Here is a 144,179-nt window from a genome sequence, read left to right as displayed (position 1 = left end):
AATACTAATGGGAGACTTCAACTCTCTATTTGGGACAGAAAAAACCTGTAGAAAAATCATTGATACAAATTCAACACACCGAAACGCTTAGACCAACGGCACACGTCTAACTGATATTTGCTAACAATTAAACCACAAAAGAATGTCTTCCCACTTTAGGAAAATACAATTTCTCAGGTAACATGCTTGGCTACCAGGTACAAGCTGCTGTCGTTTGCCTTTCTAGACTCGCTGAAAGCCAGATTTTTAATTCTTTTGCAGTAGAGCTACAAGCTGGCAGATACAAACTTAATAAGGGAATCGTAAGATAACGCACGAGCAGAATTCGTCTTGCTACTTGCAGTCAGAGCGGAAACCTTACGGTACTGCCAATTTCATAATGCCACTTTTGTTTTCTGCCGACATATTTTTTGTTGTTGTTAATACATAATTTTATCTATGAAATGCCACATTTTCATAAGACTTGCGAATGATATAGGAAATGAAGTAAATACAGATGTTTTTTTCGAAGTCAAAAGTCGGTAATATCCTACTAATTCGTGTTAAAATAGGATCAATCGTCTTACAGTCGGGAGCCGCGCGACCACTACGGTTGCAGGTTCGACTCCTGCCTCGGGCATGGATGTGTGTGATGTCTTTAGGTCAGTTAGGTTGAACTAGTTCTAAGTTCTAGGGACTGATGACCTCAGAAGTTAAGTCCCTTTGTGCTCAGAGCCCTTTGAACCATTTTTGAACTGAATGCTTTATTAAGATAGACTGCTGTCGTGATGTTTCTGTAGTAAGGTGAATTTAATTTGTATTACTAAAATGAATATTTTATTTGCATTTTCCATTAGTTTTCTAAACGCAACAGTAATCATCAAAGTGAAATTAATCAGCAGCTGAATTTTCTTTCACGATATCTAAAACAATCTGACAATGCTACAGTTGTTTACAAATTCTACGCCCGTAAAATCCTACTTGTTTCAACGAGGTCGTTAAACCATAGTAGTTTTAAGAGTATTTTCGTCTATAAATAAATTGCCTTGGCGGTTGATCGATCAAGAGCGGGAAAGGTAATTGTGGTGTCGCCGCCAGACACCACACTTGCTATGTGGTAGCCTTTAAATCGGCCGCGGTCCATTAGTATACGTCGGACCCGCGTGTCGCCACTATCAGTGGTTGCAGACCGAGCGCCGCCACACGGCATGTCTAGAGAGACTTCCTAGCACTCGCACCAGTTGTACAACCGACTTTGCTAGCGATGGTTGTCTGACAAAATACGTTCTCATTTGCCGAGACGATAGTCAGCATAGGCTTCAGCTACGTCATTAGCTATGACCTAGCAAGGTGCCATTACCAGTTACTGTTGATACTGTGAATAATGTACCGTCAAGAGCGATGTTCACCATTAATGGATTAATGTTAAATATTCCACCAGCTACGTCCGTTTTTTCTAAATTCTAATTTCCTTGTCCTGTTCCAGACCTCACGCCAGCCTGCGTGAGCTAAAACGCGTGCCTTTCGGCTTCCTCTATGAACACTGTGTTGGCTCTCCTACCAACCCACAACAGTAATATTTTACGAATATATGACGAGAGGGACAAGTGCTTGAGAGAGGACTTCGCTAACAATACAAGTGTCTGAGAGACAACTTTCCTATCAATCTCCTGGATAGTTTTGTTTGTTAAATCAACAGAGTGAGTTATCATGCAGTAGCAAAGGTGATGTAGTTTTGTTGCTCGACTTTCTTACACTGCGACCGAAAGGTGTCTCAATAGTTGACAACAAATTCCATCTGTGTTGCACACACCCCTTGGGGCAGAATTTGTAGTCCAAAACCCACTTTTGGAGCTATCAAATGTAAAATATTATGTTCACACTACTATTTGCTCTAGTCTACGTCTTTTGGTGGGGCTCAGCCTTTCATTTCTTCTTAGGAAGTTAACGATAAAGGCATCATAACACGTCAGCAGTAACAGTAATGCAAAGGAATGCTCAATGAGCGACCTGATGACGTTCAGTAATAGTCACTCCGTTGATTTTTGTTGTTTCATATTAGAGCATGCAGTACTCCTACACCAGACTTCTGAACTTTGCCTATTGAATGAAAATGTCGCATGATGGTAAAATGGTAGCCTGTCACATATATCAGTAGTCCAGACTTCCTTAATGTGGAAAATCATTCATGCCAGAACGATCTTTGTTGAAACAAGAATGTCTTTTTCTGGCGTATTTTCCCCAGAAGCACTCGCTCCAAACACAGTTCAAATCTTTCTAGCTGCCTCCTCTACATTCACCCCTCTGTTATACCAAAGTAAATATTGTGTTGCAGATGTTACACCTTTTTCCACTTGCGACTCAATTTTACAATGCTTAACCGTAGTTCATGATTTTCAGGCATGCAAAATCCGATGCTTAACTGCAAGATACTAACTAGAACTTTAAATTCGAAAATTGCATTGATACATACACTGACTGCGTGGTGCCGTTTTCACATGGGCGGCGCCGGATTTCAGGCGGCGGGTGGCGACTGGTCGGTGGCCGGTAGCCGCTGCAGCGCGAGGAAACGCCCGAGCGTAAGCTGTTATGATCGCGACGCAGCCACGAGCTGTCCTGCGGAATTGTTTCTGGAATACTTGTTATCGCGGGTGGGTAGAATGTTAAGCGAATTGTCTTCGATGTTCAATCAGACTCATGATTTTAGACCGAAATGTGGTTAAAAAAAAAATCTGTTGGACGCGAACACGCGATTGGAAGTTTAGAATGCACGACGATTACCGCAAGGCCACGGGTTCAGTCCAACCATATCATCTCGGAAATAGACAACACTTCCTCCTAACACTTCCGCATCTTACAGTGTTGCTAGATTGTGCAGATCGCCGGACCTAGAGTTGTCAGGGGCGGTCAGTTTTATTGGCATCCTTAAGTGAACAACTCGGACTTAGTCTCTGTGGCGGCCGGCCGAGGTCAGTTTTTTTGTCTAAGACTGTACTTGCGGATGATTCTATAGGACTTTTCAGTGCTGATATGGGATTTGCGAATGCAATTTTCCTGTTCACAAAAGGTATTCTTGGCTCAGAAAGTAGTAGTTTGAGCATATGTGGTTTTTAACTTCGTGAACCTTTTGTCGATCCCTGTTCAGCAATCGAGGAATTCTGACATGGCTCCCTCAATATATATATATTCCTTTTGTTGCTAACAATGTGAGCTTGTTCCAAAGGATTAGTAGCTTTCACTCCGTTAATACTAGCACTAATCCAATCTGCATTTGGATCATACATCCTTGATTCTTGTGCAAGCAGATGTTCAGCACTGTGATGCACCCACTTTGAATAGGAAAACATAAGAAATAAAAAAAAACAAATAACAGTAATACCGCACTTTTAAAGTAAACTGAGGAATTTGCTCACGGCTTAATCCTGTTCTGTCGGGGATTTTTGAAACAATTTAAGGAAATTCCTGTGTTACATTATTGATTATGCTTCCTTGATGATGTCACAAGCATTCAGCAGTGACGGAGAAGGGTAAATGTACCAACAAAAGGCGAGGAACCCTGGTCCGGAAACGACCGAGGGCAAAGTTACAAGCGAAGTGGAATGCACGTACCGGTACTATTGTTGCTAAGATTGCGGGCCAGACAGTTCCGACGAGCACTTACGTGTAGAAATAGGGGCAATAACTAATCTAGTGTAAAAGGTGTACTGTCATGAGGAGTCCTGGTGTACAATGTGTTGTAGTAGACAGCAATCTGTGTGTACAAGGTGAGGTAATAACGTCGACGAATCGAAACTGATGAAGTTGTACCCTGTGACAGAACTTGCGGACATGATTTTCTTGATGCCCAAAGCAAGTGGAAGAAGCAGAGAAGCGAAAAGTTCTTACAGGGCCAAATATCCGCATAAAGGACATCCGGCTCACACCATTTTTCTATATTGCAACATTTAAGTGAAACAGGGCACTTGATAGCACAGTATAACGACCGAGGAGGACGACGAACTACACCGACTCCCAGCTTAGGAGATGCAGTGCTTGCTCTAGTAGACGAGGTGCCTCCAGTCAGCACTATCATTTGCGCCTGAAATGAATTTTTGCATGTTTTTGTGGCGAGTATTACTGGAAATGCAGCTACATCACTGCCTTCCACAGAAGGTGAATGTTTCTGCCGACTTCAGACATTGTGTCCTGTTCAGCCACTTATTCTTGCAACACCTTACAGTCGATCCTCTGTTTCCTGTTTATGCACTTTTAGCGGATAAAGACTCTTTCACAATAGATGGAATACTAAATAGTCGTAATAGTCATGCTTGCGTCAACGGCCTTGCCGCAGTGGTAACACCGGTTCCCGTCAGATCACCGAAGCGCTGTCGGGCTGGGCTAGCACTTGGTCGGGTGACCATCCGGTCTGCCGAGCGCTGTTGGCAAGCGGAGTGCACTCAGCCCTTGTGAGGCAAACTGAGGAGCTACTTGATTGAGAAGTGGCGGCTCCGGTCTCGGAAACTGACCTGAGGCCGGGAGAGGTGTGCTCACCACATACCCCTCCATATCCGCCTCCAGTGACGCCTGTGGGCTGAGGATGACATGGCGGGCGGTCGGTACTGTTGGGCCTTCGTGGCCTGTTCGGGAGGAGAGTTACGTTTGCGCCGATGAGAAGCCCTCGCTACAGCTGTGAAGACGGCAGGCGTGTGGGCACGTATTGTCAATGATTAGGTATTTTCATTTCTTGTTCCTGTCAACTTGAATGCATCAGTGTACAAAGTGTTTATCAGACACATACTACCCAGGTTCCTGGGAAAAAACCACCTGTTATTCGTCGAGGGATGTGGTTAAAACCTGACGGAGCTTTACCTCATTTTGGACTGAGTGTTCGTGAACATTTGATTCAGATTTTTCCTGAAAAGTATGAAGGAAGAGTGGGGTCCTGTTTCGTGGCCAGCACGTTCACATTGTCTTGATTTATTCTTGTGGGGACATGTGAAAAATTTTCTGTATTGACGCCTGTCGAGACCGAAGAGGATCTCCTGGCAATAATTCTCGCTGTCCTCGACACTGGTCAGTGCACACTAGGGATATTAGAACAGGTACGACAGTACTTTGTGTGGTGCTGCCATGCCTGCTTTGACAATGGGGGACGCCATTTTCAACAACTGGTATAAATGAAACGGAGTATGAAACTTGAGAGGGTAAATGGAATTTATTATTACTGTACCGTAGACAAAGTTTATCTCACATCCATTTACGTGTGTTGTTACTAGTCCAACACAGGAAATTATCTAATGGTATTGGGGAGTATTCAGCGGGAATTTTGTATGTTATGAACAGCTTCTGGAAGTTGGGACCCTTAGTTTGAGAACTGCTCTACGATAAGACGGAACGTGAATAGATTTTCGCTTACATCTTTCGACTCTGTAGTTCCCGGTCTAGGATTCCTTACTTCAGATTGCTACATTTACAATACTCCATCATCTCTGAAAGTTTGTAACGTCGTCAAGGAATCTCCCCATGAAATCAACAGTTTGTCAACTCCAAAGAATTTGTGTGAATTATACTATATTTAGAACAATTGTTTCTGATTTCAGTTTTTTTTCGGATTCTGAAAGTGAAAGGAAAGCACTCACTTCCATAATTCGTTAAAGTAACTGAATTCTGGTTAATTCGTTCAAATGATGGCTGAATGATTTGCAGAAACAATGAAAGAGAATTGTTGTGAAATTAATTTTATTAGTAGAAATATACTCGGGTTTGAAGCCGCCTCGATTGGTTAACTACCCACAAGCTTGCGGCAGCAAGTGCGGGGGTCGCGCCATCGAAACGTTGCGGAACTGAACACCAGTGACATCGCAGACGACGGCGCGAATATACAGGGTGGTCCATCGATAGAGACCGGGCCAAATATCACATGAAATAAGCATCAAACGAAAAAACTACAAAGAACGAAACTCGTCTAGCTTGAAGTGGGAAACTAGATGGCGCCATGGTTGGCCAACTAGATGGCGCTGCCAGAGGTCAAACGAAATCAACTGCGTTTTTTTAAATAGGAACCCCCAATTTTATTACATATTCGTGTAGTACGTAATGAAATATGAATGTTTTAGTTGGACCACTTTTTTTCGTTTTGTGATAGATGGCGCTGTAATAGTCACAAACGTATAAGTACTTGGTATCACGTAACATTCCGCCGCGGATGGTATTTGCTTCGTGATACATTACCCGTGTTAAAATGGACCGCTAACCAATTGCGGAAGAGGTCTATATCGTGTTGATGTATCGCTAGTGCGATCAAACTGCCCAACGGACGTGTGCTACGTATGCTGCTCGGTATCCTGGACGACATCATCCAAGTATCCAGACCGTTCGCCGGATAGTTACGTTATTTGAGGAAACAGGAAGTCTTCAGCCACATGTGAATCGTCAACCACGACCTGCAGCAAATGATGATGCCCAAGTAGGTGTTTTAGCTGCTGTCGCGGCTAATCCGCACATCAGTAGCAGACAAATTGGGCGAGAATCGGGAATCTCAAAACGTCGTGCTACACCAACATCGACTGCACCAGTATTATGTCTCTATGCACCAGGAATTGCATGACGACGGCTTTGAACGCCGTGTACAGTTCTGCCACTGGGCACAAGAGAAATTACGTGACGATGACAGATTTTTTGCACTCGCTCTATTTAGCGACGAAGCGTCAGTCACCAACAGCGGCAACGTACGCCGGCGTCATATGCACTATTGGGCAACGGAAAATCCTCGATGGCTGCGACAAGTGGAATATCATCGACCTTGGCGGGTTAATGTATGGTGCGGCATTAAGGGAGGAATGATAATTGGGCCCCCTTTTATGCATGGCAATCTAAATCGTGCAATGTATGCCGATTACCTACGTAATGTTCTATCGATGTTACTAGAAGATGTCTCACAGCGTGACAGAATGGCGATGTACTTCCAACATGTTGGATGTCCGGCACATAGCTCGCGTGCGGTTGAAGCGGTATTGAATAGCATATTTCATAACAGGTGGTTTGGTCGTCGAAACACCATACCATGGCCCGTAGGTGCATCAGATCTGAAGTCCCCGGAGTTCTTTTTGTGGGGAAAGTTAAAAGATATTTGCTATCGTGATTCACCGACAACGACTGACAACATGCGTCAGCGCATTGTCAATGCATGTGCGAACATTACGGAAGGCGAAGTACTCGCTGTTGAGAGTAATGTCGTTACACGTATTCCCAAATGCACTGAGGTTGACGGACATTATTTTTAGCATTTATTGCATTAATGTGGTATTTACAGGTGATCAAGCTGTAACAGCATGCGATCTCAGAAATCATAAACTCACAAAGATACATGTATCACATTGGAACAACCGAAATAAAATGTTCAAACGTACCTACGTTCTGCATTTTAATTTAAAAGACCTACCTGTTACCAACTTTTCGTCTAAAATTGTGAGCCATATGTTTGTGACAATTACAGCGCCATCTATCACAAAGCGAAAAAGGTTGTTCAAGTAAAACATTCGTATTTCTTTACGTACTACACAAATATGTAGTAAAAATGGGGGTTCATATTTTTAAAAAAAAACGCAGTTGATATCCGTTTGACCTATGGCAGCGCCATCTAGCGGGCCAACAATAGCGCCATCTGGTTTCCCCCTTCAAGCTAGAGAAGTTTCGTTCTTTGTAGTTTTTTCGTTTGACGCTTATTTCGTGAGATACTTGTCCCGGTCACGATCAATGGACCAGCCCTGATAAGCACGGCAGCGGCATTCGCAGTCAACCACTTGCCAGTTGCAGAGGAGGTCTCTGCCAAAAGCTCATTGGCCGTTAACTACTTGACGCGTCTTGAAACTCGAGGATATTTTGTTACGGAACACCATCGCAAGAGCATGCATTCGTAGAATTAATTTGATCGTTTCTCAAAACAATCACCTTTGCAGTTTGTACACTTTTGCGTATGTCAGAACCAATGCAGGAAACGCTCTTACACTCCGATGTTGGTAGTAAAGAAAACATGGTTTTGGGAGTATTCCCCAGGACCCAAAAAGTAACGAAGATTCCAGCGATCATACAATGTAAACTTTCACGGCCGGTATTGTCTTCACTTAAAACTTCCGGGCTGATAGGCCGTGGTCGAAGTATAAAACTGTCTCCTGACGTCTCGTCTCCGACTGCGGGAGACATCCTCGGAGGTAAAGCGGCGAACAGCGACGAGAACTCGAGGAAGCGCTGACTATATAGGCAGTACAGAGGGCGCCACTGTCGATCACGTGGCGTCGGCTATGAGATTGTCTCTGGTAATGCCAACATTCTCGATTGAAAGTAATCCATCGTCACGCTTGCGGTGCAACGCTGACTTCCAAACTTTGTCCAGTGTAACATCTTCGTCTTTCCTGTTAAAATTGTTACGATGATTATCAATCTCGATAGCGTCGCTATACAAGCGTCCATAATAATGCGAGGTTTATGATATGACGCTCGTCTCGCTCAATTTTATTTCATGATCACCTTCGCGCCGGCCGCGGTGGCCGTGCGGTTCTGGCACTGCAGTCCGGAACCGCGAGGCTGCTACGCTCGCAGGTTCGAATCCTGCCTCGGGCATGGGTGTGTGTGATGTCCTTAGGTTAGTTGAGTTTAAGTAGTTCTACGTTCTAGGGGACTTATGACCTAAGATGTTGAGTCCCACAGTGCTCAGAGCCATTTGAACCATTTGATCACCTTCCTGGTAAACATCGGTACCACAAAGAGAAGTGTGAACACCAGTCTTGTCGAACATAAGAGGAATTGCCGCCTGGGTCACACGGATAAATCGGCCGTAGCGGAACATGTTTACCAGGAAGGTGATCATGAAATAAAATTGAGCGAGACGAGCGTCATATCAAAAATCTCGCATTATTATGCACGCTTGTATAGAGAGGCTATCGAGATTGATAAACATCGTAATAATTTTAACAGGAAAGAGGATGGTGTTAAACTGGATAAAATTTGGAAGTCAGCGTTGCACCGCAAGCTTGACGATCGATTATTTTCAATCGAGAATGTTGGCATTACCAGAGACAATCTCATAGCCGACGCCTCGTGATCGACAGGGGCGCCGTCTGTACTGCCTATATAATCAGCGCTTCCTCGAGTTCTCGTCGCAGTTCACCGCTTTACCTCCGAAGATGTCTCCCGCAGTCGGAGACGAAACGTCAGGAGACAGTTTTATACTTCGACCACGGCCTATCAGCCCGGATGTTTTAAGTGAAGAAGATTCCAGTACTGTGTCGGACATGTTACAACAAATTAATTGCTTCAAACCTTTTCTTAAAATTTGTTGTCGCTAATGTCAGACAAGTGTACCCTTGGAGACAATTGATACATATTTATCTACGTGGATGCAAGCTCCAAGACTTACAACTGTCTCTGAATATTAAAGTAACACTTGGTGTATGTAGTTACCAAATGCTTCTCTTTATGTACAAAGTTCGCAAAGTTCAGAATGGCTATTCAAAGTAGACATGAGTAACAAATCTGTTTGCCGGCCGCTGTGGCCGTGCGGTTTTAGGCGCTTAAGGCTGGAACCGCGCTGCTCCTGCGGTCACAGGTTCGAATCCTGCCTCAGGCATGGATGTGTGTGATGTCCTCAGTTTGGTTTAAGTAGTTCTAAGTTCTAGGGCAGTGATGACCACAGTTGTTAAATCCCATAGTGCTCAGAGCCGTTTGAACAAAAAATAATTGATCAAGATGTTCTATGACTGTAATCGATGCGAGAGAGCTGAGCGCTATTTGGATCGCAGTATCATTCCCCGAACGGACCTATTTTAATGTTTGTAATGCAACGTAGATTCAGTTATATGTGAGAACTCTTACCAGTGGCTGTTGTTGTTGTTTTTGGGGGAGGAGACAAGACAGTGAGGTCATCGGTCTCATCGGATTAGGGAAGGACGGGAAAGGAAGTCGGCCGTGCCCTTTCAAAAGAACCATCCCGGCATTTGCCAGGAGAGATTCAGGGAAATCACGGAAAACCTAAATCAGGATGGCCGAACGCGGGATTGAGCCCTCGTCCTCTTACCAGTAAGTCGATGTACCACGCATAGGCTTTTTCGTGTTATAGACTCGTTGTTGGCAGCCGCCATTACTGAATTTTCAATTAAAGTAAAAAACATCTCTTTGCCCACGATTATTTAAAAAAAAATGCGTGTGAAATCTTATGGGAGTTAACTGATAAGGCCATCAGTCCCTAAGCTTACACACTACTTAACCTAAATTATCCTAAGGACTAACATACACACCCATGCCCGGCGGAGGACTCGAACCTCCGCCGGGACCAGCCGCACAGCCCATGACTGCAGCGCCTGAGACCGCTCGGCTAATCCCGCGCGGCCCGTGATTAGTCTCAGACTTTATGAAAGACTTTTTCTAAGACTGAATTCTTCTGCATTTCGTACTGGTTATTAACATTCAGATATTTTAGGCATGACAGGGAAATTTCACTTGGACTTATTGATTAAATTATGACTGGGAGGTGTTCAAACAGATTCAGTCCTCTATGAGATATTTGTAATGCCGTGAGAAAAGCGGCACAGTGGATGTCTCGGCCCGTTCATCAGGCGTTCTCTCGCTGCGGATGAGAGGGCATCGCAGACATCAGAGAGACCAAAGATAGTGCCATTCGTGTCCACGAAGCGGCGGCCTCAGCGACCGAGTGGAGTCTTGCAGAAAGCAGTGGGGCAAGCTGGACGCCTGGGTAGTGATAGTACGGCGTGGTAGTGCCACGAGGAAGACAGTTGGTGACGCGTTGTGAGGCAGAGAAACGGGTTAGCGTGGGAGCCGTCTAACACAGAAAAAGCGGCGTCCATTACGGAGAAGTGGGCTGAAGGGAATCTTCCGGTCAGTTTTGTTCCTCGGTGTTTGCAGAATTCTTAAGTTCAGCACACTGTATTAAAACTGTACGATTCAAAATACTTAACTTGGAAACATATCTTGTCCATGAGACCTGGTAGTCAGGGAGAGGCGGATAAGGAGACAATTGTGATTGGGGCCGTAATCAGCTACCGTTGGCTACAGTAAACGAATACACTTTATCGAGGAAATAATTTTCAACGATAATTTTAAAGGAATTTGCTACGCTGACGGCTGAAGGCCTTACTAAGAAAGAATTCAAAATTATTTGTCAGCTGAAGGCCACAAGCAACTTCAGAATCCTCAACAGCTGAAGGCCTGAATTACGAGTGAGGAAAACAGTTACTCGTTCGCAAATGCTAAGATATTTCCTTCTTAAACAATCAAAAGACTATAACAAGCTATAGTAATGGCTGAAGGCCTTATTAAGAAAAAACTGCAAATTATTTGTCAGCTGAAGGCCACAGGAGGATCGGTTCGGCATTAGTGACTCTCCACGTTCAGAAAGACCTTCAGGATTGACGAAGTTCGGCTAAACGCATTAATCCACAAAGACGCACGTCAGTGTGCTTGAGAACTGGCAGATGTGATGAACAGTCATCATCCCGCCATCTTGCGACATTTCATGCGGCTTGGAAGGTTCAAAAATTGGGTGTAAGGGTACTGCATGATCTAAATCAAAATCACGAATAGCAGCTGGTGGCTATACGTATGCCTCTGCTTGCTCGTCATCAATGGGCTCGTGAACGACGCCGATCATTCCTAAACCGCTTCGTTACTGATGATGAGATGTGTTGCCAACGTGCTAGCATAAGAAAAGGAAAGGAGTAGTTGAGTCTAAACAAAATAGCAACTCCCCGTACAAAGACCTGTGTACATTTACTGAGCATAACGTTACGCATCTGGTGAAACAGCAACGGTGTGGTGTACTAGGAACTGCTTCCCCGAGATGTAACCATGACTGCTGACATTTATTGTCAACAACTGAGATGTCTTGCAACTGAAGTCCAGAAACGATGACCAGGAAGACTGCGTGAAGTCATGCTACTCAGTGAAACATCCCACCCCCCTCCCCCGCGTCCTTCTAAAGTGACAAAAAACACTATACAAAAATTGGGTTGGCAGGTCACTCTGCACCCGCCTTATTCACCTGACCTTGCACCCTCAGATTTTCACCTTTTACTATCTCCATGGAACGACCTTGGAACTTCCATTCAGCATTAAAATGCGTTCCAAAAAAGGCTCGACGAATTCTTCGCCTCAAAATTCACGTGTTTTCTGCTGTCGCGGAATAGACCCCAGACTTAGTAGACTGTATTAAATAGCGCAGTGGAATATATTACTGACGACTAAAGCCTCTGTTATTGGTATCGGTTGTGTTCATAGAACTCATGGAAAAACGCAACTAACTTTTGCACAAGCCCAATAAAATTCTTTCCACTCCTTGGGGTATATGGTACACCAACCGTGGGCAGTATTTTGAAATAAGGCAGTCTTTGTTGCAGAGGAAACAGTACTTTTACTGACCCACTTCATCCTTCTGGAAAGTTATCGGAATATTTTTACACGCTTTTTTATTCCAGTCTATGATCACAAATGAATTCCTTAGACGATGACCGGTTTCAGTCTGTAATGACCATCCTCAGATCTCTTTTACACCATGTCCTAAAGTGATAGGGCCATAATGGGATCGTCAAAACATATAAATATAATCAGCATATACAGGGTGTTACAAAAAGGTACGGTCAAACTTTCAGGAAACATTCCTCACACACAAATAAAGAAAAGATGTTTTGTAGACATGTGTCCGGAAACGCTTAATTTCCATGTTAGAGCTCATTTTAGTTTCGTCAGTATGTACTGTACTTCCTCGATTCACCGCCAGTTGGCCCAATTGAAGGAAGGTAATGTTGAGTTCGGTGCTTGTGTTGACATGCGACTCATTGCTCTACAGTACTAGCATCAAGCGCATCAGTGCGTAGCATCACCAGGATAGAGTTCATCACGAACGTGGTTTTGCAGTCAGTGCAATGTTTACAAATGCGGAGTTGGCAGATGCCCATTTGATGTACGGATTAGCACGGGGCAATAGCCGTGGCGCGGTACGTTTATATCGAGACAGATTTCCAGAACGAAGGTGTCCCGACAGGAAGACGTTCGAAGCAATTGATCGGCGTCTTAGGGAGCACGGAACATTCCAGCCTATGACTCGCGACTGGGGAAGACCTAGAACGACGAGGACACCTGCAATGGACGAGGCAACTCTTCGTGCAATTGACGATAACCCTAATGTGAGCGTCAGAGAAGTTGATGCTTTACAAGGTAACGTTGACCACGTCACTGTATGGAGAGTGCTACGGGAGAACCAGTTGTTTCCGTACCATGTACAGCGTGTGCAGGCACTATCAGCAGCTGATTGGCCTCCTCGGGTACACTTCTGCGAATGGTTCATCCAACAATGTGTCAATCCTCATTTCAATGCAAATGTTCTCTTTACGGATGAGGCTTCATTCCAACGTGATCAAATTGTAATTTTTCACCATCAACATGTGTGGGCTGACGAGAATCCGCACGCAGTTGTGCAATCACGTCATCAACACAGATTTTCTGTGAATCTTTGGGCAGGCATTGTTGGTGAAGTCTTTATTGGGCCCCATGTTCTTCCACCTACGCTCAATGGAGCACGTTATCATGATTTCATACGGGATACTCTACCTGTGCTGCTAGAACATGTGCCTTTACAAGTACGACACAACATGTGGTTCATGCACGATGGAGCTCCTGCACATTTCAGTCGAAGTGTTCGTACGCTTCTCAACAACAGATTCGGTGACCGATGGATTGGTAGAGGCGGACCAATTCCATGGCCTCCACGCTCTCCTGACCTCAACCCTCTTGACTTTCATTTATGTGGGCATTTGAAAGCTCCTGTCTACGCAACCCCGGTACCAAATGTAGAGACTCTTCGTGCTCGTATTGTGGACGGCTGTGATGCAATACGCCATTCTCTTGGGCTGCATCAGCGCATCAGGGATTCCATGCGACGGAGGGTGGATGCATGTATCCTCGCTAACGGAGGACATGTTGAACATTTCCTGTAACAAAGTGTTTGAAGTCACGCTGGTACGTTCTGTTGCTCTGTGTTCCCATTCCATGATTAATGTGATTTGAAGAAAAGTAATAAAATGAGCTCTAACATGGAAAGTAAGCGTTTCCGGACACATGTCCACATACCATATGTTCTTTCTTTGTGTGTGAGGGATGTTTCCTGAAAGTTTGGCCGTACCTTTTTGTAACAGCCTGTATGTTTTGACAATGCCATTGTAGCCGTATCACTTTAGGACATGGTGTAAAAAAGATCTGAGGATAGTCATTACGGACTGAAACCGGTCATCGTCTAAAGAATTCATTTGTGATCATTGACTGGAATAAAAAATTATTTTACAGTATTGGATCACTGTTTGTACACGCGATTATGTCGCAGTTGGTGATATTTTAACATGTTGTAAAATTTCCTTTCGTCACCTCTGTGGGAACTGTTGTGTGTACACATGGGGTGATTTGAAAAAGTAGCTCTAGCACAGGACCACATTTGCGGGTTTTCGCTGGCCGGTGTGGCCGAGCGGTTTTAGGCGCTTCAGTCTGGAACTGTGCGACCGCTACGATCGCAGGTTCGAATCCTGCGTTGGGCATGGATGTGTGTCATGTCCTTACGTTAGGTTTAAGTAATTCTAAGTTCTAGGGGACTGATGACCTCAGGTGTTAGGTCCCATAGTGCTCAGACCCATTTGAGCCATTTTTTTGCGGGTTTTCAGACCACATAGCCCACTCTGTACAGTAAGCAATAAGTCGTTACAATATGTACTCGTTTTTCCAATTGGATGAAATTCTTGCCTAGTTTATACGCTTGCTCGTAAGTTTGACTGGATAGATCTGTTGCTTAGTGAAAAGATTGTGCTATGTGTTATTAGAATCTACAAGTGTGTTTTGTGCCAGTACTGTTTTCTCAATTGACCCTAATGCGTTAAAGGCACACACAACACTCTCCACAGATTTGACGAATGTAAATTTTGCCGAATATTGAAATTTTCTGATGATCCCTCAGATGGGCGAAACGCATCAGTAAAATTATTGTTTCCATTGAAACCAAGGCTGTTCATTCCAGAAACGACAAAGCGGTTATTTCTTCTCACCGGACAAACATCCAGACAGAGATCAGAATCGACCGATTGGAAGGGTAGTGGTAATGATTCGGTTGTCACGCTGCCGGGTCTATGCGGGCGCAGGACTCTCCTACCACCTCACACCACCCCTCCAGCCCGCTGGTCCGGCCGTCACGCTGGCCGACAGTCACGTGTTCTTCCTTCCCCCGCCCCTCGAGAGCGCCGCTCTATAACTCCCCACCTCTCCACCCTACCAATGCCCACACCACGTCGCCTCACATCCGACGCCCGCCTCTCACGCCTGGCTCGCCGACACACGGAATCGGCGATGAAGCTTCTCTCGAGGATCCCCCAGTTCCGTATCTCGCACTAGGAACTCTTTTGTACGAGCAATCCAGAGTGAGAGATCGAGTTTCCTGGCGCTAACATCGCTTATTTTCCGAGTACCTCGCGAAGAGCCCCGCGCGTGCCAATTGCGTTTGAGCAACGGACATACTGAAAACCGTTTCATGCAGACATCTCCGGAACATTGATAATAACAGCGTATTATAAGCACAAGTGTTTTCTAAAAACTATTAAACAAACGAATGTCTATATCGGAACAGATGTATGCATGGAAAGGGAAGGGTTTCTGAAGACTTCAAACAGGATACTCGTCCTGACAACTAGAGATGAAGCCTTAAAAGCGTGACAGAAGCAGACTGCGCATGGTATGATTCATGATAACAAAGCAAATAAAGAATTATGTACCACAACGAGAATTAAAATTGGGACAATATAACTTAATTTCAGAATTTACTGCAGTAGTGGAAATCAGTGTAAAGGCATAGATGTTTGTAGGAAAGTTAACATTTGTCGGTTGTAATATTTGTGCACAATTTGTACACCATAGTATAACATCAAGTATACGGACAAGTGTAGTCACAAATGGTATCGCACCTCACATCGAAATAAACGATTCAGGTGACGCAAGGAGAAACTCGGTAGAAAGGCAGTCAACTCAGTGTTGCGTTAGCGCACGCGTGCGTTCCTTTATTGCACATAGAAAACCGAGATATTAGCGACGTCGCATGTTGTATGCATAAAACACAATGGCTTTTCGATTATCGTCTGTTTTAAACAAAGTAAGGAGTATAGCTTTCTTCTTGTCACTCTTGCTTCAGGTCTTTCAGAATATCAGCAGGCCACTTTGCTGTTCTCTGTAACATTCTCATTAATGCCAGAAGTAACTAACCGCTGCTATGATTTTGTTTATTACAAGAATGTTGTTGGCTGGCTCTCAGCACTATGGGACTTAACATCTATGGTCATCAGGCCCCTAGAACTTAGAACTACTTAAACCTAACTTACCTAAGGACAGCACACAACACCCAACCATCACGAGGCAGAGAAAATTCCTGACCCCGCCGGGAATCGAACCCGGGAACCCGAGCGTGGGAAGCGAGAACGCTACCGCACGACCACGAGATGCGGGCTTAGAAGAATGCACCACTATCATTTACTAACAATATATGTAGGGTCTTTTCATATTTAAATTTTTTTAATAATTTTGGGAAGCGACTGGTTCAGTGACGCGACGATTACGCACCATCCACGCGCCATTGTAAGCACGTTTGAAGTTGCCACAAGTTGATACTTAGAATCAAACTCCCTGTCGCGAACACAGATTACGGTTTTTCTTTGTGTAATACACATTATTCTTTTCCACTGTACATAATATCACTTCAGCCGTCATCATGTTTCCCAAAAACGACTTTGTATCTTAAACAAAGGAAAAAATGATACCAGCAGGTAATAAAGCCGTTTTGGTTCAAATAGCAGGTTTAATGTCAATGGAAACTGAGTATGGAATGATATGTAGGGTACTTCTTTGTTATAATTCTGCTGTGGTCTCTGTGGCGTATCCAACTCCAGAACGTTTAGCGTCATGAAGGATTAAGAACAAGCATTTCATTTCACACATGCATTCTTCCTAAATGGAATACATTGTAGTCGATGACTAGCATGCTGCGGATCACCAGTTCAAATCCGATGACAAACAAATATTTTTTATTTATTAACAATCACTTCTAGAAGGTTCTTGAAATTTCTTATGTTTGTACAACACTTATCAGCCGGAACATCATGACCACATACCTAGTAGCCGGTATGTCCAGATTTGGCAGAGATAACAGCGGCGATGCATCGTGGCATGGAAGCAGTGTGGCCTTGGTAGCTCGCTGGAGGGAGCTGGCACCACACCTGCACACCCAAATCATCTTATTTCCGTAGATTCCAGAGAGGAGGCGATGAGCTGTGACGCCAATGTCTATCATAACCCATATATGTTCGATCAGGGTCAGATTCACTGCTGTAACTTCTCTCTATACTACAGCACCATCCGCGAAAAACCGCATGTTACTTCCGACACTATCTACTAGGTCATTTATGTATATTGTGAAAAGCAATGGTCCCATAACACTCCCCTGTGGCATGCCAGAGGTTACTTTAACGTCTGTAGACGTCTCTCCATTGAGAACAAGACGCTGTGTTCTGTTTGCTAAAAACTTTTCAATCCAGCCACATAGCTGGTCTGATATTCCGTAGGCTCTTTCTTTTATTCCGTAGGCTCTTTCTTTGTTCATCATGCGACAGTGCGGAGCTGTATCGAACGCCTTCCGGAAGTCAAGGAAAATGGCGTCTACGTGGGAGCTTGTTTCTAATATTTTCTGGGTCTCATGAACGAATAAAGCGAGTTGGGTCTCACTCGATCGCTGTTTCCGGAATCCATATTGATTCCTACACAGTAGATTCTGGGTTTCCAGAAATGACATGATACGCGAGCAAAAAACATGTTCTAAAATTCTACAACAGATCGATAACAGAGATATAGGCCTATAGTTTTGCGCATCTGCTCTAAGACCCTTTTTGAAAACTGGAGCCACCTGTGCTCTTTTCCAATCATTTGGAACCTTCCGTTCCTCTAGAGACTTGCGGTACACGGCTGTTAGAAGGGGGGGGGGGGGGGGCAAGTTCTTTCCCGTACTCTGTGTAGAATCGAATTGGTATCCCGTCAGGTCCAGTGGACTTTATTCTGTTGAGTGATTTAAGTTGCTTTTCTATTCCTTGGACACTTATTTCGATGTCAGCCATTTTCTCGTTCGTGCGAGGATTTAGAGAAGGAACTGCAGTGCGGTCTTTCTCTGTGAAACAGCTTTGGAAAAAGGTGTTTAGTATTTTAGCTTTACATGTGTCATCCTATGTTTCAATGCCATTATCATCCCAGAGTGTCTGGATATGCTGTTTCGATCCACTTACTGATTTAACGTAAGACCAGAACTTCCTAGGATTTTCTGTGAAGTCGGTACATAGAATTTTTCTTTCGAATTCACTGAACGCTTCACGCATAGCCCTCCTTACGCTAACTTACATCGTTTTGCATCTGATTGTCTGAGAGGTTTTGGCTGCGTTTAAACTTGGAGTGAAGCTCTCTTTGTTTTCGCAGTAGTTTCTTAACTTTGTTGTTGAACCACGGTGGGTTTTTCCCGTCCCTCACAGTTTTACTCGGCACGTATCTGTCTAAAACGCATTTTACGATTGCCTTGAACTTTTTCCATAAACACTCAACATTGTCAGTGCGGATAAGAAATTTTCTTTTTGATGTGTTAGGTAGTCTGTAGTCAGTCTCCTATTACTCTTGCTAAACTGATAAACCTTCCTCCCTTTTTTTATATTCCTATTTACTTCCATATTCAGGGATGCTGCAACGGCCTTATGATCACTGAGTCCCTGTTATGCTCTGACAGAGTCGAAAATTTGTGGTCTGTTTGTTATCAGTAGGTCCAAGGTGTTATCTCCACGAGTCGGTTCTCTGTTTAATTGCTCGAGGTAATTTTCGGATAGTGCACTCAGTATAATGTCACTCGATGCTCTGTCCTTACCACCCGTCCTAAACATCAGATAGTCCCAGTCTATATCTGGTAAATTGAAATATCCTCCTAAGACTATAACATGCTCAGGAAATTTATGTGAAACGTATTCCAGATTTTCTCTCAGCTGTTCTGCCACTAATGCTGCTGAGTCGGGAACTGGGTAAAAGGAGCCAATTATTAACCTAGCTCGGTTGCTGAATATAACCTCCTCCCATAATAATTCACAGGAACTATCCAGTTCTATTTTACTACAGGATAAACTACCACTAACAGCGACAAACACGCCAGCACCAGTTGCATGCAATCTGTCCTTTCTAAACACCGTCTGTGGCTCTGTAAAAATTTCAGCAGAATTTATCTCTGGCTTCAGCCAGCTTTCCGTACGTATAACGATTTCAGCTTCGGTGCTTTCTATCAGCGCTTGAAGTTCCGGTAATTTACCAACGCAGCTTCGACAGTTTTCAAAATCAATACCGGTTGCTGCTTGGTCCCCGCATGCCCTGACATTGTCGAGCACCCTTTGAGGCTGTTGTCCTTTCTGTACTTGCCCGAGGCCATCTAGCCTAAAAAAACGCCCAGTCCACGTCACACAACCCCTGCTACCCGTGTAGCCGCCTGCTGTGTGTACTGGACTCCTGACCTATCCAGCGGAAACCGAAATCCCACCACCATATGGCGCAAGTCGAGGAATCTGCAGCCCACACGGTCGCAAAACCCATCTCAGGCTCTGATTCAGACCCTCCACGGCTCTGTACCAAAAGTCCGCAGTCAGTCCTGTCGACGATGCCGCAGATGGTGAGCTCTGCTTTCATCCCGCTAGCGAGACAGGCAGTCTTAACCAAATCAGATAGCCGCCGGTAGCCAGAGAGGATTTCCTCCGATCCATAGCGACACACACCATTGGTGCCGACATGAGAGACCACCTGCAGATGGGTGTACGACATGTGGACGTGGTTTCACCTTGTTTTCATCATTTGTTGAAGACATTCACTGCAGAATTTCTCAAATACTCGACAGATTGTGCAGTTTTCAAAATGCTGCGGCAGAGCCTCCGGGCGATCACAATCTGCCCTAGGTGAAACTTAGACCACGCGTCCTCCATATTCTACACACGGGCAGCACGCTCACTGATAAATACTACAGGCACTGTGCGTCGCTGTCATTCCTCGCCAGGTGACGCTGCGTCACTGTCGCATGGACGGGTATATATCGACAGTAGGTCGGTGGTCATAAAGTTCTGGCTGCTCAGTGTGTTTGTGCGTTATGGGATATTTGATTTTCTGTAAACAGTAGCATCCTCCGTCAAGGAAGCAATTCTGTTCTGTCTATATTAGTGACAGTGATAAATAGACTTTTAATGGCAGATGATGTACATCACTGTCAACCCTGATTTTGGACTTCGACTTGATTGTGGTTAGGACGTGACAATATTGTGATCTTCAGGATGCAATGTAACACAAAGCACTGATGTGATCATCTAGAGTACATGCTCTATTAAACTACGGATTACGTCAAGTATATGTAATTTAATACACTCACGGGCAAGCATAATATGATAAGCCAATGAAATAATTACGGATACCAATAGCAGAAGGATTTGTGTAAAAATTGTCAGTTGTGAGAAATGCTACTTGTGGTGTATCCTGGTGTGACAGTATCCCCAAAAACTTATCTAAGACACGGCAGAATACGGACAACAAGTATCCTTAGATACAAATGGACAATCGGCTGATCTATAAGTAGAACGTCAATACATATGTCCTACGAAAGAGAATGCAGTAGAATGTAATCTATACAATATGAAGTACAAGAGATGCCAAGAAATTAAGTTCCGATCGGTCGCGAAATGGAATCTACAGTGAAAATCAGATGCAGCTGTGCACAGATGTGATGGGGAGAGTCTCTACTAGGCCCGTCAATCTCTTCGCTTCGCCCTTTGAAGTTCTGTGTGCACAATGAGCAAGTGAAAATTCCTAGAAAATGGTGTCTCCCGCGAAGTATGGGTGCCTGATTAGGGATTTAGCTTGATCTCATACAGTCCCACATAACGAAACTGTATGTATTTCCTTTTTCATGGCCGGCCGTGGTGGTCTAGCGGTTCTAGGCGCGCAGTCCGGAACCGCGAGACTGCTACGGTCGCAGGTTCGAATCCTGCCTCGGGCATGGATGTGTGTGATGTCCTTAGGTTAGTTAGGTTTAAGTAGTTCTAAGTTCTAGGGGACTGATGACCACAGATTTTAAGTCCCATAGTGCTCAGAGCCATTTGAACCATTTTTTGAACCTTTTTCATGATAATTCTTGGTCGCACGCTGCAGGGGCTATGAAGACGCTCCTGCAGTTTCTTCAATGGGAAGTGTTTGAACACCCACCATACAACCCGCACTTGGCTCCCTCTGAGATTTATCTCAGCTCACATGAACCGTTGGCTAGGAAAAAACCATTTGCTACAGACAACGAGCAGCAGACTGGCGTACGCAATAGGCGGAAAACACAGACAGCTGCCTTCCATGACGAGGGTAATAGAAGGTTGGTACAATGCTACGACAAACGTAGAGTGGTAACCCATAAGCACCTAAAAATTGATTCTGAGTCTCTTGTTTCTTTCATTTTTTTTTTGACAAAAATATTTTAATGAAATAACCTCTACAATATTTTTAATTTATGGTCTACAGTAAGAGTCATACAACTACTGCTATTTCCTTAAGGTCACTTACTTTATCAATCAAGATAAATACTTCATTCTGAAAAACGCAGAACGCGCTACATGCCATACAGGAATCGGCAACAACGAGGTAAACGGTGATGAATAAAAGATTAAGAATTTATCACTTTTGCTAATAATAAACATTTTACAGATACATTTACAGAGACACTATCGTGTGATTAAATTATTTTGAACCTGTCTTTCAATTTTATAGAGCACTAAGCATATTTAATTGATTAATAGTTCGAAGTCTTCTATTAGCCGCTTTCAAATATGGCAGCTTCTGCAGCAGATCCTTTTTCTTTTCAGTTGCCAATTCTTCTTATACAGTTGAGACGCTAAAAAGAAGCTCTTTATCATGTTAGCGGTAATCCCTTTCTTGGAAATCTTGTAGCTGCTCGAAGACACTTCCTAAACCATTGTTCTCATCTTGTCTAAACTTGAATCCAACTACATTTGGAAACATGTATTTTCATTGTGTTAATATATGTATCGGCTGCTTTTGTAGAGTAAGAATGTCCTCAGGTTGGAGCAGAACTGCAACAAATGGATTGTTAGCTGTCGCATTCTCCATGAGTTATACAAGAACCTTACGTTGTTGACACTTTGATATTCTTGCGGCCCCTCAAGTTTTTCAGTATGGACAAAATCTCTGTCACACGCTGCAAACAATTACAAAGCTTCGTGCCACTTAGTTCGCCTTAGCCTCACCAGTGGGCCGGCAAATACTGCTCATGCTTTGTTTCGGCCCTTATATGCGCTACTAGGAATGATCGTAGCTCTTAGCCCGCTTTTACAGGTTGTTGGCAACGACACTTAGCTCATTTTCCGGGTCTAACTAAAAAAAATTCTTTTTGGCATTTAGCCAGTTATTGACTAATTAGTAACGGCGACTATGTACAGTAGTGCCTGGAAAATTTAGATAACTGTTGCAAGTAAATCATTTCTGATGTTCACTGTGATTTCCATTTCGTGACAGATCGGAACGTACTTTCTGCGCAACCTTTGTACACAAAACTTTTTCCGCTCCGTCAAGCTGGTCGGTACAACAGCCGCATAAAGTTTATTTTTAAGAAAAACTGTCTTGGTTGCGAAAATTATTGTTTAATGACACGTTATCCGTTTTTAGGGAATCATTACATTTTGTGGATAAAGAAGAAATACAGAAAGCCGGATATATTTTCCTATCAGGCACAACTTGAAAAAATAAAAAATCAAAGATACCCTCTACTAAACATTATAAAGGAAACTCATGCTTTCAGTTTTGTTATGAAAGAGGAATGCGTCATGATTGCGCTAAACATGGCGTATAGTTATAAAATAAATATGAAATATTTAAAATCTCTAAAAACTGGAAAACAAGTACTGTGCAGAAACAAAATTTAAAATGCAAGCATTACCTTCGATACGCAGATTTGAAATAGAGGACTCCCGACACATGTTTACATGTCACTTTAAACTAATTCAGACGTATGATTGGTGATTACCATGTACAGCATATGTATTGAAAGGGTACAGTCTTAACCATTCCGTATACTCTCAAATGCTATTATTGGAGATATCTTGACGCATTGATAGATCTTAAGTAGGATTTTATGCAACTGACAATATTTTATGCAAATTCCACCGTCATTGTTAACTTGGATAATTTTAGACTAACGAGCCGAAACACTTGCTTAATCACTTGTTGGCCATCTTTGTAACGCAGTATTTCACCGACTCTGCGTATCATCGATTCTACAGTTCGCTAGTAGATTTGTGGAGCCATGTTGTACCAGGTATGTACGCACAAGACATGTAATTCCCGTAAATAACGGGATGCCGCTTTGTGTAGGTGGTGATGGCGCTCGATAGCGACCGAGGTGGGAACCACTGGATTCACATCAGGCAAATTTGGTGGCCAAGACATTAATGTGATTTCACTAACACGCTCCTCGAACCACTGTAGCTCAATTTTGTCCTCCAGACACGGACAACGCTACTGATGGAAGCTGACATCTCGTCAAGGAAGACATCAAGCACAAAGCGATGCAGATGGTTCGCAGCGGACCTGATGTTTTCGCTTACTATCACAGGTCCCTTTCAAGCACAGGAGAATGTCTGTCATGGCATAATACTGCTCCCAGCAGCCTGTGTCCGTGACGCGGCGCACGTTTCGAGCAGGCGTCCGTCTGGATAACGGCGTTTGTGGAGACGACCATCAGACTGGTGTAGTAAATACGTGATTCAGCCAACGAACCGACACATTTACAGTGATACAGGATCCAATCTTAATTATCTCTAACACACTACAATCGTAATTGATCTTTTCGTTGGGCCAACGTGTGATCAAGCAGGGATCGTCTGCTGCAGAGCCTCTTGTTTAACCATGTGAGATGAATGCTGTGCTCCGAAACACATGTGCATCTACGGGCATTGTGCTCTTTTGCCGCAGGTGCCACAGATCGTCATCTGTCCTACTTTACATAACAGACAAGTCTCCAAACCACATGTCCTCTGAAGAGTCCAACCACTTACCGCCTAGTGGTAGTTTCAGTGACATGCCCAATCCGTCTCTCCTCGTCTTACATACTTCTCTTATTGCATCACGTGCTCGCAAGGCTACCAGGAAGCATCAAATATTTCAGTGGGCAGTGGTTATAATGTTTTGGCTTATCAGTGTGTACGGCTATTATTTAATGTTTACTTGTATTTGCACTAACTGACGTATACTTGACCAATATCTCTAGTTGCATGACAAATTTATTGTACAGTACCACATGCGCCCGTTTGTTGTATAGGTACCCACAGACGTCTTCGAATCAAAGTACACACATGAGATCAACGTCAAAACACACTACCTCACAATAACAGTGAAGCACCCACAAGATATGGATCTCAACATAACTCTCTACACATACATACCATCGCCACGTATGCAAATAATTAGAGGTGCAGATCTCTGTCACAAGTTGAACGGACACCAGAAGGCATTAGCGATGTCATCAGGCCTGGTGGGATATTTAGGGCGTGTAGCAGTGTCAGATGTTCAGTGATCACTGTGGGACACAGAGATGTCACGTACTCGTGTGAGGATGCGCAATCAGCAGCTGATTGGTCTTATTTTGGCTCTTCATTTGGCCGGCTGGTCGAATAATACAGTATTCAAATTTGTTGGACATTGAGAAGTGACAGAGGCCCGAAGCTAGGCTGCATGGCAACGTGAGGACAAACATACTCATCATCTGCATTTCGTATTATCACGTCTTACCACCACAAAGGAGGATCACCGTACGGTACAACAAGCGCATCGTAATACTTTCACATCTATGCCTGCCAACCGAGCACGAACAATATACTCTCCACAATATTCTGTCTCATTCCTAAAAATTGGTAGGAGACTAGCAGCAGTCAGACTGGCGAATTACCGTCCCTTGCTTACGCTACCGTTTACATCACAACACAGACGGCTGCGTTTGAAGTGACCATGAATGAAGTATGGAATGATAATGAATCGTGTCATATTGCGTTTAGCGTTCAATCGCGGTTCTGGACTACGTTAGATCGTCATTGTCACCTAGTATGCCGACTTGAGAGAGGCCCCGTCCATTCAGTTTTTGGAGAGGAACAGCGATTTACACCTGGCACCATAGTGTGACAGTTATTAGGTATGACTTCAGGTCATTGTTGGTAGTGGCTGACGGAACTTTGACACCACAAAAGTACGTCACATACATCCTGCTTCATCACGGGTTACCTCTGACGTGATACTATCGTGGTGCCATTTTCCAGCAGGACAATATACACCCACACAGGTCTCTATAAACTATCTGCGTGATTTCGAAGTACATCCGTGGACAGAAAGATCCTCACATCTTTTTCCAATGGAACAAGTGGGGGACCAGTTCGGACGACAACTCCCTCCTCGTGACAGTAGAATAGAGAGTTACAACTGTTACAGGCCAGCTTGCCTTAGGAGAGAATATAACGGCTTTATGACAGGTGCAGCGTCATACCGATAAGTGGCCTCAAATTGTCGAGTTCTTTTTAAATTTGTCTCGATTTCGTCATGACTAAAATTAGATCACCTATCCTCTTCACCCAGAATTTCTTTTCATTTCCACATCCACTTCTGAGTGCTCAGCTTCCTTTTCCTGGACCAGTGTATAATAAAATCAGCGGAAAAATGCTCCTGTCGGAGAACAAAATAGGCGATTACGCCACTGTTTATTAAGTGAATGACTGAAAAGTAGGGTATCAACTGCCTCATTTTAGACTGAAGCGCTGAAGGTTCAAATGGTTCAAATGGCTCTGAGCACTATAGGACATCTGAGATCATCAGTCCCCTAGAACTTAGAACTACTTAAACCTAACTAACCTAAGGACATCACACACATCCATGCCCGAGGCAGGATTCGAACCTGCGACCGTAGTGGTCACGCGGTTCCAAACTGAAGCAAAAATTTAAAATTAAAACAGTCTCGATCGCAATCTTTTTAAAATGTTTTTTATTGGAGTGAGTGACCGGTTTCGACTCTATGAAAAGGTAATCTACAGACCCCAGAGCGGTGGATGGATACTGTTACATGAGTTCCGTCGACCCTCGACGCTCGTGTAACTGCAGTTTTAATCCGCCAGGAAGGTTCATATCAGCGCACACTCCACTGCAGAGTGAAAATCTAATTCTGGAAACCTGTTAGTGTCATCGTGTCTGTCCAGCACTGTCTCCTGTCCGACAGACAGAGTCTCCTTCGTTCTGTCCTCACTGTCACTGTCTCGCACTTGTTATCCCTGATTGCTGCTGTCTCATTCAATGCTTCCCACTGCTTATGACTCCTCTCGCTGTCATTGTCTTGCTGTTCCTTGTTTCCTCTGTGATAGGCTGTCTCACATTATCACGGGCTCTCAAAAAAAAATGTTCAAATGTGTGTGAAATCTTATGGGACTTAACTGCTAAGGTCATCAGTCCCTAAGCTTACACACTACTTAACCTAAATTATCCTAAGGACAAACACACACACCCATGCCACAGGAAGGACTCGAACCACCGCCGGGACCAGCCGCACAGTCCGAGACTGCAGCGCCCCAGACCGCTCGGCTGTTCCCGCGCGGCACGGGCTCTCACCCTCTTCAATTTTTCCCTCTTTTTATTCTTATTCCGTTGGCATTGTCTCCTTCACTTTCTTCCTAGCACTGTCAGCTATGATCCACAGTCACTGTGTCCATTTCGTTCTCTTACACTGCCATCATCTCCTTCGTCAGCTAATTTCCAGTATTTATTAATTTTCCATCTCTTCCCTACTGCCACTGTCTCCTCTCGGCATAAAAAAGCCCGAGTATGTTGGCATGCCAGAATATTGGGATCATTTGTAAAGGCGTTCAGGAAGGTAAAACGTGGCATCTGGTAAACCTCTTCTCAGTCGGCCTCTTCAACAGGAGCATACTCGCTTATTCTGTGCTCCGACAGATGCATTTTTCCCTTGGTTCCTGTCTTTTCCCTATTACAGCACGGCCTGTCACTTATTTGAAATGAATTTCATGCGTCAGCAAAGCTTTTATAGTCTTCTTATTTGAATTCGAAATTACGCAAAACAGTAAATTTTAAACCTCAGACCGGATTTCATGTGCAGAGAAATTCTACATGTGACGTACTTAAGTAGTATAACAACATGGGGCTCCCAGAACCCTTCCGATGATGGCGGAGACACTTGGCAGCATATTTCTCCGTGTTACATCACTCTATAAAATACGTTTTTGCTGCATTCCGGACTTCATGTGCTTACGCTATGTTCAAACAAAGGGTACATTTAAACCTATGTACTTCCGGAACGGATTCAGATAGGAAGGAAATTTTCAGGATAATGTGAGAGCGCCATTTTAGAAGTATAATATAAAAATTTCAACCATGTGCTGTGCGTAGCCGTCTTGTAATCCGCAGCTCCGTGTAGGTACCCAAAAACCATATGTTTCCGGTTTTATCGTAGGCCCCTTAACGCATACCATAGATCACAGATAAAGCAATAACAACTAAGCGATTTTCTCCATTTGCCTAAGCCGTAGGAAGTGTGTAATATTTAAATTCTGCCCCTGTGCTGTAGAACAGTCACAGTAAGACGATCCTTCTGTTGGGTATACAAATGGTCCCTAGACGAAGGGCCGTCCAAAAACACTTGACAGTACTTTTCTACACTACTGGCCATTAATACTGCTACACCACAAAGATGACATGTTACAGACGCAAAATTTAACCGACAGGAAGAAGATGCTGTGATATGCAAATGATTAGCTTTTCAGAGCATTCACACAAGGTTGGCGCCGGTGGCGACACCTACAACGTGCTGACATGAGGAAAGTTTCCAACCGATTTCTCATACACAGCAGTCTACCGGCGTTGCCTGGTGAAACGTTGTTGTGACGCCTCGTGGAAGAAGAAGAAATGCGTACCATCACGTTTCCGACTTTGATAAGGGTCGGATTGTAGCCTATCGCAATTGCGGTTTATCGTATTGCGACACTGCTGCTCGCGTTGGTCGAGATACAATGACTGTTAGCAGAATATGAAATCGGTGGGTTCAGGAGGGTAATACGGAACGCCGTGCTGAATCCCAAAGGCCTCGTATCACTAGCAGTCGAGATGACAGGCATCTTATCCGCATGGCTGTAACGGATAGTGCAGCCACGTCTCAATCCCGGAGTCAACAGATGGGGACGTTTGCAAGACAACAACCATCTGTACGAACAGTTCGACGACGTTTGCAGCAGCATGGACTATCAGCTCGGAGACCATGGGAGCGATTACCCTTGACGCTGCATCACAGACAGGAGCTCCTGCGATGGTGTACTCAACGACGAACCTGGGTGCACGAATGGCAAAACGATTTGAATCGAGGTTTTGTTTACAGCATCATGATGGTCGCATCCGTGTTTGGCGACATTGCGGCGAACGCACATTGGAAGCGTGTATTCGTCATCGTCATACTGGCGTATCACCCGGCGTGATGGTATGGGGTGCCACGGGTTACTTGTCTCGGTCACCTCTTGTTCGCATTGACGGCATTTTGAACAGTGGACGTTAGATTTCAGATGTGTTACGACTCGTGGCTCTACCCTTCATTCGATCCCTGTGAAACCCTGCTTTTCAGTAGGATAATGCACGACCGCATGTTGCAGGTCCTGTACGGGCCTTTCTGCATGCAGAAAATGTTCGTCTGCTGCCCTGGCCAGCACATTCTCCAGATGTCTCACGTCTGGTCAATGGTGGCCGAGCAACTGGCTCGTCACAATACGCCAGTTACTAGTCTTAACGAACTGTGGTATTGTGTTGAAGCTGCGTGGGCAGCTGTACTGTACACGCCATCCAAGCTCTGATTGACTCAATGCCCAGGCGTATCAAGGCCGTTATGACGACCAGAAGTGGTTATCCTGGGTACTGGTTTCTCAGGATCCATGCACCCAAATTGCGTGAAAGTGTAATCACTTTTCAGTTCTAGTATAATATATTTGTCCAATGAATACCCGTTTATCATCTGCATTTCTTGTTGGTGTAGCAATTTTAATGGCCCGTAGGGTACTACCAAAGAACGCGATGTATGAGCCCCAGAAGTATCCCTTATTATGCACTACATACCTACGTACAGCTGCAAAGTAATTGACTTATATCGGCAGGTAAGTATTCTTTTATTGGAGCACATCACTTTCTGAAAAGAAGTTAAATGGTGTTACTGATTTTACAGTTAGTGTAACAGCGTTCGGCTGAACACTATGGGACCATCAGTTCCGAGACAGAGACGCTGAGTAGCGTATAACCTTCTACTTGACTATCTGACACTGCTGCTGTAAACTGATTAGGCGCATTATGCGACATTAATGTGCCTTTGGTGTCTGCGTGTAATGCGATTCACGGCGGGACACGCGTTTCCACTCGACGAGCGCAGCGCACAGCGACGAGTGCAGCACGGTGCCGCTGACAGCCGTCCGTTGCCAGGGCTACGAGGAGTCCCGTCTGGCGGGACAGCAGGCGGATATGGAGCCACACTGCATAGCGACAGTCACTGCCGACCGCCGACTGCGGTATACCTGTTGCGCGTGGCCAGGTCCCCCTGTCAAACTACTCCTACTGCTATTGATCACACGGACAGCGTCCCCAGCGTAAAGCTGCAGTTTTTACGGCTTAACAAGTCGTTAATTCACTTTCTGCCATGCTCGTGTGAGACCTGTCTGTAGCCACTCTGCAAACAACGTACGTGTTTGACAGCGAGCAGAATATGGTTTTCCAGAACAGCGGCACTGAAACGACAGTAGAAGATACATATTCTTCACTCTCACGGTCTATTATCCCGATACTTAAATAGGAGATTCATTCACATATTTGTGTATAATTAAAGCTGTATGTAATAAATAAACAAAAAATTCATAATAACAGAAAAGAAAAATGTGTACATGTTACCACTGTAGGGCTACTGTTGATCACTTGAAGAATTAAACGATTTTTTTTTTTTTTGAAAAAAAATTTTGTTTGATAATTTCTCAAAAATACATCTTCTAGAATCAGAATTAGTCGAGCGGTGTAAGATGCTGCAGTCATAGACTGTGCGGCTGGTCCCGGCGGAGGCTCAACTCCTTCCTCGGGCATGGGTGTGTGTGTGTGTGTTTGTCTTTAGGATAATTTAGGTTAAGTAGTGTGTAAGCTCAGGGACTGATGACCTTAGCAGTTAAGTCCCATAAGATTTGACACACATTTGAACATTTTTTTTAGAATCAATTTCTAATGCTGGTTCTGATAATTATATTGCATTTAAAATTATTTGTGACTTTTGATGTTTGGTTCAAGTGACACCGTTGCCCAGGTAACACCAATGGCGAGCCGGCTTTCCTTACCATGCCACCTGCAGTTCGCTTGGTAACGCTCCTGTGTTGCCACGCCGTGGATGAACAGTACCACGTGGTTTCGCGAGTTAGATGCGTATCTGCAATCATGTGCTCCCGTTGTAAAGTGGTATTTTCTGGTGTTGAAGTGTTCTGCGACCGTCAGTTATTGTGAACGAGTGTTTTGTGTTGGTGTTGCATTAACAACAACAGTGCAGCACGTCCACACACGAGGTTCGTATTAAAGGTTGTCGTCCAAGAACACATTCACAGCCTGTGAAGATAATGTTCTGCTGCGAAGTATTCCTCCGAATTCGACACTGGTAATGAACAATGCGCATACCACACTGTCATGATAGATAAAGCTCCAACAATGCAGTGGAGAAAAGCGGATATTTTGTTCAGGGTAGGAAGGAATGTTCCATGGATAAAGTTCAAAGTGGCATGTACAAGGCAGAGTTAATGGAACAGTACAAAACAAAAACCTCACGCTACCAAGTCGACGAACTACTTAGCGTTAAAGGACATAATTTAATCAGAGTTCCTCGGTATCATGGTATTTTAAATCCGGCTGAGAATATCCGGGCCTAGGTGAAAAGCAATGTGGCAAGAAACAACAAGAAATTTACGATCACCAGGATTTAAGTGCTAGCAAAAGAAGCCACTGAAACTGTTACACCACAGGACTGGTCTCGAGTTGTAAGCCATAGCAAGGAGCTAGTAGTGGAGAGGGCTGTGACGAGTTTTGAATAATGCTTACTTCACTTGTCGCCATTTTAAAACCTGCTTCTTTTGTCAGAACACAACACAGAGTCACTAACATTCTAATGCAGCTGACACAGAAATTGCGGCAGAACGCTGAAAAAGTGTAATATTAAACTTGCAACTCAGTGCAAGACAGGTCAGTAGTTTATGAGAAATCCCACTCTCAGCATAAAAAATCAAGATATAACTTCTTCACTTATAGTGTTGCAAAACCAACAGCCGTTCTCCTTTCATCAGATATTGATGGTCCTTAAAAATTACATTATTTCTCTGAACAAAATCTATAATTGCTTGAATATCGCGGTAGATATGGAAGTTCCACATATTATAATATGTCAAAATACTTTACTATTTGTGTGCTATCATCAGTCAAAATGATGTCACAGATGGTTTATGAGTTACGAGGGATTTATGAATATTTCATTCTGGAATTTCCACTGCGCATGCGTCGCTCAGCACACACTGGCAACTATGCTTCCCTCCATGCGATCCGTACGTTAATGTCAAAAGACGCATCTAATTTTAAAGGCACATCTGAATATGTATAATGAGTAATATGGTGGTTGCTGTTGCCTGCAATCTATTACGTCGAATATTTATTAAACCTAGAACTTTAATTCGGAGTCCCATGAAGGTCTATGATCTATGGAACAGTAATGATCAAAGAATAGTTCAATCACGAACACTTACATTCACACGCACTTGAGGTCCGACAAGTACCAATAACCTAATGAAATACTAATACGAAATATGGATAGTATACTGTGGCCACCATAAACACACTTAGCTGCTCACTCTTTTCCCTTTTCTTCTTTTCATCTATGATAATACACCATTTTCACTAACAATTGAGGTGCCAGAGGCAAACAAATAAAGCTGCGTGGTATGGAAAAACCTTGAAGAGGCTCATGCAGAGACCCTTCAAGTGTTTTCTAATGTTATTCAAAGGCTTTGTATGTAAGGATAGTAGATAATTTTATTTCGCATAATTTGCTGTCAAATGTACAGTTGGCTTTAGAAGTGCATTAACAACTGAAAATACTATCTTCTATTTTTCTGCGAGGTACTGGATGGATTAAATAAGAGAATTAGAACGCTAGGCAGATTTAACTAAGATGTTTGATTGTGTTCATCACACAATACTCCTCCAGAAGTTGGACCATTATGAAATAAGGAGAGTAGCCCACTGCCAAGTCACCTCTTACTGTAATAACAGACATCAGAAGGTCATTCCCCACAGTATTGAGAACGACTGTGATGTGGGGTCCAAGGAGGCACAGTTAAATGGGGGATGCCACAGGGATCAGTGCTGGTGCCACTCCTGTTTCTTATTTATATAGATGATATTCCTTCCAGTAATACAACTTTTTCCAAAATGACTATGTTTGCTGATATCACCAGCTTACTAGTAAGGATGATGTATGCAGCAGTGGCACTTTCCAAATAGCGCAGTTGAAGTTATTAGTTCATGGCGTGTAGGAAATAAACTAACGCTGAATTACTCTAAGACTCGGTGTTTACACTCGCACATTTCAACTTACACAATTCAACAAAACCTTACTTTGTAATTATATAATTGGTTAAACGATACGCGAGACAGAATAGTTCAAATTTTTAGGTGTTCCGATAGATAGTAAGCTGTCGTGGAACGACCATGTTCAAATTCTTGTTCAAAGAAGTAATCCTGCCACTTTTGCTATTGGAACAGGATCTGAAGTACCGTAAGTGATAGTTCGAACGAAAAGTAGTCTACTTTGTTTATTTTATTTCGCTTTTGATGTATGCTATTATAGTCCGGGGAAACTTTTCCCATTCTCAAAGGGTATTTCTAGCTCAGAAACGGGAAGTCGGGTAATAAGTGGCGTAAGTTCGCGAATCTCTATGTCGACCCCTTGTTCATTAGTCTGGATCTCCTCTAACATCGTTTCTTGTTAGTACGAACAGCTTATTCCCAAGGATTAGCTGTTTTCACTCAATTAATACTAGGCAGAACTCCAATCTACATTTGAATCTCACCTTCTTTACTCTTGTGCAGAAAGGCGTTTGGTATTCTGCTGCATCCATTTTCAATAAACTACCACAGGAATTCAAAAGTTTTATCAGTAATCCATGGGCTTTCAAATCTTATATTCTATCGAAGATTTACATGAAAAATTCAGCTAAATCCTGTGTTACATTGTTGACTGCGTTTATACAAACATACATCTTGTTGTCTTTTTAAGATTCATAAATATATTATTTTATTCATTATTACTTTTTGCTGTAAATTCCGTGTAGTGACATGTTCCGTGACCACGGAGATATGCTCCTCAATTTGGTCCTAAGGAACTAGACGCGTAAAATTACATTAAATATGATATCCAAACAAATGAGCTCTTGAAATTTCATTACTCTGTATCAGTTATTTTTTGGTGTTGCAATACCGATATTTTTCCGTGTTTGTTAAAAAAACGAATCTATATTTTTATAATAACTGTTTTATTTTTTAGGCATACTAGTATGCTACGCATCCTTCAGTTATCTTAGCAGCTTTTGAGTGCTCCTTTAGAATTAATGTTGCAAGCTGTTTATTTTTCGTTCAATAATTTTTACTACAGGACCGTCTCATTACAACTGCATGAAACAATTTTTGTACCATATGCGTTTCGCCTTTATTCTTCTCAATGCAACTTCAGTGGCAGACTTCGTAGATGTGTTCTTATTACTTTGTTGAAGATGTTCTTCTTCTTATAACTGACATTTGGAGTTTCGTTTTTAGTCTACACAGCACTATGGACGAGAATATTATTTTGATATTCTATTTTGGTTTTCAGTTTCATCGGAGAACCTGCCTCTCGTCAACATGCAACAACAGCTGGCCATTAAAGTTTCACTTTCCCACTATCCTCTCTGGAATCTCTTCGCTCTCTCTCCTTAATGTCCTGCTGGAAGTATTCTACTTTCTCTTTACTAATAAGGAGACGGCACGACCGTGGGGTCGGGGATTTGTCCGAAATTTTGTGTGGTGAAAGAGGACCCCTAACACCTCACGTGGTTAAAATTTTAGGACGCACTACCTGGAAAATCCCGGGAAAAGTTTCTTAGGCGCCTTACGAGCATAAAATGTTAGCCCATTGCCCAGCCGCCGTCTGGCCTGGATGTTTAGGGCGCAGACTTTTACGCCAGAGGTCTCGGCTACGATTCCTCCTCCAGCACTATTTCATCTCTTCTGTTTCATTTTCTTTGGTTATTCCACCAATTATTCAGAAAGCTTCCCAAGCGTACATTACCTTTAACAATTTAGTTACATTATTGAATAAAAAGTATTTTCTTTCCGTCCAACAACACAATTCATGGCGGTGGGTTTTCCATTTTTCATTGTAAAGTATATGAGGAGAAACATTGGGTTTTTAATTAGAATAACAAAGTCGATTGGGAAACATTCAATTATTTTTATACATATAATAATTATAAACAAGAACCGCAGTGGTAATTATCGTAAAAACAAACAAAGCAATAATTTTTGCGACATCTTGCGCAGCATATTAAAGCGGATTTTCTTGCAATCACAGGGCGTTTGCAATAAATCTGTACAAAAACATGCCCCATTAACGTTTACGAAAATGTGTTGAGTTTCTGATAATTTTGAGGCAAAATAGGCATATTGAATCATGTCTCGGGATATTGGTGACGATAATTGATGGTGAATTATAGAATGAATTTTTATAAATCTTCCCGGGAATCAATTTCACGATTCTCCTGTAACAATGCGCTGCAATTTTACAAGCAACAGAAGAAAAAAGAAAAACTGCTGAAGGAGGAATCGAACTCGAGACCTCTGGCGTAAGGGTCCGAGCTCTAACCATGTAGGCCAGACAGAGGTTTGGCAACGGGCTAACATTTTATACTCATAAGGCACCTAAGAAACTTTGGATCGATTTTTCTCGGGATTTTCCGAGTAGTGCGCCGTACTGTTTTAACCACGTGAGATGTTAGGGGTCCTCTTTCGCCACACACAGTTTCGGACGAATCCCCGACCCCACGGTCGTGCCGTCTCCTTGTAAGATGTGCCAGATTTTCATTATGTGAATTTGATAGTAAACTTTTAACACTCATGTTACAACCAAACTCCTTCAAATCTTACATCACAGTTTTGATCATTTTCTTGCAATTCGGATTTTTTCCCCTATAGTGTTTTGAGTAACAGATCTGAAGGCAGTTTGTACAGCTTTCTGTCAATCATCAAATGAACTCACATTCTTGGCCTTCAATCAATTCGTGAATTTGAGGAGTAACAAAAATTCCTGTTTTCAATTTTACTTGACTAATGAAGGGAAAATTCATAAAAGAGCCCCTACAAATTTCTTCTTCCAGCCCAATTGGATGGGTAGTGGGAAAGCCATATAGTTTAAAATGCTCAAATGTCTGTGAATTTCTAAGGGACCAAACTGCTGAGGTCATCGGTCCCTAGACTTACACACTACTTAGGCTAACTTAAACTAGCTTATGCTAAGAACAACACACACACACATGCCAGAGGAAGGACTCGAACCTCCGGCGGGAGGGTCCACGCAATTAGTGACATCGCTCCTCTAACTACGCGGTCACTCCGCGCGGCCCCATATAGTTTGAGTTTGTATCGTCAGTGTATTTTCACACACATTGTATATACGTTTTAACCTCAGACCAGTTTAAGTTCTCTAAAAATGTGCCTCTGAGCATTCCAGGTGCACGCGCAATACATGCACTGTACATTCAGAAAATTCCGATTTTGCTCCGGGGAGTACGACTGATGACCATAGATGTTAAGTCCCATAGTGCTCAGAGCCACTCCAGGGAGTACAAGCGCCATCAGAGCAGTAGCTCCGTTGGTGGATTGAACAAACAACTGTAAACAACAGAAGTCAGTTGTGAGCACGCAGTGTTTAGTAGCTGACGTGCAAACCGTAGTGTGTCATCGTCTTCGAGTCACATCTATATCTACATCTACATGGATACTCCACAAATCACACTTATGTGCCTGTCAGAGAGTTCATCGAACCACCTTCACAATAATTCTGTATCATTCCAGTCTCTACCAGATTGAGAAAGAAGCTAACACCTATATCCTTCCGTGCGAGCTCTGATTTCTCTTATTTCATTATTATGATCGCCTCTCCCTATGTAGGTCGGCGTCAACATAATATTTTCGCATTCGGAGGAGAAAGTTGATGGCTAAAATTTCGTGATAAGATTGCGCGGCAGAGAAAAACGCCTTTCTTTGATCAATGTCCACCTAATTTCGTGAGAAGATTCCACCACCGCCTTAGTTTTAATGATGTCCACCCCAAATCTTGTATCATGTCCGTGACACTCTCTCCCCTGTTTCGGGATAATACAGAACGTGTTGTTCTTCTTTGTACTTTCTTGATGTGTTCCGTTAATCCTATCTGATAAAGATCGTAGACTACGCAGCAGTACTCAAAAGAGGACGGACAAGTGTAGTGTAGGCAGTCTCTTTAGTAGATCTGTTACATTTGCTAAGTGTTCTGCCGTCTTTGGTTTATCTTCCCCACAACATTTTCTGTGTGTTCTTTCCAATGTGAATTGTTCGTAATTGTGGTTCCGACGTATTCAAATGAATTAACAGTCTTTAGATTTGACTGATTTATCGTGTAACCGAAGTTTAACCGATTCTTTTTAGCAACCATGTCAATTACCTCTCACTGTCCATTTTTTAAGGCCAACCGCCAATTTTTTCACCATACAGATATCTTTTGTAAACTATTTTGCAGTTTGTTTTGATCTTCTGACGGCTTTGCTAGACGAAAACGACAGCATTATCTGCAAACAATTTATACTGCTGCTCAGATTGTCTCCTAAAGTGTTTACAGAGGTAAGGAACACAAGAACGCTTATAACACTGCGTCAGAAATCACTTCTGTTTTACTCGATGACTTCCCTTCAGATACTACGAACTGAGAACTCTCTGACAGGAAATAACGAATCCAGTCACATAATTCAGGCGATATTTCATGAGCACGCTATTTCACTACAAGCTGCTTGTGTTGTACAGTATCAAGAGTCTTTAGGAAATCCAGAAATACGGAATCAATTTGAAATACCTTGTCAATAGCACACTTCGTGTGACTAAAGAGCTGGTTGTGTTCCAAAAGAACGATGTTTTCTAAATCCGTGTTGATCGTTCTCTTCTAAATTCATGCTGTTCGAACCGAATATATCTTCCAAAATCGTGCTGCATATCGACATTAATGACATGGGTCTGTAATTTAGTGGATTATTCCTACTACCTTTCTTGAATGTTGGTATGACCTGTGCAACTTTCCAGTCTTTGGGTACGGGTCTTTCGTCCATCGAGCGGTTGTGTGTGATTGTTAAGTATTGAGCTATTGCATCGGTATATTCTGGAAGGAACCTAATGGATATGCAGTCTGGACCGGAAGACTTGCTTTTATTAAGTGAGTTAAGTTGCTTCAGTAATATCTACTAAGTGTGGCAGATGTTCTTCATCCGAAATCAGGAATATTTATTTCGTCTTCCTTGGTGAAGGAATTTCAGAATGCTACGTTTAGTAACTCACCTTGATCAGTACTGTCGTCGATAGTGTTCTCGTTGCTATTGCGCAGAGAAGCTATCGATTGTGTCTTGCCCCTGGCCTACTTTACATACGAGCAGAATCTCTTCGGATTTTCTATCAGGTTTCGAGAGAAACGTTTTGTTGTGGAAACTATTCTAAGCATCTCATACTGAAGTCAGCGCTAAATTTCTGCGCTTCTGTAAAAGATCGCCAATCTTGGAAATTTTGCGTTCGTTTAAATTCTTCGTGATTTTTTGTTGTTTCTGCAACGGTGTTCTGACCAGTTGTGTTTACAAGGCGGGAAGAGCCCCGTAGTTAGGTAATTTATTTGGTTTTAATCTCTCAGTTGCTGTCGATACTATTTCTTTGAATTCAAGCCACATCTGGTCTACACAGATTACAACGGAGCAACATATCTAAATAAAATGTTTAAAGCGCTCATGAAATTCTCCTGAACGTTTTGCATGAATGAGATTCCCGCGCCGAACATAACAACGACGAGAGGACGCCTGCCGCGATTTAATTGAAATGCGAAACGTGGAGAACCGTTTCAAGAAAAAATTCATCACGTGTGTCGATATGGTGTTATCAATATGAATCTACCACAAAACGACGTAGTGCAGAAGAGCCAACGCTTTGTCAACGTAACCGACATTCAGACCAATGTGACGCCCAAGTTAATCAAGGTCTCAAAGGACTTTGTTGAGACATTCATACGGCTGTATGAACTTTCTGTGCTTGTACTGCAATCACCATCGTTATTTTTTTCTGTAGTTTTCTTTGCAAAAGCTTGCACGTATTGTTCGCAAAGAAAACCTCAATCAGAAAATTAATTATGAAACACACACTCTTACGACGAAGTCAAATTACTGTACACCGTGAGGTTGGTTACAGCTCTTGCACCATGACCATGCTAGGATCACACTACTTCAAACTCGGACACTGGTCCCCGAATCGGTTGCTGCAGTGGGAACTGCAGCCTTCAGAGAGTGTTCAGTGCCAAGGCACAAATCGAAATCCCCTGCTGTCCATTACAATCGATCAGCCTGCTCTTTTCTTCCTACGAAGACAACGTGACCACCAGTCACTTCTTAAGCTCCCACTGACCGCGAACGGCGTAACTGCATCAGCAGAAATCCTGCCAAGAAGCGTCATACAACAAGCTCCAATGTTTTCTCGAAGTTCCCCCTCTTCTCTGTAAACTTCCATTTGATGTTCCTCATGGTGTCACATGTATTTTTACCAATCGATATTTTGCGCACCTAGCATTTAAGCTTGCTTTCCAGACCATGAGAAAGTTACAAAAAATGTCTTCCGAGAATATCCGCTAATTCTGCGCTCTGTTCATGTTTTTTACGAAAGTTGGTTACCTCCCATAGGCACTATTCTCAATATGGCAGAACGCGACCCCTGCCCCTTCCACACCCCGCCACATACACACACACACACACACACACACACACACACACACACAGACGTTTACTGCTGGTACAGGTTCTTTCTCGCAGACCACAACTATAGTTCTCCAGCCAGAGTGGAGACGGGTTATAAAGATGAACAGAATCTCGCCCACCAGGGGCCCAGTCGACCACACGCAGTCTTTATGCAGGAAACACACCGCTCCCTACCCTTGACTGGGCCAAGCGCCGTTTCCGCAAATGTCAGAGTCCCTGCAGCGTATCCGGCCCTGATTTTTTTCTGCCAGCCTGCATTGCCTGTTCTAGGCCCATATGGTCTGCTTCAGATTATATGACTTTAGCAGATCTTCCAACATCCTTTTCCTTGCACAAACGCGTACAAATGTTAATTTGAAGTCACGATATACAACCAGTTTTTTGTCTTCCTATAATGTGAAACAAGAACCCTCTCAGGTTAAACGTGAAACCGCTAGTTAAGGCAGGAAGTTATTTCAGCATATACAGTAATTTAATCATTCTTCAGAGCTATTATTGTTCCTCATGTCTCCTCATCACGATCTCACTGAACTTATCTATCATATTGCATGAAAACAGGCAAGTCTAATGACCTTTATACTTTACTGGCCTGTTTGTTATGTAAAGTGGAATGTGTTCTAACCTACCTGTTTAGGTACCACATGAGTTTTGGTTCTTAAGTCTAAACCAGCAAGCACGAGAAACAGAGTTTTTCTGATTTTATGGAAGTCTGAAGGCTGTCGTGGGCGTTGTCATTGAAGGTAAGATCTTCTGGGTTGTTAGGCCACGTCATATTTCTTCTGTATGATCGACGTTTCAACTCCTCTTATGGGATCCTGCTCAGCATTCTGTGATATTCACGGATAACTGAACGTTCGGTATAAAAGGACTCTCCCAATCTTACACTGAGGAACTGGGTTTATTGGGTAAAATTCGTATGCCTGCTATTGATGGGCCATCATCATATGATAGAAGCGAGACGGGAAGAGCAAGCGAGGGTGAATGTTTAACCATAATACTATCGTCTGCATACATGACTCTGGACATTGTTTGTATTGGCAAACACCGCTGCTGCGTATTCAGTTCCTGTATGGTGGGAAGTTATGAGGCCAGACCATCATCACTATTGAAGTAGCAGTCATTCTTGAAAATCTCCATCTCTTGTCGGACTTCGCGCACATACGTTGTTGCAATATGTATAATTTGTGCAGTGCTCCTGATCTTCTGCTACTGCATATTTCACACTTTGTTTTAGCTGTGTGTGTCGTTCGCGTCCTTTGTTACATTCTCAAATAGTGCTTCCCGTTCCGTACATATACGTTTTGACAAAGTCACGCATATTTTATAGACTCCAGCATTGTAGTGATAATCAGGTGTGGCTGATGCGCTTGGTCATTGTGGTGGCTGGACCACTGGGAATACTTTGGAACTCACATGTCATTCCTACCGGCAATATCACGCGATTTTTTACAAACAGCCTCCTCAATGCTCTACGATTCCTGTCCATCAGTGAATGAGGTAGACTCGTCTTTGATTGTGGGTGTTTCCATGCGTTCCAACTTCACAACCACATAACCAACAGTCGACTTGGGCAGCTTCAGATGCGTTGAAATGTCTCTGATGAATTTGCTACTCAGGTGATGTGTTGTCCACGGTCGAAGTTGTGAGCTCTCCTGGCCAACCCATTCTGCTTTTCTTGCTGCTGTAACCACAGTAGAATAGTCTCCTACTGCTTTCCTAGCTCATTATATAGGGATGTCCGGGACTTTTGATCAGATAGTGTATGCGATTGCGTCGTGGAGAAGGACATCGAACACATCATATTCTGCATGCCAGAGTGAATCAGGAGACAGCTGTTTGACTAAATTGGATATTGATTCGTACACTAAATCTTCTCAGCTTAATAAGGACACTATTTACAACAAATGAGGTGGCACTATACAAACAAATGCTTCTTCAGATAGTGTATATGATTGCGTCGTGGAGAAGACATCGAACACATCATATTCTGCATGCCAGAGTGAATCATGAGACAGCTGTTTGACTAAATTGGATATTGATTCGTACACTAAATCTTCTCAGCTGAATAATTGATACACGTCACTCGGTCGTTAACTTGAAACAGTCGCAGATCCATGTTCCACCGGAGTCAGTAATTAAAAATTTCGAATGAAGTGCGATGAAAAATTTCTGTGATGGCAAAGCTTTGTACTGTGACTTACGGAGCAACGAAGTATAAATTTCAAATAAACTCGATTATTTACATATACATTCCAGAAATTACGATTTCTTTAACACGTTTTCAATGTAACAAGTATACCATGGTAAGCTAGGAAGTCAGTCATAGCTGTGTGATTGAATATGTCTTTATTACAATATCTGTTACTGCTTGTAAGTTGTAGCACGTCGTGTATCCGAAATTAGCTCAGTGGATCATGTACGAGGTCCAAAAATAAAATGATCTAAAATGACATTGGGCTGAAGATGGAATGTATATGTAAATAATCGAGTTTATTTGAAATTTATACTTCGTTGCTCCATAAGTCACGGTACAAAGCTTTGCCATCACAGAAATTTTTCGTCGCACTTCATTCGAAATTTTAAATTACTGACTTCGGTGGAACATGGATCTGCGACTGTTTCAAGTTAACGACCGAGTGACGTGTATCAAAATTGCATGAAATGTTAGCAATAGGCATTTCAACGACAACATAATCAAAGCATTCACTGCCAACATTACAAACGTGTAAATGTGTCATTTACTTCGTAGTTTGCCTGGTTTTGCCTTTCAGAAACATGATTGCGAACGTGTCTGCAGCGGTCCAGAATAAGTGGATTAAGTTGGCAGCGTTTGAAGTGGACGAAGCAGACCTAGAATAGCTGTACAGCGTATGCTATTCATATTTTCCACTGATTACCCTCACATGTTACACAGATAATTGTGAGTGCCTCTGTACACGAGTGGCAGCTGTCAGATTTTGCGCTGTTTTACACCATGTGACTCCAGTGCGCACGTTAAATGTATCTGTGGTAATGAGCCTTACGGCATGGTCTTGGACATGAAACACACTGGCCATATTATTAATTCGCTGCAGTGTTCCTTCTCGTGTACTGATTAACTTATAGAGAAACAAATAACAAGCACGAGGGTGTGCTGAAAAATAATTCCTCTTAATTTCTGTTTGAAAACTCTTTGAGCTTTTAAAATAACACAAATTTTATTAACATTTTAGTTTCTTAGTTTTAATTTCTAACTATTTCTCGAGATAGTCGCCCTGGCGACGAGAAACATTTCCCCCAACTTGATACCAGTCTATTGACATCGTCACTCAAGAACGTTTAACTTCATTGACGGAGCCACAACCTCAATCCTGCTTGCGGTTCATCACTATCAAAGTGAAATCCTCGATGATGTTCTTTATGGTATGGAAATAGACGAAACTCGTAGTAGGGGCCAAATGGGGACGGTATGGAGATTATCGATGACCGTGAACGCAAGGCGATGGATAGTTGCAGATGTCGCAGCTCTCGTCTATGGACTGGCATCTTCATCATGAAGGAGAGGAAAAGCTGACGTTAACAGCTCGCCCGAGTCACATCGCGTATTCATACCATGATCACGTAATGCATTGATACTGCCGTATGGAAATGAACGGTAACCTCGTTTCTTCAGTCAGCGACGCACAGAGGTCCTGGGGAAGATCATTTTCGCCTGCCGACCGTTGGCTTGTAGATTTTGCTGGTAAGCGACGCAATGATGCATGTAAGCGATCATTGACTTGACTGTCGTTGTCATATTTCTTGGGTCTTGCTATACGTTGTGCATCTGTCAATGACCGAGCTGCAAATGCTTTTTTTTCCAGTTTCCGAAGAAATGCCTCCGTTGGGGCTTCTTTCATGAAGCGCCTGAAAAAATTTTCCCTAATTTCACCATATGTCTCGCATGTTCGTTCGTTTTCATGCGCCCATACGCTAAGAAGTAGACGTTCTTCAGTTGACGTTCTGCTTTTATCCGCCATGTTTACAACAGTATCGCCTTGGTATCAAAACATGCCATAGCACTGGCCAGAACGAAAACAAAACAACACATGCCATATTTTCCTGGAGTGACGCCTGAATTGTCATTTGAGCGACCTCTACCAGAAGACAGATGTGCTACGGAAGGGGAACACTATTTTCAACCAATAATTCATTTCCAGATTCACACAATTGCAAAACTGTAAGTTACTTGAATACTTCCCGACCGTGCGTTCTGGCCCACCCTCTAGAGCCTGGGTCAACATCGTGTGGCATTCTGCGATGTTCAGCTTCTGTGTCGCTCAGATCGACGCCAATGTGTTCAGAGCTGACCTTGCGACAGGGGAAGTAAGCTCTCCAACTCGTGAAATCATGTCGTACGGAGTGACGCCTGACAATGGACACGTGGGCAGCTTAAAAGGGAGAGTTCCGTGGAAGGGCTCAGCGGTCGCCCTACATGTTTCAAAGAGACTGAGTGCAGGTCGACTGCGGAAGCTGGCTGTCGGAAGAGGCATTGCCACTCAGACAGGCGTCTGGCTGGAGTCACAGTTTCCCGAGTGGCAGAAAAACTCTCTGAAGCTAACTTTGTGGCACACTTACTGTCTAAACAATGGTATATGTGGCTAGTACAGAAGCAAAAACAGCTTTATTTCTAGTGGAGATAAGGAAAATCTAAAATCACGCTTTTACACAAAACGTTATCCTATAGCTATTTCACGTTTAATAGCAGGGCATATCACCAACCTTAATGGCAAGGCATCGGTAATTCCCTAGCCTTCATTATGGCTGAGATTTTCCATAATAATTCAGAAAACCAATTTACACTAACAACCCTGCTGTAGCTAGCTAAGTTCTCTACTATTACCGCTGTGTGGATGACGCTATTTTGTTCGTTAAAGGAGATCAAAGCGATGTTAGTGACGTAGTGGAGAAAATGATATTCACCCAATAATTAGGTTTAGAGTTGAGCATAAAAATAAACGAGCCATGAACTATCTCGACATTACGGTTACAAAAAAGGGGGATAAATGCAGTTTTCGCTTGTACAGATAACCATCCTCTACAGAAACTTCCTGGCAGATTAAAACTGTGTGCCCGACCGAGACTCGAACTCGGGAACTTTGCCTTTCGCGGGCAAGTGCTCTACCATCTGAGCTACCGAAGCACGACTCACGCCCGGTCCTCACAACTTTACTTCTGCCAGTATCTCGTCTCCTACCTTCCAAACTTTACAGAAGCTCTCCTGCGAACTCTCATTCTGGATCCTCTACAGACATTATTACTAACTTGGCACCGTGGAATAGTCGAAATAGCATATTTTAGATCCGTGATCAATAGTAGGCCCGGCGCAAGGTACGTGCGTAATGTGCGGCGGTAACATCTGCGGGGCGGTAACGAAGCGTCAGGTTTGTCATCCCAGTTGGACAAGACGAGCGGCAGAAGAGGAGAGGAATTTCGTGAGAACTCATTTCTTGCGTATTTTGTTTTGAGACTTGTCACTGTTGTGTTTAAGTGGTGGCTGAGAATGAATGCCATTTTTTGTCAATCGGTGTGTTTATTTTTAGAGCCACTGTAACCATTGTTGCGTTGTTTAAGAGTGAAATGTACAGCATTCATTTTGGCAGTTGGCGAGAGGGTCAAAACCGACCAGATGCACTTTTATTACCTTACCTGCCAGCAGAAAAAGAGGCACGTCGCATTTTGTTGTAACTTGGGATGCATGACTAAATAGATAAGTGTTTTTCACGTACAGTACAATTAGTACTGTGGATGCACATTGCTTGTATTTTTCGAGATTTCAGAAAGGAAAACTTGTTTTCTTATGATGTATTACTTGAAAAATTGGCAGTGGTGGCAAAGAAGCTGGTGTCGCTTCAATAGCTAGAACGAAAATAAAGGTAAGAAAAGTGAAGTGATTTGTCGATGAAGATTAATACATGAAAGGGATTACATACATCAACTGCTGATTTTTTTTTAAAATGGTTCGAATGGCTCTCAGTACTATGGGACTTAACTTCTGAGGTCATCAGTCCCTTAGAACTTGAACTACTTAAACCTAACTAAACTAAGGACATCACACACATCCATGCCCGAGGCAGGATTCGAACCTGCGACCGTAGCGGTCGCTCGGTTCCAGAGTGTAGCGCCTAGAACCGCTTGACCACTCCGGCCAGCTGATGTTTTGCTAAGGAGCGACTATGGTGCAGCGTGTTAATATTTTTTTCTAGTTACCTCCTATTACACTTTTAATTTCAGAATTATGAAACAAGAAATTACGAAAACTGTAAATGAACGTCATTCCATTTGCTAGCCGTTATGAGAAACCTTCTCCGTATCTCTGTAGATGCTATTACGAATTGCTTAGTGTCTGGTATGCGCTACATCCGAAACAACGAATTCAGAATAAAGTGATGAAAACTTGCGAAACTGAGTCGTACTGACGCCTGAAACCTGAGGCTCTCAGCACGCTGCGCTTTTCTGTAACGATTGCTTGGCTATCGCATCAGAAGCTTAGAAAAAAAGAACGTAGGAACAGGTATGGAAAGATTACGTTTCGCAGGGCTGACAAAAGTGCTGCTAGAGATAGGGATATAAGTTGATTTTAACATAATAGTATTATATAGATATTTTGGTTTGCAGAAAACAAATTTTATTTCGTGTACAGTCAATCAATAATAGAACTCGTTAGAGTGAAAACTTCAGCGGTTATTGCTTCTTAAGTATTTGACAAACACAGTTTTGCTTCTTATAGAAATTACTAGCGAGCTAGGTAATGCTTCTCAGTTGCTAAATATATATGGAAACCGCATTTACATACTAAATTCCTTACCCGCACCTCTCTCTGCCCATCTGCTCATTCCCCCCCCCCCCCTCTCACTATACAGCTCCTCCTTCCTCCATGTCACTGTGCATAATCTCCTCCCCTCCCCTCTCTCTGTCCATGTTCAGTAGCTCAGTGCCCATCCTCCTCCATGTATTTCCCTGTTCCTAATAAATAGATCAAAGACTTTTCGAGATTTTTAGAAACATTTCCTCTTTCTGTATTACATATGAATTTATATTTTATATATGTAATTGTCAAGCTTTTCATTTTGTTATGAGAATATGTGACAGCACAGCTGTCAGACCGAATGTAAGAATTCTCATTTCCCTTTTTCATACCAAAAACAGCATTACCATCTATAACTACGAAGATAGAAAAAAAGAAAACCAAATCTGTCGATCTGTTCACAGGTGATGATCTTCTGATCTTTCATACGTGTGGCAGTTAATTCTTAGGCCTACACATTATGATAAATTACTGCATTGTGAACCATGCTGGATGACCTAACCTCTCTGTGGTATTATTTTTGAAACCTTCCGAACAGTAAATTGTTTCTTACATTCGGCTATTTCCAATCAACCAACAGAAAGCTTTAATATCACTTTTAAAGTATTTGGTTGAGAAACATGAATCCTTGCATATCTGCGTATATATTTTTTACAATACAAAGTATGCTAAGGTGGGACTGAACAACCTAGTTGTTTGAGTAAGAATTTGAAATTAAAGTTTTTTAGTTTACTGACTGTACTCCAACCTGCTCCTTCGTGATATAAAGTTCTATAACACTCTAGTGTGCTTTATTTACGTGTGCGTTTAAGAAACTTTAATGCAGGAAAAGTGTTTTCTGAAAACTGCCAGAAACACAATATTCATAAAATTCCAAAGGATGAATTAGTATGATTCTTGAGTTTCTCCCGGCGTATTTGATAATCAAAATATCACGGGTGTACTGCCGGTCTACAGTGTCCAACGGGTACAATATTTCGGCGATCATACATGTCGCCATCATCAGGTGAACTGACGGACTGAGCTCCTGTGAACGTGCCGGCACGGAGATCTGTACACAATGGCTGCTCAGGGGGAACCGGGTTCGGTCGTGGCGGCGGCCGATTTAAATACCCTCCGCCCGCGGCGCGCTCACTCCGCCGTCCGCGCCCCGCGCCACGGTCGCGCGGTGGAACAGATTGCGACGGCGTCTGAGATGACGTCGGTGTAATGGCTCTGTCCGCCGTGGTCGTCACAACTATACATTTGCTCAATTTACTCTTGATTAACCCAATCGCTGGTTCCCAAGCCTTGCTAAGATTATAGCCGCAGTCACTATTTATGAGGTCGTCATTGGTGCGAATTTCGATGGCCTCTCTAACAACGCTGTCCCAGTATCTCGACGTCTGTACCAGAATCCTCGTGCGTTCATACTCCATAGCGTGATTTTCCGACAAACAATGTTCAGCGACCGCCGACTTGCTCGGATACTTCAGTCGAGTGTGCCTCTGGTGTTCACGGCATCGATCCTCGACGGTACGCATCGTCTGACCAATATACGACTTGCCACATTGACACGGAATCTGGTACACGCCGGCCTTCCTCAAACCGAGGTCACCTTTGGCGCTCCCCACCAGTGCACGAGTTTTATTCGGAGGACAAAACACAGTTCCGACCCGGTGTTTCTTCAAAATGCGGGCGATTTTCCCCGAGAGTGCGCCTGTATATGGGATAAACGCAGTGCCTACCTCCTCCCTCGTGATTTCATCCATCTCCACAGGTTGTGCTGTAGTGGGTGGGCGGAGAGCACGTTGAATCTGCCACTCTGAGTACCCATTTTTTCGAAATACAGTTCTCAGATGTTCCAATTCCTGGGATAGCCTCTCTGCGTCAGAGATAGTGCGCGCCCTATGTACTAGAGTTTTAAGCACCCCATTCCTCAGTGAACGGTGGTGGCATCTGTCTGGGTGCGTTGTCTTCCGATACACCCCATGGCCTAGGGTGCCGTCAGGAAAGGTAGTTTACCCTCCGTTTCAGTCTCCGTAGTGAATTTGATGTTGGGGTGTATGGAGTTTAGATGTGTAAGGAAGTCAAGGAGTTTATCCATACCATGTGGCCAGATGACGAACGTGTCGTCCACGTAACGGAAAAAGCAAGTAGGTTTCCATTCGGATGACGACAGGGCTTCCTCCTCGAAGTTCTCCATGTACAAATTCGCTACCACCGGTGAGAGTGGGCTACCCATGGCGACTCCCACTGTTTGTTCGTAGTATTCTCCATTAAAAAGAAAATACGTGGAAGTCAAGACATGCCTAAAAAGTTCAGTGGTCTTCTCGTCAAACTTCTGACTAATCAATTCTAGTGACTCTCGCAGGGGTACCCTCGTGAACAAGGAAACGACGTCAAAACTCACCATAATATCTGACTCACCCAACGTGAAGCTGTCAAGGCGTTTAACAAAATCCACGGAATTACGGATGTGATGAGGGCATTTAGACCACATAAGGACTTAATATTCCCGTCAGGTATTTGGCCAACAAATATGTAGGTGCCCTGATGTTGCTGACAATTAGTAATTCGTTAAGAAAATTCTATGGGTTCGATTATATGTGAAATAATCTCAGTGAATTGCAGGACAGGAAAAGGATTCCTAAGCTCCACGGGACCAATGCCGGAATTATCCCTTTATTTCGACGTGGGCCGATTACCTTCCACATAACTTTTAGTTTATGAAATAGACAAAGCGGAGACGAAGAAAGCGATATGAAGATAAATATTAAAAAAACGTCGACACCCGCAGTTAGTTTCCCGTAATCGTTCTTTACAGGGCGGATAGAGACACGTCCGGCAAGAGAAAAAAGAAACGCAGAAGACTTTTTTGGAAGATCAGTATCAACAGCCGTTACGTAATGTATAAAATGTATGTTTGACTGTCAGCTGCTTTTACTTTAAACCCTAAAATCGACCGGTTTCAGTCACGGACGATCTTGAAGGATAAAGGTTCAAAAAATGGTTCAAATTGCTCTGAGGACTATGGGACTTAACTTCTGAGGTCAGCAGTCCCCTAGAACGTGTTGTTGTTGTTGTGGTCTTCAGTCCTGAGACTGGCTTGATGCAGCTCTACATGCTACTCTATCCTGTGCAAGCTTCTTCATCTCCCAGTACCTACTGCAGCCTACATCCTTCTCAATCTGCTTAGTGTATTCATCTCTTTGCCTTCCTCTACGATTTTTACCCTCCACGCTGCCTTCCAATACTAAATTGGTGATCCCTCGACGTCTTACAACATGTCCTACCAACCAATCCCTTCTCCTAGTCAAGTTGTGCCACAAACTTCTCTTCTCCCCAATTCTTTTCAATACCTCCTCATTAGTTATGTGATCTACCCATGTAATCTTCAGCATTCTTCTGTAGCACCATATTTCAAAAGCTTCTATTCTCTTTTGTCTAAACTGTTTATCGACCACGTTTCACTTCCATTCATGGCCACATCCATACAAATACTTTCAGAAACGACTTCCTGACACTTAAATTTATACTCGATGTTAACAAATTTTTCTTCTTCAGAAACGCTTTCCTTGCCATTGCCAGTCTACATTTTATATCCTCTCTACTTCGACCATCATCAGTTATTTTGCTCTCCAAATAGCAAAACTCCTTTACTACTTTAAGTGTGTCAGCTCCTAATCTAATTCCCTCAGCATCACCCGACTTAATTCGATTACATTCCATTATCCTCGTTTTGCTTTCGTTGATGTTTCATCTTATACCCTCCTTTCAAGACACTGTCCATTCCGTTCAACTGCTCTTCCAAGTCCATTGCTGTCCCTGACAGAATCACAGTGTCAGCGGCGAATATCAAAGTTTTTATTTCTTCTCCATGGATTTTAATACCTACTCCGAACTTTTCTTTTTTTTTCCTTTATTGCTTGCTCAATATACAGATTGAATAACAGCGGGGATAGGCTACAACCCTGTCTCTCTCCCTTCCCAACTACTGCTTCCGTTTCATACCCCTCGACTCTAACAACTGCCATCTGCTTTCTGTACAAATTGTAAATAGCCTTTCGCTCCCTGTATTTAACCCCTGCACCTTCAGAATTTGAAGGAGAGTATTGCAATCAACATTGTCAAAAGCTTTCTCTAAGTCTACAAATGCTAGAAACATAGGTTTGCCTTTCCCTAATCTTTCTTCTAAGATAAGTCGTAGGGTCAGTATTGCCTCACGTGTTCCAACATTTCTGCCGAATCCAAACTGATCTTCCCCGAGGTCGGCTTCTATCAGTTTTTCCATTCGTCTGTAAAGAATTCGTGTTAGTATTTTGCAGCTGTGACTTATTAAACTGAGAGTTTGCTAATTTTCACATCTGTCTACACCTGATTTCTTTGGGATTGGAATTATTATATTCTTCTTGAAGTCTGAGGGTATTTCGCCTGTCTCATAAATATTGCTCACCAGATGGTAGAGTTTTGTCAGGACTGCCTCTCCCACGGCTCTCAGTAGTTCTAATGGAATGTTGTCTACTCCGGGGGCCTTGTTTCGACTTAAGCCTTTCAGTGCTCTGTCAAACTCTTCACGCAGTATCATGTCTCCCATTTCATCTTCATCTACATCCTCTTCCATTTCCATAATATTGTCCTCAAGTACATCACGCTTGTTTGGCCCCTTATATACTCCTTCCACCTTTCTGCTTTCCCTTCTTTGCATAGAACCGGGTTTCCATCAAAGCTCTTGATATTAATGCAAGTAATTCTCCTTTCTCCAAAGGTCTCTTTAATTTTCCTGTAGGCAGTTTCTATCTTACCCCTAGTGAGATAAGCCTCTACATCCTTACATTTGTCCTCTAGCCATCCCTGCTTAGCCATTTTGCACTTCCTGCCTGCTTCATTTACTGCATTTTTATATTTTCTCCTTTCATCAGTTAAATTCAATATTTCTTCTGGTACCCAAGGGTTTCTACCTGCCCTCATCTTTTTACCTATTTGAGCTTCTGCGGCCTTCACTATTTCATCCCTCAAAGCTACCCATTCTTCTTCTACTGAATTTCTTTCCTTCCATTCCTGTCAATTGTTCCCTTATGCTCTGCCTGAAACTCTGTACAACCTCTGGTTCTTTCAGTTTATTCAGGTCCCATCTCCTTAAATTCTCGCCTTCTTTTGCAGTTTCTTCAGTTTTAATCTACAGTTCATAACCAATAGATTGTGGTCGGAGTCCACATCTGCCCCTGGAAATGTCTTACAATTTAAAACCTGGTTCCTAAATATCTTACCATTATATAATTTATCTGATACCTTTTAGTATCTCCAGGGTTCTTCCATGTATACAACCTTTTTTATGACTATTGAACCAATTGTTACTTACGATTAAGTTATGCTCTGTGCAAAATTCTACCAGGCGGCTTCCTCTTGCATTCCTTGGCCCCAATCCATATTCACCTACTATGTTTCCTTCTCTCCCTTTTCCTACTTTCGCATTCCAGTCACCCAAGGCTATTAAATTTTCATCTCCATTCACTACCTGAATAATTTCTTTTATCTCATCATACATTTCATCAATTTCTTCGTCATCTGCAGAGCTAGTTGGCATATAAACTTATACTACTGTAGTAGGCGTGGGCTTCGTGTCTATCTTGGCCACAATAGTGCGTTCACTACCGTGTTTGTAGTAGCTTACCCGTACTCCTATTTTTTAGTCATTATTAAACCTACTCCAGCATTACCCCTATTAGACTTTTTATTTATAACCCTGTATTCACCCGACCAAAAGTCTTGTTCCTCCTGCCACCGAACGTCACTAATTCCCACTAAATCAACTTTAACCTATCCATTTTCCTTTTAAAATTTTCTAACCTACCTGCCCGATTAAGGGATCTGACATTCCACGCTCCGATCCGTAGAACGCCAGTTTTCTTTCTACTGATAACGACGTCCTCTTGAGTAGTCCCCGTCCGGAGATCCGAATGGGGGACTATTTTACCTCCGGAATATTTTACCCAAGAGGACGCCTTCATCATTTAATCATGCAGTAAAGCGCATGCCCTCGGGCTGTAGTTTCCCCTTGCTTTCAGCCGTTCGCAGTGCCAGAACAGCAAGGCCATTTTGGTTAATGTTACAAGGACAGATCAGTCAATCGTCTAGACTGTTGCCCCAGCAACTACTGAAAAGGCTGCTGCCCCTCTTCAGGAACCACACGCTTGTCTGGCCTCTCACAGATACCCTTCCGTTGTGGTTGCACCTGCGGTACGGCTATCTGTATCGTTGAGGCACGCAAGCCTCCTCACCAACGGCAAGGTCCATGGTTCATGGGGGGGGGGGGGGGGGGCTAGAACTTAGAACTACTTAAACCTAACTACCCTAAGGACATCACACACATCCATGCCTGAGGCAGGATTCGAACCTGGACCGTAGCGGTGGCGCGGTTCCAGACTGAAGCGTCTAGAACCGCTCGGCTACCCAGGCTGGCGATAAAGGTTAAGATGGTTTAAACCACCTCATTACATTTGTCATTTCTTAAATAATGGGTAGAGCATGTCATGAATATCAGTATACAGCACAGAAATTTTACAAGCAGGCGTACTGCTTCACATCAGTGTAGTCAGTAAGACCCTCCAAAGCACAGAAAAACGTTTCTGAGGCCGTAGAAACGCTTGAAAGTGCGAATGGATATTTTGGTAACTGCGGACAGAAGAGAAGTTTGTCTTTTTGGAAGGATCCAAAGACTTGGGCACAGAATTAGAGCAAGAATATCTACTTAACTAGATGTTTCCCGGGGACAAAGAAAGAAGACAAGACACTTTACCTACGAAGGAAGAGATGAGAAAATAGAGTGTCCAACGAAACTTTACAACAAACAATGCTTTCAGAGGAACATCCACAACTGAGTGTTATGCCAGGAGTTGAAAATACCACTACAGTTATAAGTTTTTTATTTAGAATACGACAGGGTTCGGCCTCTTATACGCCCATCATCAGGTGTTATAATGAAAACAGCAAGAGACTGGTAGTAATGACAGTTTTTACACGCGATAACACACATAAAAAGCAAAGAAAAAGTTCCGTATAACAGTTTAGAAACCACCGGTCGGGCTAGGCGCTGTAAAGCCTTTGTGAATGGCAAAGTGACACCAGACAGCACTATGGACGACTGCCTGGGTAAAGAAATATACAAAGAATACCAGGACACTTACACTTCGTGCTGTGACCCCGAGCGCAGTGGGGGAAGAGTAGCGAGTGCGGAGCACGGAGTAGCGTCCGCTAGGGGGTAAGTAAACCGGTAAGCCAGAGAGGTAAAAGTGCTGTCATATGTTGACATGAAGAAGAACGCGGGGCCACTAGCTCGGCGGTTCACAATTTGGGTTAGTGATTTACATTTAAAATGAAAAAAAAACATTTCATAGAAGGCTACGTGAGAAATGTCAAAAGTGTATTATGAGTGTTAAAATAACGTTTTGAACGGAGCAGTACAGAACTGAAGTAAAACTGAGTGGAAGCCAGCGACATAAAATGTATGTATACATTGTAAAACACAATGGAAGCTTTCCTTTCCGCGACTGTCATGCAATTTTAATTTAATTGGGATAGAGGAGGTAACTATGAATAACACACCACAGTCGACAGTTAAAAGTACATACACATGTGCCACTCCTATTTAAAAGCATCTCGATTCTGAACGAAATGGAAGTTAGCAAAACCTTACAGCCCACGCTGTCAAGAACTGTTATGCCAATTAATAGGTAACAGCAACAGCAGTAAAGGAACTCATTGAAACTGGGGTAAATTTAAAACCTGCTAACCAAAAATCGACGCCTAATCGAGGCTTACGTAAGGTAATGCCTAAGATAAATTTTACATCATGAAAGATAAATTTTAAATTTGTGAAGACACGCATAGTGACGCAGCACAGTAATGCACCATAGTCAAAGAATAAAAAATGAAACACATGCAAACTTCTACTAGAATAGGACATTTTACCGCTGTGTAAAATGAACTGGGTGGACCTTGCAGACCTCACTATAGGAGACAGACATCCGTTAAGCCTAATTAAGAGCCACAAAACTAATGTCGAAAAACACTGACCCAGTTAAGGATTATACATGTACGGTGGACAATAATCTGAAATCAGAGGGATAAGAAAATGAGGCTGGACTCTATTTCAAAATAGAAAAGCTATTCAGCAGGACTGTGTGCTTAAGAGCAGTTTGCTCATTCCAAATTCCCGATGGATCACGGCAAATGCGTCGGATAATTTCCGTTTCTCCTAAAATGTTTAAAACCGGGCCCTTACGTTGAATATATAAAATGCAGTAGTTTGTGTTTATATTTGAAATTGTATTGTTATTATTCTTCAGGTGGTTAGTGAGCGCCGATTGGGAACTGGTAAGGTCCTGATGCTCTCTGAACCGCACGTTAAAAGAGTGGCCGCTATATAGGCGGAAGGACTCTGTCACCGGACTATCCTGTCATCTACCAGTAATGGTAACTCTAAAATATTTTTGCTGGATCCCATACGTAGGTGTTACATCTCATAAGATCGACAAATGGCTTAGAAAAGAGGCGACTATACATGCTTTCTACACTAGTAATAGCGTTGGTCACCTATCCTTCTACATCCTCATAACTTTGGGCACCTGTTGAAGCACCACGAAACCAGAGAAGACAATCGGTACGCACAATCGGGTGTATATCGCATGCAGTGTAGTGAGCGTCCTTCCACCTACGTAGGTCAGAATGGCCGCTCTTTTAACATCTGCTGAAAATGTCAGGTAAACAATTAATTGTATATCTGTTGTGAAATATGTGTTTAATTAATAAACAATTCGAGTTCAAACTTTGCCACTGGCCGTCTCGTAACAGCCAATCAGAATAATTTGAACTATAATTAATAATTCCGAAAGGAATTTTATAAAATAAATTTAGTATGGGAACTACTTTGCGCTGCTGAATAATCTTACCGGCACTAATAGACAAACGAAGCAATGACTCATAAGAAAATCGATAGTGCAATCTGTTCCACAAACTCAAGCTCGCAAGGAAGCAATAATATAGTTAATAATATTAATTTTCGTGCAACTTTGACCACACACGAACGTTACTTATTCATTCAGCAGTTGCATCTCCTCATACTTTACGATCAGGATTATTTTCTAGGCGCATCACTCAACCCTCCAAACTGTGCAAACTTAACTCCAATCCCACGTCATTATTGGGAATGATCTCTTGTATGCAAGTCGCTAGAGCAATCAAAAACGTCTTCCTTTTCTTTTTAGATGAAATACGGTACTGAGATGTCGTTTGGCATAAATCATAATTAGCTGTCACCTAACACCGTTGCAAAACACCATTTCTAACATTTCCTGTTTGTATCAACAAGATTTCACAGATTACGACCTACAAGCTTTACGGAATCACTACCCGCAACGATACAGATGGAATTGATCCTGTAGGAAAAAACAGTAAGTAGCGTGCCCTGCGAAAGAATCACAATCAAAGTACTTGGAAGTGGAAGAAAACCAGCAGAAAAAGTCAATGAGCGTGGACAGTGAGAAAGGGTACTGGTCGCGTTCGACATAGTGGCATCTGGCAAGGAAAAACTTAAATTTCACAAGTTGCCAATTTTCAGTTTGTCGCTGAAAAACACGTGTGAAATGATTCATCGTAAACGAAAAACATCACATCTGTCTCTCTCTTGCATTTGTCCCCTTCAGGGCAGCTGTCATATTTGTTGTAGGCTATTTCATGACTCACCACGGCGAGATCTGTGTAGCTTCAGCATTGTTGCTGGTGGGTGTGCATGGGTCATTGAAGAAGAGTTGCTAAACTTTCCGTGTATTACAATATCTGTGTTTATACAAAGTCTGTACCACACATGAATGTCTGAAGGAACACATACTGTTTTCACGATTACAGCTGTTGTGAATTTTACGAAATTTCCGTGCGCCACTGAGCGCCAGTATATATGGACATTTCTGCTGTAACAAAAGTTCATATTGAATCCCTGTTCTCGGTGCAAACCACTTCTACATTATGTAAACCCATTTCTTCTTCTATTCTTTCGTAAATTCTGTTCCTTAAAGTGTACCTAATTTATTTTCCATATTAAGTTGTATTAATTTTCATAAATTGTAATTTTTCATTTTATATTTTTTATTGTAGCTTAAGTACTTAATTCTGCTGATAGGTCCACTAAAGCACTATATTACATTAAGTATATAAAGATATAAGATGAGATGGAAAAGTAACGAAAGTGTTGTATGAGGGATCGTAAGAAAAACAAAGAAGTATTTAGAGAAGTAAGAAAAGTGGTGCAGTTCAAAGAACTAAATAGTTTATTATCTGATAACATCTCACATACGACGAGAACAGAACTACACGTCCGTATTACGACCGTATAGAACGTAATAGAATTTGCTGCAAAATATACCTACTTGACTTTTAAATGAAGCTTGTACTATTTCAATATCAATTTTATAAAATTCTTTGCGTCGATTTTCCTCAAGTATTGCATTTTTGATTTGTCACTGCTCTTTCTGTACATTTTACTAAATGAAAACCATGCCATTTTAGTGGCGAATATAGGGGATTAAGGCTTCATGTCCATTATAAGCATCAGTATCAGGTGTAACTCTCGACGGACCCAAATGCACAATTACATTCGGTGCAACGTGGAGGCAAATGGCCTTTGAATGTCATAGCAAGAAATTCCTTGCCATGCCTGAATCACACACCGTGTCCGTTCATGGAGATTGCTGACTAGAAGCTGGTGTGGGCAAATCAGCGGACTGCGCAGGTGACCCCAGGATCCATACATTCCTTAAAGTGTTTGTGATGTGAACGGCAGTATTGTGTCTGGCACTGTCTTGCTCGAATACGGGTGTGTCAATTTGTTCCCCGCCCACTAACACTTTTACCGTTGTTGCCACATACTGCTGAGCATTCATCCTCAATTCAACTTCAATTTTTATCAAATCAGTTCTTTTATCACGTTCAGTAGCTTCTGATATCTGAAACTTTCTTTTAAACTAAGCTATTGCTTGCTTGCGATCTTGACGATATGTTTCTGAATGCACTATTGATTTTGTACATGGTGATCCACAACGAGTGAAACAGAACTGCAACGACAAAAATTCAGACGCTGTTCAGCGATATCTTCTGAGTATTTTAGTGTGAGGGACCCACAGCCTCTGGCAGTTCGATTCAGCTCTATTGCATTTCGGTTTTTTTTCCAACAGTTTCGTGTCTGAATTGCACAGGAAGTGGTGCACAACAGTACAAATGTCGACTGTCTGCGCTGTGTGTCTTGTTTCCATTCGCTCATGTTACCTCCTGTTGTCAACAGTGATACCTTCCCCAACTTGTTGCCATCAAGTATACAATCAGTACCACTCGGTCATGTCTAGGGTTTTGTTCTTTGGCAGTGTTTGTTGTGTTAACAGTGATATGCAGCAACACTATGCATAGCTTTACTGATTAGGACTTGGCCAAAATGCACCTCCTGAATGGGATCACTGAATGCAATGGAAGAGCAGCAGCCGGCCGGAGTGGCCGAGCGGTTCTAGGCACTACAGTCTGAAACCGCGCGACCGCTACGGTCGCAGGTTCGGATCCTGCCTCGGGCATGGATGTGTGTGATGTCCTTAGGTTAGTTAGGTTTAAGTAGTTCTAAGTTCTAGGGGACTGATGACCTTAGAAGTTAAGTCCCATAGTGCTCAGAGTCATTTGAACCATTTTTTTGAAGAGCAGCACAACACTAACACAGGTTACTTCCGTGGAGAAATTGTTAGAGCTTTAGCTCCCAGCAGCCAGAGCCTCAAACCCTGGAGACGATGGTTTTTTTAATGTATTCTCCGAGAAAGCGTTATATGGGGCATGTAAAAGGACAGTTTGGAGCTCACAGCAATGTTCCCTTTGACAGTCTTCCTTCCCTTCGTTTTTTTGAAAGTAGTAAACCTGTAGAGTACATTCATAGCTTCACAGAATATATAATCTGAACAGAAAAATAAAGAAACAACTGCATCACACGTGGGGAAGTAATAGTAATAATAAAAAATAATAAACAAAACAATAAGATCCATAAAAAGTACATAACGTTCAACTAACAGAGTGAAAGAAGATTACCCAAAGAACATTGCTACAAACTGCGAAAAGTCCTTTCACCCGAAAATGTTCTCCCGTACAACAGTTTCACGTGTAAACAGTTAAAAACAATTGTGATCATTGAGGTTTGAACGCTCTACCCACCCACGCGAGATCTGCAATGCAGTCACTCACGGACACGCTTTTCCTGTGCCCCGTAGCGTTAGTGATACTTTTAACTACCGTTTGCGCATGTTCTACTTTACGACAGCACACAGCGCGAGCTAATTCGGTGTTTTTGTTCTTACCCTGTCGACGTACAACGTTTGATACCGATCTGAGTGTCTCACATCTGGAAGTTTGAGTGTCGGAAGCAAAGGCAACTCGGGCAACGAACTGAATCAATTAGTGTGATATCGCACACTACAGACAGTCAATGTCAATAAGTTGTCAGTAACTCATGTGACTATTTTGCCCATCTGCGGCTCGAAAGCATATTACCTCCTGCACGCACGAACAGCGCCAACGCCGAGATAACATAAGAAGGCGCCGCACCGACGCCAGCCCAATCGGATAGCGGAATTTATTCGGTGCATTCGAGAACTATCACCTATCCCCGCTTCTTTGACGTTATCTACGACGAACTTGCTTGTATCAAGCAACTGATGGAACATAACTTGACTTGTCGAATTGAAGTGAAGTAAACCAGTTAAGAATGTCTTATGCGCGTTCTCATTACTTCGATCTCTGTCTCAGCCCCCCCCCCCCCCTTTCCCATGCCTCCGCGGCCACCGCGAACGAACCACTAACTGGCGACGAGATTGTTCCAGTTTGCTTCTATTTCTCTCCATCCATTCACTTTGTGCCACTAATGCTCCTGTATCTTTCTCTGTAGAACTATCATTTTTCACCGGGGTTGGCTTAGTAAGGCTTTTGCATTTCAGAAAGTTGCTTGCAATTAACTGTGTGTAATTTTGCATGTTGAGACTAAAATTTGTGGTTGCGCATACAGTTTCTTGTACTTTTTGGTTATGTATTTGTTCAAATGTGTGTGACCAAACTATTGTGGTCATCGGTCCCTAGACCTACACACTACTTAAACTATCTTAAAATAACGCATGCTGAGGACAACACGCACACCCATGCTAGGAGGAGGACTCGAACCTCCGGTGTGTGTGTTGTGGTGGGGGGGGGGGGGGGCAGGGGTTAGGGAGAGGGGTATTGGTGACACAGCTCTCCAAGAAACTATCAGTAACAGAGGTTGTTCAGTTTCAGGTGCAGCAGATGCAGAATTTCATGGAAATGGTAAAATGACTGCTCGCTGCGCAAGCTAACACGCCGCTATTGTCCGAGCCTATAATTGCACAGAGTCAGCAACACTTGTTACTGTACTGCCATTCCGTGCATTTATTCAACACATGAGGAATGGTTTGAATATCGAACACAGCGAAATGTTCGCTTCTTGAAGCATCACATTCAAACTACAACCAAGCAACATTATTCTCTTGCAGAGGTCAGTGTGTCTATGTATAGGTTCGCCTGTAAGCTTTTATCCACCGATCGCCCTGAAATGGTTCTTTATGAACGACTAACTGCTGTGTTGCACCAATATTTTGATAAATGTGACATCTACAAGTAACATTGTTTCGTTTGTAGACGCACTCCAGACTCATAAGCAGTGGGTTGCACACTAAAGACGGAGTACACACAGTTGCAAATTTAAATCAGAGGGTGGATGTTACTATAATGATGACATGATTAGGGACGCCATTACTCAGTAAGTATCAGATACACGCACACATGAACAGATTCTTAACTGCGCTGGTCCTAGTTTATAGCAGGTTTTGGATTTGTTGGGGCGTCTGGAGCCGTGCAACAGTGGTGTCTGATTCCGCTCCTGTTTGTGCAATACAGAGTAATGGTAAACAGTGGCCAAAGGTCACGTTCCGCGGAAGCAAGAACAGCGGCGTAAACAGAACCAGTATGCTAGGCAACAGTTTAGCGGTGCTAAACCTCGCCCTCGGTGTTTGACCACGCAAAAGCGGCAGGCGTGCTCCAGTCATGACGTCATTCTGGCAAGCACGGCCACGTTCAAGTTGTTTGTTAGCAATAATGCAGGCCCTACAAGCACTTTGCACGTTCTCTAAACTCTCGATCCATGAATGTGATTGAAATTTTTTCCAATCCCAGTAATATTTCTAGGGGTATAAAATGTAAGGCAAGTTCAACAGCGAAGAAGTCAGACACTGCTTCCATTCTAACTCAAGCCAGTAAGTCGTTTGTCATTCTGTTTATTGCCAGCCACAAAGAACGCATGCTGTTGGACACTGGTGCATCAGCGACTTTGCTGAATAGAAGGAATGAAGAACTGTTAATCAAGCCTAAGCTACGTAAGTTCGAAAATCAAATGGCTCTGAGCACTATGGGACTTAACTTCTGAGGTCATCAGTCCCCTACAACTTAGAACTACTTAAACCTAACTAAGGACATCACACACATCCATGCCCGAGGCATGATTCGAACCTGCGACCGTAGCGGTCGCGCGGTTCCAGACTATAGCGCCTAGAACCGCTCCGCCACTCCGGCCGGCGCTACGTAAGTCAAAGGCAACTCTTTGTAGCTGACGTGTACATGATATTCCTGTTCTAGGAATTTTCAATCTATCTTCCACTCCTCGTAACGTTACCAAGACAATTTCATTTATGATTTTGTTCTCATCCGAAAGTGAAAACACTGTGACAGAAAAGAAATCACAACACGAAGAATGAGTTGTGTGACACCAAAGGAAGTTGGTAGGTACCTTTTTTACATCTGAAAGATAATGTCCATTCAAATTTCACTTCAATCTCTTAAGAGTGGCGCTAGTAACACCGCTATGAGGTTGCAAGTTATGTTTGCTTTCAGTAAACGGTGTAACGGCCGTGAGCGTTAGTTACCTTTGGACTTTGACGTGGTGAGTTGACGTTAGTCAAGAACCCTTTAAAGCGAGAAATACACCGTTATCAACACTGAGTTCGAACGAGGTCGTGTAATAGGGCTACGAGAAGCTGGATCTTCCTTCAGTGATACTTCACAAAGACTTGGCAGAAATGTACCCACTCTACACGGTTGCTGGCAGCGGTAGATACGATAATGTACTGTTGCAAGATGATCAGGCTCGGGACGGCCACGTGGCATTGCCGAGAGGGAAGACCATCGTGTACGGCCTACAAATTGGTTACTTCAAGGACAGCTTCCAGCCAGAAGCCATGTAGCGCGTGTTCCACGGACACAAAATCACTGCCATTTGCGACTTCAGTGGTGTCAAGTGAAACCTCATTGGTGGGCAGGGTGGATATCTGTTGTGTTTTCTGTTGAAAGCTGTTTCTGCCCCTGTGGCAGTTATGGCCATGTGTTCGTTTGAAGGAAGCTAGTTGAGAGGTTGTACCCAAACTGGAGTTATGTTCTGGGGTGTGAATTCGTGACGGCAGGAGCACTCTCATGGATGTCCGACTTGTACATCAGTCTGGTGAATACACCTGTTGTGCTCAACAGCATTCCAGAAGTGTTTTCCAACAGGATAACGCTCGTCCAGAAACCGCCGTTGTAACCCATCATGCTCTGCAGAATGTCCAAATATTGCATTCGCCTAGTTGATCACTGGATTTGTCTCCAATCGAGCACATATATTACATCATTGGACGACATCTACAGCATAATCAGCAACCAGCATTAACCGTCCCTGTATTGACCGACCAAGTGCAACAGGCATGGAACTCCATCCCAGAAACTGGCACCCAGCACCTGTACAACAGAATACATGCATTTTTGCGTGGATTCAATATTCTGGTGGTTACACTGCTTATTATCGCACCAGCATTTCACATTAGGAATGGTTTATCCCACACTTACATTCACCTGTTATATTGCAGGCAAATATATTCCCGAAATTTCATAACTTTACATTAATGACTCCTTACATCAAGGAATCTTGCCTTGTAAGGACAACAGTGTGATTTCCTCTGTAGTAATCAGGCATTGATCACCGCCTTCAGTAATAATAAAGAAACTTCCAGGGTGGTTACACTTATGTGCAGATTTCGAGGCAACAGTAAATCCACAGTCTTTTCCCCTGCCAAGATTTACGTCTCTCTTGGATAGCCTTGATGCAGGTAGCTTCTTCTCCTAGACTGATATTCACTATATTTCCAGCTTCCCTTGGATGAACAATGGGAACAAAAGTGTGATCTACTCCAACATGCGGTTACCTACGGTTTGGTGTTTCCCATCGGCAATTTCTGTCTGCACTTTGTATCTGCACAGTGAGTGTACTAATGTGTGCAGACTTAGCTTACCACATAGCAAACAAATGGACATAACATCTGAACTGTCTTCTGAAGCCCAGGGCATTAAACAGACATTATAAAAACATATGAACTTGGCCCTGTAAGGCAGCTAATATCAGGTGCGGATCAGAACAAAAATCATTAGAAATGCTGCTGTCACATAACTAGAATGCATGAATTAATAAATGTGAAAGTTTGGGGTATATTCTAGATATAATTTATCAACTGTGCTTTCAGGGGTCAAGTGTTACACAACAGTTATAGGTCAAGTGATACACAACCATCATACTCAATTACTTTTGACACTCAGTAACAAAATATTTAACTCTAGGACATATTGAATTCACGATTTTTCCAATACTTATCAGTGTTAACTGTTACAGTTCTTTCTTCTTCGAGCTATCTGAATAAAATTTCATTTCGGGTCCTACTCCTGACGAACATTTTCCGATTCTCACGAAAATGTTTCAAAATGGTGAGTACTTGACAGTAAAGCGCGCGAAGAGACAGATCGTAGCCCACATGCGCCGACACCTCGAAGGGACGATCAACCGAGCATGATCACATGACAGACTCGCAACGAAACGACCCACAATGTACCACGTCATTCTAGAATATAAACTGCGAAGACAGGTGCTGATACAGGCCATCACCACTGAGGACGGTCGTCACCATACCACACAACGCGATGTTGGTGCAGCCTTCTTTGACCATTACGCACGACTTTATTCTACTCAATGTTCCGACGGTGATAGGAGTCTCACGACTGGTTTATGGCACTGTCCCACAGCATCTACAAACTGAATTATTGAATCACATTACGGAAGACGAAGTTATCGGCGCCATAGGTAAAAAAATGTTCAAATGGCTCTGAGCACTATTGGACTTCTAAGGTCATCAGTCCTCTAGAACTTAGAACTAATTAAACCTAACTAACCTAAGGACATCACACACATCCATGCCCGAGGCAGGATTCGAACCTGCAACCGTAGCGGTCGCGCGCTTCCAGACTGTAGCGCCTAGAACCGATAGGCCACCCCGGTCGGCACCATAGGTAAAGGATTGGTGAACAAGTCTCCTGGACCAAACGGTCTCCCTGTGGAGTTTTACAGAACTTTCCAGTATTTACTGGCTCCCAACTTGACAGACATCTGTCAGGAGCTTATGCCACTCGCGGTGCCGCTCCCCGCGGCCTTCGTAAAAGGAATAACTATAACGGTTCACAAACCTAAAGGTGGGTCTCGAATACATGATTACCGCCCACCAACACTCGTCAACTGCGAAGTGAAGATATTCACCAGACTATTAGCAAACTGTATACGACCTACCCTGCCCCATGTCATCTCACCAGATCAGGCTTCCCTAGGGGTATCAATAACATCCACACTGCACTGTGTTGATACTGTGACAAAATAACCCAAGAGACGGAACGCCGCATCCCGGGAGTGCTGGCACCACTAGATCTTAGACAAGCTTTCGATCGAGTGTATCACAAGTACCCACAGCAACTCACAAATGTTTTGCTGCGCCTCCTTTGAGGGGCAACCTCCAAGGTGCTCGTTAACGGGCGTCTCACACACTTCCTCCCGATTTCCAGATCGGTGCGTCAAGGCTGCCCCCTGTCGACCTTACTCTACTATCTGACACTGGCACCGCTCCTCTGTGGCCTCCGTCAACGCCTCTTAGGACTTACCAAACGTGACGTCATATTTCGCTGTGTAGCAATGCAGACGACCTGGGTGTCGTGCTTCGCAATCGCGACGATGTAACCTGCGTACTAAAATGTATTACCTGATACAGTGTGGCTTGCGGCAGCTGTCTCAACGACACCATATCGGTCGCCATGCCCATAGGAGCCGGGTTGAACACAGCGTGTGTCGACCCCCTACACCTTAGTGGCATTATCAAATGTCCCGAAATAGAGTTTCACGACGGCACTGCGGCCCTTCACTACCGCCACTTATTACAACAAATTCAGGTCCAGATCTCCAATCTTCGTTTGCGGACCCTCGACATTCTTCAGAGGACACACTTCGTCAATGTTTACCTCGCATCGCACCTTCCACCAGTAGCGCGTGTCCTTCCAATACCGTTACTGATGGCATGAGGTCTATTAGTGGCATTTGGAGCCTACATCAGTACGAGCATGCTCTTCAGATTCAGTTACTAAACTCTGACCCTTCCCCTGAAAGGGGAGGTGTTGGCCTAGTCCATGTCCACAACAGAGCGGTGGCCTTGTTATCACCTCGCACATCAAGCTGTGGCGCCATCATTCGGAAATTTTGACAGGTTTGCTGCTGGAGTCCTTAGCTCCGTCCACCCTTATGCTCCCACTGACGATGCAAAGCATACCCCCACCCTTCCACTACTTCAGGCACTTTTACATTGAACACAGTGGAAGACATCGTGGTCTCCTGACCTTCATTTCTTACATATTCCGCCCTCACAATCATATTCCGCACATCAAGACGCTTTATTCGAACCCAAACTCGATAAGATAAAGTCAATGTTGTATAAATTCATGTAAACAATACCCAAATAACAAGTGCGCACCAGGGTTGAGATACTCAAAGCTGGCGTACACACACACACACACACACACACACACACACACATACACACACACACACACACACACACACACACACACACACACACACACACACACATTCAAGACACGATGGTCACAAGAGCTTTTAGTTCGAGAGAGGCAGACCACACGCCAAGAGGCCGGTCCCTTCAGAGGACGATTCACCCAATCTAAATCGGACAGCGACTGCCTGTGGAGCGGACAGTGTTTGCCCAAGTGAAAGGGGGGAATGACCCCAAGTTCAGCTTAAAAACAAATTCCGCTACATTGTGTGGGAATGCCCAGCCTACGCATTCTTTACAAACATAGCACACAGTTTCAGAGGTTTTCACAGGCAGACAGCAAACGCCAAACGCCGATGCTAGACATCTCCGGATTGATCGCCTTAAACAATATGTCATTCTCCCGTTTTAGAAGAGCAATGGTGATTGGCAGACGATATTCCTGACACCTTGACCTGAAGGAGTAATGGAAGAGACAGAAAGATATACCCCTTCAAGTCTGGTGTGGAGAGGGGCCGTTCCGTTGCTGCTCTTGGAGCGAGAACATGTAACGAGAGCGTGTTCGCTCGTACGTGTACTCAAAGAGCGAGGAACAAGTCTCTCCTCAGTACTTCACTGGGAGAGCACCTCTGTCGAGAGTGAATCGGAATGCGACTCTGTATTGAGTCCTCACGATTGAGCATTGTTCACTGTGTTGGCCACCACACTTATTGTGCGGTGTGAATAGAGAATATGCAGACAGGCAGTAGATTACCAGAGAATAAACACGATGACACAAGCAGTGGCAGATTATTTGAGTCCATGAATCAGCCACAAACCCGATTTATGAATAGATATGATACAGACCACTTCCTTACAGTTAGAAAATTTCAACATTTCAAGGAAGAAGGCGGTAGCTTGCATGCACGCACATTCATCGATCAGTTTCAAGTAGGCTTACCAAACCACTGGAGCGTAGCTCACAAACTTGACTTCTTTTTTGCACACATGTCAGGGACAGTAGCATAGGTGATGCAAAATGTCGCGGCCACCTGTACATCTTACCTACAGTTCAGAACAGCATTTCTTGAAAGACATTGGTCCAAGGAGGCGCAAAACAAAATTAAATACGAGCTACTTCAGATAAACCATATGAATATGCAGGAGAGAAAAGCGTGGTAAAATACTTTGATACAATGGACAAAAAGAATCAATGCCTATACAAACCATACAGTAATGGAGAACTGATACGTCTATGTAAAATGAAATTACCGGTAAAGTATCAACAGGCGACAGTAGGAAAAAATGAAAATACCAAAGAATTCAAAGAGGTTTTAAGGGAACTTGAATTTTTGTTTAAAGAAGATGAGGGGAAAAAAAGAAAGGAAAGGGAACAGCAAAAGGAGAGGACTAGGAACGAATATTCCAACAGTAATAATCGTAATCCTAACACCAATAATTTCAGGCAATTTAACAGACAAGGACAGTGGGACAATGGAGACAATTGGCATAGAAACGATAACCAGAATAATTGGTACCGATATAGGAACGGTAATGGACACTCATACAGTGGCGGATATGGGTTTAGGAATCAAAATGCCAACGGTCATGGGTACTTTAAAGAGGTCGCGATGTTAGAAACAGCAACTGGCGAGACCAGGGCGCGAATAATTACCGAGGAAATTATGCTCCACAGAGACAAGAACAACACAGCAAAGAGGAACGAGATGTAGAAGTTAGGCCACCGAATACTGCAAAACGTAAAGATTGACGTGAAAAATGCGGAAGAGGTTAGACAAACAAACGTCTACCCTATCTTATACTATTTACTAAATAAATGTTAAACTAAAATATCAAGAGAACAACATAATTAAAAGAAGAAAAAAAGGGACACTAAACAGACTAACAAGTTCTTGTAGTATCAAGTACACTACAACATACACACAAACAATGAATGGTACACAACAATTAAAAGAATGAAGAAGTGGTAGGACATAATTAAAATAAAGAAAGGAAATCATATATATACAATAATTTTTGCCACTGTTAGAAAATTCTTGCTTTATATAAAATCAGAGTTTTTTGGTAAATAACAAATAAATGTAAAACAAAAATTGTAAATATTTCTCCGTGTCAGAGCGACATCGCCACCAACACCAATCACCAGCTCCCTTAACACTAGATGCTTCGAGACAGCGCCGGAGAGTGTACAGATATGTTGAGAAAGCACTTAGGGCAATAACAACAACATGAAGACTAACGCCACACTGGAAATGCAGGTTGCAACTAGGTTGGGCTTCAGGAGGACAACGCACAGCATGGACATTTCATATGTCACGACACTGCTACACAGGTTGGGGAGAATCATAATACGACGAGACGACAATGAAGGTACAAAAATTTACTTAGATATACAAACTCATCAAGTAACATTTGGAAAGGCAGTCAGATCCTATGGATCCTATATCACTCCTACACTAAAATTCACACATTCCTAGCCCAAGAAGAACAGAAGAATGCAAGAATGAAGAGAAGAACAGAAGATGCAAGATGAAAAAGGGCAGAAGACAGCAAGATACCTTTCTGTCCTATCCTACAAAGCAAATTGCTACAAACATCTTTCCATGAACTTCGAGGCATGGCAACTACCACAACCATCTCTCCAAAAATAAACCTTGAATCGTCAAACAAATACAATCGAACGGCAAACAGAATATTAAGTAGTACCAACCAACATTATCTAGAAATAGATTCAGAAAAATGAACAGTATTCTCCGTACCACATCATCAAATCGCCATACCGAACCAGGTGTGAAGTACCAAGACGTCACAGCACATTATTGGATTACGATCGTCGGTAGTCTTCTACAATCATTGAACTGCCATACTGCACCAGGTGTGACACTAAAGGAGTACAAGGACATCACTGTATATTCAGTAAAACACAGTCATGAACAACCATTGGTGAGAACACCACTTCATGATGACAACATCAACGAATAAGACCTGCCATCGCATGCTAGTGCTTCTCACATGATTTGTGACACCCATATAAGTGAGTCTACGCCTTGCAGTACTTTAAAGGAGATCGACAAGCACAGAAACTGACAGAGCAGCACAAAACGAAAAGACTATTTCGAAAAATAAAAAAATAAATAAATTCTCTCTGTACTAAAACAACTGTAGATTTATGAAAATTATATGTTGTTGTTGTTGTGGTCTTCAGTCCTGAGACTGGTTTGATGCAGCTCTCCATGCTACTCTATCCTGTGCAAGCTTTTTCATCTCCGAGTACATACTGAATCTGCTTAGTGTATTCATCTCTTGCTCTCCCTCTACGATTTTACCCTCCACGCTGCCCTCCAATACTAAATTGGTGATCCCTTGATGCATCAGAACATGTCCTACCAACCGATCCATTCTTCTGGTCAAGTTGTGCCACAAACATCTCTTCTCTCCAATCCTATTCAATACTTCCTCATTAGTTATGTGATCTACCCATCTAATCTTCAGCATTCTTCTGTAGCACCACATTTCGAAAGCTTCTATTCTCTTCTTGTCCAAACTATTTATCGTCCATATTTCACTTCCATACATGGCTACACTCCATACGAATAATTTCAGAAATGACTTCCTGACACTTAAATCAATACTGGATGTTAACAAATTTCTCTTCTTCAGAAACGCTTTCCTTGCCATTGCCAGCCTACATTTTATATCCTCTCTACTTCGACTATCATCAGTTATTTTGCTCCCCAAATAGCAAAACTTCTTTACTATTTTAAGTGCCTCATTTCCTAATCTAATTCCCTCAGCATCACCCGACTTAATTAGACTACATTCCATTATCCTTGTTTTGCTTATGTTGATGTTCATCTTATATCCTCCTTTCAAGACACTGTCCATTCCATTCAACTGCTCTTCCAAGTCCTTTGCTGTCTCTGACAGAATTACAATGTCATCGGCGAACTTCGAAGTTTTTATTTCTTCTCCATGAATTTTAATACCTACTCCGAATTTTTCTTTTGTTTCCTTTACTGCTTGCTCAATATACAGATTGAACAACATCGGGGAGAGGCTACAACCCTGTCTTACTCCCTTCCCAACCACTGCTTCCCTTTCATGTCCCTCGACTCTTATAACTGCCATCTGGTTTCTGTACAAATTGTAAATAGCCTTTCGCTCCCTGTATTTTACCCCTGCCACCTTTAGAATTTGAAAGAGAGTATTCCAGTCAACATTGTCAAAAGCTTTCTCTAAGTCTACAAATGCTAGAAACGTAGGTTTGCCTTTCCTTAATCTTTCTTCTAAGATAAGTCGTAAGGTCAGTATTGCCTCACGTGTTCCAGTGGTTCTACGGAATCCAAACTGATCTTCCCAGAGGTTGGCTTCTACTAGTTTTTCCATTCGTCTGTAAAGAATTCGTGTTAGTATTTTGCAGCTGTGACTTATTAAACTGATAGTTCGGTAATTTTCACATTTGTCAACACCTGCTTTCTTTGGGATTGGAATTATTATATTCTTCTTGAAGTCTGAGGGTATTTTGCCTGTTTCATAAATCTTGCTCACCAGATGGTAGAGTTTTGTCAGGACTGGCTCTCCCAAGGCCGTCAGTAGTTCCAATGGAATGTTGTCTACTCCGGGGGCCTTGTTTCGAATCAGGTCTTTCAGTGCTCTGTGAAACTCTTCACGCAGTATCTTATCTCCCATTCCATCTTCATCTACATCCTCTTCCATTTCCATAATATTGTCCTCAAGTACATCGCCCTTGTATAGACCCTCTATATACTCCTTCCACCTTTCTCCTTTCCCTTCTTTGCTTAGAACTGGGTTTCCATCTGAGCTCTTGATATTCATACAAGTCGTTCTCTTATCACCAAAGGTCTCTTTAATTTTCCTGTAGGCAGTATCTATCTTACCCCTAGTGAGATAGGCCTCTACATCCTTACATATGTCCTCTAGCCATCCCTGTTTAGCCATTTTGCACTTCCTGTCGATCTCATTTTTGAGACGTTTGTATTCCTTTTTGCCTGCTTCATTTACCGCATTTTTATATTTTCTCCTTTCATCAATTAAATTCAATATTTCTTCCGTTACCCAAGTATTTCTACTAGCCCTCGTCTTTTTACCTACTTGATCCTCTGCTGCCTTCGCTACTTCATCCCTCAAAGCTACCCGTTCTTCTTCTACTGTATTTCTTTCCCCCATTCCTGTCAATTGTTCCCTTATGCTCTCCCTGAACCTCTGGTTCTTTCAGTTTATCCAGGTCCCATTTCCTTAAATTCCCACCTTTTTGCAGTTTCTTCAGTTTTAGTCTACAGGTCATAACCAATAGATTGTGGTCAGAGTCCACATCTGTCCCTGGAAATGTCTAACAATTTAAAACCTGGTTCCTAAATCTCTGTCTTACCATTATATGATCTATCTGATACCTTTTAGTATCTCCAGGATTCTTCCATGTATACAACCTTCTTTCATGATTCATAAACCAAGTGTTAGTTATGATTATGCTGTGCTCTGTGTAAAATTCTACCAGGCGGCTTCCTCTTTCATATCTTAGCCCCAATCCATATTCACCTTCTATGTTTCCTTCTCTCCCTTTTCCTACACTCGAATTCCAGTCACCCATGACTATTAAATTTTCGTCTCCCATCACAATCTGAATAATTTCTTTTATTTCATCATACATTTCTTCAATTTCTTCGTCATCTGCAGAGCCAGTTGGCATATAAACTTGTACTGCTGTAGTAGATGTGGGCTTCGTATCTATCTTGGCCACAATAATGCGCATTCACTATGTTGTTTGTAGTAGCTTACCCGCATTCCTATTTTCCTATTCATTATTAAACCTACTCCTGCATTACCCCTATTTGATTTTGTGTTTATAACCCTGTAGTCACCTGACCAGAAGTCTTGTTCCTCCTGCCATCAAACTTCACTAATTCCCACTATATCTAACTTCAACCTATCCATTTCCCTTTTTAAATTTTCTAACCTACCTGCCCGATTAAGGGATCTGACATTCCACGCTCCGATCCGTAGAACGCCAGTTTTCTTTCTCCTGGTAACAACATCCACTTGAGTAGTCCCCACCCGGAGATCCAAATGGGGGACTATTTTACCTCCGGAATATTTTACCCAAGAGGACGCCATCATCATTTAATCATACAGTAAAGCTGCATGCCCTCGGGAAAAGTTATGGCTGTAGTTTCCCCTTGCTTTCAGCCGTTCGCAGTACCAGCACAGCAAGGCCGTTTTGGTTATTGTTACAAGGCCAGATCTGTCAATCATCCAGACTATTGCCCTTGCAACTACTGAAAAGGCTGCTGCCCCTCTTCAGGAACCATACGTTTGTCTGGCCTCTCAACAGATACCCCTCCATTGTGGTTGCACCTACGGTACGGCTATCTGTATCGCTGAGGCACGCAAGCCTCCCCACCAACGGCAAGGTCCATGGTTCATGGGGGGGGGGGGGATTATATACATTTGTAATATATTTCTCTTCTCTTTCTTTGTAAAAGTAATTATTTTTATTATGTATTTAAAGTCCTTAATTTATAGATACCTTAAAACCTTTTGTAAAGAAACTTAGTTAGTATAGTTATATATCCACACAAACTCATTGAAAGTCTGTTTATTTCTTTGATATGTAAAATTGGAAAAGGATTTATGTAGGATTTTTCTTCTTTAAGTAACATTCAAAAGCACTTTTTGGGGTAATAATATTAATACCGAGGCTAAAAGCAAGAGGAAATGCTTCTTCATTGTTACACAAAAAACAGTGACATAAAGAAAAAGATAATGCCTAAATAAATAAAACAAAGCAACACAACAGAGCTTTCTCGAACATTTAAGCAAAGCCTAACTGAAGAAACGAGATAAGCACACCAAGACAAAATACACTGTACACTTACGAGTTTAGAAAAATTAATATTGTAAAAACAATTTTTGAAAATGAAAAAGGAAAACAGAGGCACGTAATAGCAATGGCAAAGAACACTAATTTTGTAAAGTCCATTTCTGCCTAGCAACCAAACACAAATTGTATAACTAAAAAAATAGAAACAATAGCTATAAAGAAATCATTAGAAATTTTTTTTAAGAATGGCTGAGCAAAAAAATTTATTGGAAAATCTAAAAGAACTATTTTTGCCTCACTTTGTCAATATTTTCCTCGGCATTGACAAACCCCATACCAAAATTTTGTCAAAAGGAGGGAGGTAAGTAAGACATAGTGGTCTCCCGACCTTCACTGCTTACATATTCCGCTCTCTCAATCATATTCTGCACATCAAGATGCTTCATTCACACCCAAACTCGATAAGATAAAATCAATGTTGTATGAATTCATGTAAACGATACGCAAATAACAAGTGCACACCAGGTTTGAGATACTCAGGGCTGCCGTACACACACACATTCAAGACAGGACGGTCACAAGAGCTTTTAGTTCGGGAGAGGCGGACCACACGCCTAGAGGCCGGTCCCTTCAGAGGACGATTCAGCCAATCTACGTTGGACGGTGGCTGCCCGTGGAGCAGACAGCGTTTCCCCGAGTGCAGGGAAATAACTGCGGCTTAAAAGCAAATTCCGCTACATTGTGTGGGAGTGCCCAGCCTACGCATTCTTTACAAACATAGCACACAGTTTCAGAGGTTTTCACAGGCAGACAGCAAACGCCAAACGCCGATGCTAGACATCTCCGGATTGATCGCCTTAAACAATATATCATTCTCCCGTTTTAGAAGAGCAATGGTGATTGGCAGACGATATTCCTGACGCCTTGAGCTGAAGGAGTAATGGAAGAGACCGAAAGATATACCTCTTCATGCCTGGCGTGGAGAGGGGCCGCTCTGTTGTCGCTCTTGGAGCGAGAACACGTAACGAGAGCGTGTGCGCTCGTACGTGTACTCAAAGAGCGAGGAACAAGTCTCTCCTCAGCACTTCACTGGGAGAGCACCTCTGTTGAGAGCAAATCGGAGTGCGACTCTACATTGAGTCCTTGTGATTGAGCATTGTTCACTGTGTTGGCCACCACACTTATTGTGTGGTGTGAACGGTTAGAGTTATAGTTAAACGCTTGCGAGTGAATTTTTGAGTCGCATCACGGTGGACTGGTTATCTGAGCGGTGTACCACGCCAATAGTTAGACTAGGGGCGAAAAGGAGTCCTTGACTTCATCAAGGCGTAGGGAGAGTTTGACTGGCAAAGGTCAATCCACACAGAACGAGAGTTACGTTATTTGTCAGCAGTGAGCGGCGCAGACAGCAGTCATCGCAGCTTACGTTATTGTGCGCTACAGCTCTTCCTCCACAACAGTACACTTCTCTGCATTCCACACGCGACAGCCTCGACCGTACCTAGCAACATTCTAACGGATAATTATTCAAGTTGAGTAGGTGCGGCTCTCAGCCATTCTGCCAAGACAATAACAATCTTAAAATTTGTATAGAAATTTCATTTGCGAGTCCTATCCTTAAGAGGTAACTTCTCATTCCGAAAAGAACCTGGAAATAACTTGTTCAGTCCATAACTAAAAGTTCCATTGTGATTTCTCAGAATTTTTGCAAAATAAATGATAATTTTCGTTAGTTTCATGTTTTTCTTACACTAACTAGCACTACTCCAGTACCCTAGTATCCCACTAGTTACGTAAGAAATTTTGTTAATTTTTGTGTCTTATCCTTACAGCAGACTACTCCAGAAGATATTTATTTGCTGAAAGTTTTTCAGGCTTTTCTCTTTAGAACGTTAGGAGCGTCTGTCTGAATTCTGTAGTAGTGTGGGGGGTGAAAATTGCATCTTTCAGGAGACACAGGGTAAAGGGTACATCTCAGATTAATCCTTTGCGCAGAATGACAGAATAGCACCCACTCACTCACAACAGTTATGTCCGTCTCGCAGTACCACCGACGAAACAGGCGTTGGCGCGGGATATACACACATCAAAAAAAGTTTTGCATCACCCCAGTATCCAGAACTCCTAAAGACAGACGTGGATTGTGGATGTTGTATCACAGACACAGCCGCTCTGAATGTTGAGAGATGTCACTAAACCCACACAAATACGTAAGCAACTATGCTTCAGGCGGAGGGGGTCCGACAGCCGATCAGTTCCAGTTATTCCACCAGGAAGGACGTACGCAGCTCGTGGAGTCTGTAGTCCAACCATGCCTAGACGATCAATACTGTTACTTTGTGTCAGGAAGGGCTTCCAACAAGGGAAGTGTCCTTGCGTCTCAGAGTGAGCCAAAGCGATGTTGTTCGGACATTGAGTAGGTACAGAGAGGCAGGGACTGTCGATGACTTGAGAGATGACTTCCGTGTCAATACAAGTGCCTGAGAGACGCCTTCGTTAACAGGCTCCTGGGTACCTTTGCTTCTCAAATCAACGGAGTGCGTTATCATGCAGTAGCACACGTGATGTAGTTTTGTCGGTCGATTTTCTTACAATGCGACCAAAAGTTGTGTCAATAAAAAAAAATGGTTCAAAAGGCTCTGAGCACTATGGGACTTAACAGCTATGGTCATCAGTCCCCTAGAACTTAGAACTACTTAAACCTAACTAACCTAAGGACAGCACACAACACCCAGTCATCACGAGGCAGAGAAAATCCCCGACCCCGCCGGGAATGGCTGTGTCAGTCGTTGGCTACAAATTCCATCTGTGATGGACACACCCTTGGGGAAGAAATGCTAGTGCAGAATACACTTTTGGAGCTATCAGATGGAAAATACTATGTTCATACTACTCTTTGTCGAGTTTACGTCTTTTGGTAGAGGCCTGCCTTCCATTTCTTCTTAGGATGTGAATGATAAAGGCATAATAGCTCGTAACCAGTAACAGTATTGCATAGGAGTGCTCAATGAGCAACCTGATGACGTTCAAGCAAAACTGCAATAATTCACTCCGTTGATTTTCGTTGTTTCGAATTAGACCATGCAGTACTCCTACACCAGACTTCTGAACATTGTATGTTGAATGCAAATGTCGCGTGATGGTTAAATGGTAATCCATCATTTATATCAGTAGTCGAGACTTCCTTAATGTGGAAAATCACTCAAGTCACAACGATCTTTGTTGAAACAAGAATATCTTTTCCTTGCGTATTTTTTCCAATTGCACTCGCACCACACACAGTTCAAATCTTTCTAGCTGCCTCCTCTGCATTCACCCCTCTGTTATACCAAAAGTAAATACTGTGTTGCAGATGTGACACCTTTTTCCACTTGAGATCCAATTTTACAACGCTTAACGGTAGTTAATGATTTTAGAGCATACAAAATCCAATGCTTAACTGCAAGATGATAACTAGAACTTCAAATTCGAAACTGACAGTTGATACATACACTGACAGCGTCGCACTGCGTCCTCCTGTGCGGCGCCCGATTTCAGGCAGCGGGTGGCTTCTGGCTGGTGGCCGGTAGCCGCTGCAGTGAGAGGAAACGCTCGAGCGTAAGCTGCTCTGATCGTGACACAGCCATGAGCTGACCTACGAAATTGTTTCTGAACGTATTTTTTATTACTGGTGGGTAGACTGTGAAGCGAATTATCTTCGATGTTCTGTAATTGTCATAACTTTAGAGGAGGGCTAAAATGTGGTAAAAAAAGAAGTACGGTTGAACACGAATATGCGACTATGCTTCTAGAATGCACGGCGATTACCGATTTTTTTTCATAAGGAACTGCCGTAGGAGCAGAACGACGGGTAGGGCAGGGGTTGACACCCGGCGTCTTCCCATCCCGTCGCCATAGCCACGCAACGTGTTCTAGAATCGAAGGATCAGGGAGTGGATTAGCGTTTTTTCTGTGTTATCGTATTTATTTATTTAATGAATTTGTATTTGTATTTTATTCTATTTTATTTTATTGTATTTATTTAGTTAATTTTGTTGTGCTAAAAAAGTGATCCTACAACTGCCGTAGCCGAGCGTCCGAGTCGTCTTCTCGTCTGTTGGGAGGGGTTCCCCCCTATTCCGTCCGTAGTGGATCAATACGCTCCAGGATTCTTCTTCAGTTTCAGCGTCTCATACCCAGAACCCCCCAGTAATCAATAAGATCCGCATACAACGAACCTAAATAATTAGCGAAGTTGGTCCTGTACTTCGGGTGGCGACTGAAGTCTGCATGTGTCGACATCAGTAGGGACAAAAGTAGAGTGTACCCTTGTGAGTATTACGAAGTATGTAGTAAAGAGCCATGCCTTTTAGCCAGCTAACTGCTTCCGTCCTGGTCGGAGGAAAGAATACACCCTCGGGGCGCAATGTATCATCAGGGAAGATAGACTCCGGCAATCGCCGCAAGAGGAACGCCAGCATGCGCTGCGTGAGTAGCCAGCACTCGCTGGTCGCGGCACAAGTCAAGTGTTGTGCATCCGAATCAACGACTGAGCATGTTGAACACAAAGGGGTCGTCCGACAGAAGAATGTAATGTAACCTCTGACGAGATGCGAACTTCCCGTTCACTACCAGGTACCACAATGAACGCACCATCGTATGTAGAAAATACGTGTATACTGCTAGCCACACCGCGTTCCAGCCAACTGCGGGATGCATGTGTGCGATCGTATTGGCAGGATGTTGCTGTTGATAAAGGCGATAATAGAGTTTCATGCTGGACATCCGTGTCGTCGGAAGGTCTGATCATAAGTAACTGAGGTCAATAAAGAACTCTCTGATGTGGGCGAGTGCCGGTGAAATGTGTCCTACAGAAACTAGGGGATGCAGAGAGTGTGGTGTCACTTCAGTTATCAGAGTGCCTGTCAGATTGGCGTGGGCAGAGGTCCACGTGCGGCTCATAGTGTTGAGATAAAGCGATCGCGGCCGGTTATAGACAAGAATTAAACCGATATCGCCTGACCGCTGGGACAGTGTCAGGGTGGCGTATCGGACTTTAAAAACAAGACCGGCGCTCAGGAAATGTCCATATGCTGCTTGAAATCTGTTGGCCATCGTAACCGTCAAGGGAAGGACATGCGCAGAATAGTTCAGTTTGGAGACAATGCGCATATTCATTCGACGCAGTTTGTTAACCTGTATCAGAGAACGTGTCTGGTGTAGTAGCCGGCGGTACGTAGCCGCCACTGTGCGGCGAACCTTGCTATAGAATTGCACTCTTAAACATTTGGGTACGGGCACCTTGTCAAAGGGCACCGCCGTTTCGTGGGAAAGCTCTCCACGACATCCATGTATTTTGTCTCCTTTACGTTGATGACCGCCCAGTACTAGTGTAGCCACCGAAGCGCCATATACATTAGATCCTCTGATCTGGCCAGATACACCGCGTCATCGACGAATGCATGCATTCCAAAGCTACGCGTAGGAAGCCGTGGTCGACGCAGTCGAAAGCGTGGTCAAAATCGACGGCTACAAGGGAGCCTCGTATTTTGCAGGCCGCCGTCAAAGCAATTACTTCGTGGTATGCTCCTATCGCTGTATGAATGTTGCTGACACCACCTAAACATGTCTGATCGGTGTGGATTGCTTTCCCGATAGCGGTGTGGAGGTGCGCGCAGAGGATACGGGCCAAGATCTTGTAGTCGTTGTTGAGGAGTGTGAGTGGGCGAAAGTCCTGCCACCTACAACCACCATCCGGTTTCGGTACTGGGATCAAGATGTCGTCTGTGAATTCCGTGGGGACAGTGAAATCGGGGTGGACCAGTTCTTGAAGCATTTGGAGCCGCTTGTCGCCCATAAGGTCACAAAAAGTGCGGTAGAATTTCAGGGGAAAACCGTCCGGGCCTGGCGATTTGTTTGGTGTCCCACGTGCCATGGCCAATGTCAGCTGGTCGGATGTGATGGGCAACAGCAGAGTATCATCGGGTGCCACGTCCCTAGGGGCGGGAAAATCGTGTAGCAGCCCGCCATAATCATGTATGTTTCTCCGATCTTTCATGTACAAGCTCCATAGTGTGGGACGAACGTGTGAGCTATATCCGTTTGCGGGAGCTATATCCGCCTCTGTGTTTATTGCCGTAATGAACTGACGTTTGCGGTGATGAGCACATTGTCATAGACTGACACCGTTTCGTTTGGTGTGCAGTCTTGCACACACGGATGCGAAGTAGACGAGCTTTGATGCGTTATAAGGACATCTGACGTTAGGGAAACGGTGGTTGCATCGCCAGGTCACGTAAAGCTGTATAGTAAAATTCAAATGTTGTCCTTTGCCAGTTCGCTCTGTCACACCTGTGGCCATCAGGGTCTTTCGGAATGCAGGTTTGACGCATTCCAGCCACCGTAGCAACGTGGAAGCGTACATGTGTAGGCGCCTGAAACAACGATGTCACGGTCAGTGTTCTGCATATGGGTCACTGTGCAGAGACCACGCGAGACGAATGCCTGGTCCAGACGACAGGCAGAGTGGCCAGTAAAGTGCATATATCCGTGCTGGTTCCCATGATGTAAGAGCCATGTGTCGTGGAGCGCGAGGTTTCGCGGAGTGCGAGGTAACGTCCGGTGCTTATAGAGCTGGGTATGAGACGTAATGCGGTATCTGGTCCTTAGGCCATAGAACACTGTTAAAACAGCTACCCACTATGTAATGGTCCATATTTCCTTGCAAAAGTCGGGCGACCTCTTCCGAATAGAAAACGTGCCTGTCACTACGGAGTGAAGTACCGGAGGGCTCATAGACGGTAACGAGACGAACTGCACCAAGTGTGAGAGCGATGCCTCGCACGTTCGGCAAGTATGTCGCATCCTTCACTTCCATACCATCTCGGAGAAGGATAGCCATTCCTCCTGCGCCGTCACCACATGGTATGCTGTAGTTGGTGTAGCCATAAAGGTCTAAATGCAGCCCGGGACGGACCTCCTGTAGAAGGGCAATGTCCAAGTATGCCTCTCTGATCATGTCGTGCAACATACAGGTCTTGACAGTGGAGTGGACACCATTGAAATTGCCACAGCCCGAGCAGGTCCTCGGTTGGCCATCATATATGACAATTGCTCGGCAGCCGCCAACCGAAAACATATCATGGAACGTGCTTCTAAAGTTTTGCGCAAACTCGGCGTACCCCGTTAAGGACAGGGTACGTTTCGAATGTATTCCAGTTCTCCTCTGTGTGGTTCGAAATTGTGCCATATGGACACAGCGCGTCTGCGACAAGGCTGGCGGCAACTTCGAGCGGTAGTTCAAAGATGCGCACAGTACACACTCAACTGCTACCAAGCTCACATTACCGTCAGCGTGGTAGAAGCAGAGGCCGTTTGTAGATAGTTGGACGAGTCTATCGCGGACCGCTTCGTCAATCAGTTTGAGGTACACTGTGGTGGATACAATAGACAAATAGATGCCTATCAGTTCTGGCGGTTCTATGTGCATTACGTCTCGAAGAAAGCTTTCATGGGCCTTCGGTCTCGTGTACGATGCGTTGAACGTCAGTTTGACTGCAGCTGGTCGATATGATATAGCCAAGGCGGGTCGGTACCGGTACTTTAAGTCAATACAAAGACGCATGACCGAGCGCTAGCGGGTAAATAACAACGCCTGCGGAGCGCTGCTCGGCACGCCGAGCCCATCCGCGCGGTATCACGTCTGAAAGCCGACTGTCACTAGACCACAGGCTCCCACAGCACAGCAACCACTCGCTAGTATACAACACTTCCGCATCTTACAGTGTTGCCAGATTGTGCAGATGGCCGGACTTAGCGTTCTCGAGGGCGGTCGGTTTTATTGGTCACTTTAAGTGAACAACTCGGACTTAGTCTCTGTGGTCCCCCACGCGGATCCTCTATGATCTCATTCCTTTCCCCCATCTGCTCCTATTCCTCGAACATATCCGCATCCTCTACACCTCCCGCCGTCTTGAACCCCCTCACCCCCTGGTTGCTCCTCTCCTCTCCCGTCCCCGCCCCCTGCCACGTCTTCACCGTTGTGTCCCCCCTACCCTCCATCTCTACACCCTCCATCTCCTTTCCCAAGGTGGCTTCCGTCAACTCCCCCTCCCGGATGATGCCCTCTCTCCCTCCATTTATCCTTCCTATCAACTCTGATCCTCAATCCCCCTCCTTTCCTCTGTCCTTTCCCTGGGCTCCCTCTCCCCCCCCCCCCCCTACCGTCCTGTTTTTCTCCCCACTAACACTCTCCCTACCTCCCTTCTCCCCCCCAGTCCCTTTGTATTCCCCTCCTCTGCCTACCCCACTCACTGTCGCGTCTGCCCCCCACCCCTCTTATGGCTCCTTATCCTCCTTCAGCTCCTTTTCCGGTTCCCCCCTTCGCTTTTACTCTCCTTTCCCCCCCTTTTTTGTTTTCCCATCTTCTGTCCAGTTTCCCCCCACCTGCTCTCGACTGTGGTGTCACATTTGCCAACTTTTTAGTGCAGTGTTCCAGTGCCTATTCAGTGTTGTTTGTCTTTCTGGTGTTGCGAACGGAAACCATGCTGTCGCTAGGTATGAATTTTATGTCCTTTGCGAACAGAATCCAGACTGTCGCCGTGTTTTTTTTTTTTTTTAATTGTCTATTGTTTTCCCTGTCTGCTTCGTATGTATTTTTATTAGCGTCATCATCCCTGTGTTGTTGTTTAAGTTCCACGATTTCTTTTCGCCTTGTTACTCTCTAAGTCTCCGATTTTATCGCCTGTTTTTCTTATTTGTTCTCTTGATCTTTGTCACAAAATCTGTCGGCTGAAGAGCGGCATACTAAGCTGCTGCCAGCCCGCCCCCTTCGGGGGGAATTGAAATTCAATAAATGAAAAAAAAAAAAATTAGTCTCTGTGGCGGCGGGTTGGTGGTCTGTTTTTATGTCGAAGGCTATACAATCTCAGAAACTTCTTCCTCAAATTAAGATATATGTTTGATACTGAAACTTCCTGGCAGATTGAAATTGTGTACCAGACCGAGACTCGAACCCGGGACTTAGCCTTTCGTGGGCCAGTGCTCTACCATCCGAGTTACCCAAGCAAGACTCGCGACCCGTACTCACAGCCTCATTTTCGCCAGTCCCTGGTCTCCTTCCCTCGAAAATTCGCAGAAGCTCTCTTGAGAACCTTGCAGAACTGCAACAGATCCAACAGACCATCAATTTTTTTCCATTCTTTTGTGTATTCTTCTTAGCAGTAACTTGGATGGATACAGTGTGACGCTCATTGTGCTGTAATTCTCGAGCTTGTCAGCTCTTGCAATCTTCGGAATTTAGAGGATGATGTTTTTCAGAAAGTCAGATGGTATATCGCCAGACTCACACATTCTACACACCAACGCAAATAGTCGTTTCGTTGACACATCCTATACTTCATTTATCCTATTTTAGTCTTGTTATTATCAATATGGGCATCTTATGACTGTGATTTTTAATTTTTTATTAGTCTAGTATCTAGCACATGCAGAAGATGATTTAAATGCAGGCATCCCCTGTCCGGGATGGAGACTGTTAATGAACGTTCGGGTAAAACTACAGCAGGTCGTGCACAATTTGACTGCTATTATTAGCTGTGCATGTTAGGGGCGAGCGTCATCAGATGTGTGTAAATTAAGCTGTATCAGTTGCAGTATTATTAAGTGCTAAAAGAATTTACACCAGTCTTCTAAAACATTTTGTACATTTTCATATACACATATGTACGTTTTTGAATACTGGTGTACATACTTGCTTGAGGGTGTTAGTATTTCTATCGATGACTGATGACTATGTACTGAACAATGCTGCATCAGTACGTACTTATAATAAAAGCCATTACGAGTAGTACATTTTTAGTTTGATTATTATCTCTTAGTACGCTTGGGGCAAACAAGAAATTAATTTTTATTTTCAGCTGGTCAGCAGGTCAGGTATTGAAGTGTGGAACCAAGTACGCAAATCAGAAAGTTAGTACTCATAGGTGTATTCCACTTAGTGGCAGAAAACATCAGATACTAAATTATGAGATATATTTGCTTGACGACTTTTAGATGAAGAGAAAAAATAACTAACACACTGAATTAAATATATATTCAAAAAAATGTTCAAATGTGTGTGAAATCTTATGGCACTTAACTGCTATAAGGTCATCTGTCCCTAAGCTTACACACTACTTAACCTAAATTATCCTAACGACAAACAGACCCACACCCATGCCCGATGGAGGACTCGAACCTCCGTCGGGACCAGCCGCTCAGAAATATTAAAGTACCAATTGTCATAATTTCTGTAGCTATACTCCTAACACTCTGTATACATATACACATTCTGATACACAGGGTGTCCCATTTACCTTGACCACCCTAAATAAATGTTTGTACAGATGCAATTTACAACATGTTTCAAGCCAATGCTCTCTAGTCGTCAGGGGGACATTAATCAGCATAATTGCCTTTGTTGTAGCCTTGTTTTCTTACAAAGATATGAACAGCCGTATGACTTTTTTAAATCGCACCCGGTATTTATTATTTGGTAATTCATTTCCTCTCCTAAAGGCCTATTCAAAAATGTATTCGCAGGGTCGAATCCTGCCTCGGGCATGGGTGTGTGTGATGTCCTTAGGTTAGTTAGGTTTAAGTAGTTCTAAGTTCTAGGGGACTTATGACCTAAGATATTGAGTCCCATAGTGCTCAGAGCCATTTGAACCATTTTTTTGAAAAATGTGTTATAGTGTACCATTCACTGAAACACAACGTTATTAATTACATAACACAACACTGATTTTCAGCCCGGAATTACACTCGTCCTCATGCTGGAGTTGTCAGAAAACAAATGAAAACCAAGTAAAAACCTAACACAAAATTGACTTTCACTCTCTTGTACCATTGCCCACGAGCAGAACATTCAAAGGTACTCATGGTGGTGACCCTGGACACCGTGACACTGGTGCACTAGTTGAATGGTAGAATAATTTACTGCTTCCAGTGTCGCCTGCTGTAGAGAATTACAAGCAAACGCGATAAGTTCCTGCATGTCCTCTGGAGTTGTTGGAATATTGCGATAGACAACGTCTTTCATACAGCCCCAAAGAAAAATGTCCAGAGGATTTAAATCAGGAGACATAGCAGGCCAAGTAACTGTTCCTCCTCGACCAATCCTTCTGGTAGAATACCTTCGGTTCAGAACACGACGTGCACTCAAGGCATTCTGTGCTGGACATCCATCGTGTTGATACCACATAAGCATTATGGTTCTTAGCGGCACTTCATCCAGAAGAGGAGGAAGCATTCGTCTGAGGAAGTTGGCATACGTTGGCCGTTTAGACTACCATTGATGAAATAAGGGCCGAGAATTGTAGTACCAAACATCCCACACCAGACGTTAACCCTCCATTGACGCTGATGTTCCACCTGTCTGAGCCATCGTGGTTTGTCGCTGGAACAGTAATGCATGTTCCTTGTATTTACCTGTCCTTTGTTTGAGAAGGAACATTCATCGGTAAATAGAACGTTGGAGAAGAAGTATGGGATGGTGAGGATTTGTTGTTGTCTCCAATGACAGAACTGGAAGTCATTCTCATGCAATTCTTGATGTAGGTGTACATGGTAAGGATGGAACCTGTGACGTGCAAGAATACGATGTGCACTGGTTTTAGGAATGCCGATCTCTTGTTAAAGCTGCCGTGTGCTTACATGTGGATTCATAGCAATGGAAGCGAGAACTTAACTTCGGCAGCTTCGTCTGTGCGAGTGCTACGACGATTGCGTTGTCGTGAGTTGAAACTTCCCGTTTCCTGAAGCGTCGCGACAAGACGAGAAAACATCCATCGGAAAGGTGAGTTCTTGTCAGGGTATCGCTCTCTGTACGCTGCCTTCGTAGCATTTTGTCTATCTCCAACAACAACAACAACAATAAAAGAAACGTTACGTCGATGCAGTTTGTAGGAAGTAAAATTACGAGCGTTTGTTCATTAGAATACACATGTTTGCAAGTAGCGAAGACGAAGAAATGTTCACAGCTCTTAACGTCTTAACGTATGCATTTTATAACACATGTTTACTGGACGTTTTTTTCTTGTTTTGGTCCGTACTATCACTTCCGAAAACATGGAAAGCAAAGAGCTTGCAATAGAAGAGATTTGTTTCACAGAATCGAAGATGAAAAATTGCTCGTAGCTCCTAAGGTATGCATTTTCGACCCCACGTTTACTGAGACTTTTTTGCTTCTAGTATCGTGTGCTTTCAACTGTATGCGTTTACGCCATTAATTATGATACAATATAAACGTATAAGTAGAATCTTCACGACTAAATCATTCTAATGCCCAAAGGTCAGGTATATGGCAGTAATCTCGCTAGTTCTTGATTATACTTACAAACTCTTGTACTCATTCTCCTTTCTGTGCTGGTACAGTTCACTTGTACCCCACAATAAACTCAAGTGGCGAGTTTTCAGTAAAACGAGCATCGGCGGAGACTTGCGAGTCATGTCTCGGAGCACGGCGAGTTCGGAAATGACATCACAGGACCCGCTGGCGAGTTTCAAAAGAGCATACGGAGCTTATTTGTGATCTCTAGCAGAGAGGCCACTTCGTCGAAATATGCAGGTAAACTCCCCGCGCGTATCAAAACTTCCGCATAACTGTCCCACTGATTTATGCCATGCCTATCTTTTTGCGTTTTCATCATTGTTGCTTGTGCATTGAAATGCTTTAAGAATATAGTCTGCTATTACCAGTAGTCCTGTGTTTATTATTTTTTCCAGGGACAGCTGAAGTAGTATATTGTGCTGTGCTTTCTCGTAGCTATTGAAACGACTTACGGTCATAATGTTATTCATAATTATTGCAAATGAGATGAAACAAATAGCCTTTTATCCAGATTTCTTTTACTTGTATTAATGTGCCCACTTACTGCAGCAGAGGAATCATTTTGTAACCATGTATCTTTCAAATATTTAAACTAGGCATACCGTGACAATGGGTGCCATGAGTAATTAATTGGTAACAGTCTGAGACCGATGGATGGATAGATCCACAGCAGCAAGCGGTGGTTTTAACTACCTTAAGTGTTGCCATGAGGACACTGATTGTAAATTGTCATTATCTGTTTTGTTAAATACACGATCAAATTGCCCTCTAACTTTGGTTGTTTTATCTGAGTACCAAGCGTAAGATCTTGTTTTACTGGTTTACGACTATAACTTCAAGTGATGATGTGAGCCTACAAAAATTGTAAAAGGCCTGCATAGAAGAATACTATAGAAAGAGGATGCAGGCTGTTGTATAGCATTCACGTTGCGTGACGAGAAAACCTTCTATGTGTTTCAGTGACTGGGAAATAATTACGGTTACCCATACAAACACCTCCAGCAGAAATCATTTCCGCAAGCTAACTCTCGTAAAATCTCTTTATTAAGCATCTAAGTGAATTCGGTGCCTAACGTTACTGAAAACGTTTTACTCTAGAAATAAACGCCTACAGATATCAAAATCGATATATTTATAACGGAGAGTAGTAGTTTTGCGGCAAATATGAGTCGTCTTGCGTCACTAAGGCAGTAGGGTCTGAGCAGTGGAAAATGCTTTGTCGGGCTTTGATGCGCTCGGTCCCTGCAGGTCACCCTAGAACCAAATACGAATAGTAATCTCGTGGCTTCGTTTATAGTGCTTTGTTGGGGGGGGGGGGGGGGGGGAGGGGAGGGGGGGCGGATGGTTTCGGTGTGAAGTGTTACAGAACTGATTGCATTTAACAATTATCGGCGACGGCGGTTCAAGTGCAGACAATTTTGTTGCATTTGTGATCCTCGCCACTAAACAACTACCAAGTGTGGTCGTGAATTTCGAAAACGTCTCGTAAGTTGTGTGAAGTTACGTCATCTTTCGGTAATATGACGACTCATCATAAAGTAGTGGCCGATCTGCCGCGAAATGGAAACCACAGTGAAAATCAGAAATGTTTTATTTGCAGTACATTTCTACACCTTCTAGTCATTTCTCTACTAGCCGCTGGTCCAACTTGGACTTTTGTCGTATCGTTGTACCAACTTTCCAACACCATCCTCATAAAACGCAGCCGCCTCCGCTTTCTGCCAATTCTCTGCGCTGGTCAGCAGTTCGCTGTCTGTGCCAAAGCTTTGCCGTCATAGCCATCGGTTTATGTGAGCAGAGATGAACATCAGAGGGAGCTAAGTCCGGGCTGTGTCGTGGGTGATCGAACACTTCCCATCAACAATGCCGCAGGGGCGTCTTCATTACCCTACAGTGTGCGGACGAGAGTTGTCACGCAGAAGGAAATGCATGACAGGTATGTTACGTGGGCTTATATGAAATCAGGCGTAACCTCGCAGTGAATACCCAAACACGGCGGAAGACACTATTGATCAAGGCATCCCTACGTGCTCACTGTGTACTCAGAACTGCAACGAGCGACGTGACACGATCGGCAGGCATACAAAACACACTGTCAAAAACATCTATGCAAAGCTTCATCGGACTTTCCCTGTCGTGTTCATTTCGACATGTATCGAAACTTCCTTTCTGAACATCTCCCGTAAATGTCTGACCTAATTTTTGTGCATCATATCCATCTCCTACGGCATCAGGACAGTGTTCCTTAGGTAATAAATCACTTATGAAAAAACAGTGGGAAGGTACGGATGATACGGTGTTTTTAAGGCAAACACTAAAAGTTGGATATCAACCAGCTCACCAGAGGGTCTTTTTTGGTTTAGTCGTCTTTATTAAATGAGAACTGATATTTTCCCCTTGGTCAATATTATACTTGCGCTAAATAACTCTTGGTAGGAAACTTCCTGTAAGATTAAAACTGTGTGCTAAGCCGAGAGTCGAACTCGGGACCTTTGCCTTTCTCGGGCAAGTGCTCTACTATCTGAGCTACCCAAACACGACTCGCGGCCCGTCCTCACAGATTTACTTCTGCCAATTCCCCGTCTCCCACCTTCCAAACTTTACAGAAGCTTTCCTGCGAACCTTGCAGAAGTAGCATTCCTGAAAGAAAGGATATTTCGGAGACATGGCTTAGCCACAGCCTGGGGGATGTTTCCAGAATGAGATTTCTGTAAAGTTTTGAAGGTAGCAGACGAGGTACTGGCAGAAGTACATCTGTGAGAAGGCGCCGTGAGTCGCGCTTGAGTAGTTCAGATAGTAGAGCAGTTGCCCGCGAAATGCAAAGGTCCCGAGTTCGAGTCTCGGCCTGGTACACAGTTTTAATCTGCCTGGAAGTTTCATATCAGTGCATACTCCGCTGCAGAGTGAAAATCTCATTCTGGAAACTCTTGGTAGCGTTACCAGCGGTGCGTCAGATAAGTAGAATGACGGCGTTGTCAGCAATTGACGTACCTCCTAGCTCGTGTATTACCTTAAAAATCAAGGGATACTTCTGAAAGTTCTGATGGACCCCTTCTCCGGGCAATCTGCCGTTCAGTTCCTAATCGTAACTCTGATGAATGGGCATTACAAAGCTTTATCGAAAGACTAATAGTCATTTAGCCGTAGTATTTAATAACACCACGTATGAAAGCCGATGATGACTGTATATTCGATGGCACAAATAACCAGAAAAGAGAGTTTAGCGAACCTACATTTGTAGACTACATAGAAAATACTGAAGCTGATCTGTTCGCATAGGTTATAGTGCAGCGCATTAGCTTGTGAGAAACGGCCGTGAGTCATGCCTGTATCGAATCCGACCAGCAGGTTAACGTCTGTTTGTCTGTACTTAGGCCAGTTGAGTGTAGTTTTAGATTGTTTTCCACACTCGTTTAGACAACTACTGTCTCATAAAACATAGCACACAAACAGTTGGAGTACGACAACACGCAGAACAAAGTTTAATCTGTTGTCATTCTGGTGGCGCACTTAACTTCCACCCTTAGGTTAACCAGTGGTAATATAAATATACACTACATAACACGATGAAACTGCGGATTTCATACGAATAAACACTACCAAAGAGAGAGAGAGAAAATATGTTAAATCTACTAACAGAGTGGTTTCACGTAAACTATGGAAAATTACGGGAGAGAAACGAGTCTCAGGCCCTCTGACAATTGCCTTTATCAAGAAACAAACACTGAATGTGTGTGGGGAATAAAGCGAGACGATACTGGTAAAGGTGAAAAATTTTGGGTACTGATCTACAATAAAGAGCGACCTAAACTGAGCCTACTCTTAGCATACGACCAAGTAGTCTTAACAGAATTATAGCGTTATTTACTCAAGTCGATTTGTGAAAAGCACTTCATAAAGAGAAGATATAATTTTGAAATAGTTGTGCTTAAACCTAAAATGCTATAACGGGAAACATTTGACCAATTCTCAGTTGGAGCCAAATATGTTTAACGGCTAAAGTTATTGATAATTTGAGACAATCCTAGACTTATTGACTCCACAATTAAATCATTCTGTAGCTTATGTAGAAGAGGCGATTAAAAAGTTTCCGTTTGAAGGCCATACACTACATAATCGATATGCCAGTCGGGAAAAATCGCTGTGGACAGTGACGTAATCATCTCAGCGACATGCTAGGTAGAAGATAGTCTTTTGGTAAAACACTGTCTCCTGCTGCATGAAGGAGTGCGTAACTGCCTGTTACACTTTCTCGTCCGACAGGAATCGTCGACCCTTCAACACCTTTTTTAAAGATCGATGGTTGATAATCGCATTGAGGAGATAGGGACTATAGTGAAAAGGGGGGGAGGGGGACAACTCGATTGTCTCCCAGCTAAGATAGCGTAACTTTTGGGTTAAATTTGCGATGTGGGGAGTGTGCGTTACCGTGAAGCATCACAGAACTTGGCGCACAATTTGACAACTGTTGTTTCCGACAGACATATTGCCCCACACATTTGGGTGTGTACGTTGTTTGTCCTCTGGTAACCAGAATAAGAATAACAGCACATTGGTCCTGCGTGGACTCATTTGGTAACAACGTCGACATAATTCGCGTTGCCGCATTTACCACAAGCACGTCGGCAAGACACGAATGCCACACTAATCCTTCGTGTACATGATGGTGTTTACATACCGGCATCGGAGTCACGCTGCGTTCCTTATAATCTGGATCCACTCCCTCGAATGGAAGCTTTTTGATCATCCCTTATATCTCTCTTAATAGAATCATATGTGGCAAAATCAACGTGTAGCAATGGCAGTTCCTACAACCTTTTGTCGAGCGGAGTGATGGGCAGTGACAGTAAAGGAAAAAAAAAGAAATCAAAGAGATATTTGTTTTCGATTTTAAGGTATGCAGGAGTGGATCGCACCGAAAATGAAGCTATTAAAATTGAAATTAGATGTAAAGAGCATACTGAGCGTCAGAAAAAAATTACTAAATCAAGTTGAGAGCATGAACGATAACGAAAAATATAATCCATCTGACCAGGTGACAGACTGCCCTTGATCCACGGTCCAACCTCGATAATTTCGTCCCCACACATGGATCTAGTATCTTGCGCAGCAAAACCTCCAACGATGTGAGCTGAACGATGTGTTCCGAAACATTTTGCCTTCACCAGTACTGTACTGTGTAGTCACATCTGTCACAGTTCGCTGCCTATCCCGTTTTACAGAGCGGGCAAACATCAGACGTCCATATGCTGCTATTAGGAACAGACGTTCAAACATTTTTCATAGTTCATAGACGCACACAACAGAATCCCACTAACATCGACTTGATTAGCTGTTTCTGTGGTGACCGTTACCAAGCGCCACATCATAGCAACCTGTTCTTGTTCAGAGTCGCTTATGTCAGTGGATTTCCACATCTGCCGTCCGCCTGCTTAGCTGAGCGGTAACGTGTTTGCCTACCATGCAGTGGGCCTAGTTTCGAATCCCGTCCGGCTTGAAGATTTTCTCCGCCCGTAGACTGGGTAATTTGTTGTCATCATCACCATCATCATCGACACGCAAGTCGCCCAGTGTGGCGTCTCCTGAAATAATACTTGCAACCCAGTGGCCGAACTTCCTCGGATGGGGCTTCCCGACCAACAATGCCACACGATTATTCATTTCATGTCCACTTTTGCTGTGCAATGAGGGTCCATTCTTTCGACTCTGCTTATCCACTTTCCGTAGTGCTTCAAGTGTTCGTAACGCACCCAGCAGGCGTTCAGTCTCGCGGTGGGTCTTCATATTCTGGCACATCGTTTCATTTGCAGACAAATTTTAGTTATAGTGGTTGACTTTTTGCGAAAGCATAACTCAGAATCGATGTACCATTTGTGGGAAAAACGCCAGGAAATACAGACAGTAGTGTGAGACAACTAGTATTTAAATAAGACCAGATACGGGAACCAGCTATGATATTTTCGGTGAAGAGTAAAGAACGCCAGGAAGTGCAGGGTAAAATAGGATTGCGAGCCACAACCACAGAGCAATTCCGCAGTCAAATTCTTCTCCTGCAGTAGAAACGGATGATACCCAAACACAGAGGCGCGCACCTATGGTTTGGAAGGAGGCACCTGAAATCCCGTAGAGACCTGACGTATTTCTTGACGGGTCACGTGCCTTCCGCCACTTACTGGCATCGAATGGGGCAAGACACACCTCCGAATGTCATTGTGCTGAAGAAAGTACGGCGGATCGTTCTGTCTAAGGATGCCTGCTGCTTGTTACCGATCGGTAGTAAATATAATAGCACGCAAAGCTCGATGCCAAGGTGGTAGTGCTGGGAACATGGCAGTTCCTGGACAATATTAGCGATGCTGTTTCATGAAAGGCTTTGGTAGCGCTTCACCTTATCGATCAGCTTCCTCTGAGCTGCGTGAGGCTACTAGCAGGGACGCAGAAGCATAACAAGGAAGACAGCTGAGGTCAACAGCTGCTGCAGACGGAACAGCCAGTAGTGTATGCACGCCTATTATAACAACAACACCAGTGTGGCAACCCAACCATAAGCCGTGACTCACCACCGTTCGTGATACGACCCAGGGCCGACGAGACATACGGACCCTGTACAATACGTCACAGCACGGACACTTCAAGTCTCAAGAGCAGAAGCGACTGTCTCCAGATGGAGCGAGTTACTGTTACAGGACGTTATATCTACAACACACATCTGCTCCAAACGCAAGTGACGTAAGAATCAGCTCTAATTGCGCGGCCGTTATGCCTGCTGGCCCTCCTATTCTCAGACAGCTGATTATTTCTGACAACGATGACTATACTTGTCAATCATGTTGTTTCCATTTGCTGCAATTTAAGCTGTATTCATAGTCCATATGTTCCTACCTAACCACACACACTCAGAAATCACCACATATTCGGAAATGACATATATTTATTTAATCTTTCGTTTTATAATCGGACGGAATAACATCGAATATTGCACCAAATACCACTATGACGCTCTTAAGAAAGTACCAGAAGGTGCCAACAACGCCAAGATGAGAAACCTAGTTCTTTCGGCACTGTATTTCACGACGTTTCACATTACGCCCGCTGTAGTCATACGATTTTGGCGTTTTGTCTTGGGTATCTCTTGAAGTTAAGTATCAAAGTCTAGATCGCAAGGCATGTTTCAAAAATCACATGGTCATCTTAAGACCTACAGCCATTTTGATAGACAATGGGTGTGAATGGAGGAAGAACCGCTGAATAACGATTGTCAACAGCTCCAGCACATCCATTGTCCATTAGTACGGTGGTAGGACTCAGGATGATAATGTGATGATGGAAACTGGTCACCTTTTAATAAACGTGCCTTGCGGTCTACACTTGCAATTATTGTGATCACTGATTTGTCAAAAAATGTTTCTAAAAATATTCTCCTTAAGGCGTAAGCCGTTGACGAGTAATGAACTGATAATAACAAGGGAGGCACCGAGCGAGGTGGCGCAGTGGTAGCACACTGGACTCACATTCGGGAGGACGACGGTTCAATCCCGCGTCCGGCCATCCTGATTTAGGTTTTCCATGATTTCCCTAAATCACTCCAGGCAAATGCTGGGATGGTTCCTTCGAAAGGGCACGGCCGCCTTCCTTCCCCATCCTTCCCTAATCCGATGAGACCGATGACCTCGCTATTTGGTCTCTTCCCACAAACAACCAACAACAACAAAGGAGGCATGTTTGTGATAAATATTCAATGCACTGTTACTTGTAAACGGCACACTGCAAATTGTGATGCAAAAAACCTAAGTATGCCAAAATAAAGATGGCGTCTGCTGCATCAAATCCCTTCCGTTTGGAGCAGATGCCTCTTGTAGGTTTAACTTCAGTTACTCTATCAAGCCAGTTTAATACATTGTACCTGTTCGCTTAAATACAGTCAAGCTCTCGGTAACACATGACAGAGTTAAGGTCTTCAGTGGATACCTTTCTATTCACATACTGATTTCCCGCCTCCCCCAGAGGTAGCCGAGCATTCGCGATATATGTCAGGCAACGCAACTAGTGGATGTCGCAAGTTGGTTGCGGGCCCGTATTTTTCGTGGGCGCCGCTAGGACCGTGGTTACGTAGGCTGGCTTTTGGCTGCTCTACTCACCAGCAATATGGGAACAGAGGAGTCGTCCCTCATAACCAAAGAGCCGTCAAATACGTTTATAATATGTAATGAATGTCTCCAGAATGAGATTTTCACTCTGCAGCGGAGCGTGCGCTGATATGTAACCTCCTGGTAGAGCAAATGGTTCAAACGGCTCTGAGCACTTTGGGACTTAACTTCTGAGGTCATCAGTCCCCTAGAACTTTGAACTATTTAAATCTACCTAATCTAAGGACATCACACACATCCATGCCCGAGGCAGGATTCGAACCTGCGACCGTAGCGTTCGCGCGGTTCCAGACTGTAGCGCCTAGAACCGCTCGGCCACTCCGGCCGGCCCTGGTAGAGCACTTGCCCGCGAAATGCAAAGGTCCGAGTTCGAGTCTCGGTCCGGCACAAAGTTTTAATTTGTAATGAATGTCGTTGCACACACACAAAAACAATAAATCGACTAACAAATAGCATCTAGGTTTCTAATTTACTCCACGACTGTGGCCCTGGCATTCATGGAATCATTTCATTTGATGCTCTAGCGTCGTACGGTGCTCTCCTCTCTTACATGTCTGATAGATCGTCTCAGCGCAGCACAGTCAGAGTACCCCATTTATAGAACGAGGCAGAGGACCGACCATATCCAGTACGCGTTTCATTTAACTTGACCCACACAGTTTCCTGTGAAGTATCATAATTACATTTCTCGATCGATTCCCGTTCTTGATAATTTCCGATGTTTTGGCTGTTGTTGTTCCAGAGATCTGGTGTTACTTGTAGCCAAATGTTCAGCGTGCAATAGCGGCGAGTGTCTCGAACGAAGCCTATTTCGTCGTAAGATGGGTATGTCGTGATGAACAGGTAGTTTCGGATAGCGGAAGAGGCAGATTCCACTACAATGCGTCTGCAGTCCACATGGATCGAGCGTGGTGTCCATATGGACTGGGGATCCGTGGAGTGTCTCAACGTAATGCGGCAGGTAGAGCGGGTGCTGTCACTATTTGTAAAATACTTGAATTAGTTACAGTGTATACCAGTCAGACAGAGCAGGGAAACACTTTGTATGGCTACAGAAGTGGTAGAAACAGGTATGGCAGTACATGTGGACTCAGTAGCAGGACGAATCCCTTTGACGATGTTCTTCTTGTTGGCCACGAGGTCAGCATGTAATGCCAGGTTTTGACATTGTGACTTGTAGTGGGTGGCCGGATGAACTTTACGACACAACTCCACCTGGGGATGAAAGTTCATCTGTTTGTGTTCTATGTTATGTCATACGCAATGTAGAGAAGGTTTTATAATTGTAAATCGTGTAACTAAGGCAGAAAGTGTGTATTACCCCGATATCCACATAGTTATATGTGGAAAACTGCCTAAAAACCACATAAAGGGCACGTTCGGGTCACCAGCCCTCGTCGTTAACCTACCGAGTGGAGTTGCCGGTGGCTAGCGGCCTCCACGTCTCAGAAGCAGGTGCTTCAATACACTCCGCTATCGGGGCGGTAAATAATTCTGGGGACGGAAAGTAGTATTTTGTTAGATGGAAGTTACATTTTGTATCAGGTGTCAATGTAAAGGAGACAAAAAAGAAATTTAGTGTTAACCAAGGCAATTGGAGTTAGATTGTTGAGGTCTGTATTTAAACTATAGGTAGTTGGATACAAAGTACTGAATAAATAAATACAAATACAATGATTCTTATTGTTAAAAAATAGTGTAACAGTTAAGGGGGGAAAACGTGCGACATTTAACTTCTCTGAGCTGACAGGTTGAGTCTGTACCAGTCGCGAAGTTCGGAGAAACGAAAGGGTCACTCGCCGGCTTAAACGACCAGCCATCTGTCCCCACTTAGCACTCGTTGTGTGTGTGTGTGTGTGTGTGTGTGTGTGTGAGACCAGGGGGCTCCGCTGAGGCAGACTGCGTGCTCGCTTGCTTGAGGGTGCGGTGTAGGGCGGCGGGGGAGGGCCATGGGGGTCCGTCGTTTTTGCAGTGGGGTCGGCTCGCCACCGCGGCTTTTAGTCCCGCCTAAAACACCCAAATTGGATTGGAGCCCATCCAGGCGGGCCATTCCTCAAGCAGGCGCGCCGATAAAACTGCGCGCTGCCCACGCGGCTCTTTTGTTCGTTTTTCGCGCCCTCTGCCCCCCAACCCCGCTCTGGCTGACCGCAGGGCCCAGCAGTTGAGCACCGTGGGGCTATGTGGGCCAAGAGGTCTGCGCTGCTAAAAGGCTGGCGCTCACCACTGCCGTGTTTTAAACGCGGGAAGCACGAAGATCCATACCATTTTACTTCTTGTCGTTCAACCAGTATGTGGAAACATTAGTACTAATCGCAGGTAGATTTTCTACTTTGTTGTACCGAGATGTATTTACTCCTCTTTTTTTTATATATAAAACGCAGCGTGTTTCCGACTATTCAGGCGCAGATTACTCACTTTGCTGACTATCCCTTCATGGTTCAGAGAATTTTGAAAAATACATAAAGTGAATCTCTACTGGCTACAGTTCGGATTAATATTGACATGCGGCAGCAGTAGATGGTATGGATCATTGTAACTAAAATTACTGTAATACTTTCGTCGTTGTTATGAAATAACTCATAACCGCATATAACTTTTGCTTGAACATGTTTTTCAAGCAAATGAAGAAAAAAGGATTTCTAGCTAAAACGAAACACAAGACAAAAAGATATTCTAAGACTTACAATTAAGAAATGTGTCGCGTAGTACGAACAATACAACAAATTTAAGAATTGAAAAAGGTGTTGTTCCGGTTCACAAGAAAATTCAGCTGTTTACATCTCAAAATTACAGGACGGGAAAGAAAGTAATTGTTTAGAAATCTTTCAGCTTGTGGTCTGTTGAATTTAACAATTGTGGCCTAAGATATTCTGTAAAACAGCTTCATGAAGTTTTATTAGAAACCTTTATTTTCCATTTTTTCTTTTTAAATCTTTGAGGCAGTTTTACATTATTTTCCAGAACTCAAACTTAGCTAGAGGCATTAGCCTGGAATTTAAATCTCTCTTTGTAATTTTGATAAAATGCTGCTTTGAGAACGCCATCTAAAATGTGACGGATGTCTGTTGATTCTCTGCAACTACTTTTAGTCTCCTCTGAGGTGTAGTTCTAGGAACAGTAAATGATCGACAGCAGACCTTTCGGTAATTTCGCCTACCTAAATACTTGCGACCGCTTGGTTCATTGCAGTCTTAAGTCACTGCCATCCATCCTCGGCGATAGGCTTCTTCTTTCACCTAGGAATCGTGCCCTAAAAACGAAAAATAAAATCACTTGTATGCGCAGTATCACCCAATAGACACTACACATAAAAATAAACGAAGAAACAGAAACCGATTTGAATGAGAGGAATTTCATTATTACGATACAGTCTATATTAGACTCCTAAATATTAGTACTAGTACGATAATCTTACCTGTTACCGTTAAATGTATAAACCGATGCCGCAAATTACTCAAAAACAAAGAGAATTTACTTGTGACACAAATTCCACAGCTGTAACACCCACGTTCTAACAAATAACGGAGTGATGCATGTGTCTTATTCCAAGCACTGCAAGCGTCACCTGTTTTACGTCAAACCCGAGAAACACCATGCGGTTCATACGACACGCCGGCCGATAGTAAAACTGGTTTCCCCATAGAACAACTGAGGTACTGAAATACGTTTATCTGTTATTATAGTAAGCAGCACAAAATTCGTTTGAATATAGGAAAGTTCGTGTAGCATCGAAGAGTGGATTGGTGGGACAAGAAGTGCTTCTAAACTCTAGTACTAAAGGGAACACATAAAGCGCCATGGAAGAACAAGAGCCGGCCGGGGCGGCCGAGCTGTTCTAGGCGCTACAGTCGGGAACCGTGCGACCGCTACAGTCGCAGATTCGAATCCTGCCTCGGGCAAGGATGTGAGTGATGTCCTTAGGTTCGTTAGGTTTAAGTAGTTCTAAGTTATAGGGGACTGATGACCTCAGATGTCGAGTCCCATAGTGATCAAAGCCATTTGAACCATTTTTTGAAGAACAAGACAACTTCCGCGACTTGGATGCAAAACAACAGCGCACTTCGGAGTGGCAACAAATTATGTGTTTGTAGCGAGATTTATGCTGCACGAACTTGACTTTTGAGCATTCTGTTCAGTCTATAAGTCAGTACTACAACATTTTTACTGTACGAGTATCTGTTTCGTATATTGTAGACTATGACATTGCCTAGGCCATGTATTAAAGACGAGAATGTTTTCTACCACAACGGTGGTTTGGAGAAGTCTCGGACAAAGAAGTTTCAGTTTCTACCGATGAAAACAGTTAGCATAGAACTTATGTTTTTAAATTTTTCTTTCTTTGACAGGCAAATAAGGAGAAGTCATGACATAATAGGAAGGACATAACGTGAAAGTAGCCATAGAAAATGTGAGATCTTTTAATAATATAACCCAGTAAGCTGGTAAGTAATATTCAGTTCCAAGAAGTATGTTACGTGATGGACCTAAGGTTTTACAGGAAAACAATCATGTCACGTTGCAAACCTGTTACAAGGAAATAACAAGAGTTCGTTTTGCAAAAGTATTAAGTGATGAAGGGAAACAACATTTTTCAAACAAGAAACGTAAAAGAAGACTTGAATCAGTGCCAAAGCTGTGTTGGACATATGTGGATTACGTCCACTTAAAACTGAACAGTTTTTACTATGGGGGTGATAAACGTTTCAGTAAAGTATAACATGGTATTTTTATTTTGATCTGTACAGTCAAAAACTTTAACCTATAAATTTATTATTATTTATTGCTTACTTGAGTCAACTTCCTTCTGACGTGGAAACTTAGTACTACGAAGCAAAATTCTTAAATTGATCAGTAATCTACCAACTTTAATCAACTGTATATTTATCCCGTCTGGCCGTGCGAATTTCCTGCATTTCTCACTTTTAAATACATTTTCCACTTTGTGTAAAGTAATAAACTCTATTTTAACGCAATCAATTACATTTTCACAGGAAGAACAAAACTCTGGATTTCACCACACGCACTTATAGTGTTCTGCTCATTGTCCCTAGCTTATTACATATACTTGTGCTATACTTTTTTCATATCTAGTTGAATGTCTTTACATTTTGAAAGTGGACTGTATTGTGCCGTTTAAATCATATTGTATCACTGCTGCAGATTTATCCACTCCCGACGAACATTTCATATCAGTGGCTTCACTTTTTCTCATCAGCCTGTAATTTTCGCTCACTTGCTGATGGGGAAAACATTCGTATCTTCTTTGTTTTTCTTTAATAATGTCCTCAGTTATTTCACTCCCAATTGTAAGTAGTTTTTGCCATTAAGGTTACTTTCCTGTACCTACTTCCACAGGTTTTATTACAGTACTTGCTAAGTATCTGCCATTACCTAGATACATACTTACTCAAATTCTATTACTCCATCTCCTCCTTCCAACACTCGGTCCATCTCTCACTATCTCCTCATGCCCCTCTTGTTGTCCATCTAATACTTCTCTCTGTCTTTTTTCTATCTACTCTGCCCCACACTCTCTGTCCATCTACTCCTTCCCCCTCTATCCATTTCCTCCTCCCCTCTGAGTCCACTTCGCCCTGCCATCTCTACCTTCTCATTCCCCATATCTCCCCTTTTCCACTTTCTCTTTTAATCTCCTAGTCCTCCTTTCTCCGTTTTCCCTCTCCCTATGCATCTCCAACTCCCCGCTCTCTCAGCCGATTGATTCCCCCCCCCCCCTTCCTTTGTCCATTTTGTCCTCTCTCCTTCCTCTGTCCATGTCCTCCACCTCTCTCCCCTCCCCTGTCCCAGCATCAAAACGTTATTAACGTTACCCCAATAGCAGGTTTTTGTTCCCATTACCTCAGTATATCTTTCCAGACAATAAGCAACACGTGCACCAAGTTTAGAGGAATTAGATCCAGGGGTTTTAGAGGAGCGTTTACCTGCAGCTTTGCAAGCATACGCATATGCCACACATATTTGTTTTACATATATTTGTACACATATTTAACCTGTGTTGCTAGTGAATTTCGCCCTCCAGTTTCATTTTCACGCGCGTTTCAGTTTATGACGTCATATCTCTTGGAAAAATGTGTCGTAAAATGTTATAATTTGCCGACCGGAGTGGCCGTGCGGTTCAAGGAGCTACAGTCTGGAACCGAGCGACCGCTCCGGTCGCAGGTTCGAATCCTGCCTCGGGCATGGATGTGTGTGATGTCCTTAGGTTAGTGATGTAATTGGGTTAGTTAGGTTTAATTAGTTCTAAGTTCTAGGCGACTGATGACCTGAGAAGTTAAGTCACATAGTGCTCAGAGCCATTTGAACCATTTGTCATAATTTTGGACGTGCATTCAGTGGCAAGTGCGTATACTGCCTAGAATATGCTGCGAATAGAGTTAATACCAAAGAAGTAATAAATATAAAAGTCGCGCGCGATACGGAAGGTTTTTAAACATCTCAGCGTTTATGACGTCATATGCCCTGAACTATGTGTCGTACAATGATACAATTTTGGTGGCACATCCAGTGGTATGTTTGATTGCTGGCTACAAAATGTGTTGCAAATTGAGTTAGTTGAAGTAAAAACTATTACGTCACGCCTAAGGCGGCAGTTTAACAGCGTTAACAGCGAAAATATAGTAAGCGATAAACTTTTCCCTTTCGTAAATTAGTGGCGGTTGACAGTGAGGAAAAGTTTCTGAAAGGTTCGAAATTGTGTGTAAAGTACGTTGGAAGCCTCTAAGAGCTCTCATTCTCAAATTCTGGGTATTTTCACGTCGTGGGCTACACTTCATCTCCACTGCCACACCTTTGCTTCGTAGGTGGTTCTTACCAAAACAGTTCTTTCCGTACTGTAAATGAAACATCTACCGAAATTGGTCGAAATCGTTCCAGTGATTTAGGAGCAGATGGTGGCTTAGGAGAAGTGGGACACACACAAACGCATACAGTGACCAACCAGAACATTATATGACTACCGACCTAGCATCAATATAGACCAGTCCAGGCGATAGCACCGCCACCTGGTGAGGAATGACTGATGACCACCCACACACACACTCAGGGTGCGTGTAGTATCAATGAGAATGCTGAACGTATGTAGAATAGGGAAGGCGCGATCTACCTGAGATTGATCGAGGGCATATTGTCACGTCGTGGAGGCTCGGCGCGAGCATTTCGAAAACTACACGAGTTTTAGGGTGTTCGAGGGGTGCTGTGCTGTCTTCGAGACGCAGTAAAACAAAGATGAAACCACATACGTCCCCAGACGTCATGGGGTTGGGCGGCCACCCCTCATTACAGATGTCGGGTGTCGTAGGGTGGGCAGACTGGCAACACAGGACAGGCAGCGAACTGTGGTGGAAGTAAAACCAAACTTAAATGACGGCCAGAGTACAAGTTTCTATAGACAAACAGTGTACCAAATACTCTTAATAATGGGACACCTCTGCCGACGACCCATGCAAGTGCCAATGTTAACAGTACGATATCGGCAACTACGAATGAAATGGGCACATGCTCATCGGCACTGGACGTTGGTGCAGTGGCAGAGCGTTGATGGTCTCATGAATCCCGATACCTTCATCATGCTGATGGGTGGGCACGAATCCCTCGTCTTCCAGGAGAACGGCTCCTTGACACCTTTACTGCGAGTTCCTTAATTCTGAGCATGAATCTGCTCCATGGATAAACTCTATATCGATTATGTGGGGCCCTTACCTTGCACCAAAAGAGGCCATCGGCATGTATTAGCTTACGGCTGCTCCATTATGCTCTGGCGAATATTCACATGGGTATCCATGGGTCCAGTGGAGCTCGTGCAGGGCACCATGAAAGCCAAGTAGTACGATACACTGGTTGCAGACCACGTACACCCTTTCGTGACCATCATGTTTCCCGATGGTAGTGGCATTTTTCAACAAGACATTGCTCCATGTCACAAGGCCAGGAGTGTGACGGAGTGTTTCGAGGAACGCAGTTGCGAGTCCCAATTGATGTGCTGGCTCCCCAACTAGCCAGATCTGAAAGCAATCGAATACATACGGGATGTGATTGAACGTGGCGTCAGAGCTCATCGGCCCCCTCCAGGAAATTTACGGTATCAGGTGACTTGAGTGTGCACATGTGGTGCCATCTTCCTCCAGTGATCTGCCGAGGCCTCATTGCTTCCGTGCCACGATGCGTCGCCGCTGTTATCCGTGTGAAAGCTGGACATACCGGCTATTAGGCATATACATATACAGTATGACTCCTGTAAAACTTGCACCCCGAATATTCCGGAAATGTGCCACTGATGCCCATTTTTCACAGAACGGATTGATAGTCAGGGGCTCGTACTGCTATCCAATAAACAGATTGTAATACTACTTACAAAGTGTACTTTTTGTGCAAGCATATACTTATTTAAATGGAACAATGCCTGTAAATATCAACAGACCGAAAGTAGGGTAGATCAGAAAGTCACTGGTGTTTATTGTAGGGTTCTAGTGCGATTCGTTTACGAGATTTAGTGTTTTGGAAAGTTTCCACACCGATACTTGTTTATGCCGTTGATGCCTGCGTAGTTGCTAGATACGATGTTGTTCATTGGGTGTTCCTCGAGTACACTGGGTCTTGTTCGTCAGTTAGTGTGTAACAGTCCAAACAATAGTTCGTGAGGGGACAATGAAATTTACCAATGGAGAAAAACTAACACGCTTACGATATGCGGAGAGTGTAGGAACAATTCTGTTCGTTTCTGTGAGGTACATGTGGCAAGATATCCCAATAAACGACAACTATCTCGTCAATTATTTATCAATCTCTTCAACCGGTTATGTGAAAATGGCAATGTAAAATCTAGAGAACGTAACACAAAGAAACAAGTGACGCGAGAAGTTGGGGAAATTAATGTTCTTGCTGCTGTTCCAGTTGATTCGCATGTTAACTGCCGCGCAATTGCACGAGTAAGAAGCATGAGTCAGGAAAATGTCCCAAGCATTCCCCATCGTCATCGGTTCGATCCCTACCACACATCCCTCCATCAACAGCTGCACAGAAACGATTATGATAGTAGTGTTAACTTCTGTACATGGGCATTAAGACATGGTACTCTAGATGTATCGTGTATTTTCTTAAGGGATGAATCCACATCTACGAATCATGGCCAGGTAAACCGACGATGCAAGCACTATTGATCTGTTGACAATACCCGTTGGCTCCAACAGGTGGAACGTCAACGTCTATGGAGAGTAAACGTGTGGTGCGGGATAGTCGTAAGCCCGTTTTTCACAGACGCAACGCTGAATGGTCACAAATATCGCAGTCTACTAACAGACCATCTTCCGTGGATGCTAGCAGATGTTCTTCTACAGACTAGGAGGAACATGTGGTACCAACATTATGGCTGTCCAGCCGATAGTACTATAGCATGTCTTGAACAACTGTTTCCAAATCGCTGGATTGGACACAGAGGACCTGTACCCTAGCCAGCCCGTTCCCCGGATTACATACCAGTTACATTCGATGATATGTAACGACTTATTACAGCAGCTGCACGGATAGCTCCGTTTTAATGCTAGCATGTGTGGGGCAGTGGCATCCAGACCAGACTGGAAGCGTGTTCTGCCAGTGCCGATGATCGTTTTGAACACAAGTGATGGTCAGTTGTCTCGTTAGTGGTCCAAATCCACATAACCACAATATGCGCTCTTGTTGTTCGTTAGTGTTTGCGACCACAGATACAGTACAAGTGTCGAAGTGGGAACATTTCAAGATATTATCTCTTGTATAAGACTGACAATAAAATCCTGCAACAAACACCACTGACGTTCTGATTTCCTTTAGTTTTAATTTGTTATTGTCAGTAGCACTGTTCGTTTGGTGTCAACGATAGACACCACGCTAAAGGTTGTTATAATCGATAGCGGTCCGGCACTTGCAACCTCTCTGGACTCGCTGGGGCTTGCAGCTCCGCCGTATGGCACGGACAGAAACTTGCAGATCGCACCAGACATGTCAGCTACAGGTCGTGAGCGAGGACAGATTAGGACAGCCTTCAGCTAGCTAGTTTCGTAGCCTCTAGTTCGCGCATGTATTATTCAACTAATACCAGAATTGTGTTATCTTGCTTTTTGTACAATCCAGTTAATGTTTGTTAATGAGTCATTTGCATTCACGAAAGACATTTGTTATTAGTTATGTTCCTGGAGTGCAGTAGCAGGACAAAGATATGAAAAAGTTATTTACTAAAGTATTCCAGTACTAATTATTATAGAATGATCAAGATTCCTACAACCACCCTACTCGTGCTAAGCTCTATCAACCCACTGCAAATCGCAGGGGTACCGATAGAAAAGCGTAATGCAATTGTGTGAGGTCATGACATGCTGCCATCGACCTTCACATCATGTTTGCACAAAACATACACTACTATTCATTAAAATCGCTACACCAAGAAGAAATGCACATGATAAACGGACATTCATTGGACAAATATATTATGCTAGAACTGACATGTGATTACATTCTCACGCAATTTGGGTGCATACATCCTGAGAAATCAGTACTCGGAACAACCACCTCTGGCCGTAATAACGGCCTTGATACGCCTGGGCATTGAGTGAAACACAGCTTGGAGGGCATTTACAGGTACAGCTGCCAATGCAGCTTCAACACGATACCACAGTTCATCAAGAGTAGTGACTGGCGTAATGTGACGAGCCAGTTGCTCGGCCACCATTGACCAGACGTTTTCAATAGGTGAGAATATGCTGGCCAAGCCAGCAGGCGAACATTTTCTGTATCCAGAAAGGCCTGCAACATGCGGTAGTGCATTATCGTGCTGAAATGTAGGGTTCCGCAGGAATCGAATGAAGGGTAAAGCTACGGGTCGTAACACATATGAAATGTAACATCCACTGTTCAAAGTGCCGTCAATGCGAACAAGAGGTGACCGAGACGTGTAACCAATGGAACCCTATACCATCACGCCGGGTGATACGCCAGTATGGCGATGACGAATACACGCTTCCAACGTGCGTTCACCGCGATGTCACCAAACACGGATGCGACCGTCATGATGCTGTAAACCGAACGAGGATTCATCCGAAAAAATGACGTTTTGCCATTCGTGCACCCAGGTTCGTCGTTGAGTACACCATCGCAGGCGCTGCTGTCTGTAATGCAGCGTCAAGGGTAACCGCAGCCATGGTCTCCGAGCTGATAGCCCATGCTGCTGCAAACGTCGTCGAACTGTTCGTGCTGTGGTTGTTGTCTTGAAAATGCCCCCATTTGTTGGCTCAGAGATCGAGACGTGGCTGCACGATCAGTTACAGCCATGCGGATAAGATGCCTGTCATCTCGACTACTAGTGATACAAGGTCGTTGGGATCCAGCCACCGATTCCATATCCTCCTAACGGTCATTGGATCTCGACGTACGCGAGCAGCAATGTCGCGATCCGATAAACCGCAATCGCGATAGGCTACAATCCGATTTTTGTCAAAGTCGGAAACGTGATGGTACGCATTTCTGCTCCTTACACGAGGCATCACATAACGTTTAACCAGGCAACGCCGGTCAGCTGCTGTTTGTGTATGAGAAATCGGTTGGAAACTTTCCTCGTGTCAGTACGTTTTAGGTGTCGCCATCGGCGCCAACCTTGTGTGAATGCTCTGAAAAGCTAATCATTTGAATATCACAGCATCTTCTACCTGTCGGTTAAATTTCGCGTCTGTTGCACGTCATCTTCGTGGTGTAGCAATTTTAATGGCTAGTAGTGTACTTTCTTAATATTATTGCAAACTGTTGATTGGTTAACAATACGACCCCCTGACAATCAATCCATTCTGTTGGAACCGCATATCAATAACCATTGCCATTTCCGTAATATTTGCAGTGTAAATTTTAGGTGATTCACCTGGTACAGATAAACTGATAAGGAAAAACGTTATGACCACTGGCGACTGCTAGATTGTATGTCACCTGATGGCGTTGCGAGAATGTAACTCGGGAAGGAAACTATGTAAGTGGAGCAGAGACGAATGGGGCAATCATTCTTGCGACGATACGGGCCGAAACTGGAGAAATCCACTGACATAAGCTTCTTTGACAAATGCCAGACTGCTATTATGAAGCATGTGAACGAGTATCTCAGAAACGGGGAATCTGGTCGAGCGTTCACTTACTATTGTCGTGATCATCTACGGAAAGAGGTAGGACAGTGAAAGTACCACTAGGCACCAAATGGTTGGGTGTCTGCGACTCAACAGTACTTGGAGTTCGGAGGATCGCGTACTCTGTAACGTAGGATACGCGGCAACCTATGGCATCTCTGGTGAAAAAGCACAATGCTGGTGCAGGCACAAGTGTTTCGAAGCACACCATTTCGAACATTGCTGAACATTTGGCTCCGCAGCTGACGACCCCAACGTGTTCCCTATGTCGACCCAACGACATCACCAATTAGGATGGTAGTGGGCACGGGCTCATCGTGATTGGGCACTTATTTAACGGAAACTTGTCTTCTGGGCAGATCAATCACATTTCCTGCTACACCAGGTCGACGATCATTTCCATAAACGCCATCGTTGAGGTTGACGGCGGCTCGAATCGTGCTCTGCACCAAGGACGCAGGCTGATGGAAAAAGTATAATACCATGATAGGCATTATCCTGCTCTTGTAGGGGGCAAATCTATGACACTGTGACAACTGCAAACCACCTGACCCCTTTCATCCTTGGTGTTATCCCATATGGCGATGTCGTTTTTCTATAGTACAATTGTCGGTGTGTCAAAGCCAGAATCGTGCTGAGTGGTTTGAGGAGCGTGATAGATAACTCACGTTGATGCCTTGGCCACCAAATTTGCCTGATGTGAATCCGATGGAACTTATCTGGGTCGCTGTAAGGCGCCACACCATGTACACAAATCATCGGCCCGTTATTTAACGGAATTACATGACTTGTACCTAGACATCCGCTGTCATATACTTCCACAACGAACTGTAGAGCAGATGATATGCGGTATCTGTGATGTATTGCATTCCAAAGATGGCCCAATAAGGTATTAAGCATCTGGTCATAATGTTTTGGCTCTTCACTGCACATGCAACTTGAGACGCCCAGATAAGCCGCAGGACAGGACAGGTAGTTGGGACTGTCAGTTACACTAGAACGCATATAACTTTATTTATTTGAACAAACATTACAGTACAAATTGTTGAACTTAGTTATCGGCTGATTAAGCCACACTATTTTATGCCTTAAGGGCACAACCACTCTAATTATAAAAAAACGGCTAAAAGCCGTTAACTCAAAATTCAGACGCCACAGAGAATATTTAGAGGGCAGAAGGCCTCACGTTAAGTAAGTTCTACAATTTGGTTGAAGGCCCAAAATCTAACACTTTAAAAGCAACAACCTTGATTTAAAGACGGCTGAAGGCCCATGATTTAAGGCTCAATGTAAAATTAAATTAAAAAAAAGACAAGGAAGAATGCCTTATCTTCAATTAGGCTGAAGGCCCCAAACAGTCTAATACTTGACAAGCCAGGAACTTTAATTTTAAAACGGCTGAAGGGCCATTACTTAAAAGACAACTAAAATCATTTTTAGTAGGCAGAAGGACCAAGACTTTATCTTTAAGCAGTATATTTATCAGGCTGAATGCCCAAACAGTCTAACACCTCACAAGCAAGAAACATTTAATTTCAAAACTGCTGAAGGCCCATAACTTAAAACATAACTAAAGACAATTAAACTTTAATTCAAAACCATCGGCTATGAGCCATACAAATACACACACAGAAAATAAGAAAAGGCAGTGCAGCTAACGGCACTCAGAAGTTTCGGGGGACGGCCCAACCATTCTCGATCCGATGACAACCCAACCAACGGACAGTCAACAGACCCATTGACAAGGTAACTTGCGCTCCGCTCGACCAGCACGCAACCGGGAGTTCAATGCAAAACGTAAAAGGCATGGACGCCCACAACCAAGCACACATTAAGCTCTTAAACTACACTCTGTGCTGGACAGCGACAACACCGTGAGGAAGGACCCTGGCTGAATTTACGTCAACGGCCAGGGCAGGTAACCGGAACGTTAACGGCCATAAAGCAGAAAATTCCGCGGGTGCACTTCAATTGCAAAAAACCAAATACAGTTAGACTCCAACGGACGGTGGCTAAACTTGCCAACTTGCGGGAATGTCCCAACAGCCAGCAACGAGAACCAGATGGCACAATGTGAACAGTCTTGACTTGCTGATAAATTAAATCGAAACTCAACTTTCATATCCAGGGTCGGTTAGTGACGGACCTCGTAGTGGTGGAAACAGCCCAACACACTCCGACACTGCGTAGAGACCGCCGGCGAGTCCGGTAAAACTACGACCAGCGGAGATTTCCTCGCTGCTCCACGCCAACCAACCGACTGGTACACATCACCATGGAGACTGCAGGCAGTGACTGTGCAATAATAAGGACTAATCACGAGTTGGCACATGCAGGCAACCCATAAGCGATCGCCGGCCAACATACACATCGTCCGACAAGACGAGTGACCGACGACCAACCAAGGTGGTCCGCACTCAAGTGGTATGTACCAGCAACCATCCGGCGAGTCATGGCTATCCGGACCTCACTGCAGCCGCGCCCCGACTGAACTTCTGCCGCATCCAAAGTCAAACACTACCAGGTCCGAACTGCATTGCTAGCGTCCCCTAACTCCCTGGCCGATCCCAACTCACCCGAACACGCGACAACCGGGAAGTAAAAGCAGTCAGCAAAGATAATATGCCAGGGCTTATAACGATAAGCGCCGCTGCTGCCGCTCACCTGGAGGCAAAGCAGCAACTCAGTGACAACAGAAATTGAAACTAACATTACGAGGTGGCAGTTTTGTTAAAATAAAAATTCTGTCAATATTGCACTGATTTATTATTTTTACTTACTCCCGCATGCAATAATTTACATTTTGATCTGAACCTCAAGTAAAACTACGAACAAAGTAAGACCAATTGTGTGATTGGATTGAGGAGTTCCTAGATAACAGGACGCAGCATGTCATTCTCAATTGAGAGAAGTCTTCCGAAGTAAGAGTGATTTCAGGTGTGCCGCTGGGGAGTGTCATAGGACCGTTGCTATTCACAATATACATAAATGACCTTGTGGATGACATCGGAAGTTCACTGAGGCTTTTTGCGGATTATGCTGTGGTGTATCGAGAGGTTGTAACAATGGAAAATTGTACTGAAATGCAGAAGGATCTGCAGCGTATTGACGCATGGTGCAGGGAATGGCAATTGAATCTCAATGTAGACAAGTGTAATGTGCTGCAAATACACAGAAAGATAGATACTCTATCATTTAGCTACAAAATAGCAGGTCAGCAACTGGAAGCAGTTAATACCATAAATTATCTGGGAGTACGCATTAGGAGTGATTTAAAATGGAATGATCATATAATGTTGATCGTCGGTAAAGCAGATGCCAGACTGAGATTCATTGGAAGAATCCTAAGGAAATGCAATCCGAAAACAAAGGAAGTAGGTTACAGTACGCTTGTTCGCCCACTGCTTGAATACTGCTCAGCAGTGTGGGATCCGTACCAGATAGGGTTGATAGAAGATATAGAGAAGATCCAACGGAGAGCAGCGCGCTTCGTTACAGGATCATTTAGTAATCGCGAAAGCGTTACGGAGATGATAGATAAACTCCAGTGGAAGACTCTGCAGGAGAGACGCTCAGTAGCTCGGTACGGGCTTTTGTCAAAGTTTCGAGAACATACCTTCACCGAAGAGTCAAGCAGTATATTGCTCCCTCCTACGTATATCTCGCGAAGAGACCATGAGGATAAAATCAGAGAGATTAGAGCCCACACAGAGGCATACCGACAATCCTTCTTTCCACGAACAATACGAGACAGGAACAGAAGGGAGAACCGATAGAGGTACTCAAGGTACCCTCCGCCACACACCGTCAGGTGGCTTGCGGAGTATGGATGTAGATGTAGATGTAGATGTAGAACCTGCGGCATTTCGTGTCACATTATTACACGAATCTGATGATGTTGAGTCTGTCCCATGGTTATCTTTTAAGCTCATGAGTGATGAGAAATTTAGCGAGGCAACGCTGTAAAGCAAGGCAGCAGTTTGTCTTTTCATCACCCTTAGAGCTACTTCCGATCTTTGAGCCATTATGGTTGTCGCTTGGACCCATCTCGCTACACTCTTCGCTGTAGTCTTCACCGCAAACCCGGCGAGGGATCCTTATGAGATTCTACTAGCTGAAGCAAGCTGGACCAAGATTTCTTCAAATACAGTACTCCTCTCGCCTCGTCCTTTTGGAAACGGACTTGTGATTGGCTGGGAGGATTTGTAGCCGAATTCACAGCCTCTTTATTTTAATATCTGGAGGGAAGGGTTGTATCATTACAAATATTTCCTGTATTTAGATTAATTCTGTCGGATCTTAGGTGGACTTCGAAGAGAATATATGCGATTCAGCGATCATTATATTCCACCATTCCAGTAGGCCATCCGGACCTGAGATGTAAACGCCTTGCTGCTAGAGGTTTTTACCGGACTGGCTGAATTTAACGATGGTAGCATGAGAGCCTGATCGTGGCCAAGTCTCGTGATCATCCATGCTGCCGTTCAAATAGTTCATCTGCTTCTACCAACATCTTTATCTACAAATCTATCGTTCGTCCCATTCTACCTAACGCCGAAATTGCTCTAACGTTAGGCTCTCCCAGATGCTATAATTCAATTCCAAACTAAAGGATACACACTTCCTCTCCTTCACAAATGGTTCAAATGGCTCTGAGCACTATGGGACTTAACGTCTGAGGTCATCAGTGTCCTAGAACTTAGAACTACTTAAACCTAACTAACCTAAGGACATCACACACATCCATGCCCGGGGCAGGATTCAAACCTCCGACCGTAGCAGTCGCGCGGTTCCAGACTGTAGCACCTAGAACCGCTCGGCCACTCCGGCCGGCCCTCTCCTTCACATCCGTGTGCCATTCCCATTTCTCATCTCGTACCATCTCATTTAACCCCCACAATTTCTCCTCTTCCTAGAGCATGACCTAATGCAATAAATCAACAGTCCAGTTTCAGCACCCAATATTCTACCCTCCACCCACCAGTCGTGGTACAGTGCTACGTAGCTGTACCCTCATCTACTCATTTAATTATCACTGATTGTCCATTCTCACCGACCAGAGTTCGCAATAACTCCAAATCCTTAATAATGGCGTACAGAAATACACGCTTCCCATAACTCACAGCTAACTTATCCCCATCTTGGACTCTTCTCAGTGTTTTCCTTTGTAGCTTCCTCGTGTTCCCTCATAATAATATGTCATCGTCAGTTCCCTACAGTAGTATTTCTAACATTGCTGTAATTCACGAAGAGCCAGAACTGTTCCTAAACTCTGCGTGTAGAATGCAAAACAAAATGCTACACACACAAATACATGGGTTAGATAAAAATATGGAATTACCGCGATAAATGCATGCAGGAACGTAAATGCAAGTGGGAGCCAAGAGTGCAAGTTGCGCTGCTGTCTTTGGCGACGAGCATCACTTGTCTAATGTTCTCAATACGTTGCAAGTGCCGTCGTCAAAACACTGTTCTGTGTAGTTGCGAGTGTATTATGTTGGAGCTAAATGTATTCGAATGTAACTGGTTGGTGCTCTTATGGTGTGTGGTTCCGTAATCAAGGGTGCCGAAGTCTTTGGTGTTTCAGGAGGTATTGTGACGAAGATTTATTATGCCTCATACAGGGAAAGTCGAAAAATATCATTCCCTAAGTTGAAACGCTGACGAATGTGAGTTGAGTGATCGTGGTAGACGGTCATCGAAGAGGATTTTGACAAAAATAAGACGACAGGCGAAAATCTCTCTGCAGAACTGAATGCTGAATTCGCGAACCCTATCAGCCTCAAACCAACAAAAACTGGCGGGCGAGCTGATATTTCAAAATCACACATCAGTGATACAGAGGTAACGTCTTTCGTTTTTGGTGTTTACATAGTTTTGTCCAGTCACTGCACATTAAAACCTAATATGTTATACCAGCATTAACGCAGTTATGTGTTTTAGCTGTTACACAGATTTTCCTGGCTACAAAATTTTGAAACTATAAAATGGTAATCTATGCATAGTTTTGAGCTTATAAATATCACCTCGTTCGTTGTAATTAGTCATTTTAACACAATTCACGGATTTAACTGAATAGATGACTTTGCAAACCGCCAATAACTGAAAAATGGGAAATTCGAATGAAAATAATGGAACAAAATGGCACACCACTTCATGTTTGCATGGGAAACAGATGAAATTGCTCCAGTGGCTTGTTAAAATCTTCATAGAACGTCTTTCCGACTAACTAGGTCGTCGGTGCTGCTGGAGTTCAAATAGCCCAAAATCCGGCAGTAACTGTACGCAGTTATTCACAAACAAAGGCCACAAATTATATGTAACGTGCATGAGAACTAAGCACGGTGTCTTCCTGCAATAGTAAACACTGTAATAGCAACACAGTGAGCACCTAAAATCAACAATACGTCTGGCAGTGTAGTAGGAATGAAAGTTGGCAATAGGAGAATCTCGTCACTTAATCTGATTGAAACGTTAGATTTTGAGTAATCTCAGCATTGTATTGTTGCGAGATGGCAACTAACCGTTTAGCAGCGGTGGTGTCAGCCCGAGTACATATATATACTCGTATATCACTATCATCATAACAGTACGCGGTAGCAGTAAGTGACTGTCCGAAACCTTTCTCTCGCGCGCACACTCACAACTTTATAACGTCGAGTCACTCTCCCTCCGAACCACCCAGTAAACTTGTGGCCGCCCTTTTTCTTCAGAGTCGGGCGTATCCGGAGAGGCCTAATTTGTGTCGTGGAATTAGGCCAGGAGCTGCGGCCACGTTGGAGTTTATGCGACAGTTAGGGGAGATGTTAATGATTATGAAGCACCGAACTGCTCGCCGGTAGCTCGAGGAGAGGAGGAGATAGCTCCAGGGCTTGCGTGTCTGGTCTTAAATGGAGGGCTTTCACAGCCAAGTATCGAGGCGCGCTGCGTAAATTGATTTATAAGGCTCACCCGTGGCGAAAAGAAAAAAAGGCACCAACATTTTTGCCCCTTCTTTACCACCTCCACAAATGAGCACCTGAGTTACGCAATGGAAAGTCAGTCTTCAGGGATCCTTATGAATATTGCATTATTATTTAGCTCGAATTGTGTAAAACATCGTAATTCAATCAAATAACGACTTTCAGTGTATTTCCCTACATTAGCACCCTCGAATACCACGTGGGAATAATTAAAACGTAGGTCTTTCCATGTACGGTCTGATATCCCTTACTTTACCAGGATGATCGTCTCTCCGTGTGTACGTGGGAGTCAATTAAGTATTTTCCCATTCGTAGGAATAAGCACGTGATTGAATTTTCGTGAAAAGATGTCACCGCAAAGAAAACTTACGTTGTTATATTATATCCGTGACACACGATCCCGTATTTTGTGACGAAATAAAATAAGTCTGCCATTCTTTGAAAATTTTCTGTGTCCTCTGTCAATCCCATCATGTAACGATTCCATATCGCACAATAGTGCTGCAAAAGACGATCAAGAGTGATGAAAATTTCTTGCTTCTTTTAAGCGCTCTGCAAAAGAACACTGTGACCTCGGGGCACATCGGATTGAATTTCCGCGAAATGGAGGAACACGCGAGACAATACGCACCTTACGACTTACCTTAGACAGATTAAGGTAAGGTAAACCAGCGTTTAAGACATCTGAAAACTTAGGAAAAGCTTTTGAGAATGCTGACTGGAGTGTCCTTTTAGAAATTCTGAAGGTAGCAGAAGTAAAATATAGGGAACTAAAGGCTCTTTACAACCTATAAAGCAACCAGGCGGCAGTTACAACAGTCGAGAGGCATGGAAAGGAAGCAGGGTTTGAGAAGGGAGTGAGACCAGATTGTAGCCTATTCCCGAATTTTACTCACTGTGTGTACATCGAGCAAGCAATATAGGAAACAAAGAAAATGTTGAGAAGCAATTAAAGCTCATGAAAAAGGAATAAAACCTTTGAGTTTTGCCTACGCCAGTGAAAAGGCTTGGGAGAGTATATGAACGGAATGGGCAGTGTCTTCAAACAATAAGTAAAATGTAAATAAAAAAAGCAAAACAGGCGTAGTGGAATGTATCGAATTAAATCCTATGATGCTGAGCGAATTATATGAGGATACGAAGCAGTTAAAGTGGTAGATGGGATCTGCTATTTGGGCCGTAAAATTACCTACGTTGTCGGAAGCAGAGAGGACAAGAAACGTAGACTAACAATGGCAAGAAAAGAGTTTCTGAAGATGATAAATTTGTTATCATCGAATGTAGATGTAAATGTTAGAAAGTCTTTTCTGAAGGTAGACTTACATGGAAATGAAATTTCAACGGAAAACAGTTCAGACAGAAAGAGAATAGAAGCTACTGAAACAGGTAAGAATGCTGAAGATAAGATATGTAGGTCATATAACTAATGAGGTGGTGCTGAACAGAATTAGGGAGAAAAGGAATTTGTGGCACAAGTTGACTACAAGAAGGGATTGGTTGATGGGACACATTCTGATACATTAACGGACCACTAGTTCAGTATTTGAAAGAAGTGTATGCGGTAAAAATCGTAGATGGAGGCTAACAGATGAAAACAGTAAGCAGATTCGAAATGATGTAGGTTGCGGCAGTTATTCAGAGATGGATAGGCTTATTCAGGATAGAGTAGCATGGACACTGCATCAAACCATTCTTCAGACTGAAGACCAAAACAACTATTCGCTTTCCTTAGAATATTTTCTATGTGACGATTCCAATTTAAGTCGTTCGTAAATGTAAATCCCTAATGTTTTGTTCAATCGACAATTTTAAAATTTTGTGTTTTTTCATGTACTCTTGTTAAAAACTCCTAAATCAATTAAAATCAAATACGCCGTGTAGTTCAGATCGCAAGTTGAATGTGGTATTTTAAGTCATATTGTTCTTGCTTGTAGAATTCTCGGGTGTCCACCCTGATTACGTCGTATGTTCTACGTGATATTTCGAATAACGGCCTAGTTTCCATGTTTAGGTGGTTCCCAAGAACTGACTGCTGCTCTGCCCGGGAAAGCAGCGCTCATCACAAAAAAAGCTCAAAATGGAAATGGTGTTGGCAGAAATGTTGTGGCGGACTTACAATGTGTCCCGGACAGACAATCGAGAATCCCGCAAGTTACAAATACGCACATCTTCTCCTTAAGACACCGCCTCCTAGTAAGCTATAAGTATTTCTGGGAGCACACTTGTACAACTGTTCTACGTTTTATTGTGACGTATTTCTGGTTTTCCATTTAAAATATATCTTAGGAATTTGAAAAGCTAATAGGATGGCCGATGTCTCCACTGCTCTGAACTGACACTTCATGATGCTTTGAAGGGAGAGCAACTCTTTGGCAATGATGACTGCGTCGTCCTTATATCAGAGCCTCTCAGTAACTTCCCGATCCCTCCAGTATCTTCTCCCACTTCTTCCGATACACACCTGTGCCATCTTCGACAGCCTTTCAGCCACGGATTTTCTCCCAGTAGACCTTACACCATGTACCTTTCCTTCAGTATAGATTTCCCCAAGGAAATGTTATAAGCCCTCCATTAACGATATAGGAGACAATCTTAGTAGCCGTCTTAGATTGTTTGCAGATGACGCTGTCATTTACCTTCTTGTAAAGTCATCAGATGACCAGAACGAATTGCCAAATGATTTAGATAAGATATCTGTATGGTGCGAAAAGTGGCAACTGACCCTGAAAAAAGAAAATTGTGAAGTTATTCACATTAGTACTAAAAGAAGTCCAATAAATTTAGATTACGCGTTAAGTCATACAAATCTGAAGGCTGTAAATTAAACGAAATACTTATGGATTACAATTACAAATAACATAAATTGGGACGATCACATTGATAATGTTGTGGGTAGAGAGAACCAAAGACTGCGATTCATTGGCAGAACACGACGAAGGTGTAACAGGTGTACTGAAGAGACTGCTTACACCACGCTTGTTCGCCCTATTCTGGAGTATTGCTGTGTGGTGTGGGATCCGCATCAGGTGGGACTGACGGATGACATCGAAAAAGCACAAAGAAGGGAGGCTCGTTTTGTATTATCGCGAAATAGGGGAGATATTTGCACAGACATGATACGTGTATTAGAGTGGCAATCATTAAAACAAAGGCGTTTTTCGTTACGACGGGATCTTCTCATAACATTTCAGTCATCAGTTTTCTCCTCCACTTGCGAAAACATTCTGTTGGCACTCACTTACACAGGGAGAAATGCTCACCACGATAAAATAAGAGATATAATAGCTCGCATAGAACAATTTAAGTACTCGTTTTTTCCCGCGCCGTTCGAGAGTGGAACGGTAAGGCGACCGCTTGAAGGTGGTTCATTGAACCCTCTGCCAGGCACTTTATGTGAATAGCAGAGTAATCACGTAGATGTAGGTGTAAATGAGTTGTAAGAAGTAATATCGATTCTCACAATATCTCTCAATTATTGTATCGTTATTTTTAATTTTTCATTGCATTACGGTCCTCGATATTTGATATTTTCAGTACCCGATGTATACGCAAGAGACGACGACAAGACTAAATTCTTCCGTGCTTGTTTCCAAGGTACAAATGTCTTACCCATAAAGCAGAACAAAGTTCATGTAGCACGTCATCATTCTGGTTCTGAGTTTCAAACTAAGATCTGACATCATGAAGAATTTACGCATGTTGATTAATTGTTTCCTGGCTTGTTCAAGTCTGGGTGTGGACTGCCATAATTGATCCAAAATGGCGTCCATGTATATCAAGATATATGCTAGTAGGCACATTAGAAAGTGATTTTATTTAACACACAGCTGATTTCGGGCTTGTGCCCGTTTACAGTTTGTTTACTTTCAGGAACAAGTTTCCATACTCATTGTTCGCGATCACTGTTTACATCGAAAACAAATTGTCCGATGATGACTAAATAGACACAAATAAAACATTAGAAAGTGACTAAGCAACACGTGCTGCAAAATATTATTGTACTTACATAAAGTTGTTTCCACAGTACATTTGATACATTTTTTACAAAACTATATTAGTCACCTTGCCAATTATTGGTGCCTCCCTGTTATGTCTTTAATAAAGTGGTAGCACCTTAGATGTTTGTGACCCCAGACGCACGTGCACTCATGAGAGCGACCGTGTTTGCATTTGAAAAACAGATGTTATGGTCAAAGGGCCTAATTCAAGGATTACAGACATTACACCTATAAATACATAACAGATATTACAAAGTATTAAAATGAGCTTCTTATATGATTGTGGAACCACACTGTCATTTATGATATGTGCAGTGGTTGCTGGTAAATTATATAAGGTTAAAGAAACTTTTTTGCTTTTTTTCCCTCAAATATTTCTAGTTGTGCCATGAATTAATTTTTGATTCTTAAATATCCGTTATGAATAAAGTACATATCAAAGAGTACATCTGCACAATTGTTTCACCTTTTATTGTAAAGTATATCTGGTTTTCCATTTAGAGAATATTATGTTTTTTAGGACTCGGAGAGGCGAATATGCAGGCCGAAATCTTTATTGGTCTGAACGAGGCATTTTATGATGCAATGAAGGGCTGGTAGCTCGTTTAAGGTGATGATGGTGTCGCCCACATACTGAAGATTATCAGCAACTTTCCTATTTAGGATCTCATTTCACTCTTTCCCGAAAATTCTTAAAGCCAATTCTTGCAAATATCTCAACAGGTGGAAAATTCCAATAGGATGCCTATTCGAAAGAGCTATCACTTTCTACATTACATACTTAATTAAGCGCCCTGCTAAATAAGATAAAGAGAAAGGAACATCTCAAGGAACTTATCGGGGAGAGGAAGCTGGTCCCAAGCATTTCTCGCACCGGTCCTGCAGATGTGCTTTCGAATGAAGAGGTGAAAAACAGCCTACCTCGATCTACTTCTGAGGAATTTCTGGCCACGGATGGTATATGGGCACAGGAGAGTAAGTACGTCACTCGGCCAAGGCATTTGGACAGTGTTGTAAATTTTATATAGCGCTGGCATCCGTAAAGATCCATGAGTTTCCAAATTCGTCTTGGACTGGATATTATACATGGAGCTATCACGGGGTGTTGTCAGTCTGCCTGCCGAGTTTCTAGAAAGTCCCAGCCATCCGGCAGAATTTTAGGATGGAATGCAACATTTATGGTGGCTCTGAAGCAGTTTATATTGTGACACAAAAGCCCTTATTTTAGAGGCCGCTGTTCGGACGTGCTGAAACTTTCGGCCTGTCATGATAACCATCTCTGCGATAAATGTGTTGTTCACTTTGGGCCTAAACAAAAACTCTTAAAACATCCAGCGTAAAGTGGCCATGAGAAACACCACGTGGGAGCGCATAGTCTTTTCCTCCCTGCAAAGAAATGTATGAGTCAGTAATTGGATGCTTCTCCAGCAGGGAAAGGAATATTATTAACTTTGGTTAGGATTGTCCTGGAAGTTGAGCAGATAAGCTGACAGGACACATGAAGCTCCTGGAATCTTGTTATTGGCATGAACCCCATGTGGGGGGGATCGTGCTGGTGCATTTTTCCAGTTTGCTGAGTTTATGTATGGTAATGTAAAGAGAGCAGAAAAGTGCCTGTCCAATTCAGTCTCCAGTCTGGAGAGGCAATTTGGGTATTCACTCTTGCTATGCGTGGGCTGTACTTGGAACACTAATGCTAAGCGTGACTTTGCACTGACACTGTTCTTGACTGGGGAACTTGTGGTGATGTCTTTGGACGTCAATCATTCGGGGAACTCGCTGTGCTGAGAAATATGTTATTCGTATCAGGTCTGCTGCCTTGATGTTTGATCTGCACGTGTTCACTGCCTTATAAGTGAGTCAAATTGGCCCATGGCATGACAAGTGAGTGGTAGTGTCATCTTGGAATCTGCAGAGATTGCTCTGCTACTCTGCCAATGCTTGCTCCACAACCTGGGAAGAGCTACTCATCAAGCAAAACGTGTACTATGGCTGCCTCAGGTTGTTAGGGGAAACTGAAACACAATCTCGCCCCTTGTTCTCAGCTGCGCCAACGTAGTGTAACTTCCGTGTTGAATAAATCCATCAAGCTCTGTGCAGCGTTAGATCATTTCATGTTATGTTATCCATGTTTTAAGCGAGAGTAAATAGATTACACAGATAAACCTGAATTTTTGCCAACCAAAGGCCACCCAGTGGAGTGTAATTATTTGTTACTTCTATTTGTGTTGCCAACAGTTCGTGCTTTATTTCTCATCTCGGTTAATTTGTGTTGTTTGTTATGTTTTGTTATTAATAAACTCTTGCCATTTTTATGAAAGATTAAACCAATGTTAATGTACTAATCAGCGATCACTCATTGCGTACAATGGTGACAGGGCCAACAGTTCATTAATTTTTCGCAGCGTCCAGTTTTATTTAAGATTCTGATGAAACTGATAATCTCCAGTCTAGGCTAGCAATAGTGGCCACTGTCAGAAGGCAGATGAGACGCATGGCCACTTAGATAAACGGAAGACTGACAAGTTAAATTGTGCCAAGGTGTAAATTTGCAGTCGCCTGTGTTCTTACAAATCAAACCACGGAACAACTGTAATCTTGCATACTTTAATCAGAGAGCTATTAACTATAGTTAGATATTATGGAAAATGTAATGTTGGAAGTTTTCGGCACATAGTGAAGAAGTCCATCTCCTTGCATTGCAACACTTACTGTTGGTTACTGTGACCTAGGTTTCAAGCATGGCACGTAGAACCTTAATGTTCATACTGTAAATTGAAGGTAAAGGCTATTTTTATGCACGTTGATGTCAAGACGTGGGCGTACATTATTGCCTCTTCGCCTTATATGACTTTATTTCACATACTTCGCAAAATTTTTCTTAAGCTCTCCTCTTGCTCGGACTCTATCACTGCCTTCATTGGAGAGATAATCAAATTTTCAGACTTTTTTCTTCAGGTGATTACTGTTTACTGCTCTTTGTCCTGTGGGTGCAGCCACAGATTCCGCAGACAGGGTTACGTTGTAGCAGCGTGGCTGCACCTCATGACGACAAAGAACCGACTTAAGTACAGTGCGACTAATAGAAGAGACAAACGGCTTGTATTACATCAGCATCTTGCACTAGTCCCATAAAAAGTGCTGTGTAACAAGATACTGACCGAATTTTGGTACGTTTCTGAATGTTGTTTTTACCTCTACAAGTGCAGTGTACTAAGCCACTGTTTAGTGTGTGGCAAAGGATATTTCGTATTATTAACTAATCTCTGTCATAAGGCAGAGGTACGAGGGAATCTCAAAAATGGTTCAAATGCCTCTAAGCACTTAACATCCGGGGTCATCAGTCCCCGAGAACTTAGAACTACTTAAACCTAACTTACCTAAGGACATCACACACATCCATGTGCGAGGCAGGATTCGAACCTGCGACCGTAGCGGTCGCGCGCTTCCAGACTGAAGCGCCTAGAACCGCTCAGTCACAGCGGCCGGCTACGAGGGAAGCATTCGCAATATACCGGGTGATCAAAAAGGCAGTATAAATTTGAAAACTGAAAAAATCACGGAATAATGTAGATAGAGAGATACAAATTTACACACCTGCTTGGAATGACATGGGGTTTTATTAGAACCAAAAAAATACAAAAGTTCAAAAAATTTCCGACAGATGGCGCTTCATCTGATCAGAATAGCAATAATTAGCATAACAAAGTAATACAAAGCAAATATGATATTCTTTACAGGAAATGCTCAATATGTCCACCATCATTCCTCAACAATAGCTGTAGTCGAGGAATAATGTTGTGAACAGCACTGTAAAGCATGTCCGGAGTTATGGTGAGCCATTGGCGTCAGATGTTGTTTTTCAGCATCCCTTGAGATGTCGGTCGATCACGATACACTTGCGACTTCAGGTAACCCCAAAGCCAATAATCACACGGGCTGAGGTCTGGGGACCTGGGAGGCCAAGCATGACGAAAGTGGCGGCTGAGCACACGATCATCACCAAACGACGCGCGCAAGAGATCTTTCACGCGTCTAGCAATACTGGGTGGTTCTAATAAAACCCCATGTCACTCCAAGCATGTGTGTCAATTTTTACCTCTCTATCTACATTATTCCGTGGTTTATTAAGTTTTCAAATTTATACTGACTTTTCGATCAACCGGTTTTTGAAGAAAGCTTTAGCGCAACAGAAATATTTACACAGATGTCGTTACACTGAAAAAGTGTGACATTGTAACGTAGAACATACCATGAGAAACAGAATTAGACAAAGGACAAACCGCGATAGCAGAGATAACATGCACAAAAAGAAGCTATGAAAAGACATCAGACAATCATGCCCTCCCTTTCCATCCCGATTCAACGGGTAACACTCATTTCATAACATTTCCTGCAAACGTCATGTCATTTTGATCTCACGCGCAATGCTGTTGATCAGGGGAATTGCTGTCGATTTTAATTAGCGTTCGATTTGTGTCTCTTACGCATGTGTAACAGCGCACATATGTCGTTAGTGTCAGAAATATATCAAACGCAACTGCCATTGGTTTGCAGGACTTTTAAGATGACCGTTACCCTCCAAAAATTTCTGACAAAAAAAAGGGTGTTACTGCTCATAGTTTCACTTGAAACAATTTAAACTATTCTCTTAGGCTCCTGTCTAACCGCAAGTTCGAAAACGGTCACATATTCTGATATAAGAGCCAAATATTTATTTTGTCTTTCGGTGTCCAGTCGGACGGCAATCTTAAACAACGACGAATATTGTAGAACATACTTGTATTACCATCGTAAGGAAGGCATAGAATGTGTTAACAATGTGTTAATAAAAAACTAATGGCATGTAGTGAGTTGCGTACCGCCCCCTTCAACGCCATAATCCATTATGCTACGGTATATTCATGTGATAAATATCTTAAGTTTTGCTGAAACTTGTCATTACTCGACATGTTTTGCATCCGACAATTGGAAAATTCCGCTTATATATGTATCGCTGTATCTTCCAAACGAGTCCCTGACGGCATTAATTAATTACAAAATACTGTCTTCCAATACGCATTCGTTCTTGCATGATTCCTGCATAACACCATTTGTATGTGTTACAACATTGCTCCTGTTTTCCGCAGTGCTATCAGTAACCGTGGTTACGTGAAAATTCAAATTTCCTTACACTGGCCACCTTAAACCATACATGAATGGATAGTTGGGGAAAACTTACCGATCCATTCATGTATGGGCTGCGGGCAGTATGATAAATTAAACGTCCCTCTGCCCAATGCAATTAGTATTATGTTGTCCTGGAGAGCCCACGGTGAGCGATACTTAGGAGTTTTAGTATACTCGTAGATTCAACACTTAAAGCGGGATCTTCAGTCTTTCAAATAGGCTTTCGCTTCAATGTCTCACTGACAGTTTAGTTTCTTCAGAATCTCCGTAACACTCACCTCTATGAAACGAACCCGAGACCTCTCCTTTTGGCCGCGCGGTGTATCCACGCGGTATCAGGCACCTTGTCACGGTTCGCGTGACTCCCCTCGACGGAAGTTCAAGTCCTCCCTCGGACATGAATGTATGTGTTGTCCTTAGCGTAAGATAGCTTAAGTTAGATTAAGTAGTGTGTAAGCCTGGGGAGTGATGACCTCAGCAGTTTGGTCCCATACGAACTTACCACAAACTTCCAAATTTTTCCTCTCCTTGTGCATCTCTTCAATATCCCCTCTTCGTTCAATTTGGAACGAGTCTTTTGCACTGGAACAGTATTGTAGAATGGGTCGCTTGAGTGTTTTGTAAGCAATCTTCTTTACTGGCCGAGCCTATGTTCCTACTATTCAACCAACGAATGGACGTCTGCCACCTGACTTACCTACAGCATTATCTCTCTATTGTTCCATTTCACGACGCTATAATTGTTACTCCCAGGTATTTGAATGAGTTGAACTAATCCATTTGTGACTTGTTGATATCGTATAACGTTTTCGTCTTGTGAAGCGCATTATTTTCATTTCTGAAAACTTAACGCACGTTGCCAAACTTTTCACCATTTCGAAATGTTATCCAACTGAAATTATGGTTCAAATGGCACCGAGCACTATGGGACTTAACTTCTGAGGTCATCAGTCCCCTAGACCTTAGAACTACTTAAACCTAACGAACCTAAGGACATCACACACATCCATGCCCGAGGCAAGATTCGAACCGCGGTCGCGCGGTTCCAGACTGAACTGAAATTATGTTCAACTTTTTTCAGACATTGCTTCATTATAAATAACTACATAATTTCCCTAAAGTCTTAAGCTGCTATTGATATCGTAAGGAAGATCATTAACATACAGTATAAGCAGCAAGCGTCTCAACACGCTTCCCTGGATACACCTGAATTTGCTTCTTCAGTGCAGCCAAGAAATCATGCTGCTTTCTCTTCACATGGTAAAGTTCCGTCTTTTACTGACTTCACATAATACATCACACGACAGTACTTTCGATAATAAGGCGACGTTTGGTGTTGAGTAAACGCGTTTTGGAAGTTAAGACAAAGCGCATCTGCCTGACTTAATCCATGACCTTGTAAGTAGGCTGTTTAGGTTTTCTTATTGGTAACGCCACGTAGCGCTACGTATGAAAATCACTGGCTGTACTGTGTGCAGTCTGTGGCAAGTTTGCATTGTTGTCTGTCATTGTAGTGTTGGGCAGCTGGATGTTAACAGCGCATAGCGTTCGGCAGTTGGAGGTGAGCCGCCAGCAGTGGTGGATGTGGGGAGAGAGATGGCGGAGTTTTGAAATTTGTAAGACTGGAGGTCATGAACTGCTATATATATTATGACTATTAAGGTAAATACATTGTTTGATCTCTATTAAAATCTTTCATTTGCTATCTATGCCTATCAGTAGTTAGTGCCTTCCGTAGTTTGAATCTTTTATTTAGCTGGCAGTAGTGGCGCTCACTATATTGCAGTAGTTCGAGTAACGAAGATTTTTGTGAGGTAAGTGATTTGCGAAAGGTATAGGTTAATGTTAGTCAGGGCCATTCTTTTATAGAGATTATTGAAAGTCAGATTGCGTTGCGCTAAAAAAAATATTGTGTGTCAGTTTAAGCACAGTCATGTATAATTGTTCAAAGGGGACGTTTCATATGTCGAACCTTAGCCGAGGATACCTCACTGGAATCTTCTGATTTTTTCTTGTAGTTTGTGTAATTAGTGTAGCTTTTGTTTATTGCTAGCGCGTAATTGTAAAGAGAATCTCTTTTGTAGTTGCAGTCTTTCATTGTGGTACAGTAAAACAGGTGGGGCATGCATGTAAATTTGCACCAAGTACACTGCTGGCCACCGTAAATGCAACACCAAGAAAGACAAGAGGTAGCACAACAAAATTTATTTTGTAGATAACATGTTGACCAAGTATCAAATGATTACGTTTACAGACGTCTGTCACATGTGGTTCCTGCCAGGATCAGTAGACAGAGTAGCCGCCATTGTTGGAGATCACCGTTGCCACCCGTCTCGGCATTGAGTCGAAGAGACGTTGGATGTGTTCCTGGGGTACAGCAGCCCAAGCAGCTTCCACACGTTGCCAAAGATCATCTGGTGTGGCAACTGGGGATGTAATCTGGGTCACTGGTTGAGCAACCATGGACCACATGTTTTCTATCGGCGAAAGATCAGGAGAGCGAGCCGGCCAGGAAAGCACTTCAATCTGGTTATTGACGAAGAACCTTTGGACAATCCGTGCCACGTGTGGTCGCGCATTATCCTGTTGAAATATGGCTGAGGCCGAGCCCTGAAGGTAAGGAAGGACAACTGGCTCCAGCACCTCGGATAAGTAGCGCCGGCTATTTAAAGTACCGGCAATGCGTACTAGAGGCGTGCGCGAGTATTATCCAATACCGCCCCATACCATAATACCCGGTGCAAGACCAGTGTGGCGGTGCATAATGCAGCTGTCCAGCATCCTCTCTCCACGGTGTCTCCACACTCGAATCCGACCATCGTGGTGCTGCAGACAGAAGCGTTCCTCGTCAGTAAAGACAACGTCATTCCATTCTGCTGTCCACATCCGTCTGTCATCACACCATTGGCGACGGAGACGTCTGTGGTTCTGCGTCAGTGGTAGACGAAGCAATGGACGTCTTGCGGACAGACCACTCTGCTGTAAACGGCGTCGAATGGTACGCGCAGACACTGGATGATGCGTTACAGACGCAATGTGCTGTGCTATGGTTCGGGATGTCACTGAGCGATCCGTCACTGCCATGCGCACAATTTGCCTATCAGCACGTGCAGTGGTGCACCGAGGTGAATGCGATCGACCACGTCGGTCCGTCGTACCCTCCTGCATCCAACGGTCACATATCCGCATTACAGTTGTTTGGTTTCGTCCAACACGACTAGCGATTTCTCTGTATGATAATCCACAATCTCGGTAAGCCACTATCCTTCCTCTGTCGAACTCGGATACTTGATCAAACGATGTTCGCTGTTGTCTACGGGGCATAGCTGATCGTCTTGTGAAACAACCACAAGGTAAACACACGTGCCGAACGTACACTCGTCGAAATCGCCAAGCCTTAAATGGCGCTATGAGGTGGCGCCACAGGCGCGCGTGATGTGCGTCTGCGCTGAAATTCTAATCAGTTGCATATCTCATCGCTGCAAACCCATGGTGTAAATTTCACTTGATTCGGATGCTTCCTTCAGGGTGTTGCATTTACAGTGGCCAGCAGTGTATTTCGCAGCTTGCAGTTAACTAGATATTATTTTCAGCGCTATGTTAATGTGTTCTCTTATTTTCTGTTTTATCGTGTGAAATATTGTGACAATAATGGCGTGTGAAAAACGTAACACTAGGCTCCAAAGTAAACAGAGAAATAAAGTGAGGACAAGCGTAGCTTACCAGCACCGCTGTGTAATGAATTAACAGACATTCAAAGTAGTAATTTGGTAATTGTGCATAGGGAAATGGAGCGGGCGTCAAATAATGGTGTAGACAGTGAAACAGGTAGTGAACAGGGAAGCATTATCGATCGATCCGTCGGCAACAGCTCGCCTCAGGAATCTGGAATGACAGAAGACAATATTGCAAATACTGTAGACTCAGGTTTTGGGTTCTCACCGCTTTCTCAAATGAGTCAAGACACATTTTCCGCTTGTCAAAATGTGAATGTTGCCAGTGCAAATTCACTGCCGAAAAGCACTGAGGAACATGTTTCAGACATCAGTGCATTGTTATTACAATTAATGCAACAAATGGGACAAAAGCTTCAAAAGTTAGACACAATGGAACAAAATCAGAGACAAACACAGCAAAAGCTTCAAAAGTTAGACACAATGGAACAACACCAGAGACAAACACAGCAACAGTTAGACGCAATGGAACAAAATCTTCACACCACGCTTGAACAAACACGTGAAGATTTAACTACTGAGTTACATAAAATCGAATCGAAACGTCAAAAAGTCTGTAACGACGTAAAAACACAAATTTGTGAGCATTTTCAACCTATCTTTTCGCGGCATGAAAATGCATTACAGAATCACGAAGCAGCCATAAAAGAACTGCAAATTATTGTTCATGAAAATCATGAGTTCTTGCAAGCTAAAATTGACTTAGTTGCATCTACTGATTCGGTTACGCAACTTGCAAAAACTCAGGAAAAATTAAAGGACACAGTAGAAAGACACATGGAGGAAATTAGTTCATTATCAGAGAAAGTAGTTGAACTTTCGGATCAGCTAAATAATTTATCTACGAAGGTAGATGATAATCTGAATGACACAAAACCGGTAGTCTTTAATGACACAGAAGTGTGCGAACAAATTAGGAAATTCAAACAAAATCAGAATCAAATTAATACGCAACACCAAAGAAAAATCCGGGAAGTACAAGATCAGATGACACAGGTAATACAAGAATTACATATTTTAGAGGACACTCGCGCTCCAATACGGGAAGAGGGACATAGAAATACGGAACAGCCACAAAATAATAACACAGGGCACTTCGGAAATTATGAAAGAAATTGGCAAGGTACACCGAATTTTGAGATGGAACCGCCGAAACTACGTAACAATGACCGACATGCGACTCGCCGACATGATGATTTTGACTATAAGCTGTTCATTACTACACGTAAATTCAAAACATTTCAGAATTCTGGCAACGACATTCATCCACAAGCATGGCTTCATCAATTCTCTCATTGTTTTCTTCCCAACTGGTCGTTAGAACACAGATTAGAATTTATGTGTGGCTACTTAGAGAATGAACTAGCTGTAAGAATGCGATCGGTCATGCACGATTGTCACAGTGAAGGAGAATTTTACCATGCCTTCCTCTCAGCATATTGGTCTCAAGCCACACAAGACCGAGTAAAACATGGCATCATAATGATGAAACATTTCGAACAATCTGAATTTTCCAGTCTTGTCAAATATTTTGAAGACATGTTGCATAAGAATCAATATCTTTCAAACCCATACAGCCCTTCAGAACTCATCCGCATTTGCGTAATGAAATTGCCTGAGCATTTAAGAAATATTATTTTGGCAGGACGTTGCAAAGACGACATTGGAGCTTTTCAGGGACTCTTACAAGAATTTGAAATTGACACAGACAGTCGTGGGATTCGAAAACAGGAAAACAATCACTACAGGTCACATCCGTCACAATTCCCATGACGACAGAAACAATAATTGGACACGACAAGTCTATTCTTACAACGCAAATCGTGACCAAAACAGACACCACCCATATGACAACCATTGGCAGAGTAATAATAGTTACAGAGAAAGATCGCATTTCCGTAGTAATGAATATGACAGAGATTACCTTAGAAACAGACAATATGGGAACAAAAACAATTATCAAGGGAGACAGAATAACTTCAGATGCAACAGTTCAGCTCGCAGTTACGATTCAGGAAGAAATTCCCCACCACATGACCGACAAGAAAGAAATTATGAAATCTACCGACATGACGACAGACGAGATAATCATAACGACAGACCTGAATTTCATCAGAACTGGCGGGATTCAAACAGAGCAGGGTACTATCGACAACGTGAATTTGTAGAAGCTAGGTCTCCTAACCCCAATAACGACGCGCGCCAACAAGGGAACAGACAATGTCTCCCCGCAGGCAGCCACGTGCGCCGGGTGGCTAAGAGAAAAATAACATAGACGCTAACTTTGAGAAAAATTTTAGCATACCTCACTGACATATACCGCATGATAATTCCGTTCAAGTTGAACCTCTGCGTACTAGGAAGAGTAAAGGATTGCACCAGATTTCACATGTAAAACCGTTTATTGAAAGATAATCTGCTTTATAACTTAGTCTTTGCCATAAAATTTTTCACTTCACATTTCTAGTATGCTTTGTCAAACTTAGAATCTGTTAACATGCAACAATGTCTGAAGTTAAATATCCAATCAAGAACCAAGAGAACTTATTTAAACAGAAATTACGAATGCATTGTTATTGTGAACAGATGACACAGTGTTATTGTGTGCGTACATTCTTGCTTGTTAGTTGCACGATTACGTAACGACTATAAGGCTCACATACTTAGAACATTTACCAGTACTGCTAATGAGATTTGACTGACGTGTTATGCAACATTTTGGTTTACTTGAAAATACATTCTGGATTTAAAGTACTTTCTGTGAGGTACCAGATGACGCAGTGGTTTGTTTATGTGACATCTACACGACTTTATCACGACGCTACTAATGAGTGACAATTTACAATGTTGTTTTTGCAGTGTTTCTGTTTTATATCTGCACAGTTTTTCTGAATTCTTCTGGAAAGTAAAACATGTTTTAGGAGTACCTTTTGTGGTATAGCTACAATGAGACAGCCTTTTTCGTAGCACAACAATACATTACAGTATAGTACTTTCTTGATCACGGTAATGTACATGATAACTACGATATCTATATGCATAGCATTTCGCTTTTGTTTATTACAAGGTAAGTACATTGACTTCCACAGAACTTTGCTTACGGACGACGATAATTACGACACTAGGCACATATTTACCAGCGCTACAGTACACGTATTTGAGTGATTAAATTTGTTCTTAAAACATATATTTTTAAAGATTTTTGAATTACAAAGAAAGTTTTCCTTGATACATTTCATTCCATTGCTGTAATTTGTAACACCTGTGGGTATAATTACATTAATCCTCAGGGAGGTACACGCTTACTTTGTGTACCATGTGTGTGGCAAGCACAAGGAGCCCTAGCTAATATGGTATTTGCTTATACAACTTTACACATCGGTACCATATTTCTCTAACACAGAATTACACAGCTATCTGATCATTTAACTGAGAGAGACAAACTATTTTACTACGGCAGTGACAGATGTTTACGTAATTACACCGTTGGATTACTTCACACTTAGGAAATTGTATTTTGTCTGTACTTTGTGAACTGTTCATATTTTTTCAGACCCCTTGTGACATTATGAGAGCTTTGAATGATATCTTTGGTATGGGATCACGATTTTTAAAGTACGTTTGAGGCAGATGACACTTTTGACATGAGCAGAGAATTTTTTTTTTAGGTTTTGAAATTATTGAAAGAAGTAGGAACGATTCTGAGATGTGATTGATCTGTTACTATATTATTATTACGATGACTATGTGTATTATGCTGTTGCGGTATGTTTATGATCAATAAGCTGATGCTATATGAGTTATTTGATTATGCTACATATCTGTTATGATGAAATATTGAAGAAGTGTCGACGAATAAGGTAAGGAATAATGAGTAGTGGTTAGGGACTCTGGTCTGTGTAAAAGGTTGTTGGAAACCAAGAATCGTACTTTAAGAGTTATGAAATGTATGTAAATGCGTGAATGTATGTAAATGCTGACGAAAATTTTTTGGACACTGTTATACCAATAGGATTTTGTTTCTACAGATTTGTAATGCAAATTCTTGACCTGTGAAATATTTTTATATGAGACTGTCACTGTAGCGGAAACTGCTGTCGTAAATATTTCGGTAAGAAAGTTAAGTGACCACCTTGACGTAATGCGTCGTGGGCATCCAGCTGCCCTACAGATGCCTGGAAAAAAGCCATTAGTGTGTGCCTTTCAGAGGCACAGGTGGAGAAGAAAAAAAAAAGAGGCCATTATCCTCGCTATTGACATTCCTTTGTAGAAAGCATCGTAAATACAACACCCTCAAACTTGAAAACATGATTACACTGTAGAGTTCGTAATTTATGATATTTATTGAAATGAAATGATGAGAAACATTTCATGTCTATTGTTTTGCTAGTTGAAAGATTGTTTACTGCATTATGAAATGCCATATGGCTAGTGAATGACGTTTCACGTCTTGCTTTGCCTATTTTGTTTAATATCTAGTTCCTAGCTGCACTGCAGCATTGGTTAAAATAAAATTTTATAGATGTACTAATATAAATATTTTATGCCTACAGATCCAGTAAAAAATAACTTTATGATGGATAGACTCCAAAAAATGAGGGAGCACAAAAAGACATTTCCACTTCACAGGAATTGCATACATAATTTTTGTCAGTGACTTGGTAACTTGTCTGCTAGAGCAAGTTACAGTGATGCATCACTCTGGTATTAAGATGTGACATAGGTATTAAACATGGCCATTTTTACTGTAATATTTTTTCTGCTTGAGCTTTCTCATGTTTAGATATAAGTTATTGCATTTGCTGCAGCTGTTTGCCAGGCATAGTGCTACCAAATTTCACTTTGTATTACTCTGTTAAACTAGTTTTACTACTGATATATTTTTCTTGTTGCTGCACATTGGCTCATATTAGTTGTAATGTTGCATTGCTTGGTAATTCAGATTTACTGCAGCTCGCTTTGACAATTTCCATTGTTTTTTCATTGCTGTTTGTATTAATTGTTTTATGCTGCTGCATTGCCTTGTCCCTTAGTTTACCATCTGAGCTCAGTAGATTTAAGTTAGCTTAAGAGGGGGTAGACTATATAAGAGATGAATTGCGATGAAATGGAAGAAATGCATTGAGAAGTTATACGAAAAAAGTACAGAAAGCAGGTATAGATAGGACTTTTTGGGAATAATGATGAATGAAGGGAGATCTCCAAGGAAAAAAAGGTTTTGTTTGCAAAGTACTGCAGTACCAAATGTTACACTGAAAACAAACCCTGTCCTTTCCCTCTGCGTTATTCTGCTATGTGTTTGTGTACTCTTGTATATTTGTGTTTTTCCTATCTTCATGTGTTTAACTAATAACATTTATGTTGTAGAATTTTTCAAATACTATGTTATTTACTTTGTAAAGATGTTTAGACATTATTTATTCTGTTTTGTTTTAATGATCATGTGTGAAATTAATGTTTCAAGAACTATTCTCATTATTTTATTTATTTAATTATGTCATAATTCCTGTAACACTGATGTGTATGTTTATTTCTATTCTTTTGTAAAGCCCCTATTACTACAAATGTTATCTGTATTATTATGTTTTTAATGATTTATTTTGTACTGTTGTTATTGTATTATTATATAATAAAATTGTAATTGATACCAGTTCATCATATTATGAACTTGTAAGTTACATATCACTGCACACATTTCTGTTGGTCATAGTATATGGACAATATGTGAGAAGTAGGGATTGTTAGTGTTTGCACGTGTGTTAATAATTCAGCAAGGGACTGGATAACAGCATTGCTGGTTCTAAGGACAATTCCAAAAACTTTGTGAGTGCACAAGTGGTGGTTATGGACTTGCTATATTATCCGCAAGACTCTTCAATCGTGATTGTGCACCTGCACAGTCACAACAGATGGCTGCTGGCCATCTCTACAAGGACTACAGTGGGTCTGCATCTTTGATGACCCACCAATACCATTATTTCTACAAGGACTACAGTGGGTCTACACCTTTGCTGACTCACCAGTACCATTATTTCTACAAGGACTGCAGTGGGTCTGCACCTCTGGTGGCCCACCAATACCGTAATCTCACTGTCCATAAAGACAGTCCTGATCATCCATCACAGTAAAATTGCAGTGTTTTTTTTTCTCAAAGTCTGAGCAGTAAAAGAAAATGCACACGGAAGTAGTGGATTTCCATGCAATCTTGAAGAAGTAGTGTTGTCCTTCCAACGGAAAGACAGTGCTGACTCTTGACATGCAGACAGGTATTGATCCACAACAGAGCAAACCCACAGCAGAGTCAGTCGAAATTTTGAAGAGTATTGGTAGATAGGTCATCACAGAGCAGACCCACTGTAGGGTCTGCTCTGTGATGACCTATCTACCAATACTCTTCAAAATTTCGACTGACTCTGCTGTGGGTTTGCTCTGTTGTGGATCAATACCTGTCTGCATGTAAGAGTCAGCACTGTCTTTCCGTTGGAAGGACAACACTACTTCTTCAAGATTGCATGGAAATCCACTACTTCCGTGTGCATTTTCTTTTACTGCTCAGACTTTGAGAAAAAAAAACACTGCAATTTTACTGTGATGGATGATCAGGACTGTCTTTATGGACAGTGAGAAAATTTTAGCTTTTGACCAACATTGTACCAATAAGTGTTTACATTTGATTTCTTTGTTATTGTAATTGTGAAAAAAATTTTAACAAATATGTATTGGTCAGTGCCCAAAAAAATTTGTAAAATATTTTGTGGGAAGCATGGGGGCTATGTAAGTAGGCTGTATATGTTTTCTTATTGGTAACGCCACGTAGCGCTCTGTATGAAAATCACTGGCTGTGCTGTGTGCAGTCTGTGGCTAGTTTGCATTGTTTTCTGCCATTGTAGTGTTTGGCAGCTGGATGTTAACAGCGCATAGCGTTCGGCAGTTGGAGGTGAGCCGCCAGCAGTGGTGGATGTGGGGAGAGAGATGGCAGAGTTTTGCAATTTGTATGACTGGAGGTCATGAACTGCTATATATATTATGACTATTAAGGTAAATACATTGTTTGATCTCTATTAAAATCTTTCATTTGCTATCTATGCCTATCAGTAGTTAGTGCTTTCCGTAGTTTGAATCTTTTATTTAGCTGGCAGCAGTGGCGCTCGCTGTATTGCAGTAGTTCGAGTAACGAAGATTTTTGTGAGGTAAGTGATTTGTGAAAGGTATAGGTTAATGTTAGTCAGGGTCATTCTTTTGTAGGGATTATTGAAAGTCAGACTGCGTTGCGCTAAAAAAATATTGTGTGTCAGTTTAATCACAGTCATGTATAATTGTTCAAAGGGGACGTTTCAACCTTTAGAAAAGAGTGAGCAGGGTTTCGCATAATCCTATGTATTCGGAATTCATACCGGTTGGCACAAAGGTATTGTAATTCAAACAGCTTACGTCTCTGCTCATAAGGAACTTCTTGAGGGCGAGGACACAAAAGGCCAGAGGTGTTTACGGCATTCGGCGCCTTGCGTATTGTCTGCGATGCAACCACAGAATTGGCTGCTAATGGCAAAAGATGGTAGAACTGTAGGTATCCAATGGTGAACGTAGCATGAGGCTACGGAGCGTAGTTGAACTGCTTAGTCGTCGAGTAACTCACAAGAGTGCTACAGTGCTAGTGGTGTTGAAGAAAAAAAAAACAGAGCAATGGCAAAGATAAATATAGCAAATATTACATTGCATCTACAACAACAGTTGCCGAAGCTGATATTTCTCAGGAAGGAACCCTACGAATTTCGCAGAGAAGTGGTAGATGAAATATTAGTTCTTGCAAGATATGTCAGTGGAATGGGTGGTGCTGTATACGCTCGACTGTGCGAACAATGTGCATGAAGAGTAAAATAATGACGATACGTGCTTAACAAGTAAAAAATATACTGAAACAGATGTCTAGCCATGTAGTTCACCATCCTTGCTGGATAGGGAGCTACATATCCTGTACCCAGTGAAACGAAGCAAAGGACAATCGTTGTCCAAGGAGTGGGTACTAAACATAATTAGATACATGGAACGTCATCCACAGCATAGTATAACAAGAATGAACAGATTTCGAATAAGTCCGCATCAATATGACGGCGCTATGCATAAGAGAAACTACAAGTATTCAAAGGAGGGCAAGGCGAACTTGTTAAAACAACTAGTGCACGTTTCACGGATCCTCGATACAATTTACGAGCTTTGCGTGATAGTTACCTAACGAGTTATGAACATTAAACTACGTGCTACAGGAATTACAGTGATTTTAAGGGAAGCAGTGGATGGTTGCATAACTTCGAACAGTGCTACACAACTGGAAGAAGTAAGATAATGAAATTTCATACAAAGCGTCATTTTGACGATGCACAGAAAACTGAGGAATCGGTCCGAAAATTTATAGCTGAGATAAACAAACCTATCCCATTGTTCAGTAAGGAATTTTTGTTCAGCTCCGATCAGTCGGAATTTGAAGAAGAAATGCATATGGAAGGAATCCAGGAAATTGAAGCGACCAACAGGTTTGTATCGAGACTAATTAACATCAGTGCCTTAAAGCATTCGTATACAATTACGCCGACTGTTAACATGGATGATAAGTTGGCTACGAAATTATTTATTGCTCTGCGAGAAGTTGGAGGTGCTCTGTCCCTACGATTCATCCTCGTGTACGTCATATTGCAAGGGCACTAGGAAATATTTACGTCGTAGTAAACAAGAGTGGGAAAATGGGTGTAAGAGAACTACAGCTGTTGTATGAGCACTGCCTTTGGCCAGTAGCTGGTCAAAATAATTTGCGTTTGTTTAATTCCTGGTCTACGTATAAAAATCATACTCCTTTAGAGCAAACTATCCCTTCTGAACAGTATGTGACATTGCAATTCAGATCACCTGAAACCACTGGACAAATTCAGCCTCTGAATGATTCTTTCTTCCATTCCTATGAAACATGTTATAGCACTATTTGAAGCTACTCCTTAAAAGGTAGTCAATTTCATGATTAGCTCCGCGGGAGACTGTTTCGCATTCGTTAGCATGTCATCACAATCCATCATTTCTCTAAAAAGTTAACTCCGCTCGAACAGGCCATCAAGGCCCATCCGTACCGAGCGGCCGCCGTATTATCCTCAGCCCACAGGCGTCACTGCATGCGGATATGGAGGGGCATGTTGTCCGCAAAACATTCTCTCGGCAGTTTACGAGACTGGATCCGAAACTTCTTAACCAAGTGCCTTCTCAGTTTGCCTCACAAGGGCTGAGTGCAACCGACTTGCCAACAGCGCTAGGCAGATCGGGTAGTCATCCATCCATGTTATAACCCAGCCGGACAGCTCTTAATATCGGTGATCTGACGAAAACCGGTGTTACCACTGCTGCAAGGCCGTTGCTCCATCAGTTCCCTACATCCCATTATACCAAGATGATTTTATATGCTTTCTTTAACCCTAGAAACACTAAGCATGGGCAACAATTGCCCGTACATTTTTATTTTTTAAAAATTTCGTGGCAAATATCCTTCTACGTTTTTGGGTCTTTTTCTAATTGTCTGTTACCTTATAATACACTATGCTGTACGTTTCTATGGTTAAATTTTCATAATTCCAAGTACAAAATAGGAATTTTACGCCCAAGGGCACATTTTGCCCGGGGTTGTTACTCTACGCGACCATAATTCTTATTATCTTCCCTACAACCACCAAGCATGGGCAAAATTTGCCCGTACGTTTTTCTTTCTTTTATTCAGTTGGAAACCTCGAACATGAGTTGTACAGTGGTTTGTTGAGCGTCTAATTGTTGAGTTTCGCTTTCATTGTTGATTTTAGACTTGCCATTATTACTATTAGCAGTTTGTCATAGTAGAGCGACGCCTTTGTTGTAAAGTAGGTTTTGTAAGATGAGTTATAGGGGCTTGAACGACGCAGAAGTTCTTGCAGAACTGTTACTCGACGACGAATTATAAGATTTAAGTGATTTTCAGTCAGGTCATACAGAAGTAGAAAAGGATTCCAGTGAAGAAGCGGAGGACAATGAAGAAAAAACAAACCATGCAGGTAACGCTCCAAATAAATATGTTACAAGTTCTGGCAGAGTGTATCTTGCAGAAGCTCCGAGACATAGTAAAATGGATTTTGGTAACAGTCCGTGAACGTCAAGGAATAACTAGTGCTGAGAAAGTAAGAAGCGTATGTGAATCATTAAAAAAGTTTTTCACTCCTGAATTAGTACGGAAAATACTTGACCATACAAATGAAGAAGCTGAAAGAGAAAACGCATCTCCCGTTAACGATTCTGAAATATAAGCATCGATAGGAATTTTAATTCTAATTGGAGTTTACCAGGACACCAATATTTCTTTATCTGATTTATGGTCATATTTATTGGGAAGAGCGATTTATAGAGGAGCTATGGGTAAGACAAGAGCATATCAGCTTTTGAGAATTCTTCGTTTTGGTGGTAAAGGCACCAGGTCAGAAGGACGTGTACTTGACAAATTTGCGCCGCTGCGTGAAGTATTTGAAGTATTGAATGGAATATTCCCACGGTACTTCAAAAGTGGACCTGACAATACAACACATGAAATGTTTTTCCTTTTCAGAGGTCTTTGTCCTTTCAAAGTTTTCCTCAAAGACAAACCTGGAAATTATGCACTATTAGTCAGAATGCTTTTTAGTGCAACTGAACGATACATAATAGAAATGGAAGTATATGCTGGAAAAGACAGTAGACCTGCCAGTGACCGAGGTCCTCTTGAGATTGTGAAAAGACTAGTGGAGCCAATAAAGAATACAGGCTACAATGTCACAACTGACCGCTTCTACACTTCTGTGTTTGCGGACATTCTCTATCAAGGCTACAAACATACATTGGTTATAACACTCAAATCAAACAGAAATCATGTACCGCAGGAACTTAAGATGACAGGAGGCAGAGAGCTGTATTCCTCCAAATTCGCATTCACAGACCCATCTTCTAAGAAGCCGCCAGTAACAATAGTATCTTACATCACAAAGGAAAAACCAAAGAAAAATCTGTTGTGTTGTCTACACAACATCGTAATGTAGGAGTAGAAGTTGATACACCAAAAAAGAAAACACACAAAAACCTGTACTATAATTCCACTAAGGGAGGAATGGATACCGTAGATCAAATGGTTAGGACATACTCTGCAAAAAGAGGTATGAGAAGATGGCCACTGTCAATGTTCTACAGCCTACTTGATATAGCAGCAGTTAGCTCATACACACTGTTGAAGATGAATGCGCCTAAATGGAATGAAGGGAAACCAAACGCCAGAACACTGTATCTACATGAATTAGGCCACGAACATTTGAAACCATACGTAGAAGAGCGAGGCATGGATTTGAAAGGACTCCATTTGCCTATTATTTGCGCGATGGGAAAGATCCTAGGAAAGCAACTAGAGGTAAAATAATTGCTGCAAATGAAGAACCAACTAGGAAAGCAAGGTGCTACTTATGTTTGCAGAATGCAAGTAACCAGAGAGCAAGAGACAACATCACAAAAACCAAGTTAACATGTGGAAGATGTGGACGCCATCTGTGTAAGACTCATTCAGAATGAACGATTTTGTGTGCAGGACATAAATGTCATCTGTAAGAGCAAATATTCTCTCCAATTGAAAAGCGTTTTTCGTGAGTTTTCAATGTACAATAACATGTATTTTAGCAAGTGTTTCCGTTTCTGTTTTTGAAACCTTCTCTCAATGACAAAGCTGTATTATTCAGTTAATACATCAAAGAGTGCATAGAAACTTGAGACAGCTTTTGTATTTAATTACAAACCTTCCTATCTTGTTTACACAAACTTTCATTGACCAATATTTGACCATTCTTGGTTGTTATATTCCTCCTATGAGTGTTAAAAAATTAAGCTTTCAAGTATGTTGTCACTACTTCCTGTTAAATTAATATCTCAATGAAGACAGAATTACATAAAATAAATACATATTACAACAAATTACAAGATATACAACTTATTGTAACATGAGAAAATTTGCCCTTGGTTGGTGCTCCGTGTAACCTAAAATAACTTGGTGTTGCTAGGATTAAGAATGGATATCTAGCTGAAAGTCTTGGACGGTTTTAACTCCCAAGCAGTTCGCCTCCGATATTGATGGTTGAACATTTGCAATAACTGTGTCGCGCCAGTCTTCATTCGGTGTTCGTCGTGCAAGTAAATATCTTGTTTTGAACATTTATTGAACGTCGAGGATGTCCATCTTATGAAGTATAGTGCATAAATCCCATAGAAGGTTGATCTCTGCCCTTCCCGGACGCTCATTTTCTGTCCAGATGCTCATGGGAGGTGACGAAAGTCATGAGTTGCCTCCTAAAATCGTGTCAAACCTCCTTTCGCCCAGCATAGCGCAGCAAGTCGATGTTGCATGGACTGAACAAGTCGTTGGATGTCTCTTGCAGAAATACTGATCCACGATGCCTCTATAATCGTATATATTTGCGAAAGCGTTGCCAGTGCAAGATTTGGTGCACGAACTGACTTCTGGCTAAATCATTCGCTCAAAATCTCCAGAACGTTCTTCAAACCAATCGCGAACAATTGTGGTCCAGAGATATGCCTCACTGCCATCCATAAAAATTCCATCATTGTTTGGGAACATGTAGTCCATAAGTGGTTGAAAATGCTCCCCAAGTACCTGAACGTAGCCATTTCCAGTCAATGATCGGTTCAGATGGAACCAGTAGGTACCATCCTATGGAATCACCATCAGCTTTCGCATTGCCTTGTCGACAACTTGTGCCCACGGATCCGTGGGATCCGCAACACTCGAACCCTACCATCAGCTCTTACCAGCCGAAATCGGGACTCATCTCACCAGGTCACGAGTTTGCAGTCGCTTAGGGTCCAACAGATATGATCACCAGCCTAGTAGAAGTGCTGCAGGCGATGTCATGCTGTCACCAAAGGCACTTGCGTCTGTCGTCTGCTGCCACAGCACATTAACGCCAGATTTCGCAGCACTGTCCTAACGGATACCTCATTCGTATGTCACTGTTGATTTCTGCCCTTATTTGACGCAGTATTTCTTGTCTGTTAGCATTGACAACTCTACTCAAACGCCGCTGCTCTCGGTTGTTCAGTGCCGTCAGCTCGATCATTGTCCGCGCTGAAAGGTAGTGACAGAAATTTGGTATTCTCGGCATACTCTTGATACTGTGGCTCTCGGGATACTGAATTCGCTAACGATTCCCGAAATGGAATGTCTCATGCATCTAGTTCCAACTACCATTTCGCGTCCCACGTCTGTTAATTCCTGTCGTAAACCTTTCCACATGAATCACCTGAGAACAAATGACAGTTCCCGCAATGAGCTGTCCTATTATACCTTGTGTACTCGATACTACGCCATCTAGAAATGTGCATCTCGCTAGCTCATGACTTTCGTCAACTCGCTGTGTAGTAAGGAGCACTCAGTGTTACCGGTGCGTACATATATTCGTACTCTGTATAAATGTGGCTGTTTGTTATTATACGCCTGTAAGCGTTCTTTGAATAGGTTATCTCGCACCCTGAGCACTGGCCCGCCGCAGTGGTCGAGCGGTTCTAGGCGCTTCAGTCTGGAACCGCGCGACCGCTACGGTCGCAGGTTCGAATCCTGCTTCGGGCATGGATGTGTGTGTCGTCCTTAGGTTAGTTAGGTTTAAGTAGTTCTAAGTTCTAGGGGACTGATGACCTCAGATGTTAAGTCCCATAGTGCGCAGAGCCATTTGAACCATTTTTGAACCCTGAGCACTCAGCCGGTTGTGCAGTAGTACTCAACGTACCACCGGGTTAAATTACTGCACCTGTTTCCAGGTGACCTAAGTATACTTAAGTAAAACATAACCTTGCGACATTTTTTGACTTCGATCTAGCCTTTTTGTAATCACCGCTCTCGTTCCTTTGACAATGAGTGAATTATAATCGTTGCTTATTCTTGTTAATGTGGTTGCCTTTATGCCGATTTTAAGTACAAGACCTAAAACTATTTCTGGAAGATATTTACAAACGTTCTCTAGTCCCATTGCAGTTGTCAATAGCAATGGAATTCCTCGTGTGTTATACTGTTGATTTCTTGCCACTTTGTTATTTTGCAGATACAGAGGACATGATTTTTCAAAGTTTACTGTTGTAGTGAAGGTTATGTTTGGTGCTCTGGCCCGTGTACGAGACAAGAATTTCGAATTATCGTGCTGGGCTTCGTTGAGGAATATTAAGTGGAATAACAATTTTTGCTGTGATAAGAGAAGAACGAGTCCTGGTGTCCTGATTTGCCTACTAAGTTTTACATGTCGTCAAATTATGTATATTGCACACTACCTAAAACGATTTCAACAATTCGGCATTTCATTTTCTCATCTTCGCTACGGGCCATGCGCTGCTAAACGCCGAAAGGCTTCCAGCAACCAACTGCCGACTTCGAGAAACTTTCCCGACTTCCGACAACTTCTCAACAACTGCCAGAAATTCTTGCAATTGCCGGTAGCTACTTTAACGCGCAGCAACTCGTTCTGACAATACCATAATCTGATTCTCTGGCTCCAAGCCTTTGTTCTCTAATTGCTTGTCTTGCTTCCGCACCGTTCCGCGGTGGTCTCTCGACGTTGTATTTCGTATGTCTAACTTCCGAAGCCACCACATTTTCCCTGGCGCACATACACACCACTGTCTTACGGGTAGTTTCAGTTAGCGGAACGCTATTACGATTTGAATCCACATACGGAGTGTTTCCGGCAAAAATTCTAATCCTTTGTTAACTAGTATTCTTCGTAAAACGAGACTGGGTTGCTGACAGAGAACATTAATAGATTAAACTGCATGTAAGGCACCACTTGCAAGTTTCTTTTAGCGAGCTGCTGTCAATCACACTGACTTTCCATTGTGCCTACTGTCATCCGCTTCTCTCCTGATTACCACTAATCAACAATACAGAGGGGTCCAAAAAATGTATCCACTGTTTAAAAGTCCATAACTAGCAAACTAATTGACGGAATTGTCTCATCTTTGGTAGTGTAATGGTTTGTAGTTCTGGCAATCGCCACACAAGCGTTGTATTGCGTTGTTTTGTTTTGTCATATGACAGTCGACAGATAGTGTTTTGTTCTTAGCTGCACCCAGTTACTCGAGTAAATATGGCTGACGCAAGGCTTACATTCGATGAAAGGAAATCAGTTTTGAAGTGGTATTTTAAGTAGGATAACACTAATGAGGTTCAACAGCAATGGCGAAATGAGTATCAAACAGAGCCACCGATTCGTTGCAATCGAGACAAATTTGAAGCCGAAGGCTGTGTTAAAGATGTACACAAACAACGATATGGACGACCTGTAACAGTAACAAGTCCACCTAACTCCCGTCGTGTGGTACAACAATACACCAGCTCACCACAGAAATCCGTGAGACAGTGTGGCCGTGAAACTGGAGTGAGTCGCTCAAGTGTTCGGTGAATTTTGAAGACAGCAAAGTGGAAGTGCTACATCCCACGATTGCTACACGCAATGAACGAGGATGACCCAGATCGAAGAATGGAGTACTGCGAGTGGTTTACTAACATGGTGCGCAACGATGAAGAGTTTGCAGAGATGATTGTATGGTATCATAAGGCACAGTTCAAACTCAGTGGTACAGTAAATCGCCACAATTGCATCCACTGGGCCGCCGAAAATCCGAACGTCCATGTAGACAAAGCCGTGAATTTGCCAGAAGTAAATGTGTGGTGTGGGTTGTCTTGGGGGGGGGGGGGGGGGGGGGCTTGATTGGGCCATTCTTCTTTGACGGCACAGTTACCGGTGAGGTGTACCTTCAGAAGCTTCAGACATCCTTTTACCTGCCATCCGAGACTTGTATGCAGATGGAAGAGTTTACTTTCAACAAGATGGTGCCCCAGCCCACTACCAAAATCGTGTTAGGGCGTGTCTCGAAGAAAATCTACCAGGAAGATAGATAGGCCGTAGAGGTGCTGTGGAGTATCCACCATGTTCCTCAGACCTAACTCCTCTGGACTTTTACCTGTGGGGAACACTAAAGGACGTCGTTTATCGACAAAAGCCACGCACATTGGATGAACTTCGAGAATCCATCGTACATGCATGTGCAAATATCCAACTGAACACGTTGCAGTCAGTAGTTCGTGCTGCAGTTCGGCGGCATCGTTTGTGTGTGGATGTTAATGGTGACTATTTCGAACACCTACAGTGATGTCTTTATGTTGGACTTTAAGCTCCACTTTCACCAAAAATGAGACAACTCCGTCAATTAGTTTGCAAGTTATGGACCTTTAAACAGTGGATACATTTTTTTGGACCCCTCTGTATAATTCTGCAGAAGTGAGGAAGCGGACAAGGAATTCTGTTATCTCTATATAAAATACACTGTCCAGTCAGAAAATTGCGAGCACCTGCCAAAAGCCTGAATAACCACCTTTGCATCGTGGACCGCTGCAAGACGTGCAGGAAGAGAGCGAATGAGGTTCTGGAGGGGATCAACAGGGATTTGAAGCCTTGCCGACCCCAGTGCAGTGGCCAGCTGCATTAGGTTTCTGACTGAAGATCCATGATGAAGGTGGGTCTAAATCTGGAGAGGTCGCTTGCCGGGGGAGTACAGTAAATTCTGCCCGGTGCTTCTAGAACCATGCACATACATTGTGAGCTATGTGACACGTTGCATTGTCCTTCCGGCAGATGCCATCGTGCCGAGGATAACAAACCACACGTAGGGGTCGAAATGATCCCCAACGAAAGATACATAACTGTTTGAGTTCATTGTGTCTTCCGGAATACGGGATCCACCAGGAAACGCCACAAAAACATTCCCCAGGATATCGGGCTCCCTTCTCGTTGCGTGGTGTTTACTTCCAGACATTTCACACCTTACACGCTAACGGCCATCTGTCAGATACTGCATAAAACATGAATCATTTGAAAAGGCCACCTGCCGCCATTCAGTGGACGTCCAACTGCAGTACCGACTTGCAAGTTCCACCCTTCGTCGCTGATTAACGGCAGGCGGAGTGGGTGAACGAACGGTGCTATTGAGCCGCATTCGCAGCAACGTTCGCTGAACCGTCGTTGAGCAGACATCGTCCGTAGCTCCTTGGTTCACCCGGGAGCGCATTTGGGCAACAGATTCACATTTGTTCGCTCGCACGCACTTCCACAGTCGCCGTCCACCTTTCTATGGGCCGTGTTGCACCGTAGGTGCTGGTTTTGGCTACCCCCATTCTGCCATGTATGGTGTACTTTAACCTTGGCAGTAGTCGTACAGTTTAGTAATGTATCAATTTGGGAAATGCTTCTTCCACACTTGGTTCGAAACCCAATGATCGCGTCTTTTTGCACGTCAAATAAATCCCTCCGTTTCCGCATTACGATAACATCTGTACTGTTGTAGGCCTCCTCCCATCACGCTTTATTTCCCCTCCACTACTAATGCTGCTACCTACCGTTTGTGATTGGTTACTGCACATTGACGTCGAACGTAGGTAGTGGTCACATTAATGTAACTGCACAGTATAGGCAGTGTTGTGTTACGGGAACTTCCAAAAGGTGGGTAGTTTGATGGACTCTGGTAAGATAACATATAATTTCAGCAGCAGTAAGTAGAACATAGGAAATTGTTTGGATAGAATAATTTATAAATGGAAAACGTGAAGATGACCACCGTAAACTAGCGAATGGAAAGTTTTGCCTTGCATTTATATGAGTGCGGAGGTATAGAGTGTAAGTTGATAATTGCCAAGTTGGGACAGCAAATGAATGAAACCGAATTTTATCGTGCCATACACATTTCGCCTTTACGTTTTTGGTAGACATCATCAACGGCTCGAAATTCTTGGGACGTCCAAAAATGATTGGCACTCATTCTTTTTCTGTTCACGGGAACCATTTGAAGGCCTCACAGGAAAAAGAGTGGTAAGTCCATTTAATTAGAACATAATTTTACCGCACGTTCGGTACTGCAACGCAGTTAAAATCACTTTCAAATGAAATGGCAAGTTACCGAGATACAAAGGGCTTCAGTTTTAGTGGTAACGAAGAGAACGTTCTGAGTCGGTCTTCAGACGGAAAGATCGGGGGAAGTTAGTGTTTGCTTCCACAGTTTACATTACACCTATTGGGTCAGTTGAGTTGCGACTGCAATCCTGATCGGTTGAGTTTCTTAATTTCTGTCTTTTTCTGATAGTAATAGAGTTTAGCTTGAAGAATGATAATGCTGTGGTCGTCTTATAATCTTTAAAACTTGTGGATCACCACAAGAAGAAGATGAGAATCCATCTGTGAATCAATAAGCTAGAAACAGAAAAAAAGTTATGACAGAATGAGTAACGTTTGTAGGAACCTTAGAGTAATGTTCCATCAGCTAGGCAGTAACTGCGAATGCTCATTGTTTGAGTCTTTCGAAAAACTCCTATCCCACGAAAGGGAACAGCTGATCAATAATTTTAATTTGTTAGGTAACTGGAATGATGAATCTTTCTACTTAACCAGCTTTACTTCTGTGACATTAATTGCTCGAAGAAGGCCTAGACATGACTATGCCTATGCCAGAAATTGCTCTTTCTGACACATTGTCTGAATCAAACAAAATGGTACCATGACTGAAATTCCTGTTTGTCCGCAGGCCTTCACTGCTTTGCATGGAATAACAAATAGCAGACTGTAGATTATGCATTCGAGCATGAAGAGTTGTAGAGTATCTTCCAAGGACGAAAGGGGCATACATCCTAACGACCTTCCCTCTCAAAAAAAAAAAAAAAAAGTTGGCGTTCGTTATAAACCACATAGCTGCATTTTAGGGAAGATAGAGCCGTTTTGGTAAGAGTCAAACTGGCATAATTTACACTCATGAAGAACTGTCAGTAAAAAACGCCATGAGATACATAAAGAAAAATAATCTTAACTTCTTGTTGCATATGAGACACACCGGAAAATTTTTAAAAACAAATTCAACTAACGATTTGGGTTCCCGCGTACTGATTTCTGCTCATCATGTGACAAATTCTGAGCAGAATTAAAGATGCAAAGCTTTCACAAAATATCTCTGAAAAAGAAAATTTATAAATTAAAAATAAAATGAAAGTACTTGCTACAGAAGACCAGGTTCACAAGCTAACGACTATTAAATTTGATACAAGAAATCGAAAAACGAGGCAAGAAAGTAAAACGATAGCGGAAAATGAAGCAATATGCTTCGACTTCCACGAAAAACTTAGCCTTGACAAATATCACGATTAATGACATTTATTACAAGTGTCAATTGTCATTTTACCGTTTCTACATTCATCAACTGTCCAACAGTGATGTGATATTTTATACTTACAATGAACATGAAGGGTATAAAGGAGAGAATGAAGTTATTGCCATTTTGCGCAGTTATGTGAAAGAAATCCTTGATCCAAAAGTAAGGGTTCTTGTAACATTCTGTGATTCGTTCTCAGGAGAGAACAAGAACTATGCACTGGTCTTATACCTTCACTATGGCGTGCATATTATTAAGATATTAGATAGTGTCAAAACAATGTTTCCAATGAGAAGACACTCTCACGTTGAATGTGATAAAAACTAATGCTTGCTAGAAAACTGTTGTAGAGTTACCTGAAAACTATGTTAATGATTTTGAAATCGCAAGAGTAAATCCAAGGCCACACAAAGTCATTCTTGTTTAACAAGAATTTAAACGAGAATGGACGACCTTTTTAAATGCATGTTACAAACTGAAGCGTTCTTCCAAGACACAACAACTCAGGGA

Source organism: Schistocerca americana, chromosome 6, assembly GCF_021461395.2.
Source record: "Schistocerca americana isolate TAMUIC-IGC-003095 chromosome 6, iqSchAmer2.1, whole genome shotgun sequence".
NCBI classification, from domain to species: Eukaryota; Metazoa; Arthropoda; class Insecta; order Orthoptera; family Acrididae; genus Schistocerca; species Schistocerca americana.
Note: the sequence above shows the minus strand (reverse complement) of the source record.